Below are 111,816 nucleotides of genomic sequence, written 5' to 3'. Positions count from 1 at the left end.
AGGTGTGGAAGATTTTGTTTTGTTTTTTTTTTGTATTTAGTTATACGATTTCTGAAACGGACATTTTTTACTTGACTTTGACTTAAGTACTTTATCATATCATTACTGTCTGACGGACGGGGTAGTATAGACGAAATCAGTATTAAGCATACGATGTAGAGCGATTCTTAATTGGGTATTGAATTTCGTGGTTTTCGTGTCCCGATCAAATTGACATTGAAGCCTGTCTCAATGAATCTTAAGTAATCAAAAATATCTGACTACACAATCATTTTTCAGTTGTTGTATATATATTTTAGTTACTTCCAACCTAAGGTTTTTAAGGTATTGAACAGGTTTCAATAAAAATCAATGTATTGCTTTGTTTAGTTGTACCCCGTGCAGGTCCGGGTGTGAAAAGAATAGGCCTGCAGGCGTTAAAGGCGACTTAATAGTGCCCAGAATGTATTTGAGCAGTTTGATTGTCCTGCATTGAGATATCATAAATCACTCCTGCCAATTTTTTTAAACGGTCCCATACTTAATATATTGATCTTTCTAAAGAGAAATGTTCCCAGGTACCTTTTTTTTTTTTGTTTTTGTTTTTATTTTTATTTTTTTTTTTTGTTAATAAATTTGAGATTTATCGGAAAAGGACAAAGTTCAAGCTTATGTATTTGCTACTGCCGCCTGAATGGTTACTTTTCTTTATGTAACTACGCTTGTTTAGGCGTAAAGATAACGATTCCGAGGCCAACCTGTGTTTCAATGTACACCACCATACCTAGCATCGTAATGCATTTTTGTTTTACAGAAAAATGATAGAATCGAGTAAAAGGAATCATTCTTTCACAATCGATAATATTTGCTTTCATACTTGTATGTGTATACTCTCATTCAAATTGTCATTAACTGTGTAACGATGTTCAATGGGGAAAATTGTTTAAATGATATATCTATGATGTATTTGTAAGTGTAAGTTTTTGTAAGAATCAGGCGAACTGGGAATAATCAGAAACACACATGTCAAAATCCCACCAATCTGACAATATACGGATGATTTCTCTATTTGAAGAAAAAAAAACTCTATTTGATTTCTGCAGCTGTCTGCACTGATTTTGTTAAAAAATTGTTCAATAGGATTTTGAAAGAAATGAGGTTTTTGACAGAGTTGTCGGCCCTTGAAAGTTTTATTTTCAGCGCATTTCATTGATATTAAACTAAATTTACCAAAGTGATATGGTGAATCTCTTCTTTTGTTTCACTAGATTCTGACAATGCAAATAATTAAATAGTGTTTTTTTTTTATATACAATGTTTCACTCACTGCCTGATTCTTACAGAGACAAGAACTTAAAAAGTCCTTATTTCCGTATGATGAATATGGTGTTAAAAAATGTATCAGTATCGCGTGAATGAGATGTAGTGAAAACCCCATATTACAAAAATAGGAATATCCCTCTAGAGAATTTTTTTAAACGTTCCATTTAAATCCATGACGTGTGTTTTTCCGAGTCCTGTTTTAAAATACTTTAAAACATAATTGTCATACCTTTTCACCTTATCATATGTTGGCATGTGCGTCTGACATTTAATTTTAAACAATACTTTATTAGCACAAACTTATTGTCGAATATCACAAGGAACATATGTCTTAGTTATTGGAGACTTATATCATTTCAATACAAATGTAGTTGACATTCTCAAAATAGTTATTTATCTGCATTTATTAAGGACAGTTAATTAAATTTCATAAAGCCAGGGATCACTTTATTGATTGCATTCATTGAATTTTGTTTTTCCTATTCATATTTAGTATATTTAAGCAAGAAATGAATACATGCATATTGAATGTTTGAATCCAGGAAGTATACTTTAATTATAATGTCGTAAAAATACTTTTTATTTTTATCTCCTTTAAAACGATCGGAGAAAACGTAACTTTCTGAAAGAGATAAATATTAAGGTTAAGGTCAATGTGATGTGTGTTGATTAATTCATATGCTTGAAACAAAAAAATATTGTAGACCAGTTTATATTAAGATATATTCAACTACAACATCCCTCCTATAACTGTAATAATGATATTAAAAACAGAACAATCATTGATTGACGTCGACATATATCTGACTCAACCATTAATGAAAACACTTTTGGAAGAAATTTCATGAATATCGGATATAGTTAGTTTCAGATTATTACACAACCATTTAAGAGGAAAGTTATTTCAACATTTACTTAGTTGTGGTAACAAATGACCTGTTAGTTAGTTACTTGAAACGAAAAAGGTAAACTGATTGCGTAACGAAAATCTTTTCTTTCCTATTGACACTTTTGAAAGGCGGAATGATACACAGAATGTCAAATAAAATAATAATGAATGTGTACATATGAATAGAATGCTATATCATTTTCGATTTTCACTTTCACAAATACTTTCAGGGATTTTGTTTTTCAAAAATGAATTATGATAAGTTGCAAAATTAAAGGTTGTAATGTTAGTAAAGACATTACAGCGGATAATATCTCAATATTTTTAACTACCAGGAAAGCAGAGGATGCATTCCTTACTGGTGCGTAGAATCTGTCTTTTTTTATTTTTTTAAGACTAGTCTTGCCACACATGTTTCTTAAACTACCTCATCATTTTACGGACTCGTGGCCATCAATTTGGATATTCGTTTCCACAGACCCTTTAGACCAGTTTGCGTAAAAGGTCAAAATGAAGAAAAACGTTCATTCCTTCCATTGCCGTTTGACAACAAAGATAAAGATGTAATTACTTTGTCTAAAATCTCCCATCACATAAACGTCACAAACACAAATCCCTCGTACTTTAGAGACAAATCATTACCGATTATTTCATATTCCTATTCTTCATCTATTGCATCCAAAACTTTCACCATTTTTTTTAAAACGAGAACAAAAAGACAGATTCTCTGTCAGAGTGGGAAAAGGCGGTTAGGTTTTTAATTTTGAAACATATGACAGTTTTAATCAGGTCAATGAGTATCAATGCTACATCAGTTTTCAAAGACTCCGATGTAACAAAAACATTGTCTACTATACTCTACAAATAAGTTGTCGTACCGGCAGACAAAACCTAAAACAACATTGTCTGCAAAACGTATTACATCCTATGGTTAGTATCAGGGGTAGAAGCAGAAAATAATAACAGCAATAAAACCTATACTGCCACCAGACTGTCCACCGAAGAGATAGGAATAAATCAACTATATCCTCCTTTAGTCTCTCAACCAGAGAAGATTATTGTGATCTACCGTCAATTTACTGGATTCCTAAACTCTTCAAGAATCTATATAAACAAGCTATATATCTGGTTCTGCAAAATATACCACTTAACCTCTTTCAAAACGTTTAAATTCCATAATCACAGACCACAAAGACGGTCTCAAGTCCTACCACGACACTAGTTATTCCCGTAGTGGATGATCCTAAAAAAATCAAGAAATCTTCTGGAAACCCTCAATTTAAGATTATTAACAGAATGCAATAGCATAACCACCTATGTTTTTTTTTCAAATATTTATGCTTCTATTCCCCAAACTCAGAAAAAAATTCAAACTCCAAAACATTATACATCGTCGTACTTAAAAAAACACGGTACACCCAGATACAAACAGTTCTTGATAGAGACTCCTCATATGTTAAAAAAAAATAATTCCAAATCAAAAATCAAAAAACCAAAGTTGATTTCAGAATGATGGAATTTTTTATCGACAGCATTAATGCCCAATGTGGTGGACGCGTTTTTCAACATACGGTAGGAATTTCGATGGGAACAATTTCTGCTCCTCTACTTTTTGACCTATTCCTTCACACTTATGGGGCTGACTTTATAGCTGATCTGATTTAAAAGAAGGAACATAGTTTAGCGAGATCCTTTAATCTCAGATTCCGCAAAATAGACGACGTATTATCGTTAAACAATCCTTGTTTTTGGAATTTGATGCATCGCATTTTCCACAAAGAACGTGCGATAAAGGATACAATAGACAATAAAAAAAATCAACGTCCATTGAGAGATCGATGTTAAAGGCACATTATTGATCAGCTGTAGACTATACGACAAACGCGATGACTTTTCATTCCATATTGTCACATTTCCTTTCATTTGTGTCAACATCACTTCAGCACCTGCATACTGAGTTTTTTTTTTTTATATATTACAACTCATACGTTATGCCAGAGCTTGCCGTAACTAAGCCGTAACTTTTTGTATCACGCTAAAATTCTTACAATTAAAACTTCTAGAACAGGGTTATGTCGCTTCAAGATTGCAATCATACCTTGCAATCATATACTGGACTAATTGACACATATCATTGTCCTGACTAGGTGTCTGAGTAAAGATATCCGAATCTGCTGGCGACTGTTGGGAAAGTATTAACATTGTTCATTATTAAGAACACTCTAACTGTAATAGAATTACTTGAGCCTTATTTGGTTCTAATGCTGTTGATGATACGCTATGGTTTGATACATATGCACTTGATTCCAAATGAACAATAGTTACATTATAATGGTAAGTTTGTACATTTGACACCATTTTTTCTAGTATCATTTTTTGTAATGAGCAAAAAGAAGTGCACATATATAAACATTTATATATAATTTGTAAAATAATCCGTCGCTTTGAATATTGTTTCTACATTTAGAAATAAGTTCTCTTTACATAAAACATATTCAATACACCCATAAACGTGCTGAATGGAACCTCGAAACAATGTAACTGTTTTAACAGTGGTATCTGTTCAAGGTCATTGCTATGTTACTCTTTACATTTGTAATCCAAAATGCTTCAATAGGAAGTACATTGTAAAATGTGGAAAGGAGCCAAAAATTAATTGTAATTAATGCAAGATTCATACACAAATTATGTTCAGGGAGAGAAAGATACATTATTTACATGAATTTGCAATATATATACTGCCAGCATTGCCTTTTTCATCGTGTCTCCGATATATATACATTTGGTCGTTCTCTCCGTGGGACTCGAACTCGTACTGCTGTGACATCTATGGCAACACCGCCTGCATAAAGTCCAGCGCCCTAGATCCGATGGAGCAGTGTAGCGAATAGAGTCGTCATATATCTATATCTATATTGTAATTCTGCCACTTTTGTTGTTAAGTGCCAATTGTTGACAAAATACTGATAATTGTATTCTTTAATTTCTATGCTGACAAATATGTACTTTCCCATAAATTTGGAAATCAACATTTATTTGGTTGGAACGATAACCTTCTGAAATTTTTTTGACACAAACTAAAGCGTTAAATTACAAACAACCGAAATTTTCTTGGTAACAAATTCACGATCGATTTGACAACTGATGTAAACATAGTTTCAAAAAATCTATTTTAAAAATCTGTAGACCAATTTTTATTTCAAATTTAAACAATATATTACTTTTGTGACGTCGAGTATATGTAAAACTTTTAAACTGAAGCACTTGTTTTGTTACTTTATGCAATTTTGGTATTTGTACATATTCCATTGCTGTTCTAAGCTTTTTTCTGAAACTGCTGTTGATAACTCTAGATCGAAATACTGTTTTACTTGTTGTGTTATTCATAAAGTGAATTCTTAAAATATTGGCCTGCTTTGCGTACAAACCATATGAATAACCCTTGACAACAAGAAAGATCAGTGTTAGAAAAAAATTAGAACTCTTTAATTGTGAATCGTGAAGTTAGAATTATTTATTCATAATGTTACTTCAGAAATGATATGAAATCGCTTTCAGTATGCAAATTGGTTATGTCATGGATTTTAGATTATTTGCATTAACCCTTTCAAGTGCAAGTGCACGAAGATTTTATTTCCTGGAAATAGGAGAATACAAAAAAATTCGGGGTTCATAGGAAATAGGTTATTGTACGCACGAATTGTGCATTCTCGTTTTGTAGTCAATCCTGTCATAATCAAGATGTACTTGTTGAACAGGAAAAATGTAATTACAGTACCAGGTTTATCTATGATCTCTTAATATTTTTGAACTTTATGAACTTTAACTATGGATTAAAATTTGATTTTTTGTCAGTTTTTATTAATAAGTTTAAGCAATATCTAACATATTGCGTCATGACTTATTTCGTTGTTTCAGATTGGCTGCTTTAGGCTTTTTCCAAAAACAAATTTTAATCACAGTGAATGTGAAAGTAAATAGGTAAATGCGTTACATGATCGATATTTTTCTACTAACTTTTCAGGTGAAAGAAAGTTCACAAAACTTACTACCTTGACACTTCGGACTTTCTTTTTCATCACTAAATAAATTGTACCAGTTATATGAAATATTGAAAGAGTAATCAAGGGAACCAAGGTTATAGCGGTAATCAAAAGAATGTTATCCAGAAACAAAGACCAGACGTGGAAAACAGACATACACAACAAAGAACATCAAGTAACTAAAATCATACATACAAAGTAGCAAAAGTAAATGAGCAACTCGGACTCCACTAAAAACTGGGAGCATGGACCAGGTGCACCGGTAGGGAAATCGTCCTTTGCTTTTCTAGAAACACCCGCCGAGTTGCTCATAAAAAGTCAAGTCCGGAGTAGACAAAGAGGAAAGGAAAACCATGACCCATTGAATAAATCAGTTTTCGTGGTGCTGATGGATACACCATAACGAGCCACGATTTCATGATGACGACCATAAAACGTCTGTAGTGATGACTTCAATCTTGTAGCAACATAACCCTGTTCCAGAAGCCTATTTGTTAGAGTTCTAGCGCGATACAAAAAGTCTGTGTAGTTTCGGCAAGCTCTGGCATAACGTATGAGTTGTGATATGAACACTCCATACACAGGTGCTGAAGGGATGTTGCCACAGATGAAAGAAAAGTGAAAATTCTGAATGAAAAGTCATCACTTTTGTCATTAAGTTTGGTCAATAATTTTCCTTTACCATCGATTTCTAAGTGTAGGTCAAGATATGAGGCTGACCTCACAGTGTATCCTTTATCTCAAGTTCTTTGGGGAAAATGCAATGTATCAAATCCCTGAAATTAGGATTGTTTAAAGATAATACGTCCTCTAAATAGCGGAATCTGAGATTAAAGGATCTAGCTAAACGATATTCTTTTTTTTCGGATCAGATCAGCAATAAATTCAGCCTCATAAGTGTAAAGGAATAGGTCAGCAAATAGAGGAGAATAATTTGTTCCCATTGGAATGCCGACCGTTTGTTGAAAAACTCGTCCACCACACTGGGCAAATATGTTGTCTATTAAAAATACCAGCATCTTCTGTATATTTGGAAGATGATTTGGAATTATTTTTCACCAAGTATGGTGAATTTCTACCAGGAACTATATATTTGTATCTAGGTGTACCATCTTTATTTATTTATTTTTTTTTTTTTTTGAAAAACAACGATGTATAATGTTTTTAAGTCGGGATTTTAACTGAGTATGGGAAAATAAGTAAACAGTGTTGAAAAATCATAGGTTTTGATGATTTATATTCTGATATTAGTCTTGAATAATTGTCTTCAAAAGATCGTTCGAATTTTCAGGATCCATTTTGAATTAATACCACTACGGTAGTAACAAGTGTTGTGGTAGGACTGCAGACCCTCTTTGACAGCTATGAGTATAGAAGTTAAAAGTTTTGAAAGAGGTTTGGTGGTACATTTTGCAGATCAAGCTATGTAACGTTTTTTGTGTGGATTCTTGTTGAGTTTAGAAATTCAGTACATAGACAGTAAATTACAATCATCGTACTTGGTAGATAGACCAAAAGAGGTTTGGCAAGGAAGCAGTATAGGTCTTATCACTGCTATTATTATCTATATCTACCTCTGATAATAAACGTAAAACGTTTTCCAGACAAAGACAATGTTTTTTGGGCTCTGTCTGCTGGAACGTCAACATATTTGTCATGTCAACAAAACATTGATGCGACAAAATGTATTATATGCCATCTATACTAATTGATCTGTAAGGTTGCTATACTAATGGAAATAAGAAGCTGTACATTTCTTTTTAAATTTAATAATAAAAGAAATCAAATACGCATAAAACCCTTAAAATTGCAGCAATTTACTTGAATTTTATACACAATGTCAAGGTAATGATGTTATTCTTTTTCTGCAAAATTGAAAAAAAAATCAATTCTTATTTCTGAAATTCAAAAAAAAAAATGCTACTAAAATACAGAAAAGTAGAGAAAGAAAAAAAAAATAAATAAAATGCAATACCGAATTACAACTGAAGAGTTTGCATCTTGTAATTTATTCAGATACATTTATTGAAATGTGTAATTTACAATTAATTAAATAGAAGAAAGCAAACACTGATTTGTTTTAGTTTTATTTTTTAAACAAACAAATACTTAAACAGATGTCGCACAACTACTCATAGTAAATGATTACAATGCCAGGAAATAATCAGAGGTCATTGAAAATTTCAGTTGTATAGAAATCAGTGTGTATGCTTGTTATATCGGGAGATTCTAATAAAGTTATTTTATTCGTCCAACGGTGTCGTCATACCCTTTTCCATCATGAGTTCAGTGATGTCCTCTAGAGTCATGAAGTCGTCTCCGTCTTCGTTATAATCTTTCCCTTCTTCAGATTCTTATGGCTCTAACGGCGGGGCAGTTAATGCATAATTAATGTCGGCATATATTGTTCTGTCTTCTCCACGTATATTGAACGCGTGCCTCGCCTCATTGAATTCCAATTCTACATAGTTCAGGTTGTGATCTACCTGAAATATTTTGCCATTATATTACAAAAGATGCACAATGTGGACGATTCAAGTGATATAGTGATATCACTTGTGAATTAAATTAAAAAAAAATGAATTCAAATATTTTATATTAACTTACTTTACATTGTGCGTAAATTTGCTTTTGTACGAAATTTTCCTGTACATGTGACTTCTTAACCATAACAACAATATCAAAATAATGGGGTTTTTTTTTGTAATTCACATTAAGTATAAAATAATTTAAGAACTAATTACTAGAAATCTTCTGCTCTGATCAAGCACGTTTCGGTTTGTGACCCGGTTTCCTGAAACAGTAATGGAATAGTATTGATATGAGCAACACGTTTGTAGAACAGAAAAAAAAATAGAACATTAAAAATTATCCATGGCTTATATTTATTTGCTTTTTCAAGCTTTATGAAAAGGGCAAAACAAAAACCGCCGATATCATTTTCCACTATGTGATAAAAAGAGTAGCATTACATAACTTTGTCTAAAATAAGAAATACATTAACTGTGCTTCACTTCCTCAAATAAATGTTAGTATTCAATTAAATATACAAGTATTTGAGCACATGAGGATTTTTCCTAGGGTTCGTTTTTTCGTGTATCTGTATATGACTGTGTATGTTTCTTAAGGGTTGTACGAGTTTGGTTTCTTTATTGGTTATTTTTGTATATCCCATTTATTTCCCTTGTAATGCTTCTTTTCCTTCCTACATTTTATATATTTTAGGCTTTGGTCTAGCAAAACTCTCCATGTTAAATGTAAACAAATTTCTATAGTTGTTTTACTAACCATTGATTGGTAACATTCTTGGTAGGGAATCAAAGGAGGGGTAGGTTTGGTTTTCAACCGCTACTTCAATGACTTGCTCTACCAAAACAATTATAAGTAAAAGTGTATTTTAGCAGACTGTTATTTTTAACGTACAGTTGAATTCATGATTTAGTCGGAAATTTAAAACCTCGAAATGTTTCACCAAATTCCCAACAGCTTTCCCAAGTTAATATTTAATGATACAGAATTAAGACTCCTCTTTAAAATTTATATAATTTAATTGCTTTTTGTAATTGGCTTGTTTTCTTTTTATTGTATTGCGTTGGTATTGGGACGTCATTAGAGTCGATCGGTCAGCAATCCTTCATTCATATCTCAACACCCCCTCCCTACGAAAATCATAATATTTTGATAAAGAATAAATTGTTAATACCTTGATTGGGGTCAATTAAAATTAAATTTTCTGTTTATAAGTATAAAATGCTGCAAATCATATTATTTCGGTTAATCTCTATGAAACATTACTGAAATAAAACTGGAGCCACTTGAAACTTGATTTTAGCCGACGTTATTGTCTTGGTATTGACCAAAGTATATATATAAAGACACTAGGCGAAATAAAGGAACGATAACCCTAAAAGACTTATAAAATATGATATAAGTGATGAAATAGTGTCTGTTCTTCGATATACCCGGAAGTCCGAAATTCGTAGAGATAAAATATGACATAACCTTTTAAAAAAATTCATTGTCAATTAAATAACCAAAAGTCGGATATTTTTTAATGAGACAACAACATCTGATATCTGTTTGTTAATGCACTTTTCTATAACAATGAACTACTGAGAATAAAGTTGAGTGCTATTTTGTATTTTTCAAGATTAGCTTCAATATATTGCAAACTACATTAAATGGTAATAAATGTACACGTTTAAAACAAAGGTTTTTGTTTTTAATTTATGAAAAGCACAAAGCTGATTGTCTTTCTGAAAATGTATGAACAATAACAACTATAGAAACGAAATGTAAAATGGTTTCAAAAATGAAAAAAAAGTAATAAAAATATGTTAAAAGGATGAACAGGAAACTAATGAATAAATTTTTAATCATTTCTTCAATACAACAGGGCATCATATGCAATCGTCCACAAATTATGGCTTAATAAACATCATACTACAGAAAACTTAGAAGAGCTAATACAATATTGAGCATTAAACAATCAAACAGTATTTAAAGGAGAAAGGAACAAGCTATTAATAAACAAAAGACCAAAATAAAAATAATCACGATTTATACCTTACGAACCATTTACCTACGACTTTCCCTACAATATTAACGCAAGTGCTAAATAACATCAACTAGGAACGAATAAATATATCAAACGGCATATCAAGCACATTTTTTATTATTAAATTACATTGAAAAACAATAATCAATTGTAAGGAACCTGGACCTAATCTTGAACCAAATGACAAAATAAAACTGATCAAAAAAGAGTTCATTGCTATTTCAAACCACAGACGTTCAAAGTTTATTCTATTTTTGTTTGGGGTTATTTCAAAATGAATTGTAAGCAAATGGATATGACTGTAACCATAAACAAATTTATTACCAACCCTACATACAGAAAATACATTGAATCACAATGGATACAACGCGCTTACACAAATAAACACTGTGGAGTAAATATAAAGTCTGAATAATCAAGACAACGTCTATCGACTGTGGACGTCACAATAATTTTGACATCATGACTTCATTACACTTTGACGGTACAACTCAGCAAACTTACAGAAGAAACAACAACTGGTAAAGATGTAAAAGGGAACTGTAGAGAGGAACTGAAGAAAGCTTGCGGTTGGAAAGGTTATTTTCAAGAGGTTGAAAAAGACAATTATTTACTTTAAATAAATTGTCAATTGTCTAATTTTTTATCATAAGTATAACCATTAACATTCCATATGATGCATACAATAGACTATAATAATGACTTACCTTTACGGAAAATTATTGTGGTTATAGTTAGAACAGCCAGTGCAGTGATTGAAAATATGATATACATTAACGCACTCCGAGCTTTAGCTTATAGGATGTAAAAAATGCTTAATTAGAAAAAAAACAAACCTAAATTACTACTGATGTATTGGTTTGATTTCGTTGGCATTTTTTTTTTCTACTTGCTCACATTCAAATTTTATGCCAAAATTTAACTAAGACCCTTTGTACATTTCTTGTTGACGCATTAATGGAACAGAGTGAAAACTTGTAAGAAGTTGGGTCTTACCATATAGGGTGTACGCAACTTGAATATCTAAAAGATTTGGAATTTAATATATAGATATGTAGGAATTAGTAATGTATCAAATCACCAAGTGGCCATAAACTTAATATCATTATTGTGGTAGAGTTTGAGAGGATCTATAATATATTGAATAACTATTATAAAAAAAATCAAGTTTTCCCTTAAAACTGCCTTATTGAGAGTTATACATGTAAACAGCTTGCAAATTGAGATTTTATGGAAACTTCTGAATTTTCAGAATTCATGATAATCAAATCGGTAATAATTGAGACCAATTTTTTGCTAAAATATAAAACCAACAGAATCTTGAAAAGTGTAACCTTTTGTTACAAGAGTAATTATGGGAACCAGGATTCTAGCGGAAATCACATGAATGTAATCCGGGACAAAAGTAGACACGAAAAACAGACAAATACAACTTAAAGTAAAATATCTAAAATGATACATACAAAATAAGATAAGTAAATGAGTTACTCGGACTCCACTAAACCTGTGAGCATATATCAGGTACACGTTCAAATCATACATTTGGAAAATGTTGATGGACACAGGGGTCAATGTCAGTGACTCTTCATTTCTTCTACATGATCATTGAGTTATCATTTACCAAGGGGCTTGAATTGCCATAATTTGCATTTATCAAATGAAGACTTTCATCTTGTTCTTTCGAATGTTAAAAAGTTCAGAACCATGAGATTTGAAAGTAAAAACCCCTGATAGACAAATAAGACTCACGTTTGAGCACACATTTAACGCTGTTACTCTTGAATACTTATTTGATTCAACAAGGTGCTTATGATTTAGTTGCTTTAAATTGTCCTTCTATAATATGCTAATGTTCATTAAATGTCTCTTACTATAATCCATGTATTTTGTTACCATATCATAATTCGCCATATATGAGGGGTTTGAGGAAATTCTTCTCAGGTTATTCATTGAACAGCAGGCGTGTTCTCAACATTAAACAAATTCTATACTATTTATATTATCATTATCAGCCAACAGAAACTCAGGGTCATAAAATCCAAATCTTGTTTTTCGTCTTAACATAGGGGGTTACGCTAGTTGTAAAGTAAGAATTTTTTTAATATATTGGTGAATAAGTATATAGTCTCAAATAAAAAAAATCAAGGATAAAAAGTAAGAACGACAAAATGATGTTAACGTATCCGATAATGTTAAAACAATAAAATATACTCGCAGATAACCATTGCAACGAAAATCTATGAAAAAAAGAATTAACTTCTAAGTGATTGGTTAAATCACTAACCCATCGTTTTTATAGAACATTCCACTGAAGAATTAAACAAAATGTTTGAGAAAATGGAAATAAAAAGTATTTTGATTGTTGCAAGATATAAGTTTAACTCTTTAAACACTCTCTGGAGTTTTGATTATATTGACTATAGAAATACGACGATAAACTGTTTGCCAACACTTATAGTATATCTTTTTTTTCTTTATATTTCAAGTTGTTACATGGATTTTTTCGTTGAGTTTTTTGTTCTGTATTTTTTGGATTGTCCATTTTTTAAAGTGACATTGTATTATTTCCCAAGGACATGTTACATATAATATGTCATTATACTGATTGTCCGAGTCTGTTAGCCAACTGTTAGTAAACTGTGTTAAATATTGAAAAAATCCGCACTTCTATTGTTTTAATAGTGTTAGCGATTTTTATTTCTTAGACTGCTGATAAGAGGTTACTCCTTCATACATATGTACTGAAATTTACAATGTTTGTATCAGGTTTCAATTTTACCTCATACCATTTATATTCAGATGCAGATTCATGTGCAGATTTTTCTTATTTTGTTTAATTTTGCTTTATTATTATTATTATTATTATTATTATTATTATTAACATTTGATCAATGTTCCATCAAACGCACTATGAGTAGAAAGAAATCATCTTTATGAAAATAAACACTTTAAAAATAATGCATGTAGTATGATTAAAGAGTAATCAAGGGAACCAAAGTTACAGTAGTAATCTTTTTTTTTCTGCACTTAAGACTTAATTCTCTTTACATTTAAACTTCTTCAATGCACCCAGAAATGTGTTGAATAATATGCTTGAAAATAGAATGTTACTTTTATTTCAAATTTACATTTTTCGTTATATTTGTAATGCGAAATACTGAGGTAATAAGTATTTTGTAAGTATGCAATATTTACACGAATTTGCTATGTATATCGGTAGCACAACAAACAAGGTCCTTTTATCCATATAAAGTACAAGTAATTGTTATTTATGTGTCTGTTTCTCCAAGAAGATAAATTGTTAGATTAGTTTTATTAAATTTTGGATCATCTAATTCCTTGTCACTTCAGCTTCGGCTAATATCGAGGTTTGTTACATAATTCAAATTTCACTGTTTGTACATTTTCCTTCTCAACTGTGATTGCATTATTTCATTGATATTGTTATATAGCTTTCATGGATTGTTTCTTTTTAATATGTTGTTGATCGACGTAATTAAAACTCCTTGGATTGTTTTGGACTATTCTTAAATAATTGACTTACATTGCATTTACACATTTCATATGAAAAAATATATTTGAATCACCTGCACTGACAGAAGTGAAACCGCCTCATTGATCTCGAAGTAGTGTAGTCGCCTCGAATGAAGGAAGTTGTGCGTTCAATTCTCGATAAATTCACAAGAAAGTCTAAAATGGTAGTCACTGCGTCTCCGTCAAAGACGTTGTATTATAATAGCGTCATGCCAAGGTTGGTTTGGGGTCTGAATGATGTACCCTAATGTAATGGTATGCCTATCTGCGAGATGTTGTTTCTGTAAGCTAGCACAAAAAAAAACGTGTCGGACTAGAACGGAACAGGGTTTGTTTCTTGTCATGAAATGCCGGAAATTCAATTACATCAATATTGTCAAAGCTCCAGATTTTACAGCCGTATAACAATATAGGTCCATTCATATAATAAAACATTTTACTTTGCAAATCTATAGGTATGTTCTCATTATTCATGAGATTATCAATACTAATTAAAGCTTTCGGAACATGTTCTACACGTTTCTTATGAGTATCTATGAAACATCGATTGTTCTTAAAAATGACACCAAGGTATGCATGTGAACTATTTCATTTTTTTCATCTCTAAAATAAAATTCGACCTTTTGTCTGTACTTTCAATTACAAAGTAATCATGGTTTTGGTCATTTTGACATTTACTTGAAGTTTCCAACATTTGCTGTAAGCTTGAAAAATGTCTAGAATGTTTTGCAATCCATCTACTATCCCTTTAAATTGAAGTATCATCCGGATACAAAATTACAAAAAAATTAAAATAAACAAGAATTTTATCTATCATCCTTTTTCAACTACTTCAAGTGATAATCCATCGAGGTGGGCAAAAACTACTTTCTAATAAAGACCAAGAAGAGAGACAAGTTATCTCCCTGCCTTACACCAGAAAGACAAGGCAGGAAATCAGGCTGCCTTTCACCACATTGCACTCAAAATACTCTTAATACCGTGGTACATTTGTACATATTTTATATTACTCTGAACATTTTTCCTTTGATATCGCTTTTTGTAATTTCATCCACAAACCATCTCTCCATATGGTGTCGAATGCCTTTCGTAAATCAACTAATGTGCAGTATAATTTTTATTTTCTAAAACAAAGTAAAACTCAATCAATGCATGTAAAGTAAATATATTATCGAGGGTTGAATATTCCTTCCTAAAATCTGCTTGGTTTCAGAAAGAACACTAAACTCATTTGAAAATATATTCATTCTTCTGTTCAATATGCTCGTATAAAGTGTACCCATACAGCTAATACGAGTAATTGCGCGATAGTTCTCGGGATCTGAAGGATTACCATTGTTTGTAATACAATTTACAGGAAACAATTATCTATAATGAAAACGGGGTTAATCGCACTATAAGCTTACAATTGAAATGGCTGTACCTGTCGCGAAACACAAATAATTAGGGACTAATTTCAAATAGATAGGTTTCTCCGTTCACTGAACCAAGTTAGGACAATTCGAGCTTCTTTTTACTATTCCTTGTGACTTAAATCTAATGTTTCTGTCTATATGCCAGTTGTTTTGTAATCACCCTGTATTAGGGGAAAGTGCAAACTGCCAATGTGTTAATAGATAACAGCCTTATCAGGCTGTCCAAACAGTCTGTAAAGAGTGAAAAATCTCATAAAACCGGATTCTGCAGTAAAATGGCCTTTAAAATAAAAACTAAACTAGTAAACAGGTAACTAGGCATCACTCTTTATACTAAAAATATAAAAAAATCTAGAATTTATAATAATGAAAGACTAAAAGTAAAAGCGAGTTTCCTCAGACGGATGCCAAATATCGAGTTGAGATGAGCCACTTTGAGTGAAACAACAAATGCACAATACAAAAACCACAATAACACACGAAACAGGTGGGGATAATGTTAAATTGAAACATGTAAAATACAACGGAGGATACAAACAACATACTCTTCTTGTTACACGTTTTTACGTGTACATAATTTAAGAATTCATGTAACTGACAAAAACAGACATACCGGCTCGGGACCTCCATAAAATTAATAGAACGACTATTTATTACCACGAAATAAATGCTTAAATACGCCAATTTACTGCCTGTTAAAAGGCCAGTGTAATGATACAACTCTTATATCTTAAATAGTAGTCAAAATAGTGTAATCTACGGACATAGACCAGATAGATGGAAATCCCCTCAACAAAGAACACAAAATAACCAAAGTCATATGTACAAAGCAACAAAAGCATATGAGAAACTCGGACCCGCAAAAATACTGGAAGCATGGACAGGATGCACTGGTAGGTTCAGCTCATCTACTTTACTAGAAACACCAGCGGAGTTGCTCATAAAAGTCAAGTCCGAGGTAGACGAAAGAGGATATAAAAAACTATAACAAATACAAAACTATGCATCGTTTTGGTCTTAAATGAATTGTTACGTTTTTATATGAAGAGCCAAGTTTGTCAAAATTGTGCTCAAACTTTTTGTTAAGGTCATAACTAAACTTTTAGTTTAAATCTTATAATGAATAGCCTGACTTTGGAATTATTGAACTGTGTATAATGTTATTGCAATTCGAGCATAAATACGTCGTTTAATATATAGATGAGTTTAACCCGTTTCATGTGGAGAAAGCCGATGGAAAACTATTTAAAAACAATAATTTTCTTTCCTCAAAACAGGATGACATATTTAGTTTAAATACTAGCTCACAATATGGTCCTGTGTAATATATATACATATACATATATATATATATATATATATATATATATATATATATATATATATATATATATATATATATATATATATATATATATATATATTAGGGTCTGAAAAATTCCCAACGATGTTGGAACTGTCAAATTTACCAAGCAAACTTTTGGTCGTTTCCTCCGCGGGACTCGAACCACTACCGCTGTGACATCTATGGCAACACTGTCTGCACTAAGTCCAGCGCCCTATACCACTCGGCCAGCTAGGATATATATATATATAACATCAAAACATGCCGAGCTTACGATTATATTGCTCTAAATACAACTTCTAACCTGTATGGTCTTACACATTTTTAAATTTTCATTTAAGTCATTCCACAATTTAAGACCGCTTGAAATACTGGGTTTGGTTTTGGGAATATAATATAAAGTTTAGGTTCTGTAGATCTAGCGCTTACATGTACTTCAGGAATATAGTTGAAAAGAACTAAATATTCTGGAACTATTTAAACTAAAGTAAATTACTTTCGAAAGGACCCTTCCTTTACATAAAATTATCCGGCATAAATATCCAATTAAGTTTACTACAAAGTGCAGTTCAGGGGTCATAATGTTTTGTAAGTTCGAAAAAATGCGTACGGCTCTATTTGGAGCTTAGAAAATAAAATGTTAGCACGTGATTAGTCACATCTGATGTTATATTTGGTAATTTGAAATGCTTTTCACCATAACCGCGTAAAAACAGTTTTCTCGTTTTCCTTGGTCTTTGACAGGTGTTGACAAAACTGTGAGAATTAATACAACGATTAATATATGCCTGAGCTTTCTCTATAGAGCCTGTAAATAAAGCATTTCTTAAGAAATTCTTAACTACTTGATAGCTATAACACTTGTAAATAATTCACTTCGAAAATTTTAATTAATGCATTAGTTAAGTATTGATATCATCTTAAGTCCTCGTCTTATCATATAGTACTTTTTGAACAGGAAACAAGTAATTACAGTATCAATTATATCAATGATCTCCTGATAGAATTGAACTTTAACCTTATTATATGGTTCATGTTTGGATTGAACTTTAATTTGTTAATAATGTTTATTATTAAGTAACAATAAAGTTTTACGTAATGAGTCATGAATCATGTTAACTTTTCAGCTTAATTCTGTTTTCAGCCTTTCAGGATGACATATTTCGTTTCAATACTAGCTCACAATATGGTCCTGTGTAATATATATATATATATATATATTTAAATTTTCATTTAAGTCATTCCACAATTTAAGACCGTTTGAATCACTGGGTTTGGTTTTTTTTACATAAAATTATCCGGCATAAACATCCAATTAAGTTTACTACAAAGTGCAGTTCAGGGGTCATAATGTTTTGTTCGTTCGAAATAATGCGTACGGCCCTATTTGGAGCTTAGAAAATAAAATGTTAGCACGTGATTAGTCACATCTAATGCATTAATTAAGTATTGATATCCATGTTCTCTGTAATGAATATTACCATAAAAATTGTATCAGATTTTCTACAAAAGATGTCTGCAATTAGATGTGTAATTACGAACGGTGTATTTTTACCTGTGATGAAATTTGGTTAGAGAGTTAAAACAATATTAACTTTCATTGGCAGTGCCAATCATAATTTTCTAATGACTGTTTCAAAATATGATTACATGTGTCACAAATTAACGTTTATAAAGTTCAGAAATCTGTGTTATTTTTATTATCATAGTTTGTATTGTATATTTGTTATTGGTGACGTATCAAAACTTATGAAGTACATAATTTTGTGCTGTGAATGAATCAAACACTAGAACCACGTAACAAAAAGACTGAAGTTGACTTTTAATCGTGCATTCAAAATGTAATTCATGATTTCTTTTAAAGTTTGTCTATGTTTTTAATAGACGGTACATCCAGACCGTTACCGCGGAAATGGTATTAATGGTTTCTGTATGCTGGAGATGTTATTAACGTAAGTCCATTTACATATTTTTCCGACGCATTGATTATATTTTCGCTTTTTACCCTTTGACCTTAAAGACGCTCTTCCATGAAAACGCAAGTCACCTGATCGCAATTATGTTTCCCAATTGGCCAAATACGGATAACATAATGCCGTTCGACGAAACTGTATCAATGTCTTATTTCCTGAATGTAATGCAGAAAATTAAAAGTAGAAAGAACAAAATTTTACTGCGTCGGCTATCTTCTTTTTCAAAGAAAGTACTTATTTTTCACTGGAAAGAATAAACAATATTTTTAAATTCTTTTCATACAATTACCTAAACAAAAACTTTTATACCAGGTATATCTCATTGGAATATTATGTTGATGAATACAATAATACTATTTTTGTGAAGTTTTGATCCATATTATCGTTTAAAAGAAAATCAAAGCATGTTTTCCTACAATTTATCCTTATTTCTATTCTTATAATTTATTGTATGTCAAATTAGTACTCAAGCATTTGATTTCGCTACCGATTTTTTATCACATCAGTTTTCATAAAGATACAATTACCTTTTGGTTATTATGCTTCGTGAAGTTAGAATCAATAATCTACACTATAACTCCGTATAGGTTATGATTATGATATGGACATTGGTATATTTAGTTGACCTTTATTTTAACTTACAATCGCAAATTATATTGTGATTTGTTCATTTGATTAAATGCAAAATAAAGTTTGACAAGGTTTGACTCATCGGAAACATTTAATTTGACGCACGTATCGCTTATTCTCATCTTCGTCTTATCATATAGTACTTTTTGAACAGGAAACAAGTAATTACAGTATCAATTATATCAATGATCTCCTGATAGAATTGAACTTTAACCTTGATATGTGGTTCATGTTTGGATTGAACTTTAATTTGTTAATAATGTTTATTATTAAGTAAGAATAAAGTTTTACGTAATGAGTCATGAATCATGTTAACTTTTCAGCTGAATTCTGTTTTCAGCCTTTCTTAAAATCACACTTTAAATATAGTAAATATAAATGTATTAGGGATTTAAAAAAATCAATAGCTTTTACGAATCTTGTATGTGAAAAAAAAAACGTACACAAAACTTGCCTCTGTGACGTTTTGGACATAAAGTAAGATCAAAATTCCGGTATGCTATTCACAAGTTTCAAGCAGTTATCTCTTGTAAGCAGCTTTAGAATAGAAGACAAAGAACGATCAAGATTTAAAAAAAAATTATATTTATAAATATATGCAACTGTTTTGTTTTTGTTTTTTGTTTTCCATTTTTTAAAATAATACATTCACTTGATATCACTTCATTAATCAAAGAGTAATCACGGGAACCAAGATTCTAGCGGATCAAAAGAATTAAACCCAGGAACAAGGACTAGACATTGAAAACAGACAATCACAATAAAGATCATAAAACAACTAAAATAATACACACAAAGCAACAAAAGTAAATGAGCACCGCAACAAACAACGGGTTCATGATGACGACCATGAAACTTCTGTAGTTATGAATTCAATTTTGTAGCAACATAACCTTGTTCCAGGGGCCTAATTGTAAGAAATCAAGCGCGATTCAAACAAGTATGCATAGCTACAGCAAGCAATGGTATAACGTATAAGTTGTGATAGGAAAACTACATACGCAGGTGTTGAAGGGATGTTGCCACAGATGAAGGGAAAGTTATCAATACGGGATGAAAAGTCATCGTGTTTATTGTACATTTTAGGGAGCAGTTTTCCTTTACCTGCGATCTCTTATTGTATGGAGTAGCTGCAATGTATGGAATTCCCAAAACTAGGATTGTTTGACGATAATACGGCATCTATATAGCGGAAAGATTAAAGGATCTAGCTTAACGATCTTTCATCTTTTGGATCAGATCAGCCCACAAAGAGTGAAGGAATAGGTCAGCGAGTAGAGAAGCACAATTTGTTTCCTTTGGAATACCAATTGTTTGGTAAATTGATAAAGAAAACCTGTCTACCACAATGAAAAGGTTGAAATAAGAAATCATGAGACGTCTTTGGTAATGTTGATTGTAAATAAACCACTGTATATACTTGTTATAACAAAAGTTCTTATATATGTTTTATTCGTCCAACGGTGTCATCCCCTTTTCCCTCAGTGATGTCCTCAAGAGTCAGGGAAGTCATCTTAGTCTTCGTTATTATCTTTCTCTTCTTCAGATTCGGATGACTCTCATGGCGGGGCAGTTAATTAATGATCAATATTGGCATATATTGTTCTGTCTTCTCCACGCTTATGGAATGTCTGGATCGCCTCATTGAATTCCAATTCTACATAGTTCAAGTTGTTGTCTTTCTGAATTTTTTTACCATAATATTCCAAATGATGCAAAATGTGGGCCCTCAAAGTGATATATTTAGCTTTTTTATCTGTGAAATCAGTTTCATTCAAATATTTTACATACATTTACTTTCCTTAACCGTTTGGGCATTGGTTTATCTTTAAGATTATCATTTTATGTAGTTAAAAAGCTCTTCTTGACTTTCGTACGTCATTTTTCTGTATAAATGACTTTATTTAATAATGCAACAAGATAAACAGTGATTATTTTTTTTGTAATTTACAATAAGTATGAAATAATATTGAAAAGTTGATTATAGCTGTAAACTGCTGAAAACCATATTATTACGTTTAACTTATAAGAAACATATCTGAAATAAAACTGAAGTCAAAAAGTTTGCGAAACAAATATCACTTTGTGTTATTTATGCATGTACTTATCACATATTCAACCGTCGGTGCAGCAAAGTAAAATCGTTTTAAAAACATGCATTTGAGTAATTTTTTCTGAAGAATTTTCTTTTAGAATGGAATAAAAGTTCAGAACCATGAGCTTTTGAAAGTAAAAATCCCTGATGGTCAAATATAACCCACTTTTTTGGTGCACAATTTTAACGCCGTCAATTGAATACTGATTTGATTCAACACTGTGCTTATGATTCAGTTGCTTTATAATGTTCATCTTTTACATGGTAATGTTCATTATATGTCTCCTACTATACTCCATATATGTAGTTACCAAATTATCATTCGCCATGTCTGGGATTAATCAATTCAAGGAAACTATTCCCACGTTATTTTATAAATAGTACACGTGTTATAAACATTGAACAAAGTCTATACTATTCATACTATCACAATCGGCCACCAGACACGGAAATTATTACTTAGACCTCTCTTCAGAACAATGAATTAAGCGTCCAATTCATATTTAATAGTTCCCAGAAAATAAATATCACAAATGCACACTGTTTAATAAGCTTCACAGAAATGCCACTTATGTTAGATGTGACTCGAGCAAAACTTACAGTCAGGAAGTTCAAAATTTGTATTAGTCTGTATATCGGGTCATGCTTGTAATACAGTTAGAATGGGCAATTGTCAATATATTTGTTTATAAGTTAGTAGTCTCCAATAACAAATAATGAATAATAAGAACAATAAAATATTTTGACAGATAAACGATAATGTCAAGATATATGGGAGAATAAGATATATTATTTTAGGCCTTTGGGCCTTTTAAAGTTCTTCTCTGTCGGCAAATTGAGATGTGGCACATGGAGAAAAAAAACCGTAGAGATTTTATTAAATTGTCCAAGTATTTATACTTTAAAACCTCAGGAAATAACCGCCCTATATAAGCAGACAAAAATATTTCAATCACAAATGCTTCATGATAAGTTTTTTTTTATAGTTTTTGGTTGTTTTCTTGACGTTCTGATTATATTTAACGTTAAAAATTGACCAAATTAAGAATAATGATGTGCCATATATTGCACATTGAAATATTTCTGAAAATAAAACTGAAGCCAAAATCTTGGGAGACTAATATCACTTTTTTATTGTCTGCGAAGTTATTGAAGTTAACTGTACAAAAAATATTTAACAAAATACAACAAAATACAAATAATTTATATATAAATATATAATAAACATTTCGATATGCTGCACACGTGTTTCAAAGAGTAATTTATCATCAGCTGAATTATAATTTAATATATTAGAAGATTCCAATCCAAAGGACACTATATACAAGATGTACTCAAAACATAAATAAAAGCAAGAGTTTTATGTCGTACTGAATAATCGTTGTTAGTCTCTAAACGACTTATAAAATATGATATAACGTAAAGAAATATTGTATGGTCTTTGTAATACCTTGAAGTCAACATAACGTACCACTATTCATTAAATGACCCTTACATCTCTCTACTGAGGAATAAAGCTGAACAGTTTACATCAATATTTGTGGTAACATCTTTTATTCACAATTGCTTTCATACATGTAGAAACGGAGCAAAAATTGTCTTAACATAATAAGTATTAAAACAATGTGTTTTATATGTCAAAAGATACTTTTAAATAAATAGAATATGTAAGCATTACTCAAATGAGACAATATTATATACTCAATCGTCCATAACTTGAGGCTTACTTATTTTTATGTATGTTTATAAAGGCATATATATCTGATCATGCAAAATATACTAATAACGTACAGAGGAATTAGGATTAAAAAGCTGACGAGCTTATGTAACAACGAATGCTAAATATTCTATCAGTTTTTACAGCAAGATAAAAAAAAATGTAAGTAATCGGAAGACGAAATGTATTGTCTAGACATACCTGACAAACCATTTACCTACGATTTTTTTTTTCTTCAATAGTAAGTTTCATATTTTAAAGCAAGTATCAATTAACAACAACTGGGAATAATTGGATTCAATTTATACTCTTAAACGGTACAGAAAGCACAGTTTACTTTAAAACGTCATGTTAAAAAATTGATATTTGAATAATCGTTGTTAGTCTTGTTTAGAAATTAAAATTAATTCATTTTATTGAACAAGTCATTTCCCTGTAAACTATCTATTGATAGAGTTGTTTTATTTTGTTTTGTTTTTGTTTTGTATTTGTTTTGTTTTGTTTGTTTGTTTGTTTGTTTTGCTTTTTTGTTTTTTTTGTGTTTTGTTTTGTTTTTTTGTTTTTGTTTTTGTTTTTGGTTTTGTTTTTTTGTTTTTTTTTTGGGGGGGGGGGGGGTGGGTGGGTTATATTAGGACTGTGATTGAATTACAAAACAGGATTTGTGTGTAGTGTATAACTTTAAACATTTTCCGAAGGAACAAATCCTCAATTTGATTATTATTCATGTATTTAATGATGCTTTCAATCAAGGTAATAGTTGAAAATGTTTGATAATGTTTGAAAATATAAAGAGGTACCTACTACCAATTTGGACCTTACGCACGGCTGTAAAATTCACAATAGCCCATCCAGAAATGCGATTTACCTATTCCAAATTATTAAATTTTTAATTTGCTTGATCGTATTCCTTCGAAGCATCAACGTCAGAATGAAAAAAAATGTCTCAGATGTCTCAGCGAACGTCATGATTATCTGGACTAAAACTAACCGAAATAATGAATGTCAGAACATGCAATCCAATGAACTTGACATTTTTATTCTGCATAGCGAAGTGCTGTACCCAAGTGTCCAATAGAGGGAAATCTGTGGATAAAGGACAAAACCCGGAATACCAAAAAAAAAAAAGGATCAAAGAACGATCACTGTATTTTAACACAAAATATAAATACACACAGAAACGAGCAGCACCAACTCCTTTTATATAATCAAATGTGTATTTACATCTGATGTCAAATATTCTAACAAAGTAGGGTAGACGTGTAGCGTTATAGTTTTTTTATTTCCTTACACTAAAATCCTACAGAGCAACTTATTGTACATCGATGACATAAATTAACTAATAAAAATTGCGAATGCCATTTTTTAACTCCCACCGAAATTTTCGGACCTGCTGTCCGTAAACCAACTTATAAAAAAAGGCCTAATGAAATATAATGACATTTATAGATGTTGGGTCTTACCACAGAGGTGTTGGGGCTTACCACAGAGGTGTTGGGGCTTACCACAGAGGTGTTGGGTCTTACCACAGAGGTGTTGGGGCTTACCACAGAGGTGTTGGGTCTTACCACAGAGGTGTTGGGGCTTACCACAGAGGTGTTGGGTCTTACCACAGAGGTGTTGGGTCTTACCACAGAGGTGTTGGGGCTTACCACAGAGGTGTTGGGTCTTACCACAGAGGTGTTGGGGCTTACCACAGAGGTGTTGGGTCTTACCACAGAGGTGTTGGGGCTTACCACAGAGGTGTTGGGTCTTACCACAGAGGTGTTGGGGCTTACCCCAGAGGTGTTGGGGCTTACCACAGAGGTGTTGGGGCTTACCACAGAGGTGTTGGGTCTTACCACAGAGGTGTTGGGTCTTACCACAGAGGTGTTGGGGCAGCAAATATTTTAAAGAAGTAAAACTACAACTAAAACAGAGATAACCTATGACAACATTGCAATTGAGTAGTTGTAAAGTGGTAGATTTTGAGGAACTGTATTATATATTGCAAAAAGGGGAATATTCATTTTTTTCTAAAATTCCAAGAAATGTTCAAAATAGTATTACACAGAGTTATACATGTAAAACATTATCTAAGTGAAATTTTATACATACATCTGAATATTTAGGATGCACGATAATTCAATTCGTCGACGGTTCAGACCATTTTTTTTAAATATAAAATTAATTGAAACGTGAATTGATTGTGCTTTTCTTTGGTAAAAATCATATATTCAGTGTAAACTTGTGAGCATTTGGAATAGTGAATGGACAACTGAGACTCACTTGGGGAACAATTTAAACGTTTTTAACTTATATACTTATCTAATTTAACAATATGCAATCAAGTGTGACTTTGTTCTTATATTATAAGCTGACGTTCACTATAAGTCTCCTTCTGTACTTCGTGTGTTTAGTTTTCGAATCATTATTCGCCATATATGGGGTTCATATATCAATTACAGAAAATCTTTGTCTACATTGTTTCAAAACAATTTGTTGAGGCAGGAGTTTTGTCAAAATTGAACAAAGTCTATATTATTTATCATCGGCCAACAGACACGGACATCATTACTTATACCTGTTTCAGATATTATGAAGAAATGGTAGAATTCATATTTAATATTTCCCGTTTATTGAATATCTTAAAGACGGTGTGTTAAGTAAGGCTTCTTATGCCAGATGTGACGCGCGAAACTTAAGATCGTGAAATTCAAATCTTGTATTTCGTTTTAACATAAGGTAACACGCTTGTCATTAAGTTAGAATTGTTGATACATATAAGTGAATAAGTAATTTAAAAAAAAACATCAAAGATAAAAGGTAAGAACGACAAAAAAATGTTACCGTATCTGATAATGTCATCATAATAAAATACACTCGCAGACAACCATTGTAACAAAAATCGATGAATAAAGAATTAAGTACAAATGTAGCAGTCCGCCTAAGAATCATGCAGTGGGTGATTTATCAATGTCAAATTATTTTATTGTGAATTGTTTTCCTCAAGACACACTTTATTAATATAATTATGTAGTTTGACAAATTTCCCCCTTCAGATATATAAAATTACATTCCAATTGTGGCATTTTTGTAATTATTAAGCCCTAAATTGGTGGTTACTAAGGAGTGGTTGTTGCTATAGTAACGGTGAAAATATTTAGATTTTTTTCATTTTATTTATTGTTTATTATTTTTTTTTTCAATATATCAAACTGATTTAAAGTCAATTTGGGTAAAATATCTGACACCAATAAATAACTTACAGTGCAAATTGCATGATTCTCATGCGGAGTTCTACATAACTACAAAGTGTTTGATTAAATTACTAACCCGACGTTCTTACAGAACAATCCATTGAAAAATTACTCCTACCAATAGAGTTGTAAGAATATTATAGAACACAATATTCTGGGTCATATTCAAAGTCTGATATTCTGTATGTTTCATTTTTGTCAAACGTATTATTGATGAATGCGAAACGAGTCCAATTTGACATAACAGGTTGTCTCTTCGAGAGTAATTGTGTCAATATAAGGCGTTTTATGAACATCTGACAAAAATCATTATCAACAGTCAGTTGATTTTTTTCAAGTAAATGGGACATTAATATCTAAACACGAGAAGAAAATAACATACATATTTTTTGTCAAAAGCAAGCTCTAGGCTTTTTTGAATAATCAAGTATCCACCATTGTTTTATATTGGTTTTACAATGAAATTTTGTGATTAAGTTTTAGTAGGATTGAGCTAAATGCTTTCTATTGTTCATTTTTTAATTTTTAATGTATTACGATATCAGCAGTAATTATTTATTTTATCATATATTTCATATAAAAATGAATGTCGGATAGACAATATACACATTTCATAGATTGTGTATTGAATAATGGGATATGTGTTCCGTGTTTATTAACCTTAACTGACATTGTGTATTTTAACGTTTTCGAAAAACATGTATGCAGTTAAAAACAAAATGTAAAAAAAAATCGTTTGAAATCAGAAATCGGATGTCAATTTTGAACATTATTCCGTCAACTGACATTGTATGTATTCTTCCTTTTTGCTAAAAATCAAAACGAAATAATTGATTATCAATGCTTCCAGTTTATTCAGTTTATTATTCTGATAAAAATGAGACTAAATTTGTTACATGAGTAATAACGAATTTACCTTTTTGCTTTCAAAGTAACTGTGAAATTTACCAAGCCTTCGGTATAAGTAACAACATACGTATAGTGAAATCACTTTTTCAACTTAATTATTGGAATGTGTGATATTGGGAATAAATGATATGACCTGCAAATTTTCAAATATGTCCATGAAAAATAAGGGCGTTTACATAGGATCCAAACTCTAGGAAAATAACTACCGAAAAAGAAGTTCTATTCAAAGGTAACACCATTCAAATAATGTTTAATATCAACAGTGAATATTAATTGTTTACGTGATTAGAGATTAGAATTACACCCAAATTTGCAAACTCTATCCATGTTTTGTCCATTTTACCCTGTTGGTATAATAAAAAATAAATTGACTGATCAAAATTACTTGTAACTTCCATGTTCAATAAAAAAAATCTAATAACGTTGATCACACTTAAAACAGTATCATATGCTAATTGGCAATCTCGAAACGAATCGTTTGAAAAAATGGAAATCAAAAAATATTTTGATTGTTGCAAGAGGTACATGCAAGTTTAACTCTTTAAACACTCTTGAGAATAACAATTTTGATTATATTAACTATAGAAATACGAATAAACTGTTTGCCAACTCTTATTAGTATTTTTGGAAGCATTTGAATTTCTGTTTTGTCATTCTATGATATTGACAAGTCATTGTTGAAAAGTGTAGATCGCTCGGGACGAGAAATAAATAAGAAGATATCTAGTGCAATTAAGATAAAAAAACAATCACCGGACATTTGTTAAGCCATACCATAACCATTTTTGATGAACGTGATTTCACTAAATACATATGTGTTGTTACAAATGGCAAGGGGTCTGTTGGGTATAATGTTACTCTAAAAGGAAAAGGTAAATATGCATTTTTATATACTTGAATGATTTATATTTTTTTGTGTGCGTTGGCGTTGTATAATTTTGTGTTAAAAATGTATGCATACATATACATCACATATTGTGTAATTTTGATTTCAATTTTCTCATTATTAACTGCCCAGAATTTTTACTATAAAATACCTCTTGATTCAGTGGTTATATTTTCGCTTTTTACCCTTTGACCTTAAAGACGCTCTTCCATGAAAACGCAAGTCACCTGATTGCAATTAAGTTTCCCAATTTGCCAAATACTGATAACATAATGCCGTTCTACAAAACTGTATCGATTTTTTATTTACTGAATGTGATGCAGAAAATTAAAAGTAGAAAGAACAAAATTTACCGCGTCGGCTATCTTTTTTAAAAAATAGTACTTGTTTCTCACTGGAATGTACAAACAATATTTTTTAATTCTTTTCATACAATTATCTAAACAAAAACTTTTATACTAGGTATATCTCATTGAATATTATGTTGATGAATACAATAATACTATTTTTGTGATCCATATTATCGTTTAAAAGAAAAGCGAAGCATGTTTTTCCTACAATTTATCCTTATTTCTATTCTAATAATGTATTGTATGTCAAATTAGTTCTCAAACATTTGATTTAATTACCGATATTTTATCACATCAGTTTTCATAAAGATACAATTACTTTTTAGTTATTATGCTTCGGGAAGTTAGAATCGATCATACACGCTATAACTCCGTATAGGTCAGGTTATGACGTGGACATTGGCATATTTAATTGACCTTTATTTTTACTTAAAATCGAAAATTTCATTTTAATTTGTTCGTTTGATTAAATGCAAAATAAAATTTAACAAGGTTTGACTCATCGGAAACATTTAATTTGATGCACGTATCGCTTATTCTCAGTTCAAGTCCTCGTCATTATCATGTAGTACTTGTTGAACAGGAAATAAGTAATTTACATTATCAATTTACCTATGATCTCCTGATAGAATTGAACTTCAAAGTAGTACTTGGTAAACAGGAAACAGTAACTTCAGTATCAATTATATCATCCTGATAGAATTGAACTTTAACTTTGATATGTTGTTCATGTTTGCATGATTAATTCGTTAATAATGTTTATTATTAAGTAACAATAATGTTTTACGTAATGAGTCATGAGTCATGTTAACTTTTCAGCTTAATTCTGTTTTCAGCCTTTCTTAAAATCACACTTTAAATACAGTAAATATAAATGTATTAAGGATATAAAAAGCAATGGCTTTAACGAATCTTGTAGGTGAAAACAAACGTACACACAACTTGCCTCTTTGACCCTTTGGACATTAATTAAGGTCATAATTCCAATATGCTATTCACATGTTTCAAGCAGTTATCTCTTGTTAGCAGCTTTAGAATCGAAGACTTAGAACGATCAAGATTTAATAAAATATATATTTATAAATATATGTTTTTTTTTTTCATTTTTTTAAATAATACATTCACTTTATAACACTTCATTAATCAAAGAGTAATCACGGGAACCAAGATTCTAGCGGAATCAAAAGAATTAAACCCTGGAACAAAGACCAGACATTGAAAACAGACTCTCACAATAAAGATTATAAAACAACTAAAATGATACACACAAAGCAACAAAAGTAATTGAGCATCGTCACAAACAACGGGTTCATGATGGCGACCATGAAACTTCTGTAGTTATGACTTTTTGTAGCAACATAACCTTGTTCCAGGGGCCTAATTGTAGGAAGTCAATTTGTTTCCTTTGGAATACCAATCGGATGATAAAATGAAAAGAAAACCTGTCTACCACACTGAAAAGTTTGAAATAAGAAATCATTAGATGTCTTTGGTAATGTTGATTGTATATAAACCACTGTATATACATGTTATATCAAATGTTCTTATATATGTTTTTATTCGTCCAGCGGTGTCATCCCCTTTTCCCTCAGGAACTCAGTGATGTCCTCAAGAGTCATGAAGTCATCTTATTCTTCGTTATTATCTTTCTCTTCTTCATATTTGGATGGCTCTAATGGCGGGGCAGTTAATTCATGATCAATATTGGCATATGTGTCTTCTCCACGTATATGGAATGTCTGGATCGCCTCATTGAATTCCAATTCTACATAGTTCAAGTTGTGGTCTTTCTGAATTTTTGTACCATTATATTACAAATGATGCAAAATGTGGGCGATCAAAGTAATATATTTAGCATTTTTATCTGTGAAATCAGTTTTATTCAAATATTTTACATACATTTACTTTACTTTCACTGTTTGGGCATTGATTTATCTTTAAGATTATCATTTTATGTAGTTAAAAAGCTCTTATTGACTTTCGTACGTCATTTTTCTGTACAAATGGCTTTTTTTAGTAATGCAACAAAATAAACCAATGATTATTATTTTTAATGTGGAAAGTTGACTTCTCAATGGGAAATGGAAATGGGGACAATGGGGTATGGAAGGTGATATATGGTATTTATGGGAAGTGTATACCATTTAAGAGATATACGTTATAAAAGAGTGATCTGAATATTTGCATGTCCACACGATAAGCCTTGTCACTACATTTGTATGAGAACTATGAATATACTATGTGCAGAAAAACAGGTTTGAAATTATGCATATATTCAAACAACCATTGAAATGGTGTTCAAGTTTAATATTTCATCTGAAACATGACAATATGCATATTCCATTATTCATGATACTTTTATGATAATTATATACCTGTCCATTAAGTGATACCAGGGATAGCCTGGCATAGGAGTCCGTAGTGATAACATCCCACATTATCTGCTCTTAATACTGTTTCTGTGATAATTGTCATTCTGACTTTGATATTAATCATAACAATTTCTAATATGAATACCACAGCAAACAGACGTGTTTTATTAGGTAGAACAGGTGGGCAAAATTTCATTTTTAACAAAATAACAAAAAAAAAAACATGTATTAAAATAGAATGCTGACCCCCCACACAAAATTTAAAGATTGTATACCCTAGTATTCGACTCAATTTACGTTAGTTTAGCATGCTGTATTCATGCTATTCAGGTTTTGTCGTATAGCCGTGTAAATTTACAAATTAATATCTATGGTATCGTAACTGCTTCAAATTGAGTTATGTTTACTTCAATGTAATCACTTCCGAAACTGATATGTAACTTATATATTTCATTTAATTCTGCAGTTTAAAGAAGTAGAAGTATTCAAAGTCATCCAAGATGTACTCGATACAGTACATCGAACCCTGAATAAACTGATAACCTTTGTAAACTAGTTATTTTCTGAAATCATATCGTTTTGATACTGCTTAACCTGTGTAAACCGAACACATGCCTTAACCAATCTCTCCATCCAAAAAAGGTTCGGTTCAAACACATTTCACTATATAAAGACCACTTTGCATACTCACACTCATTCAATATGTTATAACGTAAATGTTTTACATTTTTAACATCATTAAAAAAAAGATGTGTTTAAAACATAACACATATTTTCTATTCTACATGTATTCATAAGACCTTTATTCCTGTCTATGTAGTTGTGTGGTAACTAAAACATCGCACAATTTATTAATTTCTTTATAATGTATGTTCTGCTAGATTTTTACCATATACATGTACCCATATTTCATGTTTGTATGTTTAAAAAGGCAATGCAAAATCCGAAAACAGGGAGCCCATTTGGATTCAAAATTTACACAATTAATTAAAATTTCGTGAACCATATCTTACCAATATGTGTCTGAAAACACTTAATAAAAAATAATAATTTTAATCGATAATAACCGGTGATTGATTATTTCTTGCAGTTTGTTAATATTCACGAGTAATTGTTTTGATGTAACAACCATTTCACACCTGATACACATTATAGGCCATTTCAATTCAAACTTTAAATCGGAAAACAAATTGGAAGTGACAAAATAAAATCATACACCAGCTTTTTTCATGCAATGTTGTGACCCAATTGGGTACGTAAGATTCAATATTTCTGGTATTCGACAGAGTCTCTTTGGAAAACAATTCTAAAGATCTTACCCTCGGGGGTCTGAGATATTTCTACCTTGCACTTGTTGTTATGATTGACAAAAACCGTTACCTGTCTACACAAATATTCTTGACTCGTTAAAAAAATTCATTCCGAGCACACACTTTGAGCCTTATTGAAAATTTTCTAGGTACGAAATTTGTACTCAAAATATACAAAAAAGTAGTCTTTTTGGAAACCTTAGATTTGCAATCTCATCTTGTTAAACAATTTAAAATTAATTTAAAACTTGTTAAACCGGTGCCGTCACTTAATTCTCAGTTTTCCTGAGTCGGAAATATCAGAAGGGGAAGTAACTCAAAACTTATCGATCAATTAGCCCTTTCGGTAAAGTTAGTCTTATAGTAACTCAATATGGCAAGGTAAAAAATGAATAATTGCAAAACATTTTTTTAAATAAAAAGACAAAGATGTGAACTTAAAAAATCATATCCCAACATTTCAATGAAGAAAGACACGAACAAGTTACAATAATTGCGTTGTTCAATCATCAAAGATCAGTGAAATGACAACTAAAATTAGGTCGATTTGTTCACAGGTGGGTAGAATTGAAGACAAAAGGAGACCAAAGAAGCCCAAATATAAAATTAGCTATAACCGAAAGGTTATTTAACGTTTTGGGCTAAACATCAATAATATGATGCATTTAAGTTGTTTTCACAACAAATATTTCGGGTTTTGTGTTTCTATGCCTAAAAAAACCATCATATTGCGAAATGAAGACTAAAATGTTAACAATGAATACCAAACCTCAAATTTGATATAAATTTAAATTTATTTTACCTTTTTTGTCTAAAATATTAATAATATGTTGTATTTAAGTAGTTTCCATAACAAATATTTGGGGTTTTTCCTTTTTCTGGATGAAAATATAATATTACGAAAAGAGGACCAAAAGTGGTAAATATGAAGACCAATGAAGACAAAACCATCAAAATTACAATAAATATACTTATTACGTACTTTTGATAGCCGTGTATCATCATTTTAGTGCATGTGGATACTTTTTATGATATATACCTACTTTTGTGGGCAAAATTTAAGTATCGCAAGACCAAACATGATAGAAATAAAGACCCGAAGGTAGATATCCCGATAGGTAAATACCTGAAATAAATATGTTTATGTTTAGTATGCATTTAACCAATTTCATCATCTTATTATTCTTTTTTTTTTCTGTGGTAAAGTATTCAATCATTATCGAACTAAGAAAACCAAATAGGTAGAAAACGAAAATCAGAGACATTTATAGGCCTAACATGTACATGTAACAATGTTTTTAAAATATTATTATTTATGTTATCAAATTAAAGATATGATTTTTCCTGTATTATAGAGCATTTGTATTTGCATTTGCATTCTTCGGCCTAAAACAAACACCAAAACAAAAACGAAAAAATTGTCAGAAGACTAAAACGGTGGAAATTAAATGCTTTAACACACAAAAATACCTTGATTTATTTTATTTTCAATATGATTAAGGCCAAAAAAATTATACCTGCATTTTCTTCACCTGTCAACAAATGGGTCACTTTGTCGGTATTTTGGTTTATTTCATTATATTGTGGATAAGATCATATCTGATGAATCGTTTACAATGTGTCGCAATCGGATCCATCTACTAAAATGAAATGCATCTCAAATACGAAGTGCCTCAAGGACCTCTGTTGGACCCTAATTTTTTTCTCGAAAACGATTGGTCAAATTTGTCGACTACATGGTATGGAATATCATTGTTATACAGATGATACTCAAGTATATATTGAGATTGAACCGACACATAGTTCTACGGACAAATTACGTCGCATTGTAGCATGTCTGGAAGATATCAGTGACTAGATGCGGTTAATTCTTTTAAAATTGAATCAAGATAAGACAGATTTCGAGTGAAAGACTTTTCGAATTGTCATCTTTCTTTCGATGATATCGTTGATGGTGATGTTTCCTGTCTCAGGAACCTTGATGTGATTTTCGTTAAGGCACTCACTTTTGAGAAGCAAATAAGTACCATCGCTAAATCGGATTCCTTCCACATTCAAAAGTATTGGACGCATGCGCTCATATGTATTACGTCCTGTGGGCATTCTTTTTTTATGAAAACGGAAAGATGAAAACGTGATTTAGACAGTCATCTACGAATTGCTTTTGAACAAGTTCTATTGTTAGATAAGTATTTATGAATAAATGAAAGTGATATGACCTTAAAATTGTAAATCATTTTCGGCGCAAGAGACTTTTTTTTGAACACCAAAGAAGAAAAACGTACTGAATTTTCTGTGTCGAATAAGGTGGACTTTGGTATTTATAACGATATACTAACATAGAAAAATATGTCTACTTTCAAATCAATCACCGCCCGAATCCTTGAGATGATGAAACACGAATAATGTAGACTTCGGTATTCAATTTGATATACTTACATAGAAAATCTACTTTCAAATCATCAACGATGCTGTAGTCGCAATATCTCTAGCGACAAATCCCAAATGGAACCGCATTTTAAATATTTTGGTTAGAAATGACACATTGTCTTCTTTCGACATTGTTTTATCAACGTGTCACCCGGATCAAGACTATTAACGCTTATTGATCCCTGCAAACCCACATGGGATGTTGAACAGAAAATTAAATGGCAAGGCAGGCGGGCTCTGTTTTCCTTTTGTTTGCCAATCACGAAAACTTGCCACATGTTAACTGGAAAATGTAATTGTTCAATTCATGCATTATTAAATTATATCAATAATCTATGTAACGTTACATAATGCATACCTGTGTTACTAGCAAGAACATATCAATGTACACCAGTTTCCATCTGTCTGTCTGTTTAATGCATTTTAACTCAAAAATGTTGTCACCAATATTCGTGAAACTTTGCTGAATTCTTTCTTTTTATGTGAGTGCCTCAGACTATTACCGTATCTCCTTTTTAAAGTTCAATGCTCATCTACTTCATCGAATTAGTATTGTTTAGGTGTTGCACAATGGAAATTTTCGAAACAGATTTTTCAGCTTGTATTAGATATGATGCTTAGGAACTTAGTGTACATATGTTTACTACATGATGACTTGTACTGTGTCTCCCCTTTTCAAAATTCTTTTTCAACTTAATCATGTTAACCGATCAACTTAAGTATTTTTAGGTGGTGCATTTTGAAAGTTTCATAACATATTAAAAAGGTATGATTAGATATTTGATAAATAATTTCTTGGCATGATGATTTGTACCATGACAGTATCTCCTTTTCCCAGTTTTTACTGAAATGGTTAAGTGGGGGTATTTTGTGCATGACATACCATGCAACTTGTTTTTTTACATAATTGATAGTAAGACTTTATTTTAAAAAGTGAGAAGGTCAAGATTTTATATATCATTTCTTATTTTGGAGATGACATGATGTTGGATTTACATCAAGGTGTAAACAGGTCTCTGTTATATAACCTAAAAGCTGCATGTTTACACTGATAGCTCTGCGATTATCATGTGCCATGAGGGTTTAAAATATGAGCAAAATATAATGGGAAATCCTAATATTTAAAAAAAGTGGTCTTCATGCAAGACTCATTAGATTTTTTTTAATTTAGTTAGTTACAGTAACTACTTCATATGTAGAAATAACGAAAACATGATTCTTTTCTAAAACAGGATCGCTTGTGCAGATTTGATGTCTATTTTCAACAGGAACAACAACTGATAAAGATGTAAAAGGGAACTGTAGAGAGGACCTGAAGAAGGCTTGCGGTTAGAAAGGTTATTTTCAAGACAATTATTTACCTTAAAATAAATTGTCAATCATCTAATTTTTTATTATAAGTTATAACCTTTAACGTTCCATATGATGCATACAATAAACTATAACAATGACTTACCTTCATTGAAAAATATTATGGTTATGGTTAGGACAGCCAGTGCAATGATCGCAGATATGATATACATTAACACGCTCCGAACTTAAGCGTAAAGAACGTTAAAAAAATGCTTAATGAGTAATCTATCAAATCTCTAGTTGGCCATGAACATAATATCATTATTGTGGTAGAGTTTGAGAGGATCTATAATATATTGAATAACTATTACAAAAATCACATTTTACCTTAAAATAGCCTTATTTAGAGTTATACATGTAAAAACCTTGCAAATAGTAATCAAGCGAACCAAGCTTATAGCGGTAATCAAAAGAATGTAATCCAGGAACAAAGACCAGACATGGGAAACAGACATACGCAACAAAGAACATAAAGTAACTAAAATCATACATACAAAGTAACAAAAGTAAATGAGCAACTTGGACTCACTAAAAACTGGGAGCATGGACCATGTGCACCGGTAGGGTAAGCGTCCTCTGCTTTTCTAGAAACAACCGCCGAGTTGCTTATAAAAAGTCAATTCCGGGGTAGACAAACGAGGAAAGGAAAACTATGACCCGTTAAATACATCAGTTTTCATGGTGCTAATGGATACACCATAACGATCCACGAGTTCATGATGACGACCATAAAACTTCTGTAGTGATGACTTCAATCTTGTAGCAACATAACCCTGTTCCAGAAGCCTATTTGTTAGAGCTCTAGCGCGATACAAAAAGTCTGCGTAGTTTCGGCACGCCCTTGCATAACGTATGAGTTGTGATATGAACACTCCATACGCAGGAGCCGAAGGGATGTTGCCAAAGGAAAGTTAACAATTCTGAATGAAAAGTCATCACGTTTGTAATAAAGTTTGGTCAATAGTTTTCCTTTACCATCGATTTCTAAGTGTAGGTCAAGATATGACGCTGACTTCACAGTGTCTGTAGTATCCTTTATCTCAAGTTTTTTGGGTAGATGCGATGTATCAAATCCCCGAAATTAGGATTGTTTAAAGATAATACGTCATCTATATAGCGGAAACTGAGATTGAAGGTTTTAGCCAAATGATATTCTTTCTTTCTGATCAGATCAGCTATAAAGAAAGCCTCATAAGAGTGAAGGAATAGGTCAGCAAGTAAAGGAGCAGAATTTGTTCCCATTGGAATGCCGACCGTTTGTTGAAAAACATGTCCACCACACTGGACAAATATGTTGTCGTTTAAAAATTCCAGCATTTTGTAAACTTCTTTCTCTGTATATTTGGAATTATTGCTTACAAAGTATGAGGAATCTCTACCAAGAACTGTATATTTGTATCTAGGTGTACTATCTTTTTTTGGAAAAAACAACGATGTATTATGTTTTTAAGTCGGGATTTTAACTGAGTATGGGGAATAGAATTATACAGTGTTGAAAAATCATATGTTTTAATGCTATTATATTCAGATAATAGTCTTGAACTGATTGTCTCCAAAAGATCTTTCGAATTTTTTCAGGATCCACATTGAATTAATACCACTACGGGAGTAACAAACAAGTGTTGTGGTAGGACTGTAGACCCTCTTTGACAGTTGTGAGTATAGAAGTTAAGTTTTGAAAGAGGATTGGTGGTACATGTTGCAGATCCAGCTATGAAACGTTGTTTGTATGGATCCTTGTGAAGTTTAGGAATCCAGTACATAGACGGTAAATCACAATCGTCGTCCTTGGTAGAGAGACCAAAAAAGATAGCACAGATTTATAGTTTTCCACAATCTCTTCTTTGGAGAGAGTGGTAGCAGTGTAGGTCCTATTACTGCCATTATTTTCTACGTCTACCTCTGATAATAAACATTGGATATAAAAGGTTTGGCAGACAAAAACAATGTTGTTTTGGGCTTTGTCTGCTGGTACGACAACATATTTTTCATTTATAGTAGACAATGTTTTTGCTACATCGTGGTCTTTGAAAGCTGATGTAGCCTTTGCACTCATTAACCTACTTAACACTTTCATTCGTTTCAAAATTAAAGACCTCACGGTCTTTAACCACTCTGACAGGGAATCAATGTCTTCTTGTTCTGGTTTTATCCATTTTCTTGCATAGTCCTCGACGGCATCCATAAGTACTTTAAAGTTATAATTCCAATTTATGGAGCGTGGTTCACGGTACTTGGGACCTTTAGACAGGATATTAGGCAGAGATTCGTTTTCGATAATGGTTAAATCTCCCGTAACGACGTGACCAGAAGGACCATATTTGAATGGAGTTTTGCAAGAACAGTCAAGTGGTTTAGCCTTGAAGTCCTCAATCTCGAGGTTCTGCAATAGCCTTTTATAATTGCAAATTTTGGATGCGATGGGTGAAGTATAAGAATATGAAATAATTGGTATGGATTTGTCTTTGAAATATGGGGGAATTTTGTTGGTAACGTTTTTGTGATGGAGGGTGTTAGCCAAATTAATTGCATCTAAACCTTTATTGACAAACGGTAGTGGAAGAAATGATCGTTTTTCTTCATATTGACTTTTCACACAAAATGGTTAAAAGAGTCTGAGGAAACCAATATCCAAAATGATGGCAACAAGTTTGTATAATGATGACGTGGGGTCAGAAACAGGAGTGTCAAGAATTGTTTTGTAAAGGGGGTGTAGTAGAGTGAGAGGTATAGAATAAAGTTTGGTTCTAATGTGATGAAAACCAAGAGGTTTTTGTATGAAAGGAAGGAGACCATCTATGGAGACATCATGTAACTTAGGTGACGTATGTGGCGATGGCCATGACTCCTTTCCCGTCTTGGATTTTCGCCAAATAAATTCATCACATTTATGTTATTGTTATATTGGCTTGAAAGGTTTCCTATACTTCTGATGTTGTCATGGCAACTTGAGTCATCGTGACTTCTTGTATGGAAGGTTTTGTTTGTAAGGGAACTGGAGAAGTAAGGGTCGGTTATAAGAATGTTGCATGTTTTGCAATTTTTAATACCTCATTTTGATATGGTACATTGTGGTTCGTCGTCGCTGTAGTCAAATATATCGTTTAAATGATGGAACATGGTTTGATAATTTTAAAATAGTTAGAATTTTTGTACTGGAATTGATGGTCTGCAGACTGAAAGTGTGATTGGGTACTTTTAGTTGAACTGGTCGGGGCACTTTCCATACCAGATGTGAGTGTGCTAAGATTCCCATCTGGGGACACCACATACTTACAAGACAACAGAGTGTCCGATCTGCTGTCAGGTTCGGACCTTTTTATACTGGGTGACGTCCGAGCCAGTTTTTCTTTCATTCCTCTTGTTAAAACCATTAATTTTAAAAATTGTATTACTGGGTTGATGATACCCTCGGGGACAAAATCCACCAGCAGGGGTATCGACCCATTGGTGTGATCAAGGGCACGACAAATATCTGTTTTGATATACCATCGAAGTTTCGTCGAATTACTGCTACATATGTTAAGAACATCTGACAAAAAGCATAATCAACAGTCAGTTTAAGTAAATGAAACAGGTTTGAACTCGACGACAAAAGTCTGTTTTGATATACCATCGAAGTTTCGTCGTTTTACTACTACACATGTTGTCTCGTCAACAGTAATGGCGTCAATGTAAGGCGTGTTAGGAACATCTGACAAAAAGCATAATCAACAGTCAGTTTAAGCTTTCTAAGTTAAATTCTAAACACGAGGAGAAAAGAAGATATACGTTTTTTCAAAGGTATTTTTTAGGCTTTTCTGAATAATCAAGTATCCTCCAAAGTTTTTATATTGGTTTTACAATGAACTTTTGTAATTAATTTTTAGCAGATCTGAGCTAAATGCTGACACGTTTAGTTCTTCTTCTTCCTTCATTATAATGTCATATGTATCACCAATAATCTGGATAGACAATATACACATTTCATAGAAATTGTACTGAATATTCGATACTTGTTCTGTGCTAGGTTTAATAACCTTAATTAACATTGTCTATTTAAATGTTTTCGAAAAAGATTTATGCAGTTGAAAACAAAATCAAAAGGGACATTTGAAATCAGAAATCGGATGTGAATCCAATTTAGAACATTTTCCATCAATTGACATTGTAAGTATACTTCTGTTCGTCCTAAAAATCAAAAGGAAATAATTGATTATCAATGCATTTTATGACGTTAGTCCCAATTAGTGCTTCGTGTTTGATACAAAATGTCTTATAATTGATTTTCGAGAAACAAATCCTGCTCCCAGATTATTCAGTTTACCATACTTACAAAAATGAAACTAAATTTGTTAAATGAGTAATAAAGAATCTACTTTCTGCTTTCAAAGTAAGTGTAAATTTAAGAGAGCCTTCAGTGTTAGAAACAACATACGTATAATTGGTGAAATCACTTTCTTCAACATAATTATTGGAATGACGAAAGACGATAAATAATATGACCTGCAAATTCCAAATATGTCCATGAAAAATAGGCTCGAAACTCTATGGAAATACCTACAGAAAAAAGTACTATATTCTATTCAAAGGTATCACAATTCCTATATTGTTAAAAAAAAACAACAAAGGAAAATTAATTATACGTGATTAGAGATTAGAATTACACTCACAGTTTTATACTCTATCCATGTTTTGTCCTTTTTGCCCTGTAGAAAAAATAAAAATTCCATCAAATCAAATTTTACGGATCAAAATTACTTGTAACCTCTATGTTCAATAAAAATATAATACTGTTGTTCAAACAGTATCGTCTGTTAAACGGCAATCTCGAAACAAAATGTTTGAGAAAATGGAAATAAAACGTATTTTGATTGTTGCAAGATATACATGTAAGTTTAACTCTCGGGAGTAACAGTTTTGATTATATTGACTATAGAAATACGATGATAAACTGTTTGCCAACACTAATAGTTTATATTTGTTGTTTGTGTTGGTGTTGTATAATTTTGTGTTAAAATGTATGCATACATACACATAACATATTGTGTAATTTTGATATCAATTTTCTCATTATTAACTGTCCAGAATTTTTACTACAAAATGCCTCTTGATTTAGTGGAGACCGGAATGCTCATTTACTTTTATTTCTATGTACGTGTTATTTTGGTTATTATATGTTCTCTACTGTGCATGTAAATTATCTCCCTTTATAGTAGTTATCCTTAGATTATATTATTTGATTATCGTTCGAATCCTGTGGGTTTTTTTTTTAATTTTTGTTTCCCTTTAAAAGTATTTTTTTAGTATGATACTCTTTCTACTCTGCTTTATAGGATAATTCAAAAGGAGAAGATCAAATGTTTAGCTGCAAAAACATATTTGTCATCCATTAGTCCTTACAGTTATGAGACTATTCATTCAAAACAAAATGATAAAATGTCGACAAAATTAGTAAAATTGGTCAAGATCGTCAGTTGACAAATGGTTTGTAGATAACGATATTTCAGTCACATTTTTTATCAGATTGACATGTCAGGTCCATTACGCTTGCTCTTCACCTTCCAAGTGTCCAGGTTTTTTTATATATATTTCAAGTTGTTACATGGACTTTTAGACTATTTCCTTGAGGAAAAATCTTTAAACAATCTTCATTTCGGGGATTTGATACATCGCATCTACCCCCAAGGAACTTGAGATAAAGGATACAACAGACACTGTGAAGTCAGCCTCATATTTTGGCCTACCCTTTGAAATCGGTGGTAAAGGAAACTATTGACTAAACTTTACGACAAAAGTCATGACTTTTTATTCAGCATTGTCAACTTTCCTTTCATCTATGGCAACATCCCTTCAGCACCTACGTATGGAGTGTTCATATCACAACTCATACGTTATGCCAGAGTTTGCCGAGACTTCGCAGACTTTTTGTATCGCGCTATAATTCTAACAAATAGGCTTCAGGGTTATGTCGCTTTAAGATTGAAGTCATCACTACAGAAGTTTTATGGTCGTCATCATGAACTCGTGGATTGCCACGGTGTACCTGTCTGCGCCATGAAAACTGGTTTGTTCATCGTGTCATTGTTTTCCTTTCCTTTTTCGTCTACCGCGGACTTCCCTTTTTATCAGCAACTCGGCGTTTCTAGAAAAGCAGAGAACGCTTGCCCTACCGGTGCACCTGGTCCATGCTCCCAGTTTTTAGTGGAGTCCGAGTTGCTCATTTGCTTTTGTTACTTTGTATATATGATTAAGTTACTTTATTGTCTCTGTTCTGCATGTCTGTCTTCCATGTCTGGTCTTTGTCCCTAAAATGATTACATTTTATGACTACCGCTATAACTTTGATTACTCGATATTGGTTATATATTACTTTCTTGGCTTTTTTTAAACTGTTGTTAATCAAGGTTAATGATAAAACTACTTGCATGATTTTAGTAAGAATTGATTCTTAAATACCTTGCATACATTGCATATAAATAATTCATATGCAAAAAATAAATTACGTGCATCGACATAAGTGAATCATCCTCATTGATCTCGGAATAGTGTAGTCGCCTCGAGTGTCGGATGCTGTGCGTTTAATCCCCGTGTCAATTCACAACAAAGACTAGAATTGGTAATCACTCTGTCCCTCAAAAACGCTATATTATAACAGCGTTATGTCAGAATGACTTGGAGTGAAGATAATATGTCCGAATTCAATGGTAGGCCTACCTGCGGAATATTGTTTCTGTGAGCTAGCACAATAAGGATTCAACTCAATGTTTCGGACTAGAACAAAGCAGGGTCTGTTCCTTGTCATGAAATGTATCAAATACAAATTGTAGGATGTTAAAAAATAAAATCAATCAATAAATTTACCATTTCTCATGAAGACCATTGAATTCATTTGTTTATTATTATTTGCAGAAAGTGTATGAAAATATAAATTTCGTTCTTAAACAATAAAAATAATGCTACAAAATACTTATTAATTTGATAGCGTCGTGTTACATGTATGAAGTGTTTGTCGGTACATGTTTTTTTTTTTTTTTTTTGTAATATTTTTATAGGCTTCAAATGCGATATTATTGTCATTGAATCTTTATTAATGAATAAGATCACATTAATTTCAGATGGCTGCAAAACCACAAAAACATCAGAAGACATAAGGAATAGAACATTCAACTTAGTTTTTTTATTGCTTTATCTTTAGATAAAGTATTTTCGGGTCTTTACTTACAGCATTTGTGTACCGTTGCTATATATTACTAAAGGATAGGTAAAACTCACTTGCCGTTTCTCACACCGTAAACACAGACAGTGAAGCTCAGTATGACGAAATAATCGAAATGGACTTAAGGGGTAATTCTGACACCTTCAGACAAAGACCAGAGGACATGACCGCATACTTTTCATATCTTCAATAGCAGCAGAGGAATCAAGTATAGTAATTCCTTCAAATGTTGATGATACAGGAGGATGTGTTACGAACGAGCTCAATGCTGACGAAAGAGAGTATACTAAAACAGGGGAGTATGAATGGGGTCAAGGATGCTCCAGTTCAAAAACCCAGACATCAAGCTATAAATTATACAAAAGTTCCATAAATATACAATCGAAGTTACGAAGTTCATATAAATCTATTGTCGAACAAAATAGAAGAGAAAGTGAAACTTGAAGTTATGACGATCTTACTACGGAATCACAAAATAATGGGGGCTAGCTTACCCATTTTTCTTATCAATAACCTTGGTTCCCTTGATTACTTTTTCGTAAACATAATCTAAGGTTTATAAATATGTGTATAGAAATTATTTTCTCTACTTATTTATCCTATTCCGTGATATGTACCTTTTTCGTATTGTATATTTAGGGTTTTAAACCAATACATACTAGACAAAAAAGAAACGTTACATCGTTTTTGTTTTGCTTTTTTTTAATTTTTAAAAAAATCATGATGATGAAATTAAAATCTTATAGCCTAACTTTGGAATTATTGACCTTTGCAAAATACTATTGTAATTCAAGCACAAATACGTCGTTTACTCAATAAGGAGAGTTTTACTGGAATAGTGTGAAGAAAGCGATGAAAAACTATTTAAATGAATATCTATCGACGCCACCTTTAAAGGCTTGATTTTTTGATAACAATAATTTTCCTTCATCGGAACCGGATGACATATTTAGTTTATATACTAGCTCACAATATGGTCCTGTGTTACATATACATGTATATATAGTATAAAAGTATGAACTGTTTTATATAAAAAAAACATTAAAAATACTAGTATGTCAATTGTTTGTTAAACAATTGAAAGGTCATTCCCTTGAAAACTTTTAATATACACATTAAGACATTTTGTACCTTCTACAACAGTTTGTTTGATTTTGCACTTGATGACCTTGTCAAATGTTTCCATCATGATTTTTGTGAGGTAAATTGGACGACCTTTTGTTTGAAATACAAGAACCCTACTTTCTTTGAACTTTAGATTTTTGCACTTATTAACCCAACTGGCTTCTTTTTCTGTATAAACAAATAAAACTTGAGATGTATACAGTATGACCTTTAATTTGATATGCAACAACCTTACTGTATAAACCATTTAAGTGTTGTACTCATTGACTTCACTCAATGATAAAACTAACAAGGTCAAGATCATACATGTATGTCAAGGTCACAAACCGGATTCTGCAAAACATTTAAATTGCCATAACTTTTGATAAGACGGTCTGACAGGTGTAAACTTGGTCTCAAAATGAAGGGCTTATCGAGAAGGTTATTTCATACCCTGTGTGTATGCACTTAACTCTTATCGTTTTCTTAATATCAAGGTCTGTAGTTTGCAGTGATAAAGCTTTCTAGCACTCTATAACCTTTGACCATGGATGAAAATGAAATGCCACATAGACCAAAGATCATTGATGAAGATCCTATGCTTCTACAACTTCCGGTTCTCGAAATATAAATTAAAAAAAACAAGAAGTATGATATTTCAAGGGAAATAACTCCTGTATGGTTTGATAATAAAATACATGTTTATGTTTATTCATGAGGTATTCTTGTTGTGTATATGGAACAGTTTTTAGATTATTTCTATCTATTATGGTTTTCAAGCTATGAGGGACTAACAGAAATTGTTTTAAGGGGACGTAACTCTTAAAGATGATAATGAAATCCATCGCAGGGTCATTTTCTAATTGAACCTGATGACATCTTCATGTTCACCAAAGATGGTCATGATAGCCTGAAAAATGAGTTCGGGAGATTATGTTGAAAAAAAACACCAATAATAGGGAGATAATTTCTACAATGGATAATGGAATTCTTCACAGGGTCATCTAATACAAGTCTTTAATAAGCTCTTTCGATGGTCTAAATGTGGTAATGATATCTTGAAAGATGAAAAGGGGAGGTCATGTCAAAGAAAATTTTGCAAATAACGAAAGAACAAAAAAAAAAACATAAGAAAAACAATAAGGTGTTTCCCATGTAAGGAAAGCCCTTAGTTAAAACATGCCAAGCTTACGATTATATTGCTCCAAATACGATCTCTAACCTCTATGGTCTTACACATTTTTAAATGTTTACTTTAGTCATTCTACAAATATCTTTATACTGGGTTTGATTTTTGGAATATAATGTAAATTTTAACTTCTTTAATTTGTAGATCTAGCACTCACTCCATGAACAAATTTGAAAACATAAATATCCTGGAACTAATTTAACTTAAGTGATTTACTCTTGAAATGAGCCTTCCTTTACTCAAAATTATTCGGCATAGGCATAGATTTTTTTTGGTTCAATATTATGCATACTGCCGTATTTGGAGCTTTAAAAAAATTAATGTTAACACGTCACAAGTTACATCTGATGTTTTCTTAAGTAGTTTTATACATTTATTACCATACCCTCGTAAACATCAGTTTTCTTCACCTTCTTGGTCTTTAACAGGTTTTGACAAAACCGTAAAATGTATACAATACCCAAAACATGTCTGAGAGAGTAATCAAGGGAACCAAGGTTATACCTTGTCTATAAAGCTTGTAAATGAATCATTTCTGAAGAAATTCATAACTACTTGATAACTATAACATTTATAAATGATTCACTTTGAAAATGTTAATTAATGCATCAAGTTAAGTATTGATATTTTTTGTGCTTTGTAGAGAATATTTCCCGTAAAGGTTGTATTTGAAATTTCTATAAAAGATGTATGCAATTAATTGTGTTTATTACGAACTGGGTCTTTGTACCTATGATGATTTTTGGAAAGAGTGTTGTAAGATTAACAACTTCCGTTCGCGGAGCCAAACAGGTTATTTTTATAATGACTGTTTCAAATCATGATTACAAATTAAAGGTCAAAAAGTTCAGAAATCCATGATATTTTATTATTATAGTTTGTATTGCATTGTTTTTTATATCTGTTATTGGTGACGTATCACAACTGATGAAGTACATAATTTTGTGCAACAAATAAAGCCAATATTATGACCATGTACCAAAATGACATAAGTTGACTTTTACTGGTGCATTCAAATGTAATGTATGATCTTTTCAAAGATTGTCGGTTTATCCAGATTGTTACCACAGAAATACTATTAACACTTTCCGTTTGCTGGATATGTCATTGACGTAATTCCATTTATTGGATTATTGTTCTTTTCACTAGAAAGTACAAACTTTTTTTAAAATTCTTTTCATAAAATTATCGAAGAAAACATTGATACCAGACATAATTCATTGGAACTAATATAAAAACGAAGCTCCTTTTTACAATTTACTCTTAATTTTCTTCTTATGGTGTATTTTTGGCAAATCAGTACTCAAACATTTGATTTGGCTACCGATTTTTCATCAAATCAGTTTACTTAAAGTTACAAGTACTGTTGTATTACATAGTGAAATTAGAATCAATCATCCAAACTATTACTCCGGATATGGTACGGACGCTACCCGACAACCCGTATACATTATGGTTATGACATGGACATTGGTCTATTATTTGGACTTTTTTTTTCATTTACAATAACAAATTATGCCTTGATGTGTTCGTGTGATTGAATAAAGTTTAACAAGGTTTGACTCATTGGAAACATTTAATTTGACGAACGTATCGCTTTTTCTCATTTCAAGTCCTCGTCATTATCATGTAGTACGTGTTGAACAGGAAATAAGTAATTTACATGATCAATTTATCAATGATCTCCTGATAGAATTGAACTTCAAATTGGATCTGTTGTTCAAGTTTGGATTGAACTTCATGAACTTCAATTTGTTAATAATGTTTATTATTAGCTAACAATCAAGTTTTACGTATTGAGTCATGAATCATATTATCTTTTCAGCTTAATTCTGTTTTCAGCCTTTCTAAAAATCACATTTTTAAACACAGTAAATATAAATGTATTAGGGTTATAACAATTCAATGGTTTTTACAAATCTTGCAGGTAAAAAAAAAGTGCACAAAACTTGCCTCTTTGACCCTTTGGACATTAATTACGATTGCAATTCCGGTATGCTATTCACGTGTTTCAAGCAATTAACTCTTGTTCGCAGCTGTAGAATCGAAGACTTAGAACGATGCAGATTTAAAAAAAAAATTTAATAAAGATATATATTTGGTTTTCATTTTTTTATATACATTCACTTCATAACACTTAATCAAAAAGTAATCACGTGAACCAAGGCACTAGCGGAGATCAAAAGAATTAAACTCAGGAGCAAAGACCAGACATTGAAAACAAACACATACAATAAGATCATAAAACAACCAAAATAATACACAAAGCAACAAAAGTAAATGAGCATCGTAACAAACAACGGGTTCATGATGACAACCATTAAACTTCTGTAGTGACGACTTCAATCTTGTAGCAACATGACCTTGTTCCAGAGGCCTAATTGTAAGAAGTCTAGGGCAATACAAAAAGTATGCATATTAACAGCAAGCAATGGCATAACGTTTAAGTTGTGGTATAAAAACTCCACACGCAGGTGCTGAAGGGATGTCACAGATGAAGGAAAAGTTATCAATACGGTATGAAAAGTCATCGTGTATATTGTACGGTTTGGTCAACAATTTTCCTTTACCATCGATCTCTAATTGTATGAGGCTGTCTTCACAGTGTCTGTAGTATTCTGAAAACTAGGATTGTTTAACGATAATACGTCATCTATATAGCGGAAAATAAGATTAAAGGATCTAGCTTGACGATCTTTTTTTCTTTCTGATCAGATCAGCTATGAAGTCAGCATAAAAAGAATGAAGGAATAGGTCAGCAAGTAGATAAGCATAATTTGTTTCCTTAGGATCATTTAATCAAAAAACCCGTCCACCACACTGTACAAAGTTGTAATAAGAAACCCTTAGACATCTTTGGTAATGTTGATTGTTTATAAACCACTGTATATACTTGTTATATCAAAGGTTCTTATATATGATTTCATTCGTGCAACGGTGTTATCCCCTTTTCATTCATGAACTCAGCGATGTCCTCAAGAGTCATGAAGTCGTCTTCGTCTTCGTTATTATCTTTTTCTTCTTCAGATTCGGATGACTCTAATGGCGAGGCAGTTAATTCATGATCAATATCAGCATATATTGTTCTGTCTTCTCCACGTATATGGAATGCCTGGCTCGCCTCATTGAATTCCAATTCTACATAGTTCAAGTTGTGATCTTCCTGAAATTCGTTTACCATTATATTACAAAAGATGCAAAATGTGGGCGATTAAAGTAATATTGTTACCTTTTTTCTTCCTTAAAATCCGTTTCATTCAAATATTTTACATACATACATTTAGTTTACCGTCACCGTTTTGAGCATTGGTTTATCTTTCAGGTAGTTAAAAAGCTCTTATTGACTTTCGTACGTCATTTTTCTTTACATGTGACTTCTTTAAAAATGCAACAAAATATAACAATGATTATTTTTTTTTTTTTTTGTAATTTGCATTAAATGTGAAATAATATTAAGAAGTTGATTACTAGACATTTTCTTCTCTTAAAAAGCACATTCCGGTTAGCGTTCTGGTTTCCTGAAATTATAAGGAAAGCAGTATCTTATGACCGACACGCTTGTAGAACAGACAAACATAACATGAAAAAGGCAATTTAATTTTCTATTTCTACAACTTCCGGTGTAATAAAAAGGGCAAAAACTTCTATATCACTTTAGAATATGTGACATAAGAAATATATTTCCAAAACTGAATGTTAGTAGTCAATAAATTTTATAAGTACTTATTCAGTCAAACTACAGTACAATAAGCAAGTTAATAAAGTTACATAAGCTATTGCTAATACAAAACTAAATCCGGATGTCAGTCCTGTTTTTGATAACTTTCTTATGTTTGTTTATTAGTGTCTGTGTACGTTTCCTAAGGATTGTACGATTTTGTTTTTTTTTTTTTTGTTTTTTTTTTTTTTTTTTTTTTTTTTTTTTTTTTTTTTTTTTTTTTTTTTTTTTTTTTTTTTTTTTTTTTTTTTTTTTTTTTTGTTTTTTTTTTTTTTTTTTTTTTTTGGTTTTTTTTTTTTTTTTTTTTTTTTTGGTTTTTTTTTTTTAATTATTAATATTTTTTGTTGTTGTTGTCATTTTTGTGTTTCTGATGACGTTTTGTCCGAAGAATTTCCTTTCAATGCTTCTTCTCCTTCCTACATTTTGCACATTTTAAGTTTGGAACTAGCAAAACCTTTGGTTGTTGTACAAACCATTGATTGGTAACATTCTTGGTAGTGAATCAAATGAGAGGTAGGCTTGGTTTTCAACCGCTACTTCAATGACTTGCTCTACTACAAAAATGAAAAGTAAAAGTGTATTTACGCAGACAGTAATTGATAACATGAAGTTAATTTAGTTGGAGATCTAAAATCACGAAATGTTTTATCAAATTTCCAACAGCTTTTTCTTGGTAGATTAATAGTTAATGAAACGTTATTGTGTATTCTTCATTAATGTTAACATAATTTCTGTGATTGGCCGGTTCGTTCTATATTTTATAACCAGCAATGACAACGGCAGTTCCCATTCAAACGTCACAACCCCGCAAAAATCATAATATTTATTATTATATTATGTTAGTCTATATGGACTTCAATTTTGATATTTCAAATTTGTTTTATATCAGCACTATCAGCACTTCCCATTCAAACCTCAACACCCCCGAAAAAATCATAATATTTAGATATTAAACAAATTAGAAATATCTTAATTGAAGTCCATAAAGATTAACTTCATGGTTTACAGGTGTAAACTGCTGAAACCTATATTATTACGTTTAACATATAAAAACATATCTGAAATAAAACGGAAACCAACAAGTTTGGGAAACCAAAATCACTTCGTGTTATCTGTGCATGTACTGATAAAATATTAAACCATCGGTACTGCAAAGTGAAATCGTTTTCATAAATGCATTTAAGTATAGTCGGCGTCACATAAATAACATACTGTTAAAATTTGAATAAAAATATTTTCTACGACTTTATTGACACCTACCGTCGTTTAAATTGTCTTAAATGACTTGCTCATTCGTTTAGCCAAACGGCTTCTCCCTAAACATTGAATCGTTAAATTCCGGTCAGATTTTAATTCTAGATGCCAATATTTACATTGTAAAAAGTCGGCCATGTTTACAGTGATCGGGTTGCTAGGAGATGTTGTTTACGTTTAAATGGTTTGTCCAAAAACCGAAGAACCCAGAATGCACTTCGGCGTTATTCGGATATCTCGGATTTATTTTACGCGAACAACGTACAATACCGAGAAGTTGATCAAGCAGACGATTGTCACCGGAGTTCGACGGGAACTTACGAACTTCGTTTGTAAACAAATCGTCCCGTAAAAACCAACATGGCGGATATTAGTATGGGATTTTCCCGTAAGGATTTGTTACGCATGATTTAAGCTAATAAGCGACTTGTTTTTGAGAAGCTGTTTGGCTAAACGAATGAGCAAGTCATTTAAGACAATTTAAACGACGGTTAGTGTCAATAAAGGCGTAGAAAATATTTTTATTCAAATTTTAACAGTATGTTATTTATGTGACGCCGAGTATAGTTTGTTACCTACCTTGATTTTCCCCGACGTTATCTTCTAGGTCGTTGGCGTTCCTGCAACAAACGTATAAATAAAAAAAAACTAGGTGTAACCAAGGTAGGATAACGCTTAACGACTTAGGTCTCACTAACCACTTCCGGGACAAATGACCACCCCTATGTAGTACCAAACACCCAATGAACCTAGACATATGCATTGTAAGTGCATTATTTGTGTGAACTATGATTAAAAGTAGTCAAAATAAAGCTGACAATGTGTACTTTAAAATCTTATGTGTAATTAACTACAAAAGTGCATAAATTTAAGGCTAGAAACCACTAATTCCACTTCCCATAGGCTTCTATGCTAATTTCACAATATTCAATGGCTTCTCTGGACTTTACCTTAACTTTAACCTGAGTACTATATATCAGCATGATTCTACATATGTCAGCTCACAATCTTCAGAATGGCATGTGGGTTTAGCAGACTTGCAGTGCAGTACTGGTCACCGGAAGTGAAGTGTCTATAAATAGCATGGGAAATCCCAGTGTTTTCACAAGATAGGGGTATATATAGAAATCATTATGGAGATTAGGCTTCACATCACAAGAAGCAAAATGCATCTATAAATTGTACAGAAACTATTTAATTTTTTTAAATAAGATGAGAATTTTTTTCACAGCAATATGAGGAATAGGGGTAATTTCTGCGTAGGACTATTTTTGCGTACGTTCCAAATGCTCATTGGTTGAATTGGTGGTCTGTAACCTAAATATTGTTTACATGTGTGAGTAATTTGCCTTCATGCTGTCAGTTAGCAGAAAAGTAAAAAGTGTGGATTTTCAGTATTATTTATTCAAGTAAATTTTTGAAGAATTTCTACAATCATCGTACCATTCGCATAATGATTTTAGAAGCCTTATTTGTCAAGCTTCGCAACGGTATGCAACTTTAAGATGCCATTTGTCCTGGGAATTCACAGTGAAACTTTGAACATTACTTTTTTAACATGTAAAGTAATGGAAACGTCAGAAGTGGTTAGTCAGACCTTATTGAATACAATATAAAGAAATGAAATATTGTCAGGTCTTTGCAAAACTCGGAGGTTCGAAATTCGTTTACAGACAAAACATGATATAGGGTTTTAATAAAATGTATTGTCAACAAAATAGCCAAAAGCCGAATATTTTTTAAAGAGACAACAAAATTGACGATCCCTTTGTTAATGACCAATGCACTTTTCTACAATAATGAACTACTGAGAATAAAGTTGAACGGTATTTTGTATTTTTTAAGATTAGCTTCAACATATTTTATACTACATTAAATGATAACATGGATAATGAGAGCTCATTAACCTTTAAATAAAAACTACTGATTCCAATTTATGAAAAACAAAAAGCTGACTGTCATTATGAAAATGTATTAACAATTACAACAATATAAACATAAATCGGGTTTAAAGGATAAAAAGGGTAACAAAAAGATGTAAAAAGTAAGAAAAAAAACTTATGAATAATACATTTTTGAGCATGTCATCAATACAACAGGCCATCATATGCAATCGTCCATTAGTTATGGCTTAAAAACATCATGCATGCATATAAAACTGGGATTGCGATGCATGAAAATAAGGTACACTTGAACTATGATCAAAGAGCTGTGGGGCTTATACAAGAACAAACGTTATACATTTAAACAAAGCATATAGGAGAGAGAAAAATAAGTAAATAAACAAAAGAAAAAAATAATTCAAGACATACCTTACGAAGAATTTACCTACGACTACCCCTACAATATTAACGCAAGTGTTAAATAACATCAACTAAGAATGACTAAAATACCAATCAATGGTTTAGTAATGCGACTTCATCTAGAACCAAATAAAAATGTCTGATGAAAAGAATTCTTGCCATTCATGGCGATTTCAAACCACAGACGTTCAAAGTCTTACTTTCATTTTGGTGAATATTTTTTTTAAATATATGAGTGAATGGATACGACTGTTAACATTCTGCAACAAATTTTTGATAACGTCCCTACATGTAGAAAATACATTAAATCACAATGGATGCAACACTTTAACACAAGTACACCCTGAGGAGTTAACATAAAGTAAGATTAATCTTCTACCTTTTGACATCACAATACTTTTGACATTATTATACCATGACACTATGACGTCGCAACTATGTAAATATATATTGATGAAAACAATGTAAAATAAAAGAACTTTAAAGGTAAACCGAAGAAGGTCTGTGGTCGAAACGTTTATTCAAGAGGTTGGGAAAGACAATTGATAGCCGTAAATGTTCCCTAAAGAATTTAAAACCAATTATTAAGATAATTGGTGAATTTTCTAATATTCTATCATAAATATGACCTTTAACACAGCATATAATGCATGCAATAGAATAAAACAATTACTTACCTTTACGGAAAATCATTGTGGTTATAGTTAAGACAACCAGGGCAGAAATAACAACTACGATATACATTAACACACTCCAAGCTTTAGCTGAAAGTATGTTCAATAATGCTTAAATAGACAAAACAAACTTGAAATACTATTATTTGATGTATTTAGAATAAAATATTGCTTAATTATTTTTTTAGTTGCCAAAGTTATCCGGATTGTTTACAGTGAAATTTTATTCCAACCTTTTATCAAGACCGCTTGTACCGGTAAGCCTGGACGAGCGATTTGCTGTAGACGCATTTACAGAACAGAGTAAAAGAAATTGGGCCTAACCATAGGTGTGTGCTCGAGACTAAAATATACTAAAGGAGTAGAATTTACATTGAATAGAGAGAACAATCATGTAGGAATTAGCATTGTAGAAATATATCAAATCTCTAGGTGGCCATAAACTTGACAATCATTATTGTGGAAGAGTTTGAGAGCATCTTTAATATATTTTATTAACAAATGAAAGATGTTGGCAGTTTTTCTGAGTTTTATCATGTTTAACCTAAAGTTGCAAAAAAACTTTTCAAAATAGCTTTACTGGGAGTTATACATGTAAAAGACTATCAGAGGGAGATTTCATGGAAACTTCTCAATTTTCAGGATTGACGGTAATGACATGGGCCATAATATACAGACCAATTTTTTTCGCAAAAATGTAAAATCAGAGACTTGAAATGTGCATTCGTTTGGTATAAAACATACGTTTGGGAAATGTTAATGGACACAGACACAGGGGTGATGGTCAATGACCTTCAACTTCTTATACATGACCACTGAATTTTCATTTACCAAGGTCCGGACTTGCCATATCTTACATTTACGTAATGAGGACCTTTCTTTTATTTTTTTTTTTGCCCGTGCAGGTCTGGGTGTCAAAAGAATAAACCTGCACAGCGCTAAGCTTATCGTAAATGGCGAATAAATAGTGCTCAGGAACCTAGCCGGGGACTAGGCGCTCTGCCTACAGAGCAACTGGCATGTGTGCCCCAGGTGGTGGAATGTGGTATGCCAGGCCTGTTCCATGCTGGGGTTGTCAGGCTATAATACGGAAAACCTGACCGCAAACCATAGTGGTGCACCGTGTTGGGAACGATGCCACGTTCCTTGAACGTTATAGAACCCTGTTGTGGTATTCGATAGGAGTAAGAACCTTTGCGCTCCGCCACAGGAGGCCAAATTGCCCGAACCAACCCATACCTCCCTTTTTCTTGTTGCAATCAAAAGTTGTCGATCTTATTATCCTTGTGTCCCGTCCCATTTTTCATTTCACCATCATTTCATGTTCATTGTGTCATCCATCTCATATTTATCGTCTGAATATAGCATAGCTGAAATACTGCTGCTCGGGCCTTAAACTCCAATAATCAATCAATCAATCAATCTGTATTTTCTGGATGAATTCTGTTAGAATGGAGAAAGAAGTTCGGAATCATGCGCTTTTGAAAGTAAAAACCCCTGATGGACAAATAAGACTTATTTTGGCGCACAATTTTAAAGTTGTTTCTTGAATACGTATTTGATTAAACAATGTGCATATGATTTAGTTGCTTGATATTGTCTTTCTATAAAATGCTATTGGTTATTATATGTCTCCTACTCTACTCCATGTATTTAGTTACCATATCATAATTCGCCATAAATGGAGTTCAACATTTTAGGAAACTACTCCCACGATATCCCACGTGTTCTCGATATGGAACAAAATCTATATTATTCATATTATCATAATCGGCCTTCAGACACGGAAACAATCACTAAGACTCTCTTTTCAGAACAATTAATAAATTGGTGAATTCATATTCAATATTTCCCAGAAAATAAATATCACAAAGGCAGTTTAATAAGCTTTGCAGAAAGGTCAAGTATCCTCGTTGTTAATCGAGTGAAATTTACAGTCAGGAAGTTCAAAACTTTAACCGGCTTGTACGTCGGATCACGTTTGTAATAAATTGTCATTACATTTGTGCATGTAGTCTCAAGTAACAAATGACGGTGTTTCGAACAAAGGGACTATTGGAGACTTCTAACAACATCCCCTCTATGACTGCTGACGATTCCATTTCCGTATGACTTTTCCGTCAAAACTATGATTAGCCCTTCGGGTTTCAGAACCCCCTACCTCTTTAAATAACAGGACATCGCAGACACTCGTTCCCTACTAACTGTTTGATTTGTTTACTAACCATTCGTTCTTATAGAACATTTCGTTGTTGTATTACTCCCACCAATAGAATTCCGAGAATATATTTGAACACAATATTCTGTGTCATATTCAAGGTTATGTATTCTCAATGTTGTATTGTTGCCAAACGTATCATTGATGACTGCAAAGCAATTCCAGTGATTCGCTATAAAAGGCTTGTATTCTACGAAAAAAGTCTGTTCTGATCCTCCATTAAAGTTTCTTCTTATCATTACTGCAATGTGTGTGTCTCCGACGCTAACGACTTCAATGTAAGGTATGTTAGGAACATCTAATAGTGGACAATGATTAAAAATTAATTTTAATACTCTAGGAATACGGTTTTTAATGGCTTTAGCAAAATTTCGAAATGTTCGAAAATTTCAAAAATTGGCAAATAATATTTCATAAATTTTATTCTTTTCCTATCAAATATGATGAGAAAATAATCCAGATAAAAATATACAATTAAATATTCTAGATGCATGTACCTACTATTATTTCGTACTAACAAATTTCACTTTATAGAAAATTGAAATAGTTGTGGAAATGTCCAAATTCAACTAAGTACAGGATTTTAATACAACATTCCAAAAGTAATTCTTATATAATCCTTTTCATTTCCTTCTCACAATATTTGGAATAAAATGAAACGCAGCAAAGTGTGTGTGTAACAAAATCACTACTTAAGGTATTACTTGCCTTGGGCTTTTAAAATAACTGTAAAATTGACAGACCCCTTGGCATTTGATATTACAAATGTGTAATTGGTAAAGTCACTTTCTTGCACAGACATAATGGTTTTGCTAATTGTATATCCGGTGATCATCAAAGTCTTCCCATGAATGCCGACACTCACGTTAGTTTGTTTTAGTAATAGTTGTTCATCAATGACTTTATCATTTCTTAATATCTTCCTTCTAGTTATTTCAGGAATGCTGTAAATATCGATCTTAATTGATACAGATTCCATGTATTTCCCATATTGTGATTCTTTCGTGGAAGGCAAAATTTCAGGAATGCCTTAAATAAAACAGTATAAAAAGATGTGGTTATTATTATTATTTTTTATAAGTCATTACAATTAGCGGCGGTACTTTGGAAAAAATGAATTACTTACGTTGCCTATCTGCAGTTGAAAATTGAATAAAAATTAAAATCAACGTTTAAATGTACCATCTTTCAAAAATGTGTGCTTACCTTGCAGTTTAATAATTTTTTTTCCGAATGTGACTTTATTGCCATCAGAACCAGGAATGCCGTTAGTCACCTCGCATATGTACAGTCCATTAACCTCGTAAGTTTTGCAGGAAGAAGAAAGAGTAAGATTTGCTGAACCGTTGAACAGTCTTAGTAAGGTTCCCTGCTCGGAAACATATCTCCATGCAACAAAACTTGTGTTCTTTGGTTCCCCGTCCGCATTGCAACGTAATTCACGGTTGTTTGTTGTAGAAATTGTAACATCAGGCGGATCTTTAAATCAACCAAAAGAGAGTTAACATTGAAATAATAGTTGTTCAGATGACAATGTATTATTGTACCTATCATCAACAGTATATTATTGAATAAAGGGGGAAATTATCTTGTAGAAATGCTTAATTAAAACGAATACATATATGCATTGATTTTAATCCATCTACCTACAAATTTCATTTGTTTTTCGAATGATTTCGGCAAGTTTCAGATTTTTATGATTTAACAAGTTTCTTTTTGTATTCATAAGAAAAATCATCTTAAAAGTACTTTATTCAACGTTTAGTCCATAGACAACATACGCCATATGTGACCCTTCTCCCTGTGAAATTTTCGAGATTACATTCTGTTTGCCGAATTCCAATGATTGCATAGCATAAAAAGTTTGCTTTAACATATACCACTACCGTTAATCTTAGGTATTTTGGATTTGTTTTATCATTTTATAGCATTATTGATTATTAAAAATCATTAAAATTACCGTTTGATTATCCTAGACTATCTGCCAGCGTTTCTGCTTTACGTTGAGTCCAAACCTTATCACATTAACTAATGTGTAATGGCATTTAATGTGAAAAATCTATCCCTACCCCAAAACAAAACAGTGACTTTATTTAGAATATTACATTTTGTATCGTAAAATTAAATGAGATTAGATAACATGTTATAAAAGAAAATAATGTGCAAATATCTAGTTGATTTATATTTAAGTATAAAAATAGTTATCGAAAAAATCATGCCTCCATATGATCCACCACTTCTTGGGCTTTGAACAAAAAGTATAGTCCTTCCAACTTAGTGTGGGTAGGTTTAATATTTGCTAGTTTTTTTACGGATTATCGGCGGTCTTTATAATACTAAATAATGGATATACGTATTTCCTAATGATAACATTTTACAGAGATTTTCAATGTACCATAAACTGTATTGTTGTCTTTTTTATCAGTATTTTGATTTTTATGATTTTTATTATTATTATTATTATTATTATTATTATAAAAATAAAAAAGTACCATTGCACCCTATTTAATATTTGGACTCAAAAGTATAAAATATTAAAAAAAAAAAGTTCAGAAAAAACAACAAACAGGCCTTCATTTAAGGAATGACAATTCTTTTCAAAGTTTTGAATGAACTTTTACAATTAGGGTATACAATTTAAATAAACTTAAAATCCAATATTCCCTAAGCAAGTATAGTGATGCCACTTTAACGCCAAGATAAAAGGGCTATTCCGTATAATCAAATATTATTGATTATTTTGCATAGTCCAGTAAAAGTTGAAGAAAAAATTACAGAACAAGATATTTTTTTTCAGGATTCAAACGATTGTTTATTCTGTAAAATAATCTGAACGTTTTATAGTCAAATAAGTTTATTCATGACTAAAAGGTACCTTGAAATAATCAAAAAAAGAGAATTTATTCAGTGCGAGTTTTTAACCGGTGTACCGTCTGTAACCTTGGACTACTGAGAATAACACTCGAAGCATGTGGCTGTGTCCTCAAAATTTGATCTTCCGGAGATAAATTCAATATAAAAGTGGTAAAAACTATTCAAAATGACTTTCAAAGAACGAATACTACTAACATTGATACCATGCTTTCAAAATGTCAGTCCCTAACTGGCCTGAAAAGATTGATTGATTGTTGGGGTCAAACGCCCGAGCAGCAATATTTCAGCTGTATTCAGGCGATGAACATGAAATGGATGATAAAATGAACATGAATGATGATGAAATGAAACAAGGGATGGGACACGGGGACAACAGGGTCGACAAATCTCGACTGCCACTAGAAAAAGGGGGATGGACAGAGCCGAGCAATTTAGCCTCCTGTGGCGGAGCGCAAAGGTTTCTACTCATATCGAATACTACAGCAGGGTTCTTTAACGTGCGAGGAACGTGGCATTTTTCCCAACGCGGTGCACAACTATGGTTTGCGGTCAGGTTTTCCGTATTTTAGCCTGACAACCCCAGCATGTAACACGCAATGGGTACCCCATTCCACTACCTGAGTCACACATGCCAGTTGCTCTGTGGGAAGAGCGCCTAGCCCCCGGCTACGTTCCTGAGCACTTTTTAGAAACCTTTTACGACAAGCTTAGCGCTATTGCAGGCCTATTCTTTTGACACCCAGACCTGCACGGGACGGCCAAAAAAGAGATAGAAAATAGTAAAATTGAAGAAAAATACTAAATTGCCCATTTTTCTTTTCAGCCGAGAATTATTGTGCATCTGTTTTTACTTTTTATGAATTACGTCATGTAATGAATATGTTAATTGCTTGTAAGCTTTCCACGATAGATTAGAGTTAGCAATCATTTCAATCACAATTGTAATTGGAAATGTACTTTGTTTTTAATTTTCTCATTTTTATTGGGGTGAGAGTAGCATTATTCTTAAAAAAAAAAGATAAAATGATAATGTTATTCAAATAACCTTATGGCTTTAAGAAAGAGTTTGGTGTAAGCAATAAACAGGTCCCATATCTTATTTAGATATCTTACATTTTGACGTGTTACTAACCGCGTGATAGTTGTCTATCTGTAAAAACTAAAATGCTACCTTTTAAGCACTCGATCCCCCCCCTTTTTGTTGTTGAAATATTATACTTTGCAGTAATTGTCAGATGGCAAACACCAAAATTATGAAAATAAACATATTTTAGAAGCTTAAATTCATAATCCCATAAATTCCCCAGGGGGTTAAGTGTTTCCCTTTTTTGTTAGAGGACTATTCTGTTTAAATATTTGTATTTCTCTGATTCCTCTTGTGTATGTGTGTGTAACGCAAGGGTGCTGGGTGCTTTCAAGTAAACAATGAAGCCCCATTAGTGTCCCTTGTTGTACAAACTTGCTTATTAAAGTGATGTCGCATACACGTTTCCCTCAATTTCACAGTACTATTTTTACGTTTTCCAATTATCTTATGTTGCTGATACAAAATACGAGCATTGCTTATGTACTTACATAATACTTTAACTGTGGCAGTTGCATTTGTAATTCCTACTTCATTTTGCGCTTCACAGATATAGTTGCCATCGTTTTTACGTGAACTAATCAACGTCAAGTTGCATGTAGAATAGTTACAACTTTTCAGTATAGTGTGTTTATGTCGGATGTGCACCAAGTAAACAGATGGATTGCCCTCTGACAGACACTGTATGGTGAAGTTGTTTCCTATAGAAACTGACTGAGTTCTAGCGGGATTTTGAACAACTGGACGGTTTGTTAAGTGTTATAAAAATATAAATGTTTGTTTAAAATATCATATATACAAATGCAAGTACACCAACCTCTGTTCGAGCTGATCCCGGAATTTTCCGGAAAACAGGCAAAACCAGACACTCTTTAAAGTCCTTTAATGTTAAAGGGAAAGACCACCTTTGTGTTAAGTTCGGCTCTTATGATAAATCATACCCACGTAAACAAAAATAAATAGCCTTTAATGCTAAATGCGCTTTTATAAAATACTCAATGCTACGCAAATTTCAAAATCTTTGAAATATATGTAAATAACCATCTTGCAGAGCTCTCCTTTCTGAAGGACGATCATAAGCAGACTTTATTGATTTTAACCGATAGCTTCCAATTGGGTCTTGACGTCACTAAGTTGGTTTGGTACTGATACAAGTACTGCAAATACTATGTAAACAAAGAATATTCCGTAAATAATTCTACGATCCTGTTTATCAAATCACCAAAACATGTTGCCTTGTCAAGTTTACGATTGCATGAATGATAACAGAGAATATTCTAGAAGTTTTTGATCGGCAACACGAACATTCTTTGGAAGAAGATTTTCCTATGACATACTACCTGTACTAGTCTTCTGGCAGCAAATCCTGTTGTACGTCAATGTTGTCCGACATTTGCTTAAATGTCTCTTTTTCTGTTTATTTTGGGTTGACATTATAGGGGAAAAGTACCAAATTTGAGATTTCTTCGGATATTCTAATCAATTACCTATTTACGTTCACTTTACAAATCGACTTCGTGACGTCACAACTCAACCGATCATGTTGGCGCCTAAAGACGCGGTAAATTCAAATTGCTTCATTTTAAATCTCGATTAAATAGTCAAGAAAAGAAAAGAAATTTGTTTCAATTTAATTTTCATGAACACTTAAAAGACTAGTTTCGATATTTATGACTTGTACAATAACATGGTCTTCTCTTTTAATTCAAGTGTATTTTATAGCTTGGTAAAGTGTATATCTGTCGAAACAAAACCTATTTTTAAGTCGAAAAGGGGTTTAATTTGGACAGATATCGTTCTATTGTGCCAAGGTAGTCGTATGTATAAATATAATATATTTTATTTCTTAATTTTTTTTTATCTTCTATCAATATTTTCTATGTACCTTTTTCATAAATACCGTTAATTTTTTTTTACAATTCGAAATGTAATAAAAATAAGATTCATGCAGTTGTTGTAAATGAGATAATCTGCATTTTCAATACACTGTTAATACCTACATTTTATATTTAGAGTAACCTTTTTGTCCAACGGCTTTGTTAATACTTCATTCTGAACCGCACAGGAAAACGTCCGACCGTGATCATCGCGTTTAGGAACAAAACAGTAAGAAATGTTTCCAGGGCCTCCTGTTTTGACCAGAGACAATCCTCTGTACCATGACATGTTCTCTTTCGGTACACCACTGATGACTGAACATACAAGTTCCAATTCTTTCCCCTCTGTACCGATAATACTTCCGTCAAAACTGATGTTCTCAATTGATATGTTTGATGGCTTAACTAAAACGTTTGAATACGGAATAATGATTATAATTAAAGTAAAATTGTAAGACCAAATAAAAAATAAACAACAACACTATGGTAGCTTTATTAGACGTTGCTCGAAAAGCAGGAAAACATATTCGTTCTTTTATATTTCTTTCCTGATTACATCTCAAAATACCTTTAAAATACATGTGATGCATGGTAATGAGAGATACATTTACAAAACTATTTTCAAAGACTGAACCCAGAGAAGAACCGGAAATCTTTGTGACACAATCATATTCGGTTTTTGTTTAACAAAAATGTTTAATAGCTTCTTATGCTTGCTAAGTACTATCAAATTTCACATTGCATTCATAAATAAAGTTCTTTTTAGAAAAATATTTTTAAATAGTCTTATAATAAAAGTCTACCATTTACCTTTCATGCATTGTCTAATACGATATAATATATCAACGACAACCCTGGACACTGTTTGATACTTATCGAAGACGACGGACATAAATATTTTATCATAATAAGATATATCTTAGCTATACGACATAAAAATGCCACAGTACGCACTACAAAACAACCTACCAGCAAAAGGTTTTGGCAATTTCTTGAAGACATCACCCGACTTGTTACCCTAAGAAAATAACTCTACCGGAAATGTCATTGATAATATCCCCAACAAATGTTTCATTAGTAAATGCAGTGATCTGCAAAATAAAGGTGACGTTGACAATTAAGTTGTATGCTTAGAGATTTACTGATGATCTGGGTCGCTAAACAGGCGAAAAAATCCATTGCAGAATCCAACAAAAAATCAATGGAAATGCTTACCTTTTAATATCAGTTCGTATCTCTTAGTTTGTATTGATTCTCCTTTAAATCCTGAGCATATATAACTGCCATTGTTTTTAGAAGTAACGTTTGATATATGTAGATTATAATTTCCTTTTTCTTGTCCTTTGGACGTTTGAAGACTGATTGAACTCGAAATCATCGGATTCCTTATTAAACCGTCATAATATTGGTTTTTGGGCGGACATCTGTCAGTGTGTGATAAACAGGGTCCAATCCATGATGAACCATTATAAATATCTACGTCACAGTTGAGTGTAGTATTTACTCCATCATTTACATAAACGATTGTTGCTTTGGATGGTTCTGATTCTATAATAAAAAGTGTTCTAAATAGATGATCCGTAAAACAGAAATTTGTTTGCATCATTGAATACTCATTTGACAGACGCAAAACCATTTTCACCAGTATAATAAGAATAATAGTTGTTCTGCCCTGCTTTTATTCAAATGAAAAATCTATAAGCTAATTAAACTTTGAATATTAGAATGATGTGTCATTTCTGGTTTTTCGTAATAAATAAAGACACATCACAACCTCAAAGTTTCCGATTCAAGACAAGACCAATCGTAATGTCAGATTGGTCATACTGTTAAAACTTCACGTCACAGACCTTTGGTTTTGCCTCACAGTTTTATTGACTATATCGGGCAGATTATAGTTTCCGAATATTTAAAAACATAAACCAGGACGAAATAAGTAACCAAATTGCTATTTTTCAATACAAATGAAATTCAATAACGTTATATAGAAAAATTAATCCTTACGGGTGTTTTTTTTTTCTGTCCTGTCTGTTTTTAATGATTCTGAAGATAAATCCTACCTTTTTTTCACATTTAAAATACAAATATAAAATACATTGGTTGTATGTAAGAATTTTTCTTCCAATTCTAAATATCAAACAGGTAAAAGGTCTATCAACAATAAAAGATTGTTCTCTACACTCAATAAAAAAAAGATGTAGTAAGATATTTTTATAAGTAATGTTATCAAGTACCATTCTGTGTAAGAATCGGGCAAGGGGTGGCACATCGTAATTCTCAATTTGATCTTTTTTGCCTCAAATATATTCAAATACATCAAGAAAACAAATATTAGACTTTTTAAATTTATACTGAAGCATTGGTGTCATAGATATTTTTTGACTGCTTATATAAATAAAAACTTCGGGCAAATCTTCCCGCCATTTTTCCATATCGCTTTTCAACTAAATTTGACCTATCAATATCATAAAAATGCAAACTTTATAAATACTTTGACAGTAATTTCTTGAGGTTGTGATGTATAGATAAAATTTTACCTTGACATTTTCTTCATCATTTCGTAATAACTTTTATTCACATTTCTCGTTAATTGAAAGTACAAGATTGATCATTTCACCCTTGTCTTGAAGGTAATATGTAATATACTTATTTTATTAATGCAATTATAATGAACTTACCAACGATCAAATAAACAATCATAAAACGAAAAACAAGTTTTTTGTGCATCGTAACTAATCCTAAGGCTACAAAGTACTACAGTATATTGATATTCAAACTTTCAAACGGAAACAAATTGTTTCCTCATTTTTAGTTAATATATCAGTTAATATTTAAAAGAACTGCCTACTCAAATTTTAATGTACACTTTTATGTGATGCTTTACATTTCTAGTATACGTCTCAGAATGCGACGACTCCATTCGCTACACTGCTCTATCGGATCAAAATGATCCAGGGAAGATAACGCACGCATAAAAGGGTTTGAAAAATTGCCAACGATGTAAGAAATGTCAAATTTGCTAAGCAAGTTTTTGGTCGTTCCCTCCGCAGATCTCAAGCTGGTACATACATAGAGTTGGGGTATAGCTTAGACTTGATTATATACAAACATGCATCCATTGTATTTGTATTAAAATTCTATACGTATGCTTTGTTTCTACATAGTAATGCACTAGCAAGTAAGATGGTTGAGTTGCTACATCCCATTAGACTGATTTTATGTATTATATACTTGAGGTGGTTGTATTTGTATAATGTTGCAGATTCTCTACTATCTTACAAGATACCATCAGAGGTTGTCTCATTCATTTACATCATGTGCTAATGTTTGCGCTCTTGATTAAATTACGAGGAAGAATTACTTGGTTAACGAAATCTATATTTTATAGCCTAGTCGGTCAAGTGGTCTAGAGTGTGGGACTTGGTGCAAGCGTTGTTGCCATAGTTGTCAGACAAGAGAAAGAATTCGAATGCCGAAGAGGGAGCGACCAAATTTGCCTCGCAAATTTGCAACCTTGCTTAAGACTTTATTATATATTCCAATATACATGTACAATGTGGGTCTGAAAAAATCTTAACGATGTAAGACCTGTCAATGTGCATTTACGACATGACCGCCTGCGCTAAGTCCAGGGCGCTATAACACTCGGCCAGCTAGAATATTAAAAGATAAAGCTTTCACTGACGGGTCATTCCTCCTCGTAGTATATATCTAGGGTTGCAACTTAGTACAGGATCAATACAGCTTATCTAGGTGTTGTTTTGTACAGGGGTATTATAGTATAGGGCAGAGAAACCCATTATAAAAGGTGTGGAAGATTTTTTTTTGGTATTTAGTTATACCATTTCTGAAACGGACCTTTTTTACTTGACTTTGACTTAAGTACTTTATCATATCATTACTATCTGACGGGGTAGTATAGACGAAATTCGCCGTACTAACAGCCCGTGAGAGAGACTCGTTATACATATAGAATTCATGCTTCTTTACCTGAATTAAGATTGTAATCAATACATATGACAAATTTTTCTAAAAGATAGCAGTGTCAATATTCCAATTTTTCATGCCTGGTTGTTCAAATATTTGATTTGTTTTTCATTTACTTTGCAAAGTTGTTTTGTTCTTTCAGTTGTTACAGCCTGGTATTGAATTGAAATTGGATATTTATATGCGTAAACTAAATGAATGGAATGTATTAGGGTGCAGATGTTCTGATACTCCCCTGCATCACAACACATTTCATTCATTTATTTTGTGCATATAAACATCAAATTAATTCAGATTCAGGGTTTTTTTTAAATTACATTAATTTAATCATGTAATTTTTACACTAATTGTTTAACCCAATAAGTGTGAGCACATTTAACGAATAGTCGTTACATTCTGAGAATTTTGTATAATATTGATTTGTTGTGACATGCATCATTAATTTGATCCCCTATCCTGCATAATAACATCTAAATGAACTGTCCCGTACTACCATACACTGTGTACTTATATACGTTGCAGCCTTAGATTAATCCTACTCGGCCAGCGAAAGCTATAGCCTAGCGGGCAGAGTGGTCTAAGGCGCTGGACTTCATGCAGACGATGTTGCCATAGATGTCACAGCGATACAAGTTCGAGTCCCCCGTAGGGAACGACCAAAAAAATGAGCATCGCAAATTTGACAGTTCTAACATCGTTGGGAATTTTTCAGACCTTTCTATACGTTTACATATCTTCTCTGTATCAATTTGATGCGATGGAGCAGTGTAGCGAATAGAGTCGTCACATTCTGAGACGTTTATAAACGTTGAACTATGTTTAACATCACCAGTAGATGGTAAAATTTACATTGAACATTGAATATTTCGGATAACTGATATCTTTCTTCAGCATAAAACTAAAAAAAACCTTATGAGCATAAAACTCACAAAGTTCATGATCAAAACAGATTCAGAAGCTGAATCACGTACGCTGTGGGTGATTGTACCTTTAAATATCATATATATATATATATATATATATATATATATATATATATATACCATCTCAGAATGTGACGACTCTATTCACTACACTACTCCATTGGATCAAATTGATACAGGGAAGATAACGTAAACTTATAGAAGGGACTGAAAAATTCCCAACGATGTTAGAACTGTCAAATTTGCGCAGCAAATTTTTGTCGTTCCCTGCGCGGGACTCGAACTCGTACCGCTGTGACATCTATGGCAACACCGCCTGCACTAAGTCCAGCGCCTTAGACCACTCGGCCAGCTAGGCTGGACTTAGTGCAGGCGGTTTTGCCATAGATGTCACAGCGGTACGAGTTCGAGTCCCGCGGAGGGAACGACAAAAATTTGCTGCGCAAATTTGACAGTTCTAACATCGTTGGGAATTTTTCAGACCCTTATATATATATATATTAGATACTACCACAGAATGGAAGTATGCATGGGGTAGGTGGAAAAGGGTAAAAATAGTAAGACCCTTTTCGATTCATACTCTCACAATTTTAGCTCCAAAAGTTCGTGCGAAATCAGGTATTTTGTAAATCAGCCTTCTGATGCTGAGGAGAGAACCTTATATGGCAGAGGACTGAAACATTCCGGATAACATTCTTCATTTCAATTACACCTGTGTACCATTGCATATATTTCATCTGTCTATGTATAAACTACATTTAAACAATATATCCAACAAAGTTCAACTTTTACTTTTAAGTTTTACAAAATTTGACGGGGGTAACTTAGTGGTCGAAACAGTGCGCCTTAATGTAACTGTATAGTGCACCCTAAAACAAAACAAAAATATAACTTCGGCCTCTTAATTTGTAATTCCGGGGAATAGAATGTCTATCAATTTGTACCAGGGGTTCGAATGTCTAAATTTGTAAATCCGGGGTTTGGAATGTGCCGAACTTACAAATTGTCATTCCGCACATATCGTTCGGCTTTTGGTATGCCTGGAATGTGCAGGAGCTACAAATTGGGGGTTTTCTACGCATGCTCCAAATTCAATTGTGACTTTCTTCCGTAATGGTTTACTTTTAAACAATAACTGAACAAATAATTCAGAAACTGGGGGCCAGTGTGATAATATTAAGAGGTAAAATGATTCATTACGGAGTTCATCATGTGCCGTGTGTTGGATATGTAAGAAAGGTATCAAATGTGTCAGTTTTGTGTTCGGCATTATGCAGTAAAGACTCCACAACTCGACGATCATCAGACTCAGAAATGTCCAAATGACAAATTATGGACCCAGTGGAAAGGACTGAAAGGTACGTACTTTGATAAAGCATTGAATATTTCACACATATGTGTGTGTGTATGTATTGGTTTCCTTGTGAATCCCATCTGAACCTGCAATCCTAATCCATTTTGGGATTCAGTGTCCGGAGCTATTTTATGATTTGGCCGTCCAATGAATCCCTTATCAACGCCGCAAATTTCATTCTGGAAAGTTGGAAAATTTTACCTCATCTCGGAACACAACGTTTTACATCACATGCTTCATTGGACACACTCAACCAAGGTAGGGGCTCGATTTTATATACATTTGTCTCTTTGAATCATCTTGGTTTATAATGTTTATAATATTTCAGCAGACACAGCCAAAAGTTATAGCGATATCGCTTTTTTTAATTGGGCGCCTCAATTTTTTGTTTACAGCAAATGTAAATCACGTGCCTCACTTTGAATACGAGATGAATTATAGTCTGTTTCTTATTTTCACTTTGACCGTGCCTTTAAATAATACTAGGAGCGGACGTTGCTTGTTGATGGCGTATAAAAGCGTTCATCGGAGAATTATTGTTGTGCTGTGTGGTTATTTTATTTTATTTTTTTATTTTTATTTTTTTATTTTTTTATTTTTTTATTTTTATTTTTTTTTTTTTTTTTTTTTTGGGGGGGGTGTTATATACTTATAAATTGTTATTTTCAGTTGGGGGTTCCTTTTTCTTTCAGTTCTTATGGAGAGGGGCGGTCTTTTTTATCTTTGGTGCTTTTTTTTTTAGATGTGACTGCTCAATTTTTATTTTTATTTTGGGATAATTTTAATGTTTTTTTTAGTTATTTTGGGGGGTCCCGATTTTATTTGTGTTTAAATTCTTTTTTAGTGCCTCAATATTGCTACAATTTGATTTTAGGGTATTTTGGGGTGGGGGAGGGGGAATGTTATTTTTTAAATGTGATTTTTTTTACCTTCTTTTTGTTAGGGTGCTATTTTTCTTTATTGTTTGGGTGTGTCTGCTGTTCGTGGGAGGCTATTTTTTGCAGATGTGCAGCTCTATGCTGACTGGTTTCCTTTTTTTGGAGGGAGGCTGCTTGTTTTATTTTGGCTCTACCAATCAGTATTATCCATGTTGCAACAAAGATAGTTTGTTTTGTTTGTTGTTCGCATTTGTTTTTATCATTTTTAGGGGGAGTCTGTTTGCTTTAATTTGAATTCTTTCTTTGTAATTAAAAAGTTTCGTCATCCAATCATATAAGAGGGTATACTGTTTTACCCTTGTCAATGTTACCATAACATTTTTTACCACCATAGATTTCTCATCTACGACTCATCACCGCGGCTTGAAATTTTAACACTTTTTTCCTGTAGGTACGTTGTATGGTAGGGTACATTTTGGAAAAAATAACAATAACTAATTGCTTACTTAGGACTGTTTATTTTCGTTATATCGTAATTAAAAACGGGGGTATCACTAGTATGCCATCGCTTACAGATTACTTTTTATTTTAGTTATTTGTGTGGATCGGCGAGAATCAAATTTTGAAAGAGATTAAAATTCTTTCTTCAGAGAATTGATCTTTGCGAAGAAAATTTTCTCTATCAGTTCATTCCTAAAATATAGTAAAAAATGGCTAAGTCCCTTGAAACAGAAAGTTGACAGTACCCAAAATCACTTACAATGTATGCTCCATCTATACAAAGCATATATGGCAGCAAGAACACAGTCCTTGCATGTATTTGACATTCAAAAGGGAAACTTAAATCTTTTGAAAATAGGAAAAACATGAATCTTTTGGGATACTCTTGATTCCCAGACTCATTCGTTAACTCTTGCACTATATTTACTGAAGAACCTTTTTGCACCTACATGTATGTTGAGGTTATGTTGAATAGTAAACTCAGTATGTTGTGACATGATTACACACAACAGGGACCCAATTTGATTTGGAAAAGTTCAAATATTTATTACTCTGGCTTACTAGAAAGCTAGGACACTACATAATTGTATTTCAATACTAGCTTACAAAATCATGTTTAGGTACGCTATATGAATAAAATTACAAACTACTGGTGAAATGGAGTAAAAATTCCGAAATATCCCCATTTTATGAAAAACTAGTAATATACTATGAGTTTTAGAAGTATTATTTTTCAGGGGGAGCACCCGATGCGCATGCACATGACGTCACATTCGGTGGTCAATGACCGGAAGTTATAATTAGATTTTTAAAGTCGACCATGTCATCACCTATTACAGACACACTCAACATTTTCATCGATTTTATCCGTTTATGGGGCTCTAACGGGTAAATTCCTTTTTTCATATTTTCAATGTTAACATGTCGCGTGTACTTGATTTGACCCGTTATGGGGTAAACCATTGACGAATTTTACATTTCTCTCCATATTTTCATTCGTACTTTTTTTCTTACGCCCTTTTTTTGTTTGAGACTTGTGTGCCCCTTTAATGTTTATTCGTTTGTCATTATGAGGAGATTTAACTTTTTACTGCTATAGTATTTTCGATATTTAACCTTGGTTCCCTTGATTACTCTTTGTATGTCGCGTACACCCTTTGAACGTGTTATGAGGCTCTATCGGGTACGTTCCTTCTTCATACTTTCAATGTTTACATGTTGCGTGTACTAGATTTGACCTGTTATGGGGGTAAACCATTGATCTACGGAATTTTATTTTCCTCTCCATAATTTCATTCGTGGCTTGTTTCGTTCACCCCCTTTTTTATATTGTCTGATGGTTTTTTATAAGGAGATTAAACTTTTTTATTGTTATAGTATGTTTTCAAGTTACTTATACTTTGACCTGTGTTCTGAGGCTCTAAAATAGTACATATGTTTGGTATGCTATTGCTAATAGGTTTTATCGGTTTTGAGCTACCCTGTTTTGTAAAGAGGCCTTTCTTTAGTATAGTTTTATTACACAACAAAATTTATCTAGTTGAACTTTTGTAACTTTCTTGATTTATTAAGGTAGTTTACGTTCTTAATACAGCTTCGCGATCTTTTTTCGAACTCCTCTCTATACAGTTCCATTTATAAATGTCACATCTGTTTTATTGGCTTTTTTCTTTCCTCCAGCTGGTCTACCACGAGGTCTTTTGGGACTTTACTTTCTTTTGTCGGTTCATTCTTTGGTTTGCATTCTGCAAGCTCTGTCGTCAATTGCACGTGTATGGCATCACGACTGGGGACCTCTTCTAAATGAATCCCTTGACAGGGAACTATCTTGTAAATCTTTATTGCTCCGGGTGCGTCCACCCCCTTCGCAGGTCGGCCAAGACGTGACCGCACATCCTTTTTCATCTCTATACTTTTCTTCATCCAAGAACACATCCTGAATTTCCAATGGGAAAATGTTGCTTCTCAATCTCAAGTTTTCGGGAGTGCCCTGTTTCATGTCGATCAATAAATGGCGGTGCCATACTTGTACGATTTCATAAAGTAGTTTGTCTTTTTGGGGAACATTTGTTGGGCCACGGTCATGGCCTGTGATACGTCTTTGGGATTTTTAAACAGAACCAGGTAATGGTTATTCAGACTGATGGTTCTGTGATACTTGTTTTTGTTGAACAGATTCTGAATCAGCAACATGACACTTAAATTTTTATGGTGACAATGTTTCGTGAAGAGATGCAAAATAGATTCAGTGACCGAATTCATCAAATCGTCTAGAATGAGCAAGTGTCTTGCTCGGGGATCCAAGGTGTCAAGGACGGGGAGTCCTTGTATAAAGTCGACATCCTCCATGGTTCCATAAATGGTCTGGTACACATCGTAGCACCACGTTATTCGATCGGGTCTAGGCATCATCATGTGTTTCACGTTGCCACTTCCGGCTATGACGCTGGTAAAGGGATGGGCCCAAGGCATTAAATGGTCGTCCAAGTAGCATAAGGTACGTCGAAAGCAAGGGGGTCGTCTGTCGGATGTAAGAAAAAGTTCTTGTCAGCGGGGTCCTTTGGCAAGTTTTCTTGAGTTTCATCCTGGATCGATTGGCGTGGCCCTTTCATCGAAGTATAAGGGTCTTGGTGTAGTCCATTCATCAATCTTGGTTTTGTTTTTCTTTTCTCATAGCATATTGGTTTAGTTCTTCATCAAAGTATCGTATCCCGATAAATCAGTTTGCATCGATTCTGTCTTTCTAAGGTTGTCTTTTGCTGGACAGGATGCGCATGTGGACTCCGTTTGCCTGTTTTCATAGTCCTCGTAGCGTGAATAGACGCAATGATCTTTGCGATGGTCTAGAATAAGGAGAACACCTGGTATCACTCCGATGGGTTACAGCAATTAAAGCTTGGTATAAATGACCTTTTATATTATACCTTCTTGTAAAGATCATCTTACATTCTGGACATCTTGTAAACGACGACCTTCTTCTTCGACAACTGAGAACAAAATGATAACAATTCTATTTTACTTTTACTTTTAAGATTAGTTTTGCAAGTATTCTCGCTGATATTCCTTCCATACTTTACCCCCTTTTGAGGCTATGTTCGTCTCTTTACTCTCCCCTTTTTTTTGACTCCTAACATTGACTCTTGACTCCGACTTGCCTCCCCCTCTTAAATCTTAACGATTCTTTACTCCGGCTCTTGACTCCGGCTTGACTCCGACTCTTGACTGTAACGACTCTTTACTCCGGCTCTTGACTGTAACGACTCTTTACTCCGGCTCTTGACTGTAACGACTCTTTACTCCGGCTCCTGACTGTAACGACTCTTTACTCCGGCTCTTGACTCTTACCCCGACTCTAACGATTCTTGATTCCGACTTGACTCTTGACTCATACGTCACTTTACTACGTCTTTTGATTCGCACCCCCGACTCTAACCACTCTTGACTCTAACTACCAACTCTAACGATTCGATTCTTGACTCTTACCCCCGACTCTAACGACTCTTGTCTCTACTTGATTCTAAGCATCTACAATTTCCCCTTCACTCCTCCTAACCCGAACTATTTCTGTCTTCGGCAACTGAGAACAAACTGATAACAATTCTATTTTACTTTTACTTTTAAGACCATTTTTTGCAAGTCTTCTCGCTGATCTTCCTTACATACTTTACCCCCCTTTTGAGGCTATGTTTGGCTCTTTACTCCCACCTTTCTTTCTTTTGACCCTTAATATTGATTCTTGACTCGGAATTTTGACTCTAACGACTCTTGACGCCGGCTCTTGACCCTAACGACTCTTGACTTTTAATGATTCTTTACTCCGGCTCTTGTCTCCTATCCCGACTCTAACGACTCTTGACACCGACTTGACTCCGACTCTTTACTTCAACGATACTTGACTCCAACTCTTTACTCTAAGGACTTTACTCCGGCTTATGACTCGTATTCCCGACTCTAACGACTCTGGACTCCTACCTCGACTCTAACGACTCTTGACTCCGGCTTGACTCCGATCCTTGACTCCAGCTTGACGCTAACTCTTGACTGTAACGACTCTTTACCCCGGCTCTTGACTCCTACCCCAACTCTAGCGACTTTCGACTCCGACTTCACTCCGACTCTTTACTCCGGCTTTTGACTCTTACCCCCGACTCTAACGACTCTTGTCTCTACTCTACTGATTCTAAGCACCTGCAACTTCTCTTACACTCCTCCTAACCTGAACTATTTCTGTCTTTAACTCTAAACTTGACATGAGGTTTAACACAAGATGATTATTGCTAAAACAATAACATTCATAACACAAAAGTCTAATACCAAGCCTTAACCAATATAAAACTTGCGATAGACATAAATAAGCTTCTGAAGATTCAACCTAAACTCTATCCTTTACCATTTTGTGTCAACTACCTTTATTCGACCCCAAAGTGTATCTCCTTCTCAAACCGTAACTTAATCGATAAACTTTTTCTCACATTTATTACTGTTTATTGGCCAAAGCCCTAACCCTAACCCTAGACAAATAGCATGGCTTGACCCCAACCCTAAACATAAACCTAAGTCTATCCCTTTACTTAACCATACCGCTAATCCTAACCCGAACCTATATCTAACGTTTAACTCTAACAATTTTCTTGATACTGGACCTTATGAGAAACTCTAACCCTAGATTTTTGACCCGCATGCTAACTATTTAAATCTAATACTGACTCAAGTCCTAACCCCGAACCCGAACAAGTATCGATCGAGACCTGATACCAATTTACTTATCAAACTCTATGTTGACTTTCATCAAGTCTAAGACCTGATATAGACCTAACTCTAGACTTAACCATAACCCTAGAAAAACAGCAACATCTGACCCCAACCTTAAACATAACCCTAGGCCTAAATCTACACATAACCATAAACTTAACCCTTACCCTAGACCTGATCCTTAATATAACGGTTGATTCTAGCAACTTTCTTGATAGTAGACCTTATCTGAAATTCAGACCCTAACCCTAGCTCTAACTTTATCATGACCATATCGTTCACCTTAATACAAACTCTTAACTATATTCCAAACACTAAGCCTAAACATAATCCAGAACCGAAACAAGTACATGTATCTAACCCTTACCCCATAAATAACTCTAGATATAACTTTAATCAAATGCCTCAAGCTAGACCATCACTACGACCAACACCAGGCAAAAGATTTAAGTATAGATTTAACATTAACCGAAACCTAACCTAGACCTATCTCTAGACATAATCCTAACCCTAACCCAACACTTAACCATAAACTTAACCTTTGTCATTGACCTGAGCCTATAACTAACGGTTGATCCGAACAATTTTCTTAACACTAGACCTTATCTGAACTCTAACCTTAACCTGACCTTAATTCTTCACATAACACTATGTGTCACCCTATACTTAATCAAACGCTTAACCATACACTTAATCCTAGCCCTTACCCTAACCCTTACCCTAACCTAACCCTAACCCTTACCACTATCCCTAATCCTTACCACTAACCCTAACCATTAACCCTAACCCTTTCCACTAACCCTAACCCGAACTTAATTATAGCCCTGGACAAACATCAACATCTTACCCCAACCTTAAACATAACCCTATGCCTAACTCAACACTTTACCATAAACTATACCCTTGTCATAGACCTAAGTCTAGATCTAGATCTAACTTTAACCGAAACCTAACATAGACCTATCTCTAGACCTAATCCTAACCCTAGATATAACCTTATCCCTAGACAAATACTAAGACCTGGTCCCAACCCTACACTTAATCATAAGCGTAGACATAACCTTATACCGAACTATAGATTTAAATGTAATCAACTAAGGGTAAGGGTAAGATACATGTACTTGTTTCGGTTCTGGGTTATGTTTAAGCTTAGTGTTTGGAATATAGTTAAGAGTTTGTATTAAGGTGAAAGATACTGTCATGATAAAGTTAGAGCTAGGGTTAGGGTCTAAATTCAGATAAGGTCTACTATCAAGAAAGTTGCTAGAATCAATCGTTATATCAAGGATCAGGTATATGGTTAAGTCTAGAGTTAGGTCTATATCAGGCCTTAGACTTGATTAACGTCAATATAGAGTTTGTTAAGGAGAATGGGGTAAGGTCTTGATCGTTACTTGTTCGAGTTCGGGGTTAGGACTTGAGTCAGTGTTAGATTTAGATAGTTAGCATGCGGGTCAAAGATCTAGGGTTAGAGTTTCTGATAAGGTCCAGTATCAAGAAAATTGTTAGAGTTAAACGTTAGATATAGGTTCGGGTTAGTATTAGCGGTATGGTTAAGTAAAGGGATAGACTTAGGTTTATGTTTAGGGTTGGGGTCAAGCCATGTTATTTGTATAGGGTTAGGGTTGGGGCTTTGGCCAATAAACAGTAATAAATGTGAGAAATAGTTTATCGATTAAGTTATGGTTTGAGAAGGAGATACACTTTGAGGTCGAATAAAGGTAGTTGACACAAAATGGTTAAGGATAGAGTTTAGGTTGAATCTTCAGAATTGCGCAAGTTTATTTATGTCTATCGCAAGTTTTGTTTTGGTTAAGGCTTGGTGTTAGACCTTTGTGTTATGAATGTTATTGTCTTAGCAATAACCATCTTATGTAAAACCTCATGTCAAGTTAAAAGTTTAGAGTTAAAGACAGAAATAGTTCATGTTAGGAGGAGTGAAGGGGAAATTGTAGGTGCTTAGAATCAAGTAGAGACAAGTAGAGACAAGAGGCGTTAGAGTCGGGGGTAAGAGTCAAGAATCGAATCGTTAGAGTTGGTAGTTAGAGTCAAGAGTCGTTAGAGTCGGGGGGTACGAGTCAAAAGCCGTACTAAAATGACGTATTAGTCAAGAGTCGGAATCAAGTCGGAGTCAAGAATCGTTAGAGTCGGGGTAAGAATCAAGAACCGGAGTAAAGAGTCGTTACAGTCAAGAGTCGGAGTCAAGCCGGAGTCAAGTGCCAGAGTAAAGAATCGTTCAGATTTAAGAATGGGAGTCAAGAGTCAATATTAGGGGTCAAAAGAAAAAATGGGGAGAGTAAAGAGACAAACATAGCCTCAAAAGTGGGTAAAGTATGGAAGGAATATCAGCGAGAATACTTGCAAAAAATAGTCTTAAAAGTAAAAGTAAAATAGAATTGTTATCATTTTGTTCTCAGTTGTCAAAGAAGAAGGTCGTCGTTTACAAGATGTCCACGACCTGTCGAGAATGTAAGATGATCTATACAAGAAGATATAATATGAATCGTCATTTTAGGAAAACCCATGGATACCAAGCTTCAATTGATCTACCCCATCGGAGTGAAACCAGGTGTTCTCCTTATTCTAGACCATCGCAAGGATCACTGCGTCTATCACGCTACGAGAACCATGCAAACAGACCAATTCAGTCCACATACGCATCCTGTCCAGCAACATGCAATCTTCGAAAGACAGAATCAATGCAAACTAGTTTATCGGACTACGATACTTTGATAACAGAACTACACCAATATGCATTGGGAAAAGAAAAAAAAACAAGATACTTTGATGAAAGGGCAACCCCAATCGATCAAGGATGAAACTCTAGAAAGCTTACCCGACGACCCAACTGACGGAAACTTTTTCATACACCCGACAGATGATCCCCTTGCTTTTTACGTACCCAAAGGATACTTGGACAACCATTTCATCCAGTGAGTTCATCCCTTTACCAGTGTCATAGCAGGACCCAGCGAAAGTGGAAAAACGTTGTTTGTACACCGATTCGTACAAAACGTGAAACACATGATGATGCCTAGACCCGATCGAATAACGTGGTGCTACGATGTGTTCCAGATCATTTATGGAACCATGGCGGATGTCGACTTTGTACAAGGACTCCCGGACCTTGACACCTTGGATCCCAGAATGAGACACTTGCTTGTTCTAGACGATATGTTGAATTCGGTCACTGAATCTATCTCGCATCTCTTCACGAAATATTCTCACCATAAAAATATGTGTCATGTTGCTGGTTCAGAATCTGTTCAACAAATCAAGTATCACAGAACCATCAGTCTGAATGCACATTACCTGGTTCTTTTTAGGAATCCCAGAGACGTATCACAGGCCATGACCATGGCCCAACAAATGTTTCCCAAAAAGTATGCCACCACCAAACTGCCACGGATATTAATAATTGATCGACATGAAACCGGGCACTCCCGACGACTTGAGATTGAGAAGCAACATTTTCGCATGGGAAATTCATGATGTGTTTTGGGATGAAGAAAAGTATAAATAGAGAGTAAAAAGGATATGTGATCACTTCGTGGCCGACTCACAAATGAGATGGACGCACCCGGAGCAATAAAGATTTACAAGATAGTTCCCTGTCGAGGGATTCATTTAGAAGAGGTCACCAGTCGTGATGCCATCCACGTGCAATGGACGACAGGAAGGGCACAATGCAAACCAAAGAATGAACTGACAAAAGAAAGTGAGGCCCAAAAAGACGTCGTCGTAGACCAGCTGGAGGAAAGAAAAAAGTCGACCAGAAAAAAGATGTGACTCTTATATAGAGGATTTCGATTTCGGAACAAAGATAGTGTAGCTGGATTAAGAACGTAAAACGTACAACGTCAGAATATCAAATACTAGTGGAAACCAAAGCAGAATATCGTGCATTCTTGTCTAAGAAACAACGCCCCTTCAGAAATCAAGAAAGTTACAAAAGTTCAACTAGATGAATCATGTTGATCTAAGATGCCAGAACCTGAGAGGATAGTTCATCAAAAAAAGGGGGAGCTATATTGGATATACAACGAACACCACCAGAAGTCATGTTACCGAGGAACGAAAGGGAGAGAAGGTTAAATAGAGTGGAAAAAACAGCCTTGACGCCAATGATACTCGGACGGCAAAACTACTTATAGTAAAGCTAAATCATAAGATGATCGTATCGTGAAGTGTTGTGTAAAGGAAAAGAAGAGCACTTTATGGAACAGACCATCACGCAGGACCCGGTTTCGAAAAACAGACGACACCCCGGCGAATGGAACAATGAATATGAATTGTAAATAAAATATAAAAGAAAAAAATCTTGTTGTGTAATAAAACTAATCTAAAGAAAGGCCTCCTTACAAAACAGGGTAGCTCAAAACTGATAAAACCTATTAAAATCGTTAGCGACAGCGTAACAAATATATTTTCTATCAGAGCCTCATAACACGGGTCAAAGTTTGAGTGTAAGTAACTTGAAAACATACGATAGCAGTAAAAAAAAAACATCATAAACTACTTAAACAAAAAAAGGGGGCGAAGGAAATAAACCACGAATGAAAATATGGAGAGAAAAATATAATTTCATTGAAAGTATGAAAAAGAAATCGGTTTACTTGATAGACCCTAATAACACGTTCAAAGCAAGTTTGGGTAAACGCGACATGTAAATATCGAAAATACTATAGCAGTAAAAAGTTCAATCTCCTTATAATAACAAAAGAAAAACATTAAACGAGCACACAAGTTTCAAACTTAAACAAATAAGGGAGGAAGAAACGAAATACGAATGAAAATATGGAGGGGGGAATGAACAAATCAATGGTTTACCAAATACAACCCCATAACAGGTCAAATCAAGTACACGCGACATGTAAACATTGAAAATATGAAAAAGAAATCGGTTTACCAGATAGAGCCCCATAAGACGGATAAAAGCTATGAAAAGGTTGAGTGGATCTGTAATAGGTGATGAAATGGTCGACTATAAAAAATCTAATTATAATAAAAATGAAAGACAATACACCATTCAAAAGCTCTTAACGTTCCGACTGTAAACTTCTATTGTAAACCTTAGGATAATCATTAGTGGTTAGTCAAAATTTCACACTGAATACAAAAAAAAAATATTAAACATAATTAAAGAAAACTAATTAAAACAATGATAAAAATTAATGTCCGAGTGGTAAACATTGCACAACACGTCCTTACACCTGTAATGTATTCATAAAGCACAATAAAAACGGTTACAAATCAATACATGGGGTATTGAAATCACCAGTAAAATGGGAAGTTTAAAACACCTGTCTAATCCCTGAGACATCTGTTAAAATTACACAATCCATTGAACACAAAGGTATTCACATGAAAATTTAAAATCTATTCAAAGTACCCATTTAATTTAACATTATTTCACAAAGACAATGAAATTACAAATAATTTACAAAAAAAATAATTAAAAAAACAATTAACGTTAATGGAAAAGTAGAAATAAAAAATAAAAACAAAAAAAAGATAACTCTACTCATAATACCCCATTTTTTTATACTTACCTGTTTACACCATACTATATAATGATACTAATTTGGATACTTAATGAGGGTACCTATGGAGATCGTTTCCTCGCTCCTTACCTTCAAGACCTCCCTTCTGAGATAAAAAAAGTCCCCATGTTCCCTTTACTGGTCCCCCATCTAAGTCTACTTCTGGTCACCCAAGTTCCACTTCCGGTCATACCCAAAGTCCACTTCCTCCCCCTCCCTCTACCGGTCACTTCTGGTCCATGACCATGCGCATTGGGGTGCTCCACCTGGCTTCACCTGAAAAATGATGACCGTTTCCCACGTGTATACTACTGATATCTACATACCATTTTATTTCATGTGCAGTTGTACCAATAACATGATCATTGTTGAAAAAAAATGCAGCCACCAACAGAAGCCAAGGAATGGTAACAATGTTCGATTAATACACAGTTCATTGCTTCCACCAACAGCCATAGTCTCTCCAAGAGGGGAAATCAAGATTCTCCTGCATTGTAGAATATTTCTGCTAATTTTTCAAATGCTGAATAGATCAAGTTAGACTTGCTACAAGTCTCTCTTTATTATTTGTACATATGATACAGGAAATCTATGAAATTAAGTAGCTGTCTTTGTAAGAATTATGCAAAATCTGGAAAATGTGATACACCCCAAAAAAGGCTACATATTTTTATGTTTTTAATTAAGTTGTTTTATGTGTCTATATTATGAAATGTGTAATTATTCATTCAAGTCTGCCTACTTTTAGGAGATAATCAACATAATAAATCCAATTAATTCTAGTGTATTTGAGTGTCATTTACACTTCCCCTAAGGAGTTATCCCCCATAATTTTGAATTCTGCAGTTTATTGTATACAATTTTTATCTCCTATGAGCACAAGTTATACGAAAAACCAAATGCTAATTTTTATTTACTAAAGCGCTTTAAACAAAATATTAAAAATAAAAAATATGTAGGCTTTCCAATTATGTATCACATTTTGCATGATTCTTAGCTGGAGTGCTACTTAACAACTCTCTGATAACAGCATTAATAACTGCCTCTCTCCCGCAACGATTGGTAGATTTGCTATGAGAGAGATACATACAATCAAAGACTTTTTCATTTATGAAAGGACTTGTAACTAGTGTAAGGACAAGTTAAATTTTATCATAACTAAATATTTAAAAAATATATATATCTCATTAACCCGTGTCCAAATCTGGCATACTTGAAGTCTGAAAGTGCTTTATTTTTATTCAGAAAAGAGTTCGTATTGAAACAGGAAAAAGGAGTCAAGCACAAAAGCAGATATTGAAAGTGTCTATTTTCAACATTACGGTTATAACTTAACAAGAGGGTTTTGCAGTGTTTAATTTATATTTACCCTTATTGCAAGTGACAATTTTTTATAATCTTCTCCTCATTTATGGTAACCCCAATGTTTCAATATATTTATACTATGATATTTCTTGCTCTTACTCAACTACACATACGTCACCTGTTTATGAAAATACATGTAACAGAACACATTTTTCTAACACATAGATTGCCATTGTGGACATAAAAACTATGCTTACAAACAATCAATTACATTAAATTACATGTGTATACTATACCTTAAAATAGTGTGAAAACTGTTAAAACCAAACCCTTTTATGGGCTGAAGAGTTTGTTAAGGTAACATACTAGTAATTCAACAATTGAGCGTTTAGAATGTACGCAAACATAGTCCTACAGAAGTTTTAGAGCACTTGTGTTACTTTGCTGTGGAAGAACTGCACATCAAATCTGCATAAGTGAGCTTGTGTTTGGCAGGGAATTATATTGTCTTTATTTCTATTTAAAATGGTCACAGTAACTTAATGATTCAAATACTTTTTATGAGTTCTGCATAAAAACCCCAGTTTGTGAAATGTAAGTGACTTCCCATTCTATTTTAGCTCATTGTCTTTTAGGAGCCGGTGTCACAATTGCAAGTTGGTAAATCCCACTTAATATTTTCAGGGATATTAGTGTAAACATGCAGCTTTTCGGTGATGTATAGTCTTCTTCAGGTTAAACTTAAAGAGGTAGACCTAGGGAAAGGGACACAACTCATGGAATCGGTGATATGTTTGTTTGTATTATATTCAATTTCACCAAAGCCTCTCAAGCATAAAATGAATCCAAGTTAATTAGATGCTTATATAGGATTGATGTAAAATGCTGAATACAAACGTTTGAATGATTTTATGAGTTGTGTCCCTTACCCTAGGTCTACCTCCTCAAGGTAGAAGCTCCATAATACTTAGTGAAAATTGTGGTTTGTAGCATAAAGTTAAACAGAACCTTAGTATTGGAGTATCCCTGAGATTATAAATTGATTTACTGATATGAAGAGACTTTGTTTCATTATATGAAGCCATAGGCATACAAGTATCATATAAGACATTGTAAAAGACTTGTACATGAAGTAACGAGCCTAGAAATGAAGTCATGTTACGATATAAATACAGACATTCAGACATCATAAAAGATTTGCACATGAAGTCACGGGCCTAGAAATAAAGTCATTCTTAATTATGTACAGATATACAGATATCATATAAGACTTGTACATGAAGTCAAGGGCCTAAAGGTAAAGTCATGTTAAGATATATACAGACATGCAGATATCATATAAGACTTGTACATGAAGTCACAGGCCTAAAGGTAAAGTCATGTTAAGATATATACAGACATGCAGATATCATATAAGACTTGTACATGAAGTCACAGGCCTAGAAATAAAGTCATTCTTAATTATGTACAGATATACAGACATCATATAAGACTTGTACATATAGTCACAGTGGCTGATTCAAGTTGCCAGTCAAAAGATGATCATAAGAAATTAAACAAGTTCAGTGACATATTATACGCTCCCGACGGGAGCGTTTATGGTTGTATTATCAAATTGGTTCTGTATACTTATGACAAGAAAAAGCATCAAGATCCGGTTTGTACCTTCATTTTCAGGAGCTGAAAAACAGCATAATGGCAGCTTCATTTGCGTATACTTGTATATGTGCGATTGAGAGCCAAACCAGTCTCGGGAAATATTTGATAGTTTCAATAATTAAATAAAAATCGAATCATAGCTTTTCCAAGATAGGGTTGGCCATAATAGTCTGCAGTATGGCGCCCAGATAAATACGAAAATTACGTAATTAATATTACCCATAATTCTCGGGTCATGAAAATTGCGAAACGAAAGTAATCGATAAAAGAAAGAATCGAAACGAAACAATTCGATAAAATGAATCAAATCGTAATAAAAAAATAATTAAGCGATAGAAATCGAAACAGAATAAGCGAAACTGAATTGAATTAAAGAAATCTTTTCAGACGTTTCGCAAATTATAAGAACCATAAAGTTTACCAGTGCCGGACAATTCGACCCAAAGATATGTCGGACTATGGCAACCAATAATTCCTTATGAATGCAGGACAATTCGGCTTATATAGACATATCAGACCGTGACAATTAAGCCTAAAAAATTGTTTGGTTCTGGTTTCATAGTTTCAAAAATAGGTATTATTTTGTGTTATAATTACTGATGTTTTCGAAAATGCAACAAAATGCCAAAAAGTGTTTGGTTATTTTTTTAATAAAAGAGCACATTTCCAGAACAGACAGGATGAAACCAGTGTGTACACTATGCTGTCAAGAGTTATTTCATGAATAAATTCTTTATAGTAAAGACAGGTTCCTTGCAGTATATTTCTAAGGTTGGAGAGATTGTTTTCTGGTTTTGTGTAGATGAAGAAATCGAAAGGTCTAATGGTGAGTCCTGAATAGTGGAAGGTTCAACAGGAGTAGTAGATTGAGCAAAACTGCTGATGCTTGGCTAAAGATATGCAGGATTAGGTACTGAATACGGCATGGCAACACTAGTACTTGTTAGAGTTGTAGTTATTGAAGACGCAACTGGAGTTGAGATTTGAATGCGGATATTTGATTTATGGCTGGTTCGGAGATAGAAACATTTGGCCAAGATGTATCACACTCTGGTACAGGAGCCTCATGAAATATTTCAAAGGCCAAATCATCAGATGGGGAATATGGACGTTCCAGGTTTACTAAAAAGCTCATCTGAAGGAATTACTAATGGTGGTGAAGGTTCATCTAATCTCAAGCGTTTAAGTGGTGAAGGGTTCTTGGTTCTATCCTCAAGAGGTCTGCGAAATCTGGTATGGACTGCTGTAGGTCTTTTTCTGTGAAACTAGGTTCTAATGGAACTATTGGATCTGTTGGTTTTGTCATATTTGTTATGGATTTCAGAGGAACAACTACTGAAGGTAAACCAGAGTAAGCTGGTGTTTCAGCTGGAACAAAATTTGTACTTCTGTGGGCATGATGAATTCTGACATGGTCCCGCAATCTCTGAGCTTGGTGAGATTGGCAACTCCACCAACAGAAGTTACACTTAAGTCTGGGACCATGAATCCTCTTACAGTGCTTATTCAGCTTGTAAAAGAAACATAAATAATGTGATGATTGTCACAAAACTTTATGTCATTGGTAATATGACATTTAAAAATTAATATAGTCTCTAGTCACAAGAACAACCTTTATCATTCAAATGACAATGGAAGGTCTCTCTCGGGTCATTGTCACTGGTCTCGCCACTAGATACATATATAAAACATAATACATACTTGGCTTTGACATTGGTTACATGACAAAATAACCATAACAACTCAAGGTATGAAATGTCATCCATCTCGTACATGTAGTGGTCTCTGGTCATGAGACAACCTTGTAATTAAATGACACCACTTGGTCTCACTATATTAATTTATTTATCTATTTTGGTTTATCTGTCACTGGTCTCGTGAGTAGACACATGTATAAAACATAATATATACTTGGCTTTGTTATTGGTTACATGACAAAATAACCATAACTCAAGATATGAAATGTCATCCATCTCGTACATGTAGTGGTCTCTGGTCATGAGACAACCTTGTAATTAAATGACGCCACTTGGTCTTATTATATCCATTTTTTTTTGTTTTCGTTTATGTTTTCTTTTATTATTATTATTATTATTTATCAGTGTCAGTGGTCTCGTGACTAGACAATTCATAAAACAAATATTGCTGCACATAACCATAATGTAATGACAATTGCCATCAGTTGTAATATAAAAGTTAATACATAAAAATTCTGTCCTGGTCCGTCTGTGTGTATAGTAACTCACTGGGACTTATTAAATAGCAGACCCTTGGTATTCAGGGCGGGGCCACCTTGAAGTTGGCACTACCTCATATTACCTTGATACGCTTTCAGCCTGTTCACATAAACTATTTTTGGTGTAGCTAGTATTTTAGATGATTCTTGTATCTTATAAAGTACATCCGAAATAACACGGGTGACTGTATAAGGACTTAACCATTTAAACTGAAATTTCTTTGAAAGTCCTCTATATTTCCTTGTGTCCTCTAAGGGTACACTGTCTCCTACTTTGAATTCTGGGAATGTACAGGATAAATCATGACGTCGTTTTTGACGCTCAGTAGCACTCTGAAGTTTACCTCTTACCGCCTCATGAACCGTTTCAAGACGTTCTGAGAGAGCTTCAACATACTCTGGTAATGAGTTTTCCTTCTGAGGATGGGTATCTCGCCACCACTTACCATAAATGATATCTATTGGTAGCATAGCGTCTCTGCCCATCATCATAAAACAAGGGGTTTCCCCGATAGACTCATGCACTGAAGACCGGTAAGCCATCATGACAAATGGTAGAAATTTATCCGAGTCTCTCTGATGTCTTGAAACAAACTTACTGAGCATATCCTCAATTCTACGGTTCAGTCTTTCAAAACAAGTCCTGAACTTTGAGGATGGAATGGACTGTTTCTGGTCTTGTGAATACCTAATCTTTTGCATAAATTCAACAAACTAATCGGATGTAAACTGGGCACCCTGATCGGTGTGTATCTGTTGGGGTAAACCATACCTGCATATAAATTCATTTAATAATTTATATATCGTAGTTGCTATGTCAGGCAAGCCACATGCCTCAGCAAAACGAGTTAAATAGTATGTTATAACTAATATATATTTATTAACATCACAGATTTTAGTTACAGGACCCAATATATCCAACGAAGGTTCTCCCACTATGTAGATTTTCATTGGTCCTCTGGAACGTTGGGCAGGTTGATTGCGCTTTTGACATTCCTTACACCTTTTGCACCATCTTTCAACAAAAATATCATAAATCACCCAATAAAACATATCTCTAACCCCCGCTAGTGTGCGTTTGACACCCAAATGTCCTGCTAATTGGTCAATGTGTAGCATTGTTAAGACATGGTTACGGTATGCGCTTGGTAAGACAAATTGGTATTGATCTTTATCATTCTTTAGACTTACTTTCAAGCCAGTTAACAGACAGAGAGGTGTGTTCTGTTTCACTACCAGTATGTGCATGAAACACCTTTATATTGTCACTATTCTGATATTTCTCTTCAATTTCTTCTCTTTTGTCACAATGCTTACATGTATTACAGGGGAACCTAGACAGACCATCTGCATTTAAATGGTTTAGACCAGCCCTATACTTAATAGTGTAGTTATATGTAACTACCACTTCTAGCCATTTGGCTAATTGTCCTTCTGGATTACGAAAATTCCGTATCCAATTGAGTGCTCCATGGTCAGCCCTAATTAGGAAATGGGTAGCATATAAATAATGGTGGAAATGTTTTACAGCTGATATTATGGCTAATAGGTCTCTACGGGTGACACAATACTGTCTTTCTTGTTTGGTAAGTGATCTACTATAATAAGCTATAATACGCTCTTTACCTTCATCAGAAATTTGTGATAGAACTGCCCCTACCCAAAACGCAGAATCATCAGTGTCTAAAATATACTCTTTCTAAACACATGGATAGGTCAAAATAGGACTGGCGGTTAAACATTCATTTAACCTTATGGAAGATTGGTCACACTCAGTATTCCATTTAAATATAATATTTCTCTCGGTAAGACAAAGTAATGGTCGAGCTATTTTAGCAAAATCTATTATAAATTTCCTGTTATAGGAACAAGTAGCCAAGAAATTTCTGTCTGACATCCTCAACATGTGTTGGTATGGGCCATGATTTTACTGCTTCTATTTTATTAGGGTCTAGGAAGATACCTTCCGCATCTACAACGTGTCCAAGAAATGACACTTATTTCTGGAATATATTACATTTTTTAGTGGAAATTTTTAATCCTGCTCAACTAATTCTGGTCAGCAGAGCTTCAAATCTAGAAACATGATCCTCAAAAAGAGAACACAACAATATCATCTAGATATACCATACAAATTTCAAAATTTAACCCAGACAGTATATGTTCCATCAATCTAGAAAATGTGGCCCCTGCATTACACAAACCAAAAGACATGCGGGTAAATTAAAGTAGCCCTTTGTTTGTAACAAAAGCAGTCTTTGGTGCATCACTAGATGACATACCAACCTGGGGGTAACCACTAGCCAAATCCAGAGTTGAAAACCATGTGCTTCCCCTACGTGCATCTAAATAATCCTCTATCCTACTTAAGGGATAACTGTCCTTAATAGTTTAATTTGCGGAAATCAAAGCATAAACGGATTGAGTTATCTCGTTTACGTACTAGAGCAATGGGTGAACTCCATGGGGAAATAGAAGGCCGAATGATTTTATTGTCCATCATTCGCTTGATTTCATCATCTACCTCTTGTCTAAGAGCTACATGTATCCTCCTTAGGTTTTGTTTAGCTGGTATTGCTGTACCAGTCTTTATCTCATGCTGAATTGTGCCAGTATAGCCAAGGTCGCCTATTCCCAAAAAGGGTTTTGGCAACTAATATGCCTTTACTTTTTTAAAGATGGACTGGTAGTGTCCAAAATAAATGTGGCCCAAAATGGTAACTCTTGCCGTGGTTTAGCCTGCAAAACTATTTCGTTTCTGACTGGTATTCTTACCCTTTGTTTTAAGGAGATCTGAAAAAAGTCATGGTATCTGACTTTCTATTTTACATTTAATGGTTTGGTTGTTGAGAATCAAAGACTGATTTGGTATATCAATCACACATTTGTTTTCAAAGATAAAATCATAACCTAATATCACAGGTATGTCAGTTTCAGCAACAACAAAACTTTGCAAGATAATTTGGTTATCTAACACTATAGGTAATTTAATAATACCAAGAGGTGTAACACTCCTCCCATCAGCCATTCTTAATCATTCTGATAAGGTTGTATTTTATTTTTTGTTATGGAGTGGCAAAATATTTTGGAGTGTATGACGCTCACAAATGCCCCAGTATCTACTAAACAATGTACATTTTGCTAATATACATTTCAACTTTCACATATAAGCCATCATGTTTATAACTTTTCATTTTCAGTATATTGGCCCTTTTAACATTTATATTGCCAGCTGAAGATTGACCCTCATCTTCAGCACTTAACAGTTTCCCAGACTTTTTGATAAAATTTCACTGGTAATTATTGGGATTTCTCCATCTTTTATTTGGACTCATTCTACTATCACTGGTAGTCACATAGTTTTCATTATCATGCATGCGCTTCCTGCAGTTCTTTGCAAGGTGACCTGCTTTTCAGCAATATTGACAAAAAGCTTTTCTTTCTCTTTTGCCTTGCATAATGTTACCTTGTTCAACTTCAGATGAATCCTTGCTGTTTACTTGCCTTAAAACAGGTTTCCTGTAGCATTGGTTAAAAGCTTCAAACTTGGCAGCTACATTCAAGGCTTCATCTATAGTGTCAACATTATTGTGAACAAAAGATAGTGACATTTCTTTATTGTCTACAGCATCTCTAAATGCCCGACAAGCCAAACTATCTTTTATATCTTGTGATGCTATTGGGTATGCTAAACGGGCTAACCGTTTTATGTCTTGGGATAGTTCTGTTTGGTTCTTTGGTTTACTAAGTTTGTCTACTAACTCTTTATATGTAGGTGGTTCATTTGGATTAATATCCCATATAGTACTCAAAGCATCATCTCTCTAGCAATCAATTTCATGGCTTTCCTCTTACCTGACCACTGGTTTAAAGTGGCTACTACTTCAAAGTGAACAAAATAATCATTCCAACTTGTTTTACCATCGTACCAGCGGGCTTCAGTTTGATCTGTATATATTGGTAACTTACCAGCTGCAGGCCTAATAACTTCATTGGTATGAGCGAACTTTGGTACAGTATAGTATATGGGCATGAAAGCATTTTGTCTGATATTGACAGAATCTGTTGCAGTAGCCACATTGACAACTGCATTTGTACTTACATTATTACTGGATGCATAGTTGCTGGTAATTATTTAGTTATCATTTTGTTAAGCCTGGTAAGCAGCTTATCCATTTGATCACAGAACATTTGTGAAAGGTTTGTTATAATGACATTGCTCATGTCATTCAATTTCTGGTCAAATTCCTGATTTAAATTGTCTATTTTCTGATCACATTTTGGGTAAATCATATTAACATTTTAATATAATATATTGACTTGAGACTGTAAGGATGCAAATTGAATATATGGATCTGGGGAACCCCTGGTTGATCTTTGCCAAGATGGTGACCATGATATTAGATCAGGTGAAGAAGTACGAGAACGCTGAACAGTATGAGTATGTTGTGAATGAGCTGATAAATTGAGCTCACTCATCATTAAATATTATAATATGCACCAGTTAGTATTCTTTATGAGGTTGGGTTTTCGTATCCCACCGCCGGGCATCAAAAGTTGGGGGGAGGGGGTGTTTATGTCACGGTGTTAATGTGTTACTGTTAGGGCTGTGGTCTTTATCACTATAGAAGATTTACTTTACACTATAACTGCACTGGTAGCATGGCAATATACTCCAAGGTAGCTAAACGGTAAGGCACTGATTCCAACTATCGTGTTTCATAAAGAACATTAGCCATTCAAATTAATATACTATTTATTAAGCCTGTGGAAAAACAGCATAAATATAACTAACAATAACAATTATACGCTCCCAAAGGGAGCGTTTATGGTTGTATTATCAACTTAGTTCTGTATACTTATTGCAAGAAAAAGCATCAATATCCGGTTTGTACCTGCATTTTCAGAAGCCGAAAAAGAGAAAAATGGCAGCTTCATTTGCGTATACTTGTAAATGTGTGATTGAGAGCCAAACCAGTCTCGGAAAATATTTGCTAGTTTCGATAATTAAATACAAATCATAGATTTTCCAAGATAGGGTTGGCATTATAGTCTGCAGTATGGCGTCCAGATGTTTACGCAAATTACGTAATCAATATTTCCCATAATTCTCGGGTCATAAAAATTGCGAATCGAAAACGAACCAAAACGAAACGACAATAATCGATAAAAGAAAGAATTGAAACGAATCAATTCGATAAAATGAATCAAATCGTTTTAAAAACATAAATTTAACTATACAAAACGGAACAGACTGAAGCGAAACTAAATACAACAAAAGAAATCTTTGAAGACGTTTCGTAAATATAAGAACCATAATGTTAACCAGTGCCAGACAATTCGACCCAAAGACATTTCGGACCATGACAACCACTAATTTCTTATGAATGCCGGACATTTCGCCCAATAGACATATCATAAAATATCAAATCAGAGCTGACAAAAATTATCAAAGTTGTTTTTAATTAATATTTCTTCTGGAGAGTTAAAAGGTTTCACCTCCATTATGTTATGTTATAAAATCCCACCAAAGCACTAGAGAACAAACAGGGACCCCCCCCCCCCCGCCCCACTATTTGGGTTGTTTATAAATAGTAAATGTGATAGTGTGTAAAATTACTGGTATTTTATATTTTATTGGTATCTTAAATTTGAATTTTGTTTGTATTTGATATTTATTTTCATAGATAATAAAAACCTATTTCAATTTATATGTGTGTTAATTTCAGATGGAAATTACCGTTTTGACCTAGACCTGAACGACATAACGGACAGACATTTCGAACCTGGTATTTCTTTTCTATCAGTTTGAGATTTCGTATTTTCTCTGTTAGATTCGGTCTTTTCCGTTCTATGCTTGGTTGAACCGCACACTTTATTCTGGCGGGTAAATAGTATTGTTCGTGAGGCACTCACCATTCAGTTTCCGACTTGACAACACCTATAAGAATTTGACAGAGGTCTTGGTTGGAAATAATATATCTTGGAAACTTTTCTAATCAGTAACTGTATTCAGCATGATGACTTAGTAAGGTTCGTTATATTTGCATGCTCAATTTATTGCCTAATTTTGTTAAAAATCCTGTAAATTAATATTTTTATCCGGTATGAAAGTTTCATGCGCGTGAGAATGAATGTCTAAATATTATAACCGTTTAAATAAAATAAAACATTATTTAGGTTTAACTGAATAGTAACGTTTATTTTTCGATAATTTAAATGACCATTTCTAAGCCAAACTTTTCATTAAAATAACAAATCAGTAACGGTTGAACGCATACATGTACTAGGCGAGACATTTGCACGAGAGAATCTTGTAATTTTGTTTTAAGGGTAAATAGACTAACAAATACGGAATTTAAATATCTTGAATTTATATTTCAAAGTGTATTTTTATTACTACATGTTGAGTCTCCTCAAATATGTATTAGCATTATTTATAATAATTATTTTTTGTTATACAGGATGAACACTTATGCTTGTGAAAGATATAGATGCATTTGCTGATGTCTAGATGTACTTAATTATCCCTGAAACTTGCACGATATGTGAGGTAGATTTTTTGTATATATCTTATTGTTATTTTTTTATGATTTGTACGATTTTCAAAGTCACGAAAATTATAGATATTTGATAATTTGCTGATCGCAAATGAGCCGTACAATACACAATACACATATAGTTATCTTTATTTTTTTAAATAATTTCCAGATATGTTTGTTAATTTACGATTGCCTGAATATAACCTAATAGTGTTGCTCAGGCGGGAAGCACCAACAATCAATGTTAATTTACGGAACATACCCATTATATGTTTTAATAATATATCTTGGCACATCGGATTAATATAAACATATTGATTGATTGACTTATTTATACATAATCAGGTGATTTTGAGATGAAACGAATTTTTCATTTCCCGTAATTTTTACTTAATATTCGAACGTCATGTGAAGTGATTTTTTCAAAGAGTATTATTATTTTTTCATTGTATTTGCTTTATATGTTTGTTATAATATTTAAAGCGTAAAATGTAAAATTGAAATTTGTGCTATAATATTTGTATTTTTATTACAGGGCATTTTTTTCCTGTGTCATACAGATTGTTTTTGTTCAAAATAAAGTATTGAACCTGAAACGACTTAATATCGTAGATTTTAAACTCTTCCACATAAACATGAATACTATCAGTCGAACAGCAAAATGCCTCCTTGACCTCGAAATCCTTTGATCTCATTTGCAGTGACTCATGAGCAGATAATTCTAAAAATGGCGGCGATAAATTTCCCTGGAAAACTTTACGTTTCCCCTGCTTCAACGAATCATTGAATTAATTAAAATGAATTAGAAAATGGTAAACAAAAAATCGTATCATATACAAAACACGTAAATTCTTCTGTTAAATGACGTAAACAAAAACATTTCAGACGGACCAATGACGGAAAAGAACGCATAGAAAATCCCTCTCTCGAAAAACGAGATTTCATTGTTTTGATTTTGAAGCTGACAGAATTGCATTGCACACGTCATATTTATTAAAAGAAAGGTTTTCTAGATAGGTTGACCAATGAACTTCAAGATATGAAAGGGAATTCTATGTTCAAGGTCGCTTTCAATGTTTATTTGCAATGCTTCGGAAGTTACCCAAAAAAACACGTTGTCATTAAATTTTCTCGTGTATTTGGACTCCAATTCCTCAAAACCGGCTTTGTATGGTAAAATTATAGTTGGAAATGAGTTACATATTATTAATTCCATTCTAATTAGGTTATCTTGTGTAGGTTTTGGAAGTATTTGCTTATTTACCCCTACCCCTTTTTTCCCATCCCTTTGTTTTGCTTTGACATTTTGAGAAAACATGACAAAATTTTACACACAATTGAAACATTATGGAATTTATTCTTTTATCTATTCTGAAATACCATACAAAGATTTATCATGACATATATAGCCATGATAGCTGTAAACTATATTTGCAATTTTGAAATACTTTGGGTTAAGTCAACATCATGAAGATACTTTTCAGACTAGTCAATTTTGTGCTATAATTTTACATTTGTTTTGTGTAGTACTATTTTTTTTTTTTTTTTGCTAAATGTGAGACTTCAGTGCATGTATTTTTATTCATCAAACCTCAACAATACCTTCCACTCCTCAGTTAAACAGTTAACCTAGCATTTTTATAGGAATTATATTTTTTTTTCATTTGCTCAGAAACTGCACATGGAAATACAAGTAAGAATCTATTTTATGATACTTATTGTGTATCCATGTCCTGCTATGATTTATACTTTATCTAATATACCTTTCACAACTGGTATTTGCATACAAAAATGTATGTTATCCCTTCTCTTTTGTTATTAAGGATACATGCCATTGGAAAAACAATTAACAGACAGTAAAAATGGTAGGTGTCAGCAAATTAATATGTTAAATTCTCCTTCCACAGTCACTGTTAAGATGTTGTGAACAAACTTTGGACATTCCTTGTCAGTCCACCTGTTCCCATCCATTTAAGACAGGAAATTTTTTCTTTATATTGTTTTAGTTATAAACACAGTGGTATGTGTGTCTTGGTGTATGCATGCATGCATCTCAATTTTAATACACGTTTGTTTATGTTATTACAATAGCGGATTTATTTACTGGTGGTTGTATACTTCACTTGGATTTTTTTCAAAAGATTCCAGTATTGAACAAAACTTAAAATAGTTAGCAATATACAATGTATTTCATGTTATTCAAGATAGATATGCACTGCATGTTGATGGTTCTATATTACAAGAATATTTTCATTGTGTACAGTGAGCCAAAGCAATATTTTATACAGACAAAAAATATTTTCTGAATTTTGTTTTTAAATTCAATGTTGATATTAAAAAAATTTCAAATTCAATTGACAACAATATTAGAAAATATAAAAAGGAATTTTATTTGGTGTCATCCCACTTAAAAACTATTTGGTGTCATCCCACTTGTCCTGCATTTGGTAATTACAGGTAAAATATGGGTGAAAAATTGCAGGACAAGGGGGAGGTATGTAGTTACTAAATACCTGTTAATTGCTTGTTTATCACAACAAAAGATCAAAGGGAGCTATCTATAGTCTGTTTTAAATTGTGTGAAAAGGTAGCCACATTCAAAAGGTAAAGTCCGTAAAATATATAAATAAAAGTCAAAAACTTTCATTTATACATTTTGCATTGTGGTTTACGTTTTGTATGGAGTTACCATTATAATGCTATTTTTTTCTTTGTAAACATGTAGGTTGCAAAAAATTACGCAAAATATATCTCAATATTTTATTGCGTACATAAATATAACAATGAAAATAACAAATGTTTACATTTGCACTACAAATATCATTTATAAGCACTAATACATCACATTGTTTTCATAACATGTTCATTGTCACACAAAATGTTCATTATCACCTAACCAAGATGTATCAGATGAGAGGCGGCATCTCATTATTGTGAAGTCTTTTTTTGAGTTGTTGCAGTCTGGTGTCTATATTGCGGTACTTTCTGTGTTTTCGGGCTAGTAGTCCTCCGGCGGCAATCTGAATGATGTTTACTTCATTGACAGCTTGAATCTGTTTGATGTGTTTGATGAACGAGTAGATGTTTGGATGAGCAGTTTGTATCTGTTTCTTTATCTTTGAGTGCCATCCTTCCAAGTGATTTGTTGTTCTTGGTCCATCATGACTGAAGTGGTTCCAAATGTGGCGGTCTGACTCTACCCATTGTGTGGTTTCATAGTCGGTAAACGGAACTGTGTCCATGTTCACATCGGCATTGCCTAGCTCGTTCAAGGCATTGAACCATACATCTTCTACACTTTCTTGCGGTACAAGTGGTAATACAGCTGCTCTGCGTACTAGTGTTGTGATAGCGTCAATGTCTCTGTATGCAATCTGTAGGCCTGTGTGTTGAATCTTTCTCCAGATACATTGTGTAAAGTGGAAGAAACAACCTCTCAGTATAGCACCAGGAAATACAGTCTTAGCGGCATTAATAGTTGCAGTTTCAAAATCCACCACTAGAGTTGTTGGTTGAAGCTGAAGTCCAATCTCTGTACATTTGGCTTTCACAGTGTTGAAGAATCTGGTGTAAATCTGCTCACTTTTCCCAGGAAGTAGACCATAGACGAGTGGATACATCTCTTTTTTATAGCATTCATTACTTTATTTGCTTGCAGCTTATATTTTTTTTTTATTTTGATATATATTGTAAGTTTTTTAAATAACAAAAATAAAATATTATACAGTATTTTTTTGTACATTAGTTAATACATTTTTTTTTAAATTATTGAATATCACTTTGCCTTTTTTGTTGTACTTTAGATACAGATTTATTGCCAATTAATGGAAAAGACTATAACACTACCAACACTTTAGGAGGTGATCATGTGATTAGGTTAAGATGGCGTTATTTTTTCTCTGAGTCTTTTTGACGGATTTGGATAGTTTAATATAGTGTTCGGACTTAAAAATTCGCCGAAATGTAAATATAACTATACTAGTGCCGATATTTGATTTTGATAACTCACCCTGTGCTCCTTTTTTTTTAAAGAAAATTGATTTTTTTATATATAAAAAGGAATTTCTAATGTCAAAAACTGAAATTTTAATATATATGAATTCTTAATATAAAAAAATAACTATCTTTTTCAATATTAAAAATTTAGTTCTAATACTCAAGAATCAATATCTAATATGAAAATCAATTCATTGTAATAAAAATGAATTTCTAATTCCATAGACTTGTTTTTAATTATAGGTTTATGCTAATACTAAGGCATAGTTCTCTGATAATAGAAAATAAAAAGTTGATATTAAAAATGTATTTAATATCCACATTTGCTTACAAATCATTCTGACACAGTTGAGTGCTAGAAGAATATTTTGACAAAAAGTTATTTTCTTTTTATTATAACATAGTTACATAATTTGTTTAGACATTTTTAATTGAATATATGGGTTGAAACTAATTGTTTGGAACTTCCAAATACTTCCATACCGGGTTACTTCCCTTACTCGATGCGTAATTTAGAAAAAGCTGACAGAATTGCATTTCACACCAGATTATGACTGCAAACTCTGTGAAGTAGTCTCAGATTACGAATACTTTAGCATGTTGAAATTTCAAAGCTGTTCAGAATCGGAAAGTGAAGATATCTTAATTTTTTGCTGGCAATCGGCAAATTTCTGACAAAGGGGTAGTTGACTTAAAAGCTGACAGAATCATTAATACTAATTAATTTCGCTGATTTGAAAAGATAAATATGTAGATAAATGATCAAAGATTTGAACGTTATTTTTTACCAATGGTAATAGAAATGGTCACACGAAGCGAGTTTCCATCAGAAATCGTGCCGCTAAAAACCACAATTTGTCACGTGATTCTTGCAAATGAGAACGACGTCATTTCCGACTTTGCTGTTCGGCTGATAGCGGAACGGGATGTCGTGGAAACTGGGTCAGGTCAACATTTCGTCAACTACGATCATATATATGTATATATGGGGTACGTACACAGGGAAATAATTCAACCTGGTCGTTGGTTGAGAAAAATTCTGCTGGAGCGCACTGGTCACTTATAAAGGGTTATTCGGTAACGGGTCACAGTCTCCAGAAGCAAACTAACTAAGGAGGTTTTTAACGTCCTTGACTACCCTGTCGGGTCTCGCACGGACGGCCCAATTTGGTGGGCTTTAAATAATTTTGCTATTTGTTTAAATTGTGTTTTATCAACATTAAAAATAATAAGTTAAAACAAAAGGAAAAAGGTAGTATACTAGTAAATTAAGAATAGCTCAAATGTTAGAAATTAAATAGAAAATAGTAAAAATGAAATTTGAAAATGGACCATGTAAAGGAGGAAAATGTCAAGTTGGTTGGGGAAGAGTTAAGGACAACCAGTCGGACACAAAAGGCGGAAGACCTGTATGATTTAGTTTGTCAAATACTGTATGCGTTTTAAAGTCAAATGGGTGTGGTTTGGTGAATATCCAAAGCTAAAGTGCAAATTTAATAATTGATAATGTTAGAGTTTTAGTTATCAAAGGTGTAGTTTAATACGCAGTTTTACTAACGCCACACGAGACCGTTCCAGCTCATGTTTCCTCCAAAAGCAGACGATGTTGAGAGTTTTGTACTCCCTTGGGGACCCTTGGATTGGTTGAGTGCCCCAGTCATCATAACAGACGCCGCACATGCGTAAAACGATAAATAGAGCAAATACTGGAAGAAGATGGCGGCGCCCAGTTATTTAATCGGTACATGATACAATAAAGGTGTAATACCACTTTTCGGAAACCAGTCGCCTGCACATACAAGAAAGTAGTCCGTAATGACACGAAATAGTTCCAATATTGCCCCCTATAATCCTCCTTGTTTAGTAGCGATACCCATAAGGTTGGTGGTTGGCAGATTCCTTTAGCCTTATATATTGTTTATCACGCAGTGGGTGATAGTTCGTCTTGTACCTGAAATTTACATAATGAGGATGCATAGTGCTTTCTTTATTTCCTCTTTATTTTCGAGTATTTGTTGATCTTCGCGCCTACTTGTTGACGGTCTTTCAAACGTTAAAGTTAATAACACGCAATTCATGGTTCATTTCCTTCAACTATTTATATTTCATGTTTTCAGGTGATGGCTGACGGGGCAAGTAGACGATTGTTAGGCAAAGACGTTTGCACAAGGTCTATAAGCACTGGACCAGTCCAAGAAGAGATTGAGTTGGTCGAAGAGGCGTCAGTTGTCATTTCACATCACAAGCATCAACCAAAGAGCCAACGTAAAGTAAAGAAAAAGCCATGTCCCTTATTTCCTTGTGAATTCGGTGATGCACGTATGAAATGACATGTGTCCAAGCACCACCTTCCGTGGTGTGTAGCCGCTAATACAGCGTGTTGGGGTTGTAAGCAACAAGAAGCTTCGCCATGTCGTACTGTCGCTTTGTATGGTCGAACTCATTCAGCCGACTTCAGCGATCAAAACACTATCAACTGGTTTATTTGATGAATGGTTTGTTACATTTTATAAGAGAAGAACTTGGGATCGATTACTTGACTGGATTGTTGAACTTTACTGTCGAAAATGAGCTTTATCCACCATAAGACCCGTCTGGGCAGGACTTTACAGATCATGTGTTATACCTTCTAAGATTGTATAATAGTCACTTTGCATTAAAGTTGGACCCTACATTTAGTATTTATTCACCCACACAAATCATTGAACTTAGCCACTGGAGGATTTTGTCAAACTTATTAAATTGTCTGAAGCCTCAAAGTGTACATGAATTTCGCAGTTATGAATGTCCAATGACAATAAGTGGAATATCAGTAGTTGTACCAGAACTTGGCGTGCCAACAATAAGCATCGTTACTTCAATTTCCATTTAGATGTCTTACTTAAAAGATCGCCTGCTGGATCTCTTATTGACATAGAGGAAGATATACCACAGTCTATCGTTTTACAGGCTGGCGTTGCAAACTATGTTCCCCCCCCCCCCACCACTGGGACTCATATGGGGATCAGATCGATAATGACTCAAGGATGTCCGTCAAATTTAGGATTTATCCTCACATGATTTTGGGGGCTAATACAAAAGTTATAAATAAACTGAACATCTAAACATTGTGTCGGTCTTGGTGAAATCGGTATCGACCTGACTGGGGATGCCAAGGCTGATCTTTCAATAAAAGATGGTCAGATAGATTTTATCCAATCGCCAGAGATTTGGACCTGCCGGTTATACTTCATACTTCATTGTTGAGATAATGGTAACTGCGAGGCTTCTCGCATTACATTTTACTTATTGTCCAAATTTCTGGATGATGACCACCACATACATTATCATTGTTTCAATGGAACTCTGGACGAGGCTAAGAAATGGCAATGTAAATACAGTAACGTCTACTTTGGGGTATCCAGTTTGGTCCTGAAAGAGTCCAATCTTTTTGATGTTGTGGCCAAAATTGATCACGGGAAATTATTACTTGAATCCGACGCCCCATATTTATCACCGGAGAAGCATATGCGTGTGAACACGCCATATTGCTTATCAGTTGTGATTGAAAAAGTTAGTCATATCAAGAATTTACCCGTTTCGATCCTCGCAAGTTACATGAACGAAAATGCAAGGCGCATATATCAATTAATGTAGTGTAACCTGGAAGGCTTCTGCTTTCTTACAGTAATTCATAATGACATGAAAATAATTGAAGAAGGCTAATGCTTTCTTCTATTCGTTAAAATACTGGTATAATACCTGTTAAATAGCAATATTTTTATTACTTGTTCTGTGCTTAAATACGTATAAGCCACATTTGTATGCGATTTATTTATGATTGGTCTTAACAGGAGACCCTTGCTGTATTCTTTTTGTATATATAATGACTGCATCTAAAAGAGGTTTTATCTGAACACATGTTCCGTTCACGTGGGAGTTTGGAAATGAAAAATCTTGAAGAAGAAAACTCATGCTTTCGTTATAGTATGTATTGTGCCTGGAGGAGTTAAAATACATCCAGAACACAGAAACGTTTCAATGTACATTTTATTGACTTTAAATTGTGTTTATTTTTAGTTAATGTATTTGTTTATGATAATGGGCTTTGATTTCAAGTGTATAATTGTCTTTTATAAGATCGGGGGAATGTTATAGTGATGACAGTACCATATGGGGCTCCCGTTATAGGAGGAATATATTTGCTGCTATTATAAAACACCTAATTGTGCGCCCTCTTCCGGTTAAAAAAGATAAGAAACGTCTGCTTTATTTCTAAGCTCCGAGACTTTGTGTTTATTACTCGGACTGGGTGTCCGTCTTCAGACTGTGTGTCTGCACCTAATTTCTAGGTGATTTAGGGATATTTTTACGCCATCTAGTTCTGTAACAATTGGCTTCGTCGACAATTCGGCAGTAGGGAATTATATTCCGGGCGCCAAAATTTCATGTCGCTCTGTGTGTTTGAGTGAAATCCGCCTTCTTTAGAATATTTGACATATTTTGTCTTTTTTTTTTTCATTATTAGTTTTTAAAGATTAAAAAACTTTAATATTTATAAAAAATCCTTTTGGTTCGCTTTGCCGATTGTAAAGATAAAGGTAATGTGTTAGAATTAGAAATCATGCGTTGCTTCTGTTCAGAAAAGGTAAATATAGTACGTTTTCGTGTCACTGAAGTATTTTGATACACAAAACAAACTTTTCGTACTTTGGTCAATATGCAATCATATTTACATTGTCACTACTACAAAGGTATAAATATTCACAAATGAATATCTAATTTGCCAATGCCCGCAATCCAAAGGTTATGTGTACTTTTACGCCGCCTATTTCAGGAATTCTGGAGACATGAATAAAGGAAAGATTTCACCCAAGCGTGAAGCTCTTAAACAACATATTTTTCATTAAAATATAAGGCAAATCAAATAAATGTTCAAATACACATAATGTGTATTTAGAATCATTAGAAACACAGTGGACTAAATTTTAAAGTCTTAAAATTTCAACAATCATCCTGTCACTTAACAAATCTACTTGCTTCCATTTGATTTACAGTTTGTGCAACGAAGCACGTCATTCTCTGATACACTGGTGACGGGAGAACAATATTTGAGATGAACCCAACCGTCACAATTGTCACATTGTGCCCACGCAACAATACTTAATGATTGTTTCAAGTTCAACCCAGGCGTTTGACATTTTCCACAAATGCAGCAAGTATCATCGTCATCAAAGATAATGTCAGTTTCATCCTCATTCTTTTTACTTTTCTTCTTTAGTTGTTTTCCTTTCCCCTTACTTGATGCCTTACTTTTTCCCTTGAACTTCGGTGCTGTTGCGGTGAGGAAGGCATAAAACCAGTGTTTTGTCGGTGTTAAGTTCCTATTCTTCACTGTCGACATATTGGATGCAAGTTCTATTATTTGTCACCTCGTGTAGCCTATCCTCTCTCTGTCATTCGAACACAATGTTCTGCGGGCTGAGCCTCCTCTGCAGGAGAAAAAATGGTTGGTCCTCCAATTACAACATAAGCCCTTCTTGGGTCCTGTAGTCTACGTCTGTAGGTACTCTCTGGTATGTACGTTGTGCAGTTTGGCGGATCCTCTTATAGTCATGTTGTGTAAATAGCAGCTTCAAACATGTCAGGAGTAAAGCGTTGTTTATTCTTATCAGGTGGTGCCATGATCTGAAAGACAAAAGATGTAAACAATATATAATATCTAATATCCTGATCAGAAAAATACTAAAATGAATTCGTATTTTTCTCAAATCTATAAAATCATTCCTATATTCACACCAGCAAATTGTAAAAACAACATCAAGTGATCATCAATGGAATGTCATTCATGAAAGCTAAGTGAAAGTGCAAACTACAGGTACTATTTTCTAAGAAACCCTGCGCTATTCATAAAGTAGGGACTTCAGGAAAAAAATCAATCTACTCGGAAATCCTCTTTCTCTATTTAATGCAATTTATATGACCTTCACCTACATCTTCTCCTGCACAGGTAACCATTGGACAGTATAAATAAAAAGAAACTCTAATGTCTAAATATAGGTCCATAGCAGCGAATTCAGAAATGTCAACTTGAAAATATTGTCAAAGATGCATAACTCCAGCTGAAAATTCAAGTTAAAATACAGTTCAGCAAATTATAGTCCATTTCAAATTCAGGCTCTGAAAATACACAAAAAATATTAAATGGAAATGTAAATGAACTTTTATAAATTAATGTGCAAATTAATTTAGTATTCAACAAGGGTCTTATAGTCTGTATTTAACTCCTGTCATGATAAGATATACACATACATATATATGTGTGTGTGTTTGTTGGTGTGTGATTGCATTTATTTATCTTTTTGCAATAATTGTTATTTTTGTTCTATAATTTTGCCATAAAAATATATCTACATCAAATAATAAACAAAAAATATAAACCAATCAAATATGTACCCTACATGCAGCTAATAAGATAAACATTTTCTATTCTGATTTACAGCAAACACACTAATCAATTATGAATTAATTAACAAACTCATACTTACAGTAATTTTAAGGTTCCTTCTTCCAAATCTTCCTTCAACTCTTCAATAGTCATATCATATTTTTCTAATTTGCTATGTTCTTTTTCATTTTTTTTTTTTGGTATTCCAGTAGACAACCTGCAATTGATTATATGATTAAATGTTTTGGTAGCATAACATTTTCAAAGCAAGGAACATCAAATATAATTATACCACAACAACAGGAAAATATGAAATAATCATTAGATGCATAAAAAGCATTCAAAGCATATAACATTTACATCACAAGACAACAAAGCATAAGCAATTCTGTGTTAAAAAGCAACACAGACATAAAGAGTTAATATTAGTAAACAATATGAAAATAAAGGCAATTTTAAAGCACAACGACCAAGCTGATATTTTTTTTATAATAAATGTATGTAATAAAGAAACAAATAACCTAAATGCACAACACTACAACTACACTAATATTTTGTTTTGGATTTCCAATTAATGATGACACTTTATAGACGTATTATTCTTCATTGATTCTTATATAATACCATACAATACCAAAGAGACTTTATGTTCAAATAAAAAATAAAATTTACACTATACTTCTTATTACAGTAATTGCTATATACATATGGAGACATAAACATACATGTACATGTAACATGTTGAATAAAAATTCATTTTAATTATAGCTGGCTTTTAAAAAAAATTAGAATAATCAAAAGTTTTGATGTGAAATTCTTATTTCTCACTAGAATTAGACTGTTAATATATAACCAAAATTTTTTTATTAAGTTATTGTAAGAAAGGGAGATAATAAAACTCTTTTTTTCTCAAAATAGTAAGAAAGGGAGATAATGAAACTTATTCTCAATATAGTAAGCATTAATATTTAAAGATGAATTTACTGGTTTCGCTTTCTACGCTTGATATAGCTGAAGATATTATGAGGTGAAGAATCTCTATCACTTTGCTCATTACTATCTTCAGAAATAATCAAGGGAGGAAGGTGAAATTTTAATTCATCACTGGAATCAGATTGTAAATTTAGAGCAGTGCCTCTGCAACTAACCTCATAGCCAATATGAGGCTGAGTTTCATCATCACTGCCAAATGTACATTCTGATTCAGGTGAAGGCAAAGGAGAATCAGTCTGTGTAAGAATCATTGAGTCATAGAAACTGGTTCGAAAACAAATTGGAGGTTGTGTTTCATCTGAATCAATGAAACTTGCACTGAGTGATTCACCTGCATGGTCATTGGCGTACTCTGACTCTGACAACAGTTGACTTTCAAAATCATTTTCAGAATGTTTTAAAAGTAACTTTGTATCAGAATCAGATAGGGTATCATCACCAGATGAAGACCCTATGACGTCAATCAGCTGACTGTTTTCTGATGAAGACTCATTTGATGATGTCTCTACAAAATCTAAATTAAAAAAATCATCATCATCAACAGCAGCAATTATGCTTGTCTTCTCCCCACATGTACGGCAATTACGGTCTCCTGGATATGTGCAAGCATCATGAAGTTCCTCAGCTATATTTTTATCTTGGAGAACTCCAAAACATTCACCAAAGATAACTCTGTACATTAATGCTGCATTAGCATCATCACCTTTTGGAAATTCCATCCAAAATCTTTTAATAAAACCACTTCTAGCCATTTTCTGTAAAATCACAGAATATGAACGTTTCATTCTTACGATCCTGCTGAATTAATAAAATATAACCCTTTCCTTATAGTTAGATTACTACAACAAAGTACATCTTAACAAGCATCCAAATAAGATTTTGTTTTCAATATGCATTTAAATATATATCAATCCAAATCATTTAATAGAGTTAACTAATTCAGTGGCGGACCTAGGGGTGTGCAAGGGGTTAGTACCCCTCTTTTTTACTATACAAATTAAATCATGTCATAGCATCATCCCTTTTTCTGAGGAACCAAAGCTTGCTTCCAACATTTTCAAATTGTATAGATCCGCCCCATGCTAATGTCAAAATGTAAAATAGAAGCTACAATACATACCATTAAATGAGATGAAAAAGTTAACTTTGTATTCCTATGCAGCAGGTAGGTCTAACTGTTCTTTCTAACAGAAAGTACAAATATGCTGCAAAAGATAAATCATATTAAAGAAATGTGTATTACATGAACACAGTATAGGTTTGTATTATAAAATAGTATCTTAGTTCTCATTTTAGGGGGAAGACAACATCCAGATTAAACTGCTTATTTTTTTCTAATAATTTACTTTTATGTGCATTCAAAAATTGTTTATTATAATTTTTTTTTTTTTTTTGGCAAATTATTTGAAACATTATCTTCCTAAGCTTGGTCACACTGTAATTGGCATTTATTGTAATGGTGTTTTGCATTATCCACAAACTTGCATATGATATAGGATGGACATATAATTAAAACTTAGCTTTGGTTACCACCCCCTTCTTTAATGATGAATTTGAAAATCTACATAAAATACTAACACACAAATAGTAAAATGTTTGTATTGAATATTCAGTACAAATATATATATCTTATATTGCAAAAATTGGGTTTTTGAACCTTTTTTGACTTCAAGTACAAAGTTTCATCATGATTAGTTGAAAAATATATAAGTTATAGCAAATTTAGTATCAGTGGTACATTGCATGACTCGCATGTCCAATGGTCGAAGGAAATAAGGCCCCTCTAAAATGTACATTTTTTTTTAAATGCAATATTTTTGTGATTTTCTACATTGGTTGCATCATATTATGTGTAATTGATGCAATAAAGTTCAGTTTACTCAAGTTCCAGCTGCTTTAAGGTCAAAAATTGGGTTTTTATACATGCAGCCATGGTCAATGCACTTTTAGACCATGTATAGGGGTACACATATGAAAACTCATTTTATGATGCTGACAATGACTTAAATTGATCAACTTCAAACATAAAGTGGTCTACACATATCAAATGTACATTGAAAACCATAAGAAGTGGTTTCAAAGCTAAAACTGTCACTCCAGATCAATTTAAACCAGACCTGTACAGAGCTTGTTCAAGTGCGATTGTGTCCGATATTAAAAGTTAGCCTTTATTTGGGTTCTGAATGATGAAAAATCTGAAACAAATGTAAAATAATGTAAGGTTCTAAGCTTATCAGGTACATAAGCAGACAGTCAGCTGTATTTTTCCAGTTTTTCTACAAAAAATTTCATTTTTGAAACCTCATAGTGTATACGGAACTCTAAAATTAGGTGTTTTTGAGACATCACAAGGTATATACATGTAGTGACTTACATTAGATGCATGAATATCAATGGAATGAATATATTAGGTTTTTTTTCACATTATTTATATTATTTACTAGCAAATACAAAAGATTCAGACCAATAAAACACATATCTGTGATTTTATAGATCCTAAGACAAGGCTGTGAAAACCCCTGATTTTGCCATATTTCATTGACTGGGTTCATAAAAATTACACTAAATTGTCAGATTTCTGCCTAAACCTTGTTCATAAAGTATGTTTTTTGTTGATTTGATGTTCCTAGTGTATAGTTAGAGGAGAAAAACTCAAAGCTGTACAATATTTTCCCCACTGGTCTATATTTCATACCTAGCACCTTAGCAAAAGTGCAATTTCAATGGAAAATCCCATAGAAACCATATTTTTTTATTTTAATTTCAGAAAATAGAGAATAAAGGGCCAAAATCTGATTATTTCATGTAGATTTACTGAATTCTTGAAAATAAACACCAAATTACCCCCAGCAAATACTAGAAAATACAATTTCTGATACCCAGGCAACCCCCTTATTAGATCAATAAATGTGCTCAATTTGAACAAAAACTGCACTCATGTCAAGATGAACCTTTTTTGATTTCAAGTACAAAGTTTCATCATGATTAGTTGAAAAATATATAAGTTATAGCAAATATAGTATCAGTGGTACATTGCATGACTCACATGTCCAATGGTCGAAGGAAATAAGGCCCCTCTAAAATGTACATTTTTTTTTAAATGCAATATTTTTGTGATTTTTTACATTGGTTGCATCATATTATGTGTAATTGATGCAATGAAGTTCAGTTTACTCAAGTTCCAGCTGCTTTAAGGTCAAAAATTGGGTTTTTATACATGCAGCCATGGTCAATGCACTTTTAGACCATGTATAGGGGTACACATATGAAAACTCATTTTATGATGCTGACAATGACTTAAATTGATCAACTTCAAACATAAAGTGGTCTACACATATCAAATGTACATTGAAAACCATAAGAAGTGGTTTCAAAGCTAAAACTGTCACTCCAGATCAATTTAAACCAGACCTGTACAGAGCTTGTTCAAGTGCGATTGTGTCCAATATTAAAAGTTAGCCTTTATTTGGGTTCTGAATGATGAAAAATCTGAAACAAATGTAAAATAATGTAAGGTTCTAAGCTTATCAGGTACATAAGCAGACAGTCAGCTGTATTTTTCCAGTTTTTCTACAAAAAATTTCATTTTTGAAACCTCATAGTGTATACGGAACTCTAAAATTAGGTGTTTTTGAGACATCACAAGGTATATACATGTAGTGACTTACATTAGATGCATGAATATCAATGGAATGAATATATTAGGTTTTTTTTCACATTATTTATATTATTTACTAGCAAATACAAAAGATTCAGACCAATAAAACACATATCTGTGATTTTATAGATCCTAAGACAAGGCTGTGAAAACCCCTGATTTTGCCATATTTCATTGACTGGGTTCATAAAAATTACACTAAATTGTCAGATTTCTGCCTAAACCTTGTTCATAAAGTATGTTTTTTGTTGATTTGATGTTCCTAGTGTATAGTTAGAGGAGAAAAACTCAAAGCTGTACAATATTTTCCCCACTGGTCTATATTTCATACCTAGCACCTTAGCAAAAGTGCAATTTCAATGGAAAATCCCATAGAAACCATATTTTTTTATTTTAATTTCAGAAAATAGAGAATAAAGGGCCAAAATCTGATTATTTCATGTAGATTTACTGAATTCTTGAAAATAAACACCAAATTACCCCCAGCAAATACTAGAAAATACAATTTCTGATACCCAGGCAACCCCCTTATTAGATCAATAAATGTGCTCAATTTGAACAAAAACTGCACTCATGTCAAGATGAAGCTTTTTTTACTTCAAGTACAAAGTTTCATCATGATTAGTTGAAAAATATATAAGTTATAGCAAATTTAGTATCAGTGGTACATTGCATGACTCGCATGTCCAATGGTCGAAGGAAATAAGGCCCCTCTAAAATGTACATTTTTTTTTTTAAATGCAATATTTTTGTGATTTTTTACATTGGTTGCATCATATTATGTGTAATTGATGCAATGAAGTTCAGTTTACTCAAGTTCCAGCTGCTTTAAGGTCAAAAATTGGGTTTTTATACATGCAGCCATGGTCAATGCACTTTTAGACCATGTATAGGGGTACACATATGAAAACTCATTTTATGATGCTGACAATGACTTAAATTGATCAACTTCAAACATAAAGTGGTCTACACATATCAAATGTACATTGAAAACCATAAGAAGTGGTTTCAAAGCTAAAACTGTCACTCCAGATCAATTTAAACCAGACCTGTACAGAGCTTGTTCAAGTGCGATTGTGTCCGATATTAAAAGTTAGCCTTTATTTGGGTTCTGAATGATGAAAAATCTGAAACAAATGTAAAATAATGTAAGGTTCTAAGCTTATCAGGTACATAAGCAGACAGTCAGATGTATTAATCCAGTTTTTCTACAAAAAATTTCATTTTTGAAACCTCATAGTGTATACGGAACTCTAAAATTAGGTGTTTTTGAGACATCACAAGGTATATACATGTAGTGACTTACATTAGATGCATGAATATCAATGGAATGAATATATTAGGTTTTTTTTCACATTATTTATATTATTTACTAGCAAATACAAAAGATTCAGACCAATAAAACACATATCTGTGATTTTATAGATCCTAAGACAAGGCTGTGAAAATCCCTGATTTTGCCATATTTCATTGACTAGGTTCATAAAAATACCCTGGCAACCCCCTTATTAGGCAAGAGACCGCAATTAATTTTCAAGTGCATTTCAATATACACATTAGAGCAGATTAAAAAAATTCCACCGGTGCAAACTGAATAAAACTTCTCTAGCCTAAAGATAGGATTTTATATATAAATTGTAGAAAATTTTAAATCATTTTCTGAAATTAATACATATAATTCGGAGATGGGGTAAACATGACAAATGAACTGAGTTAAAAGTCCTAAATTTTAACCTTCTTCCACTGAACCAAATCACAACTTTTAGTCAGAATTTATTAATGAGAAAAATCCCATGTAATTTTAACCTATTTTCTACCAATTAGAGGCAAAACTTCAGCAAATAAGTTTCCAGTAAAAATATGAAAAAATGTGGAAGGTACTTACTACCAAAGTTGGAACTATATTCGTATCCAACGAAAACCAAGGGGAATTAATTGTGTTCTCGTACCTGAAGTATCTACTGTTTGTGCCCCGTGCAGGTCCGGGTGTTAAAAGAATAGGCCTGCAGCAGCACTAAGCTTGTCGTAATAGGCGACTAAATAGTGCCCAGAAACCTAGCCGGGGGCTAGGCACTCTACCCACAGAGCAACTGGGATGTGTGCCCCAGGTGGTGGAATGGGGTACCCCTGGCGTGTTATATGCTGGGGTTGTCAGGCTATAATACGGAAAACCTGACCGCAAACCATAGTGGTGCACCGTGTTCGGAAAGATGCCACGTTCCTCGCACGTTAAAGAACCCTGCTGTGGTATTCGATAGGAGTAGGAACCTTTGCGCTCCGCCACAGGAGGCTAAATTGCCCGACCTTACCCATCCCCCTTTTTCCAGTGGCAATCGAAATTTGTCGACCCTATTATCCTTGTGACCCATACTTTTTTTTCATTTCATGTTCATATTATCATCCATTTCATGTTCATTGTCTGAATATAGCTGAAATATTGCTGCTCGGACGTTAAACCCCAACAAACAAACAAACAAAATCTACTGTTTGTAAACAAACCGACCATCGAAATGCAGAAGTGACGTCATGCGACAGTGGGAGGTGAAGGTTTTTCCAGCCAGTGGAAACAGGAGTTCGGAATTCTCGGACTTTTACGTTACTTTCGAACTAAAATCAGACTTCCGAACGGTATTTTGTGAAAAACCATGCTGTCACATTGGGGGGGAGGGGTCGTCTGAATTTGAGTTTCATGTACTCACATATGGACATATATTCCACCAAAAAGTAAGTGACACATTAAGGTGAATACGAATGAACCTGAAAATCGTAGTTTGAGATAATTCCAAACCTTCTACAAAAAACACCCAACTATTGAAATTTTTTTTCATTGTGTTTTTTTATCAGCAGCTTGCTTATGAATTTCGGCATATTTGTCGCTAAATTAATGTTTAATTTGAGTATATTTTTTTCATTTCGAACATGACAGTTTGTTTTTATTTCAATTGTTTGCTATATTTTCTTGCTTTTATATTTTTAAATATCAAAAAATTGATTAGCAAAACGAACGAACATTAATGATATGCATTCATTATTGTTTACAGTGCCGCCATGATGAAAATACAAATATTTTATTTAGCTCGAACACAGTTACAATAATGAAGAATTATGATAAATAACGTAAGTGTTTATCATATACCATGTATTTGTTAATTATAATTTGTCTAAATCATGTGCTGTAGTCTTAGTAAATGTGTGCAGTATAAATTACAGGAGATATGGTACACAAGAAACTTTCTTAAGGCTAAGCCTTACATGTGTACTGACTACTGTATACATGTTCCATAGTCCATACAAACATTTTTATAAAGACATGAAGAGTTGTCGTTGAGTCAATGACTGTTGATTTTCATTTAAATGAAACAGTCTATGATACAAACTTGTTGAACATGATGAGGGAACACAAACAAAACCTTACAGGAATCTGTTATTTGTGTATACAGTACCCCGTATTTCATTTTTGAGAACAAAAATAAATTCATGTACAAGGTCAAGGAAACTCCAGTGAAACAAGTATTGGTGAACAGTTGACCAAGAGCAATCAAAAGCAGTATTTAATGTTCCAATGTATTGTACATGTAAGTCATATGAGAACATTTCATACATAACTTGAAGTAAACTACATGAATTATATGATTTGGAAATTAATCTAAACATTAACATATACATTTGTATGATCTTGTATATGACACAATTTTCAATTTTCTAAGAAATTTATCGTGCTATTTTTTTTTTTACTTTTTTAATAGATCCATAAATACAAGCTGTTGACTTACATTGTATAGCAGTAACTAAGGATAATGAACTAGTTTTATCAGTCATCAGATTTCTTTTGCACAGTATGTTGTCATGAGCATGTACAATTATACCATAGTCATCACAGTATGATAAAAGTCTATCCATGTTGATTTTCAGTATCTCTTTCCATATTAAAAGGAAATATGTTTTGATATTTTCCAGAAAATTTTGGATGCAGCCGTCATGTTCACCTACCAATGATACAAGTTACCAGACAAATCATACATAACAGGAAGCTCTGTTCAAATGAAGTATGATAATAGATTGTGTAGGTATTTGAGGTTCAGTATACAATATTTTTATACCTTTTTTTTAAAAAAAAAATTAATATTGATTTGGGGTGTTCCAAAGGTAGGACCCACCTCTTTTGTTGGGAAATGTTGGAAGTAATGTGGAAAATTTTTTCAAAAATGGGGAAATTATTAGCTTGGACTCCCACTTTCAAAGTCTTTTGATTGTTCACTAGAAACTCTCATTAGTCAGTTTATTTTAGAAATGTATTTTATTTCTACATGTGTAATGTAGATAGATCCCATATGTGTTTATCGCTTAAAATGTAGCACTACAGTTCCCATGACACTTAAATGAAGGTTGTAACATAGACATAATATTTTAGCATAATGGGATGTTTTGTTTGAAGAAAAAAAAACATCCAATGATCCATATAATGTAGGGTTTACTTAAATAGAGGTCTACTTTAATACAGGATTCATGAATCACAATAACTTTGAATATGAGTATTATGTATATTTATTACTGATTTTTATACTTCCAGGTCATCCATGGCATATATATGACTGAAAAGAATTCATACATGTATAATTTAGATGATCTTCAATGCTGTTCAAATCTCTGCTTGCACTATAATGAAAGTTGATATGAAGCTGAAGTTTTAAAAATAAATATTTTCAAAATCATATTTCTTATTCAAATGTACAAGGTTTAAATGTGTTGTGCTTCAAAAGTAAAAGTCACTTTCATACATGTATATAATAACAGCCATGTATACTTCTTGACAGTACCATCCTGGAATACAACCTAGAATCCCTTGCACTGCAAGCTGTCACTTTATCAACTGAGCTAAAAAATTACTTCATTGTTTTCTGTAGATTAGGTTGATTATGGTCTTTTGTAAATAGTTTTACTTTATTTATTTTTGGGCCTTTTTATAGATTGCTTAATGGTATGTGGTTTGCCCATTATAGATATCCATGTGGTGATTTCACTTGTAGAAGCTTAATCGTTACTTGCTTTGTTTTTTGAATGACTATCCCATTGGCAAACATAAATGGTACATGTATTTAAGTTTTCTACTTATGACTAGTGAGTGCTAAATCTTTCACTACTTCTCGAACAAGTAATTTTGTGTAACAACTATTTGGCTAAGCAACTGTTGATTCTGTGAGGTAGCACTATGAAACCGCCTC

The 111,816-nt window shown here is 33.1% G+C and overlaps 1 protein-coding gene and 3 long non-coding RNA genes across 27 annotated transcripts; 2 read left to right on the top strand and 2 right to left on the bottom strand.

Annotated features, from left to right (window-relative positions):
• Positions 1-47,118: 47,118 nt before the first annotated feature.
• LOC148599542 (synaptogenesis protein syg-2-like) lies at positions 47,119-64,608 on the bottom strand. 8 transcript variants are annotated; one of them, XM_088557073.1, is made up of 13 exons: positions 64,519-64,608; positions 63,056-63,388; positions 61,964-62,245; positions 60,455-60,712; positions 57,212-57,484; positions 56,714-57,034; positions 56,013-56,303; positions 53,791-53,877; positions 53,123-53,150; positions 51,390-51,430; positions 50,030-50,110; positions 49,307-49,356; positions 47,119-49,001 (listed from the first exon to the last, which is right to left on the bottom strand). In XM_088557073.1, the coding sequence occupies exons 1-13, from the start codon at positions 64,565-64,567 to the stop codon at positions 48,762-48,764; spliced, it is 2,334 nt and encodes a 777-aa protein (XP_088413199.1). In that variant the 5' UTR covers positions 64,568-64,608; the 3' UTR covers positions 47,119-48,761. The 8 variants fall into 8 exon arrangements, 5 of the variants coding, with proteins under 5 accessions (XP_088413199.1, XP_088413200.1, XP_088413201.1 ...); XM_088557074.1 differs by having other exon boundaries at positions 50,030-50,107; XM_088557075.1 differs by lacking the exon at positions 49,307-49,356 and having other exon boundaries at positions 48,818-49,001.
• A 3,244-nt stretch (positions 64,609-67,852) lies between these two features.
• Positions 67,853-101,183, top strand: LOC148599541 (uncharacterized). The gene is made up of 2 exons (XR_015917973.1): positions 67,853-68,108; positions 97,634-101,183. It is a non-coding gene; the product is annotated as an uncharacterized LOC148599541 (long non-coding RNA).
• LOC148599540 (uncharacterized) lies at positions 100,436-109,155 on the bottom strand. 17 transcript variants are annotated; one of them, XR_015917962.1, is made up of 8 exons: positions 108,966-109,111; positions 107,644-107,721; positions 106,348-106,425; positions 105,054-105,131; positions 104,057-104,141; positions 102,044-102,160; positions 101,490-101,675; positions 100,436-101,183 (listed from the first exon to the last, which is right to left on the bottom strand). It is a non-coding gene; the product is annotated as an uncharacterized LOC148599540 (long non-coding RNA). The 17 variants fall into 17 exon arrangements; XR_015917967.1 differs by lacking the exon at positions 106,348-106,425 and having other exon boundaries at positions 109,098-109,147; XR_015917961.1 differs by having other exon boundaries at positions 105,054-106,425; positions 109,098-109,146.
• Positions 109,156-109,202: 47 nt separating this feature from the next.
• Positions 109,203-111,306, top strand: LOC148599539 (uncharacterized). The gene is made up of 4 exons (XR_015917972.1): positions 109,203-109,318; positions 109,636-109,711; positions 110,552-110,657; positions 111,165-111,306. It is a non-coding gene; the product is annotated as an uncharacterized LOC148599539 (long non-coding RNA).
• Positions 111,307-111,816: the final 510 nt, after the last annotated feature.

Source organism: Perna viridis, chromosome 13 (assembly GCF_037379345.1).
Source record: "Perna viridis isolate PV_CMFRI_1.1 ecotype Kerala chromosome 13, ASM3737934v1, whole genome shotgun sequence".
Lineage (NCBI taxonomy): Eukaryota > Metazoa > Mollusca > Bivalvia > Mytilida > Mytilidae > Perna > Perna viridis.
Note: the sequence above shows the minus strand (reverse complement) of the source record. Positions and strands in the feature narration are given on the sequence as shown.

Coding starts and splice junctions, on each gene's coding strand:
- LOC148599542 (XM_088557073.1), bottom strand. CDS start 64,567: ATGCACAAAAAACTTGTTTTTCGTTTTATGATTGTTTATTTGATCGTT. Junction 57,035..57,211: donor AAAAATTATTAAACTGCAAG/GTAAGCACACAT, acceptor GTTTTATTTAAG/GCATTCCTGAAATTTTGCCT. Junction 50,111..51,389: donor TAACGTCGGGGAAAATCAAG/GTAGGTAACAAA, acceptor TCATTTTTGTAG/TAGAGCAAGTCATTGAAGTA.